The sequence below is a fragment of the Amblyomma mixtum genome, chromosome 3 (genome assembly GCF_055824585.1).
Source record: "Amblyomma mixtum isolate Tamu chromosome 3, ASM5582458v1, whole genome shotgun sequence".
Lineage (NCBI taxonomy): Eukaryota > Metazoa > Arthropoda > Arachnida > Ixodida > Ixodidae > Amblyomma > Amblyomma mixtum.
The window spans coordinates 107217866-107362044 of record NC_143014.1 but is presented as its reverse complement, the minus strand read 5'-3'; the positions used below and the strand labels follow the sequence as shown (position 1 = coordinate 107362044).

The following is a 144179-nucleotide window of genomic DNA, read 5'->3' as shown; positions in this document are numbered from 1 at the left end:
CTTTGAAAGCGGCCTTCGGAACTATACACAGCATCGACAAGTCATTGACGGCATCCTTGGAGATGCTTGACTTTCCTACATCTCCACGCTTTCCACGCTGCGCTAGAAGTTATAGCTGAGTGGTGTAATGCAATCACGTAATTGACTACACAAAACCAGAGTAATGATGCTTTATTTTAGGTACTGATCATTTTTTGTTCTCGAGAACGCATTGGTTGCAATTTATCACGTCACATTCGTTAATGATGTCCTCGCTTCTTTCTTTCCGCGCTTGGATTTGGTTACGTTTTCCAACCAGGGAGATTCTATTGTCTCCCATGGCCGCAAAATACGTCTGGTAGCGGAATACGCTTCTGCTTGAGTGCCAGTGTTGGCCAAAGCAGCAGTGTTTTGGGAGCCAAAGGTTTCGAAAGCACTGGTAGATGATGAAGAAATTAAGACTTAAGCAGCAGCGCTGGCTGTCACCTCAAGCAAGCGGGGTTATTATTTTCTTCATGAAGACATATTTACTTATTTGAAATAAGTAGCGAACTTTAATGTTGTTGGATATGCCGGAAATGTCTCTAATAAAAGTTTCCAGAGCGTGAGCTGAAAGTACGAATAGAGTCATTTTTGTAACGGCAACTTGATATGGAAGCAGTTTCTGCGCTGAGAACGAAATGCTCGAAATTTTAGATGTTTGGATGCGCAGCGCTCGCTGAAAAGACTTGAAGGAATTGTTGGGCGCTAAAAAACCACGGAAAAAGGACGAACACACGGGACGAAGCTGTGTTCGTCCTTTTTCCGTGGTTTTTTAGCGCTCAACAATTCCTTCAAGTATGTATTTCCAACTAGCCCCAGTAGTAGCTCTTTTGACTGAAAAGACTGCGCGCCTGGCGCCACCGCGTCGTTAATTTTTACGCCTTCATCGTGCAGCAGCCTTCGTTCTTAACCCCTGGCACACCTCGCGTGAGGCACCGTGTAAGCACCATGCGCCATGTAAAATGCTGAGAATTGAATAGAAATTGAATTGAAAAGCAATGAGAATTAAAAATGCAGCTCCTACAGCGAAAGCGGGTGGAGACAAACTTTATATAGCAGTGGTGGTTCTGCGGTGCCTACCTGGCTCTATACTTCCTTTCCACACGCCGATGACGTCCTTGATAACGGAGATTTTCATCTGGTTGTACGTCGTCAGCTGCAACCTGCCAACCAGGAGGCAAGACATATGCATGGCCTCGGCTGATTGAACAGCGGCGAGTACGTGCTCTTTCGATCAGGCGAAAGAACGCGTGTGGGTAGATTTTGCGGTTTTCTCTTTTCAGAATCCTCGTAAGGAACCTCATAACTATGCTGCATCAAAAGGAACACACACGGATTCCAGGTATACTAACATAGAAACGCGCGCCTTTGCACGGTGCACTTGCATGGTTTTCGTTATTTTTGCATGAAATGTAGCGAGATTTGGCACAGATATGTAACTTTTTACGCAGAGTTCAGAATTATATTATTTTTAACGTAGCCGTTATAGTTGCTGAGTTAAAACAATTAACACCTTCAGAAATTCATCCCCAGGGCGTTAAATAATTAAGGGCAAACTGCAAAAGTTTCATTTTACGTCAGAATGTTCACAGAGACTTATTCTGAGCAAAAAAAAAAATGTTAGTTTTTTTTTAGACGTCCAATACTTGTCGAAATAAAAGTTAAATTCTCGAGTGCAAATTTACTTGAAAAGGTTTCTTACAAAAATAACTTTAAAGAACGTATACATATAAAAATGAAGGTCTTTTTTGCACTCCATCAAGTCTCAGGATTCATGCGCAAAACAATCATTCTGCAGTTATTCGTTACGAAATGACAAAAGGATTAGTGAAAGCAATCGCTAAAAGAGTGAAAGCTGAGAATATCAACCTTAAAGATTACTCCCTCTTTTGCCTCGTTTACCGCCTCGTTTGCTTTTGCGTTTGGTCAGATAAATGCTGCATTGAAACCAGCACAAGTTCTGATCTCTCCTCTTCACGATCATACATGGGGATAGTAAGATGGCGGTGCTCCGTCGTCGGTAAGCGCCGGGAGCATCAGAAGCACGATTCGTTCACAATTTTCGTAGACCACACATAACTTTTTTTCAAATTTATTCTGCGTATTTCACTGTAATTCTTCTTACGAGACAGATGAAGACGCAAGAAAGACAAAAAAATTGAATTAAAAAGTTATATTATGACCGAATTGACATTTTATTGAATTAGTGATGATTTTATATTATGAATACCCTTATGTACTGACAACAAATGTAGAACATCAAGAGAATAAGTTAAACATTTCTGGCTCTAGCGTGGCTTACATAAACTTGAGTCTTCGATGCTTACAGGCATGACCACTTGAATCAAAGGCCAATGAATCAAACCTCAGGTGACGATTTGCGTCAGACGACTTTCTTGTCTTTTCACGTCTATAGATAGCGTTCAAAGATCTATGAAGCTGAAATTAACCGAAATCGTGGCGTTGCTATTTCTGGGAGCAGACTATGGCGGAAAGCTTAAGGTAGTCGAGCGCTTACTTCACATTTGGCTCCGAAGCAATGCCGCACGGTACGTTCAAGTGTGGGTCCCACTCCGGAGGGCACGCTAATTCAGTGATGTGCCTGCACGAAAGATGGCGCCTCAGTTTTTGGGGACGACAGCGGAATCTTCGGTCTCGAAAGGAGGGCACCATACTGGAATATGGCTTTGGCATCCTCCTCGTTGATCGGTTGTGCCGGGATGAAAGGCAAGCCGGCATCTTGCACGGTCAGCCGATGAAGAGCTCCTGCCAGAAGGTTGCGTGTAGTCGGCTAAGGCTTATGAACTTTCTATCGTGTCAACCGAGATCCATGGTAGGACGACAGCGGAGAAGTCCCTAAACTCAACGACGCGCCGTGAGTGATCGCCCAGTTAGCACAGTGGGTTAGCGCAGGAGTGCGCTCTCCTAAAGACTTGCACTAACCAGCTGAATAAAGAGTTTCCAAAGAGCCTGCATGGGCTGCCCTGTTCTCACCTTCGGATGGATAACCAGGCGTCAGCGGGTCGCCGAGAGCACTGGCCACGGTCCCATGCTGCAAAGCGTTGTCGCCGACCCAAACGTTCTCTGGAAAACTGACGTTCCGGCCCATGGCGACTCTGACGTCTTCCATACTCAAGAAGAAGACTACTCCAAGGGCATGTCGCCCTTGGGCGTTCATTACCTGCGTAACACGATTGGCGCCAGGCGCGGAAATCGAACATGGCTGTTTTATTCACCAGCGTGCCTTTTTTTTTATGCCTGACAGCCACAACTGTTAGCGCGAACTTGTCTTTTGTTACGGTCTGGAGGAGAGCAGAAGTTCAATCAAACAACTTGACCGCGGCACCATAATCAGTCAAAGGAAGGGGTCAATTTCAAAGCTGGATTAAGCGCACGCACGCGCACGCAGACACACATACAAAAAAACTAGGTGTGATATAGAATGGAGGGAAATATAAGGTCTTGCGGCATTCACTATTTGCTCTTGCAAAACTGCAATTGTTTTTGAACGCCATAACGTTAGTACCCCATGTCGGGGAAAAATTGTCCGGCGTCGGTGTTGGCGTTGGCGACCGTTTGCAGCCTAGCAGCCGGAGTGGCCGGAGCAACCGCGCGCTCCGGTAGCCTAGGTCGGCCACCTAAGTCACGTGACCTTGTGGCTTCATCACAACCTGTCCACAAGATTGCGAGCAAACTGACCACCGTGGCAGGTGGCAGTTAACGATTCGTCACAAGAGGTTGCTCGGCAAGAGCAACCTGGGTGTCAGAAGCTCCACGGGTGGCATCACCTGCCATCGCATGGCAGTGGCGCACCGCTCGACTTTACATTCATAAATCGCTACGAGTTCTCATTCCACTCCTGGCGCAGTGGCGCATCGCTTAACCGATGCACCACTCCGCCACGAGTTGTATGGGGACTCCCAGGGATCTATGTATGCAAAGTAGACAATGACCAATTCCGCATATATGGCTATTATTAATCCATTAGCGCTATCGCGTCATACCCTTAAGGCGGAGCTTAAGGGTCCCCTCCAGATTTTTTTTTTTTTTGCAAACAAGTTAAAGAATTGTCCTGGTATTTTTTCCTGAGGCAGCCTAATTGGAAACTATGTTTTCCACAACTGAAATACTTTTGTTGCTCTGAAAAAGGAAGAAAAGAAAACATGGCTTACCTGCTGACTCTTGGTGATCTTCCCAACACGCACTAAGCAGATGCGCCCGGCCACGTCAATGTTGTTTGCCTTCAAAAATTCAAAGTCAGAGTCCTCAGCGTAGTTGACGTACACGAAGGTGCCCTATTCGCAGCAAAAAGAAAAACCGTAAAGATAGCTGGTTGGTAGTTTGGGTTACGCTTTCTGCATTAAGTAACTGTTGCTACGATGGAAGAAAGCAGGTGCTGGTGTATATATTTAGCACACTGACATGCACATAGCTGAAGCCTTTCAGCTGGGGTTCTTTAACGTGCACTGACATCGCACATTACACGGGCCTCGAATTTCTCCTCCAAACACGGGCCTCGAATTTCTTTGGAGGAGAAATTCGAGGCCCGTGTACTGTGCGATGTCAGTGCACGTTAAAGAACCCCAGGTGGTCGGAATTTCCGGAGCCCTCCACTACGGCGTCTCTCATATCCTTAGTCGCTTTGGGACGTTAAACCCCATAAACCAACCAACCAACCTTTTCACATTCGCTTCGTAAGGCGACTTCGGCACGCCTCCGAGCTTCTGTAGTCTCTATCATTGAAATATTAGGCCACTTTCTGGATCAGATGCTACCCACAGGTATGACTGGGCTGTTAACGATAACGCTGAAAACGAAACACACTTTCCAAATTTTGAAATATTACTCTGTTTACGAAACGGAGGGGGGGGGGGGGGGTGATGAACAGTACGCTAGCAGCATTGCCTATAAGAGGTGACGAAAATTTTATCTCCTCTTGAAGCTGTCGCCACTGTCAAAACCACGAAGCACAGACGAGGAGCATATTGTTAAAGTAAGGAGTTTCGACGTGCCAAAGCCGTGAGGCACGTCGTAGCCGAGGACTCCGCAATAAACTTGCGTGCTTGGGGTTCTGCAGCGTACACATGAATTTCATTGCATGGGCGTATTTGCCATCTGCTTTTCCATCGAAAAGCAGATGCTGCAGCTGCAAGTCAAGCCCGTGACCGCGTGCTCAGCTGCTGACAATCACGCGTCTACTCTCACCGACAGACCACTCTGCGGAACAGTTGCAGCAGATCTGCGCGCAGTCGGAGAGTACTTCGTAGTTTTCATGCGGCACGTGCTGGCGGCCGCATATTACGCGCAACGCTAAAGGTTACTAGATCAAAACGTGCACATTCGCTGCAAGTTCGTGTCTGGAGTTGTTTGCTGAAAATTTTGTTACCTATTTCGTTCCCTCTAGATCAATATTTTTAATGTGTCTTATGGCCGTTGGGTGAAAAAAGTTTTTACATTATTTTAGACAGTGTATTTCGTTGTGTTTTTTCTCACAAAACATATGCATAACTGAGGAACGTGGATAAATGGTGCTTTATACGATATGTGAAGTTGAAGCCTGCTTGGAAAGTCTAACACCCGTCGATAAAGAGACTAATCACGTTTGGTATGAATTTTACAAACACAGTTACCACAAGATTTGTCGAAGAGATTCAGAGTAGCTTGCTGCCGCCGCGCTGGCTCAGTGGTTATGTCACCCGGCTGCTAACCTGAAAAATGCGGGTTTGATCTCGGCCGCGGCGGTCGCATTTAGATGGAGGCGAAATTCTAGAGGCCCGTTTACTGTGCGATGTCAGTGCACGTTAAGGAGCCGCAGGTGGTCGAAATTTCCAGAGCCCTTCACTACGGCGTCCCTCGTAGCCTGAGTCGCTTTGGGACGTTAAAGGTGCGCTAAAGAGGAACCTGAACTCGTTTTTTTACCGCAGGAACTCATCTACACTTTCCGAGCATTCTTAGATACTTCGAATTATTGTCCTGTGCGGCCGATTTCCCTACATTAAATCGTATTAAACGTCCCGGCTCCCGCCTTTTTTTTTTTTTTTGTAACTCACCGCTGACAGTAGAAGGAGTCAACCAACATGTGGAGTGCCGTTCAAGCAATCGCGTGACGGCTTCGTTTTCGCTTTTGTTTTTTTTTTTTAGGGTTCCGTTAATAAATAGGTCCAGTCAGAGATACATAGCTGCAAATTAGGCCCACGGAAATAAAAATACGCGTGGACTCTTTGCTTTCGCCGATCGCTACGTATCACTCCGTCGAGGGCAGAGCGGCAAGCCGCCACGGGACTGGCTGAAAGGTTGATCCATCTGAAAACGGCACACAGAAGAACACGGAAAACACAGGGAGAACGGAAAGGACAGGAGCGCACTAGCAACTGATGCGTGGTCGAAGAAACACCTCTCACGGGTTTCCCGTTGAACCTAATCAGTGCTGTGTATGAGTCATTACTGAAGGGCTACCGAAATACGAAGAAACCAGAGAGTGAACTGTGCACTCAAGAACTGAATCCTTCCAAACAGGCCTTCGAGGTGGTACCTTACATGCACAGGGTGTCACACAACCTTAAGAAGGTAGCCCAGAAAGCTGGTGTTCGTCTCGTGTTTACCGCTTCGCATAAGCTTTCCAAGCTGTGCAGGCTTGTTGACGAAGGGCACAAAGAAAACTTCCTGTGGGGTCAACCACCAGACTAAGTTTGTTCGTTGTGCAATAGGTGTCGTTTATCGCATTCCCCTTAGCTGCGGCCGGATTTACGTGGGCCAGACGGGGAAATGTGTGAAAAAGGTTGCGCGACCACGCTGAGTCGCTAAGAACGGGTCATGGTTCGAACCTTCCCCTGCACTGCATAAAAAATGCAAGGACGGCGAGGGCGGCTGTCTGCCCAACTTGGGTGCGACAAGCATCATCGGGCGCGGAAGAAAAAGAGTTGATAGAGAGATATTGGAAGCCTCGAACATAATCGCCGCAGGTAACGACATGTGTGTCAGTTCTACTTCGGTGTTTTTGCTGGAAAAAGAACGTTAGTTCCTCGGTATCTGATAGCAGAAGTGCTAGCGCTTTCATATAGTTTTCGCCTTTAGCATGTGATGATTATATGCTTCGGTCACCCGAGGGGGTTAGGTTTTTTTGTCCTAAATCTTATCTTATATTTTTTCTCTTGGTTTAGTCCGTATGTCCATCGTACAGCTACATCATGTATTTATTTGGGTTTCTCTATCTTGTTGACACGTGCAGAATTTCCTGGCGCATGCTCACCGAGTGAGAGGTGTTTCTTCGAACACGCATCAGCTGCTAGTGCGCTCCTGTCCTGTCCGTTCTCCCTGTGTTTTCCGTGTTCTTCAATGCGCCGTTTTTAGATGGATCGTTACCAACTAGCCCAACTTTCTGCTTTGCTGAAAGGTTAGTCGACTCCTCCTACCGTCAGCGGTGAGTTCAAAAAAAGATGCGAGCCAGGACGTTTAATCTGATTTAAATGAGAGAAATAGTCTTTAAGGTTTGCACTCTTCATCCATTTCAACCTTTTTTTTTACCTTTGACACTGCTTTGGTCTTAACGCTTCATTCTTCACCTTTTTTCCACGTTTCTTGTTGGTCATCTGGTATCACTCATGAGTGTGTATCGTTTTTGGTGTTGAAGAGTTGCTTGGTCATGACCGTTTTAGTGTTGTTTGCTATACTTTTGTTGGGTTTTTAGTCATGATAGTATGTTACGTGGTTGCTATTGCGCTTCATGTGCTAGATATCTTATAGTTATCTTTTCTACTGCCTGTGCGTGATTACACGGATGTTAGGGCGTGTTGGCCTACATAAAGGCGGGTTTGGTGCGAAATAAAATTCAGTTGTAAGTTGGCGCTGGTCCTGTCGTGTTTGTCTCTTTTGTCCACGTCTCTTGCGCCATTTTCCTGTTGAATCATGAACCAACTAGCCCAAACTAGAGTTCTTCTAGGGAAATAGGCCGCACAGAACAAACTTTTAAGCTTCTAAGAATGCTCGGAACGTGTAGGTCGAGTTCCCACGCTGAAAAGATGTGTTCAGAATCCTTTTTAGTGCAGCTTTAAGTTCCCATAAACGAACCATCAGACTAGCTTGCAGCTGTGGTCATTAGGAAAGCAGTGAACAGCTGCAGAGCTCTACCGTTCGTGTTTAGAGCGTGCACAGCGATGCACTTGAACCCCGCGATAAAAATTTCAGAGAAACGAAATTCTAGAGAGAACGAATGTTTTCGTATCCAGTTGACAGTCCCTGAGCTTCAGTGCGTTTAATCTCCTTCAATAGCGAAATGTATTAATCTTGAAATTCCGCAATAAGGAAGGTTTCTGACATTGTGATCAATATATTATCTTGACGCTTGAGCCTAAAACAAAATCAATGCCCTGAAACGCTATTAGTCTATTTTCTTCTTGACGCACACGTAACTTTTTCGCGAGTTGCCGCAGCCACTATCTTCAGTTTTTATTGACATCAGGTAAGGTGGCGACAGTAACTGTGACGACTGCGCGCTATCTTGTGCATAAAAAAAAAAACAAACAAAAAGCATGCACGCCTGACAAGGCGCACGAATAAATTCAGGGGGGCACTTTGTTGACCTAAAGTGCCCTTAGCCCGGTGTTGCTGCTTGTGTCCCTGATGTGTGGTTAGGATGTTAATTAAGTACATAATTGTTTGTGAATCTTAAATGCTGGAGACACTGGGGGGAATCTGCGAGGCATCCGTCTGATTCGACGCCTTTCTGCACTCTCCAGCGTCCTAGACAAGGAGAACTACATATGGGTTGACAGGAAGTAGCGTAATTAGCACGCTCGGCTGGGGAACGGAAGAATGGTGGTTCGAATCTTATCGTGCACAAAGACTTTTTTTTTTTTTCTGGTCTGACTAGAAAAAGTGAGACACCTCTGCTGACAACCTTCTGTCGACAACGGTGAGGCATTAAAGGCTTTCGCCTTAAAATGTCGAATTGTCTGCACTGAAGTTTCCTTTCTGCAAGGCTACATTCGAGGACACATTGTTTTATTTTTGCGATATTTTCATGAAATTCTCGCGATAATTAAAAAATTGTCCTTCGCGAATTCTTTTCTTGTGGACATCAACTAGGGCAGGCCTGAGCAACCGCGCGGTGGACCCATATTTTTTAACCAACGATTTGCTCACGTTTACGTCCCGAGGCGGAGAGTACGCTAGGAAGGCGGGCCGGTAATTTTCTTCTGAGGCGTTCGATGGCGAGTCGGTGCTTTCTGCCTCCAACAGCAAAGAGTCGGACTTGTACATCTTCACCTGCGTAAGGGTCAATTTTTTTTGCGCGCGCGTTAGATGCACATCAGCGCGGGCGGTGTTGGTTTTCCGTTACCAAACAGATAAAATGACCCATGGAGCCATTTTGCGTTGCACACCTGAAACCCAGCAAGCAAGCACATGAAGTCAAGATCATCTTTCGTGCTCATTGAGCTCTTATGAGATTCTCATATTTCGTAATATCGAAATGATTCCCGCTGTGGGTTCTGGGAAGCACTGGTTGTGTACCAAGCGGATACAATACGCACAGGTTTCGGTAAATTGCAGGAGTGATGAAATGATGCGCTAAGGTGTAACGGAAAGGCACATACATCAGACCCACAGCGTGTCTTGCCGCACCTTACGAAAGATACGTACACACACGGCATGCTTGTAAGGCACTTCATACCAGTTCTCGCAAAAGCTATGGCGGCCAGGATTTTTGAGGCGTTTCTTTCACTATCATGTGATCCCATTATCCATTGTTCCATGAACCATTACCAATTCGCCCAAATCGCAGCCTCAATTCCATTATCCCCCGCGTACGTGCACGATGGGCGCACTTCGGAGGCTCCGCAGTGCTGTCGAGAATGGCAATACCATAAGTAAAAGATATGTGTTTTGTTCAAACAACAAATAACGTAAGTGAACTCTGCGCGTGCTTCATTCTGTTTGAATTAAGAATTACTAAACAACTTGAAAATAACTGCGCTGCCTTTGCAGGTGTTTGTCAAAGCAGTGGCGCACGTCATATAAGCCGTGGTGGCGCGCTGCTGGTGCACGTGCCGCCGCGGTCGCGAAATGGCGCGCATCGCAACAAGACTATGAGCCTCTTCGCAAAGCACGCGATCTTTTCTATTGAAAAATTATGTATGCACATGTAAGTACTCCAAACAAAACTGACGTCCTCGTTATACATGTCAGCGAAAAGGCCTCAAACAATATGGGCTAGATAATGTGGACAAGTGCGTGCCTGTGCTGCGGGGGCGTATTAATAGGACGCGCGAGTGGAAAGTGACGGAAGCAACGAAGGTGATAAAAATACGATAGTACTGACACAAGTGTGCAATATAATTGCGCGCCTCTTGAATAAGTGTGCGTGCAGCGGTATCCCGTGAATATAGTTCGTGCATACTCCACTCTTGGAGCCGAGATGGGGCCGCAAATTTTTCGCTTGGGAGCTGAGTTCGTCGGAGTGGAGCAATGTAAACAAGATACGTCTTTTACTCGTCTTTCAGACGCTGCCCTTGAAAGAGCGGAACAAGAAGTATTCTTCCTTCACATATGCGTTGTTAACAGGGTGTTGTGTATGCGAGACTTAGCAGGGTGTCTTGTTGTGCACGCAAAAAATCAGGCTATTTAGTCGAGACATTGTTCAGGCTATCCTCTGGCGAAGGAAAAAGACACCAATTATGCTTATTATACTTATTTTTACGGGAAATTGTCGACTCCTAATCGAACAGAAATAGTATGCGCATGCGCTGGCAAATCTGTAACAATCGTCCGCTGCATTCGGTTAACTAATAAGTGATTTGTTGGTATCTATCGCTATTAGGGTAGCTTGACTAGCACTTGAGAAACCTGATGCCATTTCAGCGAAGAAGCGACACATGCCACGTGATCTGCTCTTCGAACAAGTCCCCACACTGACTCGTAGGACCCCCTGTGACAATGTTTCGTTTCAACCACCGCCAAGCGACACGACTATATGGGACGTTTGCTTTTGCTCTCTTTTTCTTGCCTTTCTTATGCAGTGCAGCAGAGAAGCTTTTTCTAGAGGCGTGTATACAAGGCGCATTTTTCTTTTTTTTCTTCTCATGCCCGTGTCCTCTAGGAGAACATTGTTGGAATTGACTGAACGAAAATCACCATCTCGTTGGTGCACCTGCGTACTCGCCGTGGCTTTTCTTGTACGCAGTGCACAACTTGCTCTGTGTCAGGTATTTGCGCGGCTGCAACGAACAGGATTATAGCGTGAGCACGGCCAACCGCGTTAGCTTTTACCCTTACTCACCCTATCAGAAAAAAAAAGAGCCAAGGACGATATTGGAACTTTCACACCTCAGGCACCTCATCAACCGAACGTGTTGCATGCTGCCAGCGGCAGTGAGTCTGACGTGGGTGTATTATCATTTGATTTTGATCCCATACAGGACATTAGCCAACCCACAATGGCGAATTCTTATCGGCGCGAAGTTCTGTTATCTTGTTAGCATCTCGGGCAGTGCACTATTTTTTCCGATTTATTCATAGCCTCTTCGTGGCTACGCAACTGTGGCATCATTGCTGGAAGATAAGAAACTATGTCGGTCACCGAATTCAGTATCGAGAACGGGGCACATCAATCCGGAAGAATCAATGAATTCAGAAAAAAAAACTAATAAAACAACAGCCCTTGGCTTGCTTACCCGTTTCTGGCGCATGTTCAGATATCGCATATGTATGGCAACGTGATGCCTGATACTTGCCTACATCATACGGACGAGACTTGATACTGCCTGCTATCGCAGAGGAGCGCTTCGCTCAACAAACGCATCCAGCATTCTTTCACATGGGCGTAGATACGTAACGAAGACGTGTGCTTCTACACAACGCAGTGGACGTTTGGGGCTTCTTTATTAATCAAAAAATTACGAGGAACTTTAGCGGCTAAAGTGGTGAAAGGCGAAAGCCTGAGTGCTGCATTCTGCTACGCGATTGTTCACTGCACATTATGTTGGTGTATTAATTAACTGCCAATTAATGACGCTCAAGCTTCGCCTTTAGGAGTGGAACGCGACAGTGCGTTGTAGCTCTGCCACGGAGTTCAAGGAACGCCACCACCCGTTCGGCGCGATGCGTTGCCCTTTGAACGCAACGCTTTTTGAGGAAAGGAAATGGGGCTTTAATTCTCTGTCATCTCGGTGGACACCTGAGCCGCACCGTACAGGAAGGGAGGAAGTGTGAGTGAAAGAAGAAAGAGGGGCCGTAATGAAGAAAATGAAAATTGTATTTGAGGAAAGGAAATTACGCATTAACTGTCTCACATATCTCAGTAGACACTAGTCGAAAATTGTATTTGAGGAAAGGAAGTTGCGCAGTAACGGTCTCACATATTTCGGTGGACACCCGTCAAAATTCGCGCGCGGTGACGTCACGAAGATTTGGACCAATCTGAAACGCGGACAAATACGCCTTGCTCGTCGGTAAATTGGTTTTTGAGGAAAGGAAATGTATCTGTCTCTCATATCTCGGTGGACACCTAAACCTCGCCGTAGCGGGAAGAGAGGAAGATGGGAGTGAACGAAGAAACCGTATTCACTAGGCACCTTTGTTCATTCCAAACCATCGAGCTGGCATGGCGGAGTGGTAGCGTGCTCGACTCGCACTCCGGAGACCGGGGTTCGATTCCCAAGCTCAGCCAATTTCTTACTCGGTTTTATTTATCTGGTCTGACTAGAAAGGTTAATTAGACTAATTGGTTAAGCAAGCAATTAACTAAACTCAGTCAAACTTACTTGGAGCATCACTATACGATCCCTTTAATTGGTTGCATGCTTAGTAGCCGAAGTACAATTGGCCCCGTTTGAAATTCGCGCACTGTGACGTCACGACCGTTTCGACCAATTGAAAAGCGTGACATTTCTGTCGACAGCTCCTGCTTACAACGATGAGGCATTAAAGGCTTCCGCCTTAATAAAGCGACAACACTATTCGCATGGGCACAGATATGCGTACTTGCACAGTTCAACTCTTTCCGAACCGTGCCCGTTCAGCATGGGTCACTGGTAACTCATGCGCGCTATTCCAATGCTACCAATAACCTTTCCGACTTGTTACATTATCAGTTGTGTAGTCCATAAAGTCCACTTTCAGCTTCGAAGTAATTCATAACTCTGCTGCGACGCGGGGAATTTTGGTGCGGGACTCAAGAGCGCGGTGCGCAACTTTTCTTGGTGAGCATGAAAACCTTCCTGATACCTGGACCGTCCTGAAAACCACCTCAGTTTTGTTGTATTTTTGGCCATCGCGATAATTTCTTTTTAATGCTAGCAGTAGCAGTGAGCCTCAAGATGATGTCAGATACTCTGGCTTTAGTTTTGACGATGAATACCTCAAGAAACCGGCACAAAACGTCAACTGCTCTCCACCGGAAAGCATTGTTTTCTACCTGCTAACGCTTTAACAATTTTTTGCGCCACCTAAAATGTAATAGGGGTGTTCGCAGTACTATGGCTGCTATTTGCTGTCTGTCTAAATTTCGTTGCCAAGATCTGGTATCGTCTTCTGTGCAGATACAGCCGTTCTTCCCGAAAAAAGAACATGCCCAACATGGCGCTGTGCAGTGAAGCGAATAGCATCCATATGGTGAAGCAAACAGGTGACGAGGTGTTACTATGTTACTGGGCTTTTTTCCCAACAGCAGCAATAAGTTTTCTGTTCACACGCACAACGATGTCTGGAAGCTAATCCTGAGCAAACAACGTCGAAATAAATTGGATGGCCAAAATAGTAGTCCGCTTAATTACAATTACTCGATGACTGCGATAGCACTGGGTTTTTGAACCGAATTTCGCTGCTTCTAACCTCCCTACTTTCGGTGTGGCTTGCTGCATGCTCGTCTGATCGTGTATCCAAGCGCATGGATGGAAGGGGGTGGTGACGACGACTTCCAGACCACAACGCGAGGGACTGGCAGTTTAACACGTGTGAACGCTGGTAGTTGATCAACAAGACGACATTCCCAGCACAGCGCGTGTGAGCGGCAATTTAACTCGTGGAGTGTTAAGTTGGGGTGATGGCGTAGTGGTCTGAAACACTGGCCAACGGAATTGACCTTACGAATCACACTTCGTTGCTCGTACGCCGTGGACGTGTGAAGTACAACCGCGATCTTCAACAACTGACAGCAGCGCCGTGCCGCGGAGCTACCGGCAGGTAAGGCTGTGCAGGGGTATGTTGACTTCGCATTTACAGCCGTAATTTGGCTAAAAAAAAAAAACAGGGGCAAAAGTTTCTGATTCTCCCTCGCATTTCTTTAGTTTGTTCCCCACGTGTGGTGTGGCACCGGTCACCGGACGCCGCCGGCTTTCCGCCGCAATGAGGCTCTTATGCCATGGTATAAAAAAGGCCGCAAGTGCGAAAGCGTGTCGTCCGATGGATTGCTCATTTCCAAGAATGTCGTCGTGCTCCTATGATTCTATGACCGCATCTCTACTCGAGTAATGCAAGCTTGTTTTGTTACATTTTACTGCTTTTCCGTGCTTACACCATTAAGGATATGTTTCGGACAATAACACGTAAGCCTTGGTTAGTGAAGGTTTTCTTTTGTAGTTGTAAATATTATGAGTGTGAAACTAACTGTTTTTAGGCATAACTTCTACTGTTTTTAGGCATAACTTCTAGTCAGTTTAATTCTAAACACGATTGTGCACAAGATATATATTAGACAATTTTTCATGGTATTTCTAAGTTTCTCTGTCATCTTCACTAAATTTTACAATTTTACAATTTTTCTTTTGGATTACAATTCCGAATTTACTGTCTGTTGTTCAGACGAGAACTGTTAGTACATTTGTTCGCACTTTCCAGCATTTTTCAGTCAAAATATTTGGCGACAAAATAGCTTTTGTAACAACTCCAAAAAAAAAAATAGCTGTTTTCTATGCGACAGAAAACATCTTTTGTAGCTCGAGGTATTTGTCGGGCAAAGCCTTGAAGCTTTCATATGCTAGATACAATGAAACAAGCAACGTTTTTTATATATTTCAAAATTCCTGGGACTTTTTTCTTTTTGCGTTATAGGCCTGACGTCATAAACATTTAGCATAATTTTCACCAAAGTTTGTATTAGACATAAAATTTCACATTACTGCCTAATATTTTCACTTAATATGCATAGTGTTAAATAGTATCTTTACATAGCTGCATTTTGAGTGCTGTATGCTAGCGTGCCCAACATATTTTTTTCAGTGAAAAATAACAAACCGAACCTACAAAGACAACCAGTTTCTTTTATGGTACGGAAAGAGTTATGAGAGCGGTTGTTCTGTCGTACGACAGGCCATCGAAATAAGTAACATCGTCAATGGCTTTACGTCTATTGAATTATACATTTAAGTTGCCATTCTTGAACGGCTGTGAAAGACTCCATCGGTGCCCGCAGAACAATCCTTGGTTTCAATATAAAGTGGAACTGGGCTAGTTGCATCTTATTGACTGAAAGTCTATTTTGCAGCACGAAATTCCTAGTCAAGCCTGTTTTATCGTGATGCCCCTCAAAGACAAAAGCCCAGAGTTCTCTACAAGTCAAATGTTGCCGGACCCGCACATATACTGGTGCTTTACTGGAAATAAAGGCTTCACTCAATGGCAAACATACATAATGGGAGAAAAAGTGTTTTTGTCTTTCAAAAATAGTATTTTTTTCAACAAAAACCTCATTTTCCACGCTTGCTCTAATCACTGATAAAATATGTGGTAAATGTTCAGTGGCTGTTTCTATTCTTCTTAAAAGATAGAGGTATGTCTTCGCAGCCTTTGCTAACATCTTGAATGAATCTCTGCATTCAAAAATTATTTTTTACTACCTATAACGTATTTATGTTCAGGGCGCCATTTCAAAGCCTAGGTAATTAGCTTTGTATGCGTGTATTAGATGAGATTTTCAACTTAATTTTCGAAAATAATCCTTGATAATTTCAGGCTACCCAAGGGCAAAAAAATGGCGATAGTTGTGTCTACTTCCGACTTTTACCCTGTGAAGAAAGAGTAAAATTTCAGCGAAATGAAACCTTCCCCTTTTGGCGTGGCATACATACCGTGTTATTTTTCACCTGATGCGACCAGCTACGCAGAACTCGGTATTTTTTGACCTTTAGAATATCCATGCCAATGTTGCTCCAGTAGTTGTGGACAGTTTGAAGAGCGTCCACCGGGTTCTTTGCGACCTCAAAAGCCCTGCAAGTTAACGGGAAATAGAATGAGATCCACGAAAAAACAAAAAAAAGATGGAAACCTTAAGCACGTGACCGCAGATGGCAGCGCATTTTCGAGAGTACATATCAAGGAAACCGACAAGCATCGAAACTAAGGAATGCGCAGCGGATTTATTTGTTAGTGCGGCAGCATTACTCCACTTGGATACAACTAAAGAACGAAGCGGCTTTTCCCCCTCAACGCTCCGCGTGTGCTGCCTATGGACGGAAATAAGCCGGGCGCCCCACCATAGGTGTTATAAGGGAGTAATTACTCATTGGCATCCACCCAAGCGCAGCCATACGGCTACAAAGGAAAGCTATACAGCTTTCTCAGAAACTTCGTAGTTAAAGAAAAATTCGTCCTGGTCCGGGGTTCGAACCCGGAACCACCGCCACACCGGAGCAGTCGCTCTACCAATTGAGCTAACCGGGACGGCAAGCTTATGGTAGGGCGAGAGCGAATTGATCAGTAACTCGAAGTGGGAAGAGTGTTGGTCAAATGTTTAGGGGAATCCCCCAAGGTGGAGTAGATTTGTAATAAGGGAGTAATTACTCATTGGCATCCACCCAAGCGCAGCCATACGGCTACAAAGGAAAGCTATACAGCTTTCTCAGAAACTTCGTAGTTTTCTTTAACTACGAAGTTTCTGAGAAAGCTGTATAGCTTTCCTTTGTAGCCGTATGGCTGCGCTTGGGTGGATGCCAATGAGTAATTACTCCCTTATTACAAATCTACTCCACCTTGGGGGATTCCCCTAAACATTTGACCAACACTCTTCCCACTTCGAGTTACTGATCAATTCGCTCTCGCCCTACCATAAGCTTGCCGTCCCGGTTAGCTCAATTGGTAGAGCGACTGCTCCGGTGTGGCGGTGGTTCCGGGTTCGAACCCCGGACCAGGACGAATTTTTCTTTAACTACGAAGTTTCTGAGAAAGCTGTATAGCTTTCCTTTGTAGCCGTATGGCTGCGCTTGGGTGGATGCCAATGAGTAATTACTCCCTTATTACAAATCTACTCCACCTTGGGGGATTCCCCTAAACATTTGACCACCATAGGTGTTAGTGTAGAGCGTGTCGCCCTCCTGATACACAACGAGAGGACAAGACACGTGCGCGACTTTTGTGTACATATCCGCTTGCGTGCGGTGTGAATCTGTGCCCTGGTCGCGGGCGCGCGAGCTGTGTTACTTTTATGCGAAGCATATTAACGTAGGTTTCGGGCCTTCGCGCGACGCCCGGCGGTGGCCACCATTGACCTTGAAGTGAGATCACATGATGTGACGTCACGTGATGACGTCACACCGGCTGCAGATGGGGCCTCATATCGCGCCGTCGGACGTCGCCCGGCGGAGGCCTCCACGCTTCGGTTCGCGCCGTCGCGCGCGACGCGGCGGCGGCGCCACCACGCTGCATCACGTGATATGTGACGTCACGCCAGGGATGAAGCGGCGCGCGCCCGCCGTCGCGCCAGCGTCTTTGCGCCGAGCGTGTATGCGGTCAAGATGCCTCCAAACGCTAAGGACGTTAATAATAAGGATGCAAAACGAAGGCTGCTTCGCATCCACTGGGCTTAACCTTGATAAGCCTCCAACTTTTCTTTTTCGTAGCAATAGCGTGCACTGGTGTGTTTGAATGCGACACGAATACACAATTGTATATATTCCCCATAGCCTATCCTTTCTCGTTATGCCGGCTGTGCTTCGCCTGCCTATGTGCCTTTTATTTCCGCTGGGCGCAGCTGAGATATCAGTTGCCGCGGCCGGCACCCATCTTGTCTTTCAGTTTTTCTTTATTATTATTATTATTATTATTATTATTATTATTATTATTATTATTATTATTATTATTATTATTATTATTACCATTCCTACAATAATAATGAAAACACTACTACCGCCATCTAACGGCGCGTACCCGTTGTCGAGCTCCGAGACAGGGCGCATGTACGCGAGCACACTGTACACATGCACGTGTCAGTACACGTGCTTCTACAACCAGCATCAGGCAGTCGTAAAGTCTGTTCGGGCGGTGCTGCTTCGTTTGGTTTAGGTTTGGTTTATGGGGGTTTACCGTCCCAAAGCGACTCAGGCTATGAGGGATACCGTGGTGAAAGGCTTGGGATAATTTCGACCACCTGGGGTTCTTTAACGTGCACTGACATCGCACAATACACGGGCCTCTAGAATTTCGCCTCCATCGAAATGCGACCGCCGCGGCCGGGATCGAACTCGCGTCTTTCGGGTCAGCAGCCGAGCGCCATAACCACTGAGCCAGCGCGGCGGCGTGGTGCTGCTCGTGACGGTAAATACACGTAGTACGAATATCAATCCTTAAAAGGCGGGGAAGGCTCACTACGACTCTCTATTCTAACTATTCAAATTCAGTCGTAAAGAGGGCGCTATATTACGCTCGCGGTCGCATCTCCCCTCCCCGGTGCGCATTTCCCGAACAGAGTCTCCCGGATACCCAGTTGCCCCGATTGCGTATGGTGTAGATCGTTAGACACGACACGAGACCACCATAACACACGTTTAGAGCATGAGAAAATCTTCAACCTGCGAATCAGCAGTTCTCGCTTTCGTTTGAACATGGACTACCTTCGCTGTGAGGCGCGCGGGTTACTGACAGCTCGACGCGCGCATCGAACTGTTGAAATGGGGACACACAGCGGTGAGAACGTACTGGCCCGCACCCGCGATGCCTTCTTCGGCGGCCGCTCACCGGAGCATGTGGACGACGTCAGAGTCGGTGATCTTGGCCAGGAGGGCGTCGTTCATGCCGTCCTCAGCGCTGTACGTATCCGCCGTGATTTTGCCGTAGAGCTCTGCCAGCTCGCGGTTCCTGGGTCCTAGCAGCGGGCTCTGGTAGACGTTCATGAGCACGAACAGCATGCTCACGGTGGCGACCCCGGCGAACGCGATCAGGCACAGCACCCAGTTGAGCAGCATGCGCTCGGCCGGCGTCCGCGAGTAGCGCGGGTGGAAGGGCGTGATCCGAGGCTTCGACTGGTACTCGAGCGAGCTAGAGGTGTTGCTGGCACTCTTTGTGGTCTCTGCAACCGTTGCGTATTTTCGCTCGGAAGCCGTACCTTGTCGGGCGTTGAGCGGCTAGTTTCTCCGCTAACAAAGCGCGATGTTCACGATATAGGCGCAGCAAGCGTCTTGGGAAACCGGAATCGCTCGCCTATCAACTTATCCCTTTTGTAACTAACTTTATAATACAACGTGTCGTGCCTTAACTCTTGTGTCCTCGCCCTTTGAGCCGCTTTCATCACGAATACAAACCACACAGCCCAGCTTTCTGCCTTACTGCCATACGACAATGACCGAGAGAAATCTTATTAGGTTATGTTCAAGCAGAATGCGTCGTTGAGAATCTGGAGGACAAGCATTTTATGATGTATCGCTTCAATCGTGCAGAAAGATCATACAAGGTTGTTTCAGCCTAAACAATTCCCTTTTAGCAGCGGTACAGAAAAAGAGCGCACACAGTGAGCTTTTCTGATTGCTTCTCAAGTGATAAAGCTGGTGGCACTATTGAAAAATTTGACGATGTAGCAGTATCTTTTCGTTTCGGAGCTGGTTACTCGCAAACCGTTTTAATTATAATGCGAAGGCACTTCTAGCCGCGCTCCCCAGAATTCAGCTGGATGTGTCCTGTGAAGCCTCTTAGTAGCAAGTGTAACTGGCTGACTGTGTGAGTGGACACCTCAATAGCACTGTGATCAGGCGGTGGCGTCCACCTACAAATTGAGGCAATTATGCGTCTTTCCTTTTCTCAAAGCCAGCTGAAGGTTTAGACTTGGATGATTTGAAGGAAAGGAAGTGTGAATAACTGGCTCCCTGGGTCAGTGGACACCTCAATCGCGCTTTCAGGTACGTATAGGTGGTGTCCACCTGCAAAAAACGAACGCTGTTTGCTTTACATAGACGTGGCGTAACCCATACCCTGCTGCGCGGTCCTCTCCCACGTTTGCTGCTCCTGTCGAGAACGCGTTGCAACGTGCTTCTCTCATTGTTTCGAGGAGGAGCGTTCAAGCCACAAAGGCCCGCACATTCAGAGTAGCGCGTGCCGAGCAAAAAACCGTGCTTTGGCACAATATTCCGGGCTTAGCAGTGTTAAACTGCCAGCCATTTTTTTTTGCGCTTTCTTTAGAGTTGTTTGCACTACACAGGCAGTTTCACCTGCGTGAAAAGATGGTGAATAGCTTTTTTTTTTTGACGTGGTCATGATAGCTAGCTTGAAAATTCCGACATTTTCATGATTATTGTGCGTCTCTTGCGGTTTAGTCGATAGTGGACAAGAGTGGTTTTCTGCCAAAGTATAAAGCGCTTGTAACTACATGGAACTATGCAATTTAACTGTATGTTCTTTACAATGCGGTTAAATGCGCTCTTAATTGGCTGTTTACTATGACGTTTATTTAAACGAGCAGAAAGACGATGCTCTTCTGAAAAAACGTTTGTAAAGCTAAGTTTACGGGCTCAGCACATTAATAAACGAAAGCTGTTATAGCTTCGGTTTAACCATTTAGCTCTGCTTTTGGCTGTGGAACCTACGTCGTAAGCCGTAAGAGAAAGTTTGGTTTGGTTTATGGAGTTTAACGTCCCAAAGCGACTAAGGCTATGAGAGACGCCGTTGTGGGGGGCTCCGGAAATTTCGACCACCTGGGGTTCTTTAACGTGCACTGACATCGCACAGTGCACGGGCCTCTAGAATTTCTCCTCCAAAGAAATTCAACCGCTGCGGTCGGGATCGAACCCGCGTCTTTCGGGTCAGCAGCCGAGCACCATAACCGCTGAGCCACCGCGGCGGCTGTAAGAGAAAGTATCGTCGTGCTCATGCGAATCAACGATATCTGACCAATTCACCCGCCGCCTAGCACTCGTCTCCCCTCCCTCTATTCCCTCTCCCACTTGCCCTCTCCCCTAAACGTGTAGAAGGTATTTCTCATTCTCCACTTCATTAGGTGACAATTCAACTTGATTAAATTTAATAGAATTTGATCAAGTGAAATAAATTTCACTAACCTAGATTAAGTTAATTCACAAGTAGTCAAGGTCTTACGGCTGACGCTCTAGATTCTTCGGTAGAAAGCAGGGTTGTATGGCTAAACCAAAGCTATAACAGCTGTCGCTGTGAAAAAATTCAGGTATCTTATCGCTTTTCGCCAATGAACTGTGGCGCACATTTCAAGCAAGGAAGCAATTTTTAGTCAGCTGGTGACACAACCAGTGACTTGGTGTGACGCTGTGGGAATTGAGTGAGGACGTTGTTTAACGCTGTCGGCCCTGGTATACTATAAAAAGAACGGAAGAAAAAAAAGTGACATGAATCTAGAAATCAACCAAAACGACCTAAACAAGAAGTAAAACAATAATAAGGGCATCTCTCTTCGCATGAACATCAGTTCCATTGCTGCTGTTTTGTTTGTAACGCCGGGAAGACATGACGAACGTGGCGGATGGCAACTACACTGATCGTCAGAGTAAGTAAGTAGTTGCGATCTGTTTTACTCAATACCTACTTCAATGCTTGCGCTGATGAATTTTTGTAATCTTTGGAAGACATTCGAGAAGTTAAATTTGTTCAAAAGTTTTCATCTTCATTTTTGCGTTCTTAATACCAGACCGCTAATGGCGTGTCCCATATATGTATAGGCCATACCGGTTTAAGGGTTGGCGCTGAGTGGCAGGTCTTTCAGCTGGGAATCCGGTGTTTTATTTTTTTTTTTGCGCCATATTTTTAGTTCCACGTATAGGGGATGCGAAAATTTCGCATGGATTTCTGTGCCCAACTAGACGAATGCCCCGCCCGCTCAGAGCGGGTACGCCTTCAAGTTCCCGATACAGTGTTTGCTGTACTCGGAAACGGGGTCACATCAAACGTGGACGGAGACGATGAAGACGTGGTGGACGAAGCTCATGCTCTAGTGGAGGTTGGATACAGCGGGTGGAGCGACTCGTGAGAAGACGAACCGGATGAAGACAGGGCCCCAGAGCATGTGTCCTGGTGCAGAAGCATCGCTCCAGAAGCCAGCCGCTCAATTCCAGCCGGTTGCTGACGAGAACGAGACTATCTTTGCAGCTCTCCTCACGTCGTATGAATATTTTCCGGGGTATGTGGCCCAGAAAATGTTTGTGTTAGCCGAAAAGGCAAACATATTTTTCGGTTTTTCAACGCGAGAAATCACTGCAGACGAATTCAGGAAGAATAAGGAAGCTTACTCCACTCCACTTGGTGACGGGAGTTTGTTATCCGCTGCTGCGCATGTACACAGTCCATGTCACCCTTGTGTAGTGCGCACTTACGCGCACAAAAACCAACCCCTTGTGGCAGTTTATACTATTTAGAGGCAACGCTTACGCGCAAGTAGAGCCCCACATATAGACTTGAAAGCACGGTGATCACGGGCACTGTTCTCGGAAACCATGGGCTGCATTCTAATTTTAGTTTCTATCGCGTGGAACACACTGCTGGAGCGCTCTACACAAGGGTGACGCAGACGGTACAGGAAGCCTTCTCCGAAAGAAGGCAAATTTGTTCGAAGGTGAACATGCCCTCAATGATGCATGAATAGCAGCAGCAATCAAAGTTCGAAGGGTACAAATGTAAGTGTAAGCTAAAATTCCAAAAGTTAAATGTGCGCCTTTGCTTATCCTCAGTGAAAAAATTGCTTCTGAACCTTTCCCACGCAATATCCTCAAAACATACTGTGCGATTGAGCTCAAGACGACCATTGGGAACTGGAAAACAAACTTCATGCTGCAACTTTTTTTTTTTTTTTTGCTTGCTGGTAGAGAGAGCGTTGCTAAGCCCAACAAAGCTGACTTGCCCGGCACATGGAAGTCGCGAAAGCTGTTATCGATAAAATTCGAAACTCACGAGCACGTGCAAAAAATAAAAGCGCCCCTTGAGGAAATCTAATCTCGCAAAAGTGCACGCACGAAAGAAGTGTTCGGCATTACACTATAACGTGATTTTAGGCGCCGTCCGTATGGAGGAACTTCGCACTCGCGTTTACCACTTTCCATGCTCATGGTCTCTGAAACCGGACATTTCACATTCTCCGTCTATATCCTTTTGCTTTTTCGCCCATTCTTGTTGCCTTGATAATAACGGAGCGAGAAAGCTGGAACTAAAATCAGAATAAAAATGAGACTCCATCAGAGTGTGCTGTGTCAGTGCTTTTTTCTTTCTTTTTTTCCCTCCTGCACGCTGTGGAGTGTTTTTTGCTGCTGAAAGCCTTTATCTACTTTTTGTTCTGTTTCTTTCTGCATTCATCGTTCCGTCAATTTTCTTCGCTGACTGCGGAGTTCCTTGCTTTCGGTGGGCGCCGTAGAGGTGCCCTTTCTCGCTCAGGAATACACAACAGCCCTTATTCCTCAACCGCAGTGCATAGCACTTAAGTACAGTATGCAAATTAAAGTATGATGTTTTTGCGAAAGAGGCAACGTGAATAAGTCACAGCCTAAGTAAATAAACTTCAACCAGAAGACGATTGAAAGCGCGCTTCCGGATGATTTCGCTAATGCGGTCCTCTTAATAACAGTTATCTTTCACCTTGTGTGCACAGCGGCGGTGCTGCAGGTGTCTTATCTAATAGTGAGACCGAGTGGAGAAACTGTCTGCGGTCTTAAAATGACCGATGCGTTCTTCGATTGCAATCTGCTCCTCCGTCTAGCAATATCGCTCATTTGCGGTGCCTGCGGTACAATTTGCGAAGCAGGATGCATGCGGGACTGCATTCTAAGCAAGGACAGCTTTTTGCACGCACTTACTTGAAAATTTGACCGTCTGTTGTTCATTTGAGCCATTGTAGTGACCTGCGCTTCTACGGTCCCTTGCCGCATGGACCGCCATTTCTTCTTCATTCTCGTCCTTTCTTCGGAGAGCGGCGTAGGTGCCCTGCAAACAGAAAGCAAAGCAGCTCCTCTCGCCGGTGCGAGCTATGCTCATCGATGGTAATTTACTGCAGTGCACGGCGCCTTGAAACACTGCATTATGAGAACGCGAAACACGGCCTCATTGCCCGATATTTTCCCTTCAATGCCGACATGCGTGGCTCTAATGGCTGCGTCGGCGCATTTTTTGTCCGCACTATTCGGGAAATTAATTTTTTTCCGCGCGATTATGCGCGCCGATTTTGTCCGTAGGGAGTGCATTCAAGGGGGGGGGGGGGGGGGGGGGGGTTACTTCGAAGCAGTTGCAGGCGCTTTGGAGGCTGTGCCTTCTTTGTTCGCGTATATTTAAAACGTATATTTAAAACATAGCCCGCGCAGACTGGAGCAGATGCCGCCTAGAAATGCGGTAACGTGGCATGATTTTGGCTGAAAAGTGGCTCGGAATGCAGCCTAAAAGGTGTTACACACCCAGAGGAAACGGTAAATAATTTGCGTGCTGGTAATCTTTGATTTAAAAACAATAAAAGGGCAAAATAATTTATTTTAAGCGCAGGCTGGAAACGGTGATTTTGGCTCCAAAGCATCTCAGAATACGATGCGAAAGGTAGCATATATCCCGAAGACAAATAGTAAAAGACTTCTTTCTTGTTAATTCTTGGTTTTTGCAAGCGAAAAAGAGAAAGCTCACTTTTTAAGAACGGGTTTCGACCTGCTGTTTTATGCGTCCTACGTCACTACGTCGCGATGAGCAAGCGGGATGTCAGGCCCGCCCGCTGCTGACAGACAGTTCGGCTCAACATCCGTAGGGGAGAAGACAGTGATGCCGAAGAAATTAGCGCTGAAAATAGCAAAGGTGCGGATGGAAAAGAATGCATATTGAACATTTATGCTACTTTTTCTTCCGTTATTTTGTTTTACTGTGCCATCTAACCAATATCTCTTGGCCATTTAGTGGATGAATGCCTCAGAGTGGGCTCAACCAACATGGTAGCCCAGCCGCCTTGTCAGCCAGCAGGGTTTTATTATGGTAGGACTCACGATCACGGCGATCAAAAGTGCCGACGCCTGTATGCCGCACTGCACCTAGTGATATTAAAATATCTGCTGCTTTCTGACTACGTTGCGTATTTCGACTAAATACAATAGCATTATTCCCATGCTTTACAAAATCCATGTCTTCCTTGCGAAGGTTTCAAAGCCAACGGCTGAACAGGTGACCTCCTGTTAGAAGAATGTATAAAAATAAAGTACATACAGCGCAAAACACCGTAAGCGTCACATAAAAGTATTTAAAAAATACGCAAAAATACAAGTCGACGCAAACTATAAACCAAACACAATTTGTACGAGTGTGTCAGGAGGGTGGCATCAACTAGAGAGAGAGAGAGAGAGAGAGAGAAAACAGTTTATTTGCAGCTTTTATGACAGCCGCTAATTTGGTAACGGGCTTGCCGCTGTTGCGCCAGCGCTCCTGGAAAGTCTTCATTTTGCGGTCGTCCTTCGAATAACTACGGTCAGAGCATAGAAGACACTAGAGCTGACAACACAGCTGTTATACTCGTGAGGGCGCGATGCTGATTTCAGACAGAGGCGGCGGCAGCGGCAGGAGGGAGTCCTTTTGTTGCGGGAGGGAGGGTGTCTCCCCCACCTTGTCTGCAAGCAACATCGACGGGACTTTCACGGTAACACGGAGTTGTGGCAGTCGAACAGCGCCGGGAGAAAACAAAGGCGCGGCGATAGGGGGAAAAAGCGATCCTTTCCCGCGGCAACCCTGCACACAGAAGACGACAACCCCCTCAGAGGCAGGTTACCTTCCAAGAAATGACGCTGCAAGTTAATCCTGGTAATCGCCCGGTTCCAGCGGGGCTGCTCCAAATAGTGGAGTATACGTCGCTGCCAGAAGTGCTCTGCTGCGAGAGTTCACCGTTTACTGCCTCCAGCTGTGGGCGGCCCCCAGTTAACACGTGCGTCCAGCCAATCGGACTCTTGTGAAGGAACTGTAGTCGCTTTCTGGGGACCTAGTGATGAAGGAAGTTTTAAAAACAGATGTGTGTGCTGAGTGGTTCCTCTCGAGTCTTTCTTGCCTCCCTCATGTCTCTTCTCTCGCTCTGACTTCTAACTGTCCATCATATAAATATTTCGTATAAAGTTTTCCCGTTTCGTCATCGTATCTGCATCTCCGACCTCATAACTCCTTCTCCGGCCCGACCAGGCTACCTGAGATCCCAACAACACCGCACGAGGGTCAGCTAGTCTTGCAGCTTGTCCGAGGTCAGACAAGCACTCCTTGAGGTGGAGGGTGGGTAGGGGTAATGCGGAGATTGGTTGGTTGATGATGCACATTCAAAGAGACAGTAGGAGAGGTTGGCGTAGTGTTCTGGGCAGTTGGGACATGAAGGTGTGGTCCTATTGCGGTAAAGATATGCCCTAGCCGGTGTATAAATGAAGTTATGTTGAATTCTGCGTAGCAGACGAATGGATGAGGTGGAGAGTGCAAGGTGGGGTGATGAAATGGTCTGTTTACTCTCCAGAAGGTTGTCATAGTGTATGTTGATTTCCTTCCAATATTTACGGGCCTCCAGTACGGACGACGGGCATGGCCGGCCAGCAGATCACAGGTGCCCGGTGTAAAGTTTCGCGGACGAGCTGATTTGTGAGCTCGTTACCTGTAATCCCGGCATGGCCAGGAGCCCTTCTAATCCAAAATGGGGTGAAGGAGAGCTCAGTAAATGCGTCCATCAGCTCTTCGCGAAGGTGAGATGGAAGGTTGCCTGTTCGAATGCTCTGATAGCTGCTTAGTTTGAAGAGGGTGCGTGGTGATGAGGCAGAGGCCTCCAGCCGGGTCGCTGAATCTGCCCCTCTTATGTTGACCATGCAACCCACTCAACTTGAACTGGCTGCGAGATACGAGTTTTGAGGCGATGATTGCTCTGTCATAGCACAAAACTGCGCGTGGCACGTCGATGTAGGCTTATGGTAGTTGGAGTAGTAGGGTAGTAGGAGAGTGGCTGCTGGAGAAGAAAGCGTCTCCTGTATAGCGACCAGTTCAGCCCAGAGTTTGGGATAAAGTTCTGTAATCTTAGAGGTAGACGTTTCATCTAGGGCAGGATGTCTTGGACAGTAAATGACTGTTGTTACTTCCGTGTCCAGGATGCTGACATCAACATAGAAAATGGTGGAGCCGGGACAAGAATGGGTATCTTGTTCGACAATGTGCTGACGCGGAGGGGAGGCAGCTTGAGTTTACCGTGGACGGAAAAACTCGGTGGGTTTGTTGTCGCCCTGTTGCACACTGCAGGAAGAGCCACCTGCGGTAAAGATAGTAAGTCGTGTGGCGAAGCATAAGCCACGAGCATACCTGCTTTCAGTCTGCGAGCTTCGCGCCGTTGGTGAAGAAATTTGTACAACGTGTTCAGCTGCATATGCTCGTGGATATTCGAAGCACTACCGGAGTAATGTGTGGTAAACCAGAGATAGCCCACAAAACCTCCCGACTGACGGTTTCAAGGATATCCCATTGTGTGTCTGGCCAAGCGCTGATACTGGGCTTGATATAAGCGCTTGCACCGCCCTCACCAATTAAAGGCCTTGCGGCATGTGAGCGGGCTCCACCTTTTGAAACAATACGGATGATATAACCCAATGTTTAAGAGGCCTGTTGTCTACCCTGGGTGATCCATGTAGCCCGGAATAGCAATAAAGCCTGCACAACTCATTGAATAGCCTAAATGAAAATATATCCGTGTTCATGCATTGAACGCATCACACGTCCGCATTTTAGCTCACATGTGCCCGCTTTCTGCGCGTCCCCACATTTTTGTTAGCCCGTCCTCGGGTGGACATGTCACCTGGATAGCAACAAAGCTCACCTGACAATACGAATCGAACCCAGGTCGAAGCTCACCTCTATTAAAAGAAAAGAGCGCCCACGTGGTTGTAATGAAGTGTAAACTGTGTACATGGCCTCGTATGGCGCACACTGCATACATGGTCACGTAGGTATAGGAGGATAGGTTAGCCATGGTGTCCAGGTGTGCTTGAAAGAAAATTAAGAAGAGCAAGAGGTAGAAAATAGCTTTACTAGAATACAAGCATTTCTATGGGAGGTCTCGGCAGCACAAGCGCAACAGAAAGGCACGGTGACAGTCGCGCAAAGCCCCCTGAGTCTCCTCACTCTTTTACAGTGTAACTCTGTGCCTTTGTTGGCAACTCTTGGTGTGCAGGCATGGCAATGCAGCATGGCGCAGCACATGGACAGATTCAGATTTATGGGGCTCTGGTGGCTGTCGCCCACATTCCACCCCCAAGCGAGCAGTTTTACATGAGAAAACCATGCTGAACACAATGTTTTTGTCAAAAAAAAAAAAGCCGAATAAATAGACGCTTCAAATATGACCACACCTCTCGTATAGATGCCGTGGGTGAGAACGTATAGATGCCGTGGGTGAGAGGTGGCTAGTGGCGCATTCTGTAAATATGTGTTATTAATAATAGTCTTTACTGCTAGTTTCCACATTAATTTTTCATTGACAGGCCTGTAAAAGTAAAAAAAATGGCTTGAGAGACTAGGCCCGGCAAAACAGGCGAAACGACATATATGTAATGAAAACGTCTTACAGTAATCAGGCCGGCCAAAGCCCTATTGGGCTTGTATGGCCGAGCCCGGCAGGCAGTGGGAAGTCACAGTGCATGTTGCATTGTCCAGGTATGGCTAAAAAAATAATAATAATGTAAAATAACAAGCATAATAATAATAATACACTAAAAAAATAGGGTTAACTCAATTATAGAGGGCTAAGATCCAGGAAGTACATCACATAGGAACAACAATACGCAAGAAGTACACAGTGAGCCACGGGACTGTTCAGAGGAATGAAATTGACGTCACGGTAAGCGTAATAAACTTACACACTTGCAAAACAAGGAACAACTCGGAACAATGCCTTTGAGAAGGGTGCATCAGCAATTTCAGTGAGCAATCCGTGCGCACTACTAATACTTAATTGTAGGGGTGTGCGAATATTCGAAATTTTCGAATATAATTCGAATATTATATTTTTAGTATTCGTATTCGATTCGAAATCCAAGTATTCGTGTTGTTTCGAATATCCGACACGACGCGAATATTCGTATCTAGCCGAATATTCTATTGCGAGCACCGGCATTCATTTCGGTCCGCAAGTCCTATCGACAGAGACATAACATTGCGGCGCCCAGAGCAATGCGTAACGTAGGGCCATGCAGTAGCTGACTGCGCTGGTGAGCTTTTTTGTGGCTATACCTGCGAAGCTGGTATAGTCAGAGCTGTGCACGAAATACCTCGCTATACGTTCCAGTTCAGTGCCAATTGAAAGGGCATTTTCTGTGGCTGGACAAGTCGTTTCAGCTAAAAGGAAACTACTTCTTCCTGACCATGTGGAGCAGCCGGTTTTCCATCACGACAACCTTTTATGTTCATCCTAGCAACGCGCTTTTGTGCTTATGGCAAGCTAGCCTTGATCAATGCTGTGTACTAGTCATCTTCTCTGATATTTCTACTCTTATAAGAAGAATGTTCGAGACTTTGATACTTTTTGTGCAGCCACACACACCTTTTGTGCTCATTTCATCACTGATAGTTGAACTGTGATGTTCTTGGGTGCTCAAATAAATGTTTTGTAGTGGTTAAATGCGTCTGTGCTTGATTATTCGATATTCGATTCGATATTCGGAACCAAGTATTCGTATTCGATTCGTATTCGAAAAATTTGATATTCGCACACCCCTACTTAATTGTAATTAAGAGAACGGTATACAAGATGGCCGTAGTAACTTCTTAAATTTATACTTCGGTTTTGCTTGAAAAGCATTTGAGGATAGCCTATTTAGGCACGATAGTACAATGTAGGTACGATTTCGACTACCATAGCAAGTGTGACAGCGCGGGATAATATATCGGTCTTTCGATCTGAGGCATCGCTAGGAACATGCTCAACCTTGTTAATACCAGAAAAAAAAAAGATTTGAAACAAATGTTTCATACAACAGAGAACTGAATTTCGGTAACTTTAGAACTTCTAATACACTACAGTCTGTGTGCATGTTCTATATCATAAGCTATGTTTTTTAAGGTCAAGCTTAAGATGGCGTTAAGTCTATTCTGCCAACGCAGTGCACAGTGTTCGTAAACATTTACGCTATACCTTAATACACCATAGTCCATGGAGTGTAAAATTCTTTTCCTGGCAGAAAGAGGCATTCAGTATCTGATATGAAACAGCAGACCAGAAGTAGCTTGAAATTTCTTAGATATAATTTAGGTGAGAATTCCAAACCAGACCTCTATCAATGAGCAATCCAAGGTATTTTAGTCAGAGAGCATTGCTTGATGGTGCGCTAGAACAGGGATCACAGTCCTACGTATGCAGTATAAAAGAACACTCGATTGCAAGTTACATTAACTCTGAGAAGGTTTTGGTAAAAAAAATCCATATAGGTTTTCTGAAGAAGCATTCTGAAGGTCATTGATGGCATCAGGAAGTGTTTTGCACTAGACAGGATAGCCGTATCATCTGCATATTGAAACAGGCGAGCCAATACAGAGTAAGCTAGATCATTAACAAAATTTTTAAAAAGTAAGGGGCTCAGAATATGACCCTGGGGCACGCCAGCTTTGATATTAGCAAAATCACTTCAAAATTTCGAGAGAGAGACTAAATGCCGTCTATTCTATTAAAGAAGTTGTTAATTACAACAATAAGACGCCTCTAAATCCGGTCAGTGAAAGTTTAGTTATAAGACGACGATGGCATACGCTGTAAAACGCTTTACTTACGTCCAGAAACACTGCACACGCGAACTTATTAGCTTCAAAAGCAGAATTCAAAATATCGGCAAAATCCTGGAAAAGAAGCTAAGCACCACTGCCCCGAAAAAATTTATATTGTGAGGCAGAAATGATTGCATGTCATATGCGGCTCTGCTCACGATCGCTCTAAGTGCTGACGCCGCAGTGAGGTTCAATTCTGTGACTTAACAGCGAAGAGCCGACTATCTTCCTGGGATGCATGCGTCGGCACGTGAACTGGACGCATCAGCCACGAAACTGAACTTTGCAGAGCGTCGGAGAATGGCAGGAGCTCTTGTAACTAAGCTGCAAAAAGTGTGAAAAGACCGTACAAATTAGGAAATGAATGAGACAAGTGAGAGTTGGCAGCTTAGCAGTTGTGAAGTTGCGAAAGGTGCGCTTATGTAATCTTGTTGCATAGAGCATTCCTGTGTAGAGCTAGATTATCATCCAAATGGTCACCAATTGGTCTTTGACCAAAGAGCAGCAGCAGTAACAGCCACAGAGCAGGACGCACGTTGCACCGTTCTTGCGCCACCTGCATTCAATCGAAAAAGAATAAAAATCTGGCATGGTGATGAATGGACGTTCGAGCCTCTTGGGAGCTCCCTGTTTACAAAGCGAATGATAACGCTCTCGTATGTTATCATGTCCCGCCCACACAGTACAAAGCTGCCTTCTTTTGTCCTCATCTAGAAGCCGTTTCTACGCACCGAATAGATACAAGGTTTGTCGCATAAATTGAGCTTTGGTTTTTGAAGCTGTGCTACGCTTTTTAAAAATAAAAATAAAAATACTGTGCTACTTGTGGTGGATGCCTACAACGTTTAAGGTTTTATGATTTGAAAATTCATTAATAATTTAAGTATGCCAACTTTGAACCCCTTCAGGCAGCTGAAAAATCTCAAGACGTTCTAGAGCGTCACACGCACACAAACGCAAGCACGCAAAAAATAGAGGCGGATGGTGCCATATTTGTAAGCGCACTTTTATTCTCAAAAATTTTCTTACGATTTCATTAAATTTAGCGACGATCTGATTGTCTGCGACACGAACACTTGCTTCAAAAGCCTCCGATTGTATCTTTTTGCACACTGGCCGTAGCCATGGCGCGTCTAGGATGGCGTAGCCGCTGCAGCCGTCACCGCGTGAGAGATGCCACACTCACGTGCACCTCGGATTTCGTGTGCGTCATTCGGAGCGTGTGGAAAAACAAACGCGCCAAATGATGCTATACCATTGGAAATTGCGGTTTTGATGCATCTTTCGGCCTTCTCAAGGTTAATAACGGAAACTTCACTCTCGCCTCCACCAGTCCAGTAATTAGTAAATAAGTGATTAAGACTTTACAGCGTACACTGGAAGCTGCCACTAATACTGCTTTATTTTATTCTCCTATTATGCACCAGTATTTTCAGAGCATTGAATCGTATTAGAAGGAACATCGTGCGCATTCATTCAATAGTGTACTATACCTTGTAACTATACCGTCGCTGTGTGGCACTTATTGAAGCCACTCACATTTTGTGCGTCAGTGCTTCCAGGTCAGTGCTTCGCGTGCTGCCTGTGGGCTGTGAGGAGAAGTCCTTTACAGTTCACACGAACCACAAACTCTAGTTTGGGAAAGAGAACAAAAAAAAAAAAGAGCAAAGATAAGCATCGTCAACAAATGCAGGCTATTGATCCGGTCAGCAATAGCACTAAACACGAGTGGGCGCAGCAACGTCGGTCCAGTCATGGCTTCCTTTCTTTCAGCAGTGGGCCCTCTTATCAGCGGCCAAATTGCAGGACGAGCTGCTAATTAATTTCTCCTTTGTCGGTTTCAGATACGCGATTACAAAACACCTGTTGTGGCCTTGCGCGATTATGGCTAGGTGCTCCAGATAAGACGCGCAGTAATGACTCCAGTCATTTCCTGCGCACGGCGTGGTTCAACCGTAAATTGATGAGCGCTCCCAGGAGCAGCACATTCTGATCGCCGCGCACCTCTATCACATCCGCGGCTTTTGTGCTTTGTGCGACGTGGAGCTGCCTGGGATGGGGCGGCGTTGTCTACTCTGGCGGACCTTCGGGCTGCTCTGTTGGCTGCAAGCCTTTGCTGGTAAAGTACACACTTTGCATCGCCGTTCGTATTAGCCCACGCGGCAGTCTAGTACTTAGCATGACCCGTTATATGGTCTGGTGTGCTGTCTTTCGCAGGCTTGAAAAGTGTTCGCGGTTCTTCCCGCCGGCGACACTAAACACAGCTACTAGATTTGTATATTCGATAAAATCCAAAACGAACGAGCTACGTATAGCAGAGCGAAAAAAGCCGCAGAAGTAGACGCACGCAAGATATTGCTTTTGTCCGTGCTCTCACTTGTACACAAACTTACCTCTGCTCATTTTGGGCACTCTGCACACAGCGTGCATAGTGCTCAAATGAACTCTGGAAAGTTTGTGGGTGAGAAGAAAAGAAATGCTCTTTCCATGGAGTAAAGATGCCGCGGAATTATGATGTTGCATGTAATATCCTAACTTTTCTATTACCAAGTTATAATGCAAGAGGCGAGGCTCACTGTTCCTGAATGTAGTCTTAAAGTAACCAAGTTATCAAAGGAACCCCAAAATTCTAAGTGCTCTTTTTTTTTCGTCCCTAGAAGTATAAAAACGCACTCATATTCCTCACTGCATTTTTATTGCGAATCAATATTACAAGTTTATTGTGACCACCCACTTCAGTTCTACCATGGGATATTTAAAGTTAAGTAAATATTAGTGCCGTATTTACTCGCGAATAGGTCATTTTTTTTTTCTCAAGAGCACGCTCTCCAAATTCGGAGATCGACCAATACGCGAATCACAGCCTGGGTGCGGAGAGAGTTTTGCTATGAACGCAGAAACTAAAGGAAGGGCATGACACCAAGAACTTTACTGCGCAAAGTCCTTCATTCTGGCCGCTTCCGAGTCTTCACAAATTAGTGCAATTGCTACCACCGTAACTCGGTTTCACGCTCCATTCGTCTTCAAGGGAACCGCGCAAAAGATCCTTAGATTAGGCTTGTACGAAACTGAACATGTATCACCCCGTGCCATTACCGCACCGATCGCGCGCTTTAGAGGCCTGGCCTTAAAGAAAGGAACGAAAACACGTATCAGATACGATCTCTTCTGTAACGCGCTAAAGTGAGCGAAAGCGGACCAGCGGATGACGCTATTGAGCGGCAGCAGACGCTTAGGGATTGGCGGATTTGAGTAACCGCTGGGCGGCGCCTTGCCGTTGAGCACAGAGTTGTTGCCTTCGTTGCTTTTCTTTTTTGCAAAGACAGACGTACAAGCAGGGCAAAAGCAGGGCAAACAAATTTCGCTTAATTTAACGCTCTACGTAGCGATTCCGGAGCCCTCCACTTCGGCGTCTCTTTCTGTCTTTCTTCTTTCACTCCCCACCTTCCTCCCTTCCCTCACGGCGTGCTTGAAATGCCCACAGAGAAAGACTGTTACTGCGCCTTTTTTTTTCCCTCTAAATCCTTCGCATCCTGCCGTCGCTTTTGGCGTTCATTAAGCCAGCCGTCATCTAAACGAGCGGAGGCGTCAGAAAATACTACGGCGGCACGCGAGTTCGATGTCTCCGAAAAGTTAGCCAGGCAAAAGTTGTGGGAGCGTCTTTTCGCTTGGAATAACAGCGCCAAGCTTTCCGTGCGTCCGTGGAGGATTACTCCCGTTAACGTACATCAGTGGCGTTGCGACCTTTGTCAATGTTTGTTGAACTTTAATAGAACGAAATGGAGTTGTTTGCATCTGGCGTATTCTCTCACTCGTCCCTCAGAACAACGCGTTTTCGCGCTTGGCGTGGTGCCCGTCTCCGATCCTTTCTCACGGCGCAATTAACTGCAGCTCCGATATGTGAGGCGCTGCGCCGGTCGCTTTAATTAATTGCGTGCTGGAAGCTTGGAGCTTGCGTTGGTCGATCTGTAGTACACTGCAACTTTCAGCCGCCGCGGTGGCTCAGTGGCTATGGTGCTCGGCTACTGACCCGAAAGACGTGGGTTCGATCCCGGCCGCGGCGGCTGGAATTTCTTTGGAGGAGAAATTCTAGAGGCCCGTGTACTGTGCGATGTCAGTGCACGTTAAAGAACCCCAGGTGGTCGAAATTTCCGGAGCCCTCCACTACGGCGTCTCTCATAGCCTTAGTCGCTTTGGGACGTTAAACCCCATAAACGAAACGAACGATGCAACTTTCTTTTTGCTTCTTCCGATTGCAGGAGGTAGGGGGTCGGCCCACATGACGTATCTGCGTATGTGCGAATAAATACCGTATTTTTATGTCACATTGTAAGGCTAGGAGGTAATGCAATACCCTTCCTTGGTGCCTTGTTTGTCCCAAATGTTTCTCAAACCAGCAGTCCTTTGCACGGCCGCCATTAAGGAAAAGAAAAGAACATTCCGTGGCGTGCTCTCAAAGATACGTACTTTAAAAGGAAAAGAAAAGAAAATTCACTGGTTTTTGGCTCTCCCCTGGGGAGGGAGAAGGCGACAAAGTTAATCGCACCCACCGTGACCGCACCTCCCCCCCCCCCCCCCCTCCCCGCAGTGCTGCTACTTGTTGGCTCACTTGCAGCGCAGGATCATAAATAGTAGCACATAATTGTTAGGCTTCAGCTTGACGTGGAAGTGATCAGTTACGTAGTACTACGACGCCCACAAGTGAAGCGAAAATGAAAAGAAATTGCCAGGAAGAAAATAAACTACGAATGATTGCTGAATCCTAAGTGCATGTAAATTTCCTTTGTGTGCCATCGTGCTTGCGAGCTTGAAATATGTATTGACTGCCGCCTGAAAAGGAATAAATGCTTGCTACCAATTACTCTTCCATTTCGCCTTTTACATGGAATGGTGATCGTGTGCGCGGAGCATTTGTTTCGTTGAGCGTTTATTACCGCCCGTGCGTGAATCGCAATCTTGAATCACTCCTCCAGATTTTGGGGGAGCTCTTGCCTCTACGAACGCTTCGCGTATTTGGTCCGAAATATAGATTGACGACAATAATAACTTTGTAGTGGACATAGAAGTGTACAAAGTAGTGCTGACATTGTGCATACAGTGAATAAGATAATGAAACATAAACTGATGTCTAATGATACAAATAAATTAGGATGTATTTGCCATGATAACTATCAGTTTGTGCAGGTTTCGCTAGCGGCATTTGCCCCTGAACCATCGAAATAAAAAAAAAAAGAGGAGCAAGCAGCGCTTACATTGTTTGACGTAATGGCAGTAGTTTTTTTTTTCTATCTGGTTTGAATATGCAAGGAAATCTTCCTATCAGATATAAAAATAAAGTAGCATGAGTCCAAAAACGGTTGCAGTAATCATGATAACACATACCCGCTCCTTGCTAAAGAGAAGCCGTTTATCTTTCTCCGCTCTCGTTCCCAACGCGATGCCTCGCACATCGATGCGACGCACGTTGCCGAGTGAACAATGTAGCTGATAGCGAGGAGGTCTTGCCTAACTTCCTGGGTACCGCGATCTGAATCAGCCACAAGGGCACACTGTGGTCATTGATGCGAAAGCAATACAGGAAGACCGATAGAGAGAATAACAAAACGCTACGCCGAGGCGCTACATTTCCGTTCGTTGGCTTAGTGGCTATGGTGTTCGACTGCTGACTCGATGGACGCAGGTTCAATCTAGGCCGCGGCGGTCGCATTTCGATGGAGTCGAAATGCTAGAGGCTTATGTGCTGTGCGATGACAGTGCGCTTTAAAGAAACCCGGGCGGTCGAAATTACACGGAGTCCTCCACTACGGCGTTCCTCATATGCCGAGTCGCTTTATAGACGTTAATGCTCATAAATCATAAACCCTAACATACGTCAGTGCGTCTAAACCGGGACCTGCAGGTTACCGAACTTTTCTGCTTGTTATGGGCTGAGGTTATGTTCGTGCATTTTTTTCCTACCTTGCTTACTGTTCGTTCTTTCTTCCTATCTGCTGCTTGCAAGTGATCGTTATCCAGTGTTCTTTTCACAGTGCTCGATCCGAGTAAATGTGGGTAACGGACCAAACGCTGCACAGTATGCGCGAACTCATATGGCATGCCGTACACCCTGGTCGGCCGGGTCCACGGGTGATGAGTAGGACTGCAGCTTTTTCAGCGTTGAGTCGCCGTTCTTTCCTGACAGGCAGCTTAATCTTTGTGGTCTCCCCCCCCCCCCCCCCCTTTTTTTTTTTTTAAAGCGTATGTGGTTGGTAGCGTGAATCTGCACGTGGCGCGGTCATGAATGAGAACCGCCGCGTCATCGTCTAGCATTAATGAAGGTATTAGAGCTTAAGATTAAATTCGAGCTCTTATATACCGCTACCAGCTGGTCGTGTCATCTTAACAGTCTGACAGGCGAGGCGGGTGCCCTGAGCTTATAAAAATGTGCTTAATCCGAGGTAATGTAAGAGACAGTTACGACGTGCGACTTTTGTAGAAAGTACTTTTTGCCAAAGACTTTGCCAGAGCTCAAGGATAATTTAGGTCCTGGGTTTTTTAATCCGCACCGAGAACGCTATTCTAAAATACTGCCTTAGCGCGAAAATACCACATATATAAGTGTATCTCTCTAAATTGCGTCTCGCTAGTTACTGGTCATGGGCAGCAAGAGCAGAGGCAATCAGATGAGATTACTCTTAATATGCATCGTCGTGCATATTCACTCTCCATATGACCGGCAGTGATGCGCCGTAATACACAGCACCAAGTAAAAAAAAAAAAAGCACGGGGAAATGGGGAGCGGGAGGCTCTACTGCGTGCACGCAGCTCTACCCTTTCTACATAACTTTTCCAGAAGCACGGGCTCGCCCTGCGCTTCGCGGGGGGAGTACATTCGCACGGTCGCCGGATATCAGCTCGACAGATTACGATACAAAGGCGCGTTTTTTTTACGATCTTTTGTAAGAACTCTTCAGGAGGGCCGGTATCTGCCATCAGTCCCGAAACTATTTCGTTCCATCATGAAAAATGGTAACTGCCCTTACTGACTTAAATCACAAGGTAAGGTCAGAAAATGGCCGCCATTTCAGCCTGCTGATTCTGTTGCTCCGGAGACAGCGTAAGACCTCAAACTTGTCGGCGTTTGACGCGCGTAGTCGCTAAGTGTTGAGTGCGATTGCACCGAGATGAGCACCGCTGATAGCATACAGGAAACAGTGTTCAAGATATTGATAATAAATGGTCTACCAGGTTCCCTGGCGCAGTTCAATGAAAACCTTGTCACCTTACTTACATTATTATCCTCTTATCCATTTCTCCAGTGAGAGGTACCAGACCAGGTTTTATGTTCCGCTTAGCGCCCATGCATTTTTATTTATTATTTACTTTTATTTCTTTTAGTCACTTGGATAGAATGCCGGCTAAATGATTGGGAATACAACTGGTTGTCGCGAGTCGCTCATCAATGCGTCATTGTTCAGACCATCTAGCTGAGTTTATGAAAATTTCTTCTGAACTGATCTACACAATGTACCATTGTTCAGACCATTTAGCTGTATTCTGGCATATTGCTTCTGCATTGATTTCATAGGATGCCATGTTTATCGGAGCTTTCATCAGCAGTGTGGCGGCGTTGTGCTGCGCTCAGGAAGTTTCTAGTCACATTATTGTATTTTTATAAATAACGATCCATTGTTTCCAATATACGGCCATCGCCCAAGCTGATAAGGAAGGGGGCTTTGCCATCGTGCTTGAAGGATTGTTGCGAAAAATTTTTTGAGTTCTCCGTGAGGAAGGCAGGAATCAGACGCGACAAAGACCGGGATCTGACCTTACAATATACTTAAAAGGACTCAGCAGAGCTACAAAAAAAACAATCAAGGGGGGGGGGGGGGGGGGGGGGGGTGCAGTATTTTAGTACTCTTCAGTCCCACAAACCTGAGTGCCCTTTAATGGCCACGTTTCATGAAAAAGGAACGTCTCAAAGCACTCTGAGCACACAATTTACAGTGCATCTAGAAGCAATAACCCTCGAATACCTTTTCTCCGTATGAAGCTCCGACAAAGGAGCAAAGAAACCACAGGCCATTTCAGAAAAGGAATCATCTGCTTTATCAACTGGAGCTGAAAATCTTGAGCTCTATCTCGTGTAAATATTTTATAGCGTAGTCCGAGACTGAACCGCTTACTGCATAGACGCAGGCATCCAGAACGCATCAGCCGTCATCGCTGACATCTTCCTAGCGGCCCCTCTTCCTCTTAAGGGACACTAAAAAGGAACACTAAGTCAGGCATATAGACTGATAGGTTAGGGTCACCTGATGGCAAATAAGTCATTTTTAGCGAAAAGAACGCTGTTGCAAGCCCGAAAATTGCGCTAAAACGAGGTACACGTGCTCTGAGCTTGCGTGAGCTTTCTGGAGGAATGCTTTCGCTGTCTCGATGGGCAATTAGCGTCGAAATACGAGGAGAGCAGCTCAGCTAGCACAGCCGACAACGCGAAGAGGCTCGTAATTAAAATTGCGCAAAACAGAGGATCGATGTTAGTCACGGACACTGTTATCTTTCGCCTCGTATTCTGTGCACTCAGGCTGCGTGTATCAGTTGCACGCAACAAGTTCACAACCGCAAGCTCTCAACGGCCTTCATGCTGGGTGTGATAGCTATGTAACCAATGAAGCGGCTTCGTTCTCACTTCAGCCGTCGAATCGGATACTTTGTGCAGGCTGCGGGCGTTATGAAATTGAATGTGTTTGTTTCTTTACTTTTAATACGCGCTCGTGGAGACACGCGCATGCATGCACGTCGTCAGCGTGTGAAGCGCTATGTGAGCGCGTGGCCATTCATGATTTCTGCACAGTGGAAAGGCGAATATGCTTTTACATGTGCTTATCTGAGAAGTACCACATGCAAGTACCATCACCTCTCATTTGGCTCACAGGTTTCCCGCAGTACGTGAGGCGCCGGCACGCAAGGCAGGGTTTTCAGCGAGAAAAACGTTTGACCACCTGATGCGTGTTCATCAAGATCAGTATGCGTGCATCCCCTGCGGGCAGCTATAGCCGGCAGGCGGCAGGCTACAGTTGGGCGGAACGTACCCTGATTCGTTTACCTTTGCAACCAACGGGAAACAATTCATGAGCGTAAAAATCGCAGCGATCGCTGCAAACACAAGGGTTGTCTGCGATCATATTTACTGTGTGGTTAGTCAACAAACCCGCGATAATCGACAGCACACTGTGCCATTTGATGAGAAATGCGCTTGCAGTTTTTCTTGCAGATGTGGCGTTGAATGAAATGCGTTAAAGCGCGACTGCTGCTCGCATGCTTTTGAGGAGGTACACTTCACGGCAGAATACAATGCACCGAAGGCCACATGCTCACGTTATTGTCGCCGATGTATACATGCTTGAGTTCCATAAGCAGTTTGTTCTGCAGTCTGCGGCTGCCCTCGATAACTTCGCGTTGTTTTGTTCCGCACCCACGGATCCTATTTCTATCGTACACGTGTGTTGCAACCAGACGAAGATGCAAGTGATGCAGCGGAGAGCCCCCATCGAAATAGTGGGGGGGGGGGGGGGGGGGGGGGGGGGGGGCGGAGGCGGCCTGCACCTTGTCGCCATGATCACTGACCTATTTACTTTTGGTTTTCGATTTCCGGCCGAGTTCCGGGTATTTGGAAGTGGCACCTGTGATGGGCAAGATTCCAAAGACGTCATAGAAATGACGCCGCGACAGTTCATTTTTTTTTTCTTTGAATGGAAAACGGTTTCGATACTTTCATTTGCGGATTTCTGAGCAACGCAGCCACCTTTCCGCACTGAAAAAAATACCTGTAGCGTTCTTGAGGAATAATCTCTCCAACTTGCTTAGTTTGGTATTTCCCTTTAGCGTCACTTTAACACTTTCCAGCTGTGTATGGAAAGCCAAGCGTTTACACTGCTTCCTCTCATTCGTAGCCGATAGTCTGCGTCTCCAAAGCACAAAAGCTTGGTAACACTTTCTAGTCACCCAGAAATGTCAGCGATGTTCGTGATACAAAGACGGTGATATTGTTTATTTCAGCGCATTGCAGCTCTTCCATTCGACGGATTCGTAAAGAACGACCTTTTATGCTCATATACGAGAAAAAACTGCTTTTCTAGAGCAAATAAGGTACAATGTGCCATAAACTAAGAGATAAATAGCTATTATAGCGCAATTAGTCCACAACTGCACTTCAATATGAGGTGCGCTTAGTGCGCATTTTACTGCTATAGGTAGTTAGGTGTTTTAACAACGTGATAAGTTGTGCTTGCATGATCTTGTGGCGGGAGTAGAGCAGCACGAGACAAAGAGAGGCGTGGTAAATGACGTGCTGAAGTCGGCAATAAAGAAAAAATAAAGCGATGGCCTAGTGGTCTCGCTGAGCGGCCTTTAAAGGAGATCTGTACACGCAGCCGCGGGTTCGACTCCCAGTCATAGATATTGATTCAGCTTCTTTTTTCTCTTTTACATGGTTTGACCTCCAACTCAGCTGAAGGTCAAATTTACACTGTCCCCGATTGAAGCCCGAGGTCCCGTAGAGAAGCTTTCGCTTCAATACCTGACACAGCATTGGAAAAAGAAAAAAAAGTGTGGGTGTGATAAATAAACAGAGCTTTTCTCGTGCGTAATATGCACGCTGCAAGGGCCGTCCGCGGGTCGTAGAAAGAGCGCCCGATGGAGTGCTGAGAGCAACAGTCTCTCTTCCGAAATTCAAAGGCTCTAAAACAGATTTTTTTTTTTTTTTTGCGTTTCTAGCGTTCATGCTCGCACGATGATGCGGAACCTCGAGTATGCGAATTATAACCGTTCAAATTCTCCTTTCACTATTTTATTCCGTTATTTATTTTAATGCTGCACGTATGTTGCTCAAGAAATGGTGTTAAGACGCAGAGAAATGAATGTTAGCGAGGCTACTTCCAGTTGTGTTCCGCAATTCCGACACACGTCTCAAACGTTGAAATCGTGCGTTGAAGAGTTTAGCGGGAAGAGCTCAGTGCGATCCCACATCGTTTTTAGTCCAGCTAGTAATAACCAGTACGCAAGGAGTTCCATTTTAAGCTCGATGCTATCCCGCCGTTCTTTATCTAATGCAGGTGCTGCCGATGTAGAGTGCGACTTTGAAACCGGTGTGTGCGAATTCTCGTCAAGTTGCAAGGGCGGCGACTGCTTCGTGCCAGTCCGAGCAAAGCAGGTCGACGAGGGACCCACCATCGATCACACTATCGGCACAGGTCAGTCTCCAACTGAGTTAGCCGCAGTCTTTCTGCTGTGCTTTTTGTTTCTGACTGACGGGGCTTACTTGCACAAAACAAGGTTTAAGCATTCTAGGAATAGCAATATCTGATATTTTAACTTATTTTCACCTCAGTTATTCTTGTTCATACTATTTGTAATATTTAGCAGGCGTCCCTCAAACTGAACGAAATATATGTATATACCAAGTGTCCCAGCTAAATGTAACCAAGCGTTCAAAAAACATGGGGTGCCCTAGCCGTCTGAAACCAAATGAGGGTTGTTTAGAGTCGCGTGACCTAGTCTGCAGTATTTTTTTCGTTCCTCAAGGTTGACTAATTAGTTAAACTTAATTAGCGAACGTTTTAATTATTGACTTGAGGAACAAAGTGCCAATGGAAAAGTTCTAGATCGCTTTGAGAAACAGCTTACTGAGACCTTTGCAGCAAAGTAATATTTAAGTAAAGTAGGTTTTTACCGGCATTTAACCATAACCCGCACAATAAGAAAAAGCTTCCGCATGACAACTGTGCCACTTCAACGTGCCAAGACGCGCCTTAAAGGATAAAATCCGTTTTTTCTGAAGTCCTCTATTTGATGAGACCTTGGGTGCACATTGGGGCAGAGAAGTGAGCGAGCAGCTGGTCACGTGACAACTTTTTTTTAAGGCCAATAAATGAAGCTACGTAAATCGTAACTTGACGGAAACAGCACTACTAGCGGTTTTTCGAGGCGATCTAAAACTTTTTCATTGACACTTTCTTCCTGAAGTCAATAATTAAAAAGTTAGCTAATTAAACTTAGCTAATTAATTAACTTTGAAGAGCGTGAAAAATACTCAAGACTAGGCCACGCGATTATGAACAACCCCCAGTTGGTTTCACTGGACTAGGACACTTCGCCTTTTTTAAAAAGTTTGGTTACATTTGGTTACATTTATCTGGGACACCCGGTATATATATATATATATATATATATATATATATATATATATATATATATATATATATATATATATATATATATATATATATATATATATATATATATATATATATATATATATATATATATACAGGGCCTGTTCTGAAAGTAGTAAAGTAGTAGGACTGGTTTTTTCCTGGGCGAATGGGTGAACAAGAGGCGGTCTGCGCGTGCAGGATCGTTGAAGGGGGATTTTGGGAATGCTGAGGAAAATCGCCAGTCGGCTCTCGGCCGTTGAAAAGAGGAGGTCGCTTGTACTGTGAACCCCTATCGAAGCGCCTCGTCACGCAGAATCATGGAGCGTTTACTAGATCAGCGATACGAGATAAAATTTTGTGCAAAACTTGGTAAAACGGGCAAAGAGACTCACGACATGATTAAAAAGGCCTACGGTGATGCTGCCATGGGTAGATCAGACGTTTTTGAGTGGCGCAAACTGTTCCGAGAAGGTAGAGAAAGAGTGGAAGATGACGACCTCTTCAGATGACCTTCGACCAGCAAGACCAACAAAAATGTTTCGCGAGTGAAAAATTTACTAAGCAGTGATCGTATGATGAGTACCAGAATGATTGCGGATGACTTGAGCATTCCACAAACCCAAGTTTTTGAGATCGTGACAGAAAACTTAGCCATGAGGAAAGTGTGCGCGAAGTTGGTGCCGCGAGTGTTGTCAGAGGAGCAGAAGGCCAACCGGAAAGCGATCTGCCAGGATCTTCTTCATCATGTGAATGAGGAGCCCGATTTGTTGGACAATGTAGTGACTTGTGAAGAGACGTGGGTGTCTGAATACTACCCTGAGAGCAGTGGCAGAGCTCAGAATGGCACACCGCTTCTTTCCGACGCCCCAAGAAAGCGTGAATGAGCAAATCCAAGCAAAAGCCCACGCTCATTTTCTTTTTTGATCAACATGGAGTCATCCACAAAGAGTTCGTACCACTCGGACAAATAATTAATGCAGTTTTTTTGCATGAAAGTCCTCAAAAGACCGCAAAAACGCATTGTTCGTGTCCGCCCAGCCATCGCAAACAAATGGCGGCTGCACCATGACAACGCGCCGAGCCACACAGCGTTCAGCGTAGTTGAGTATCTTGCCCAGCACAAGGTGGCAACACTGCTTTAGCTCCCCTACAGCCCCGACTTGGCCCTGTCAGACTTTTTTCCATCCCCAAGAATAAAATCGACGCTCAAGGGTAAGCATCACAGATCGCTAGAGGGGGTTCAACAGGCCGTGACGTAGGAGCTAAACAGCATTCCGGTCCAGGCGTTCCTGGAGGCGTTCGAAAATTGGAAAACTCACTGGCAGCAGCGTGTAGATGTGGAAGGGTGTTACTTTGAAAAATTGCAATCATTTGTACTATTAACATGAATAAATGTTTTTAAATATATATATATATATATATATATATATATATATATATATATATATATATATATATATATATATATATATATATATATATATATATATATATATATATATATATATATATATTGACGGGATGATGCCGAGCAACAAAAGTGGAATCAAAGCTCAGCTCCTCTGTTGTTGCTACTATGCTTGTGCCAGTGCAATTTCTTACGTTTATGGGCGTTCTCTGGAGCTCAAACATTGTTTTGAACTCATTACTTGCTTTATTTTTCGCTTCCTTTACGCAACAGAGCACCGCTTGAGCACTCCAGAGGAGCCGGCTCATGGCTGTACGTGTACGGGTATCTTACATCTTTTTCTGGTCAGCAGTTTCGCCCGGGAAGCTGTATTTCTCGCTCTGTTCAACATTACAGCAGCGTTCATAACTGCCGTATTATGTGTCTTTCGGCAGTATTCACCTCCTGGCACATTCACGAGCACGCACAGTCCGCTTACTAAAGTGCGAGACAAAATGAGGCTCGCTGCAATGTGAGCCGAAGCTTCTTACCATGCTACAACCGGCCTATATTAGTCTAGTCATCGCGAGTGTGTCCTCGTGGCGGCGCAGGTGATGGCTGGTACAGCCGAGTGCAGTTCTCGAAGAATGCCTGGCACGAGTCGGTGGCCAGGCTCGAGCTGTCAACCACGGGGCCCTTCTGCTTTCTGGCGTGGGTGCACGCGTCGGGCCTCAAGCTGCCCCGTGTCGAGATGGCATCGCGCCACGAGAATGCCGAGTGGCACGTGGACGAGGCCGACAAGGAGCGAGTCTTCTTCAGGGCACAGTCGCCGCACTCAGAGCTCTGGCAAAAGGTGCAGTACAACGAGGAGCGCCAGGGTGCCATGAAGGTAAGGATCAGCGCTTCCCTTCATGGGCAGCTGTCAAGCCATCGCATTAAAAGAGTCCAGAACAAGACCCCGAGTTTTCGTCCGTTAAGAGAGCGTTATAGTTACTTTTTTTGCCCTAGATGCGAGACTTGTTGATGTCGACACAGAAGCAGGGATGCTTCGCAGCAGGCATGACTGGTTCTGCACGCCACACACTGCTCCACGAGATCGATGGCTTCATATATACATATAGAATAAGCAGAGTGATGCCCAAGCCCCGCTAAACCAATCTAATAGTGCTGTGCCTATTTCGTTGCGATGAGGTGTGACTGTGGTACGCCTTGCACGGACCCTGACGAGTCCCCTGGTTACGGACACGCCCCCCCCCCCCCCCCCCCCCCCCACGAATAAAGTTGTAATATGCAATAACATGCACGCCCTTTTTATTGCAGAAAGTTCACTGAGCATTAAAAAGCCATTTCCTGAGCAGAAAATCTCTAGTTACCGCTGGGGTAAAAATACCATGCCACCTTTGGTGACCCCTGTCCATTCTGTTCCGCTCTTGACTGCGAAGCGGACACTAGACACCTGCTGTGCACCTGCCCCTCTTTGCACGTCATCCAGCAGAAACACGTGCTCCGATGCGGACCGGCCCCAGGTCGACCGCCGGATGTAGAAGACTGAATCTCTGGTCCGCATCTGTTGCTGGACTTCCTTGGGGAATCCGCAGTGTGACTTTATGCAAAGGCACGCTTTCGCAATGAAAAAGAAAACTCCTAGTTCCTGGCGGCCATTAGAGTTTATAAAACGCATCATGCGATCCACATTCACGCCAACTAATAGCTAAATTAACTTTTCTGAAGGCTAGTTTTACCTTTGTGTACGCTGTCACTGCGTGGTTGTGCAGTGTGTTTAATACTAAAACAGAAAGCGCCCTCCTCTGAATCATTTCCACTGTTTTCTTGCTGCTACTGGTATTTTGCAGCGATATAGCCTATCAATTTGTTTTTTGCACTTTCTTTCCACTTTGTTCTTGAGATTTGTTCTTTGTTTTTGTCACGTATACGAAGGCCAATCGACGCAGGGCGTGTGAACTTATCCAATGATATTCGCTGACATTTTGTAACATTATTTTCCTCTGCTAAATTTCTATCAGACCTCTCAATAAAGGGGGGACGGGGCTTTAATATCTACAAAAATGGCCCAAAAAATTTGATTTTTTGGAAATCATTCTATCTACTTATACGCACTTTTTTTACACTGTCCCAAATTTCATTGCTAAAAACCAAACGGAAAGTACTCTTAAAAAATGGTTTTGCAATGCCATTTATTGCAGAGAAACGCTCGAACAATGGGCGTTTTTCTCCGTTGCGGTTTTCTTCCTAGGTACCCACCTTGCAGAGCAGATTTATTCACGACAATTTTAACTATTTTGGCTCCATTTGTTCTGTTGCACTCCTAGAACCATACTGGAGGTCATGACATGCTTTTGTTTTCAAATTTGTGAGCTTTAATTTTCTTATATCAAGTTTCCTTCTCACTTCAGATGAGCCAGCCAACAGACTCTGCATCGCAAAAATTCAGAACCAAAATTTGTGCTTAGAAAAAAAATTCTAGGAATGTCATTATCTATGGAACGCCAATAGAAAAGCAATGAATGTTGAACAGGCCTTCTATCGTATTTTCTTAACTCCGCAGCCTTTTCACAATATCCATAGAAAAAATATGTAAGAAAGTTTTTTGGAGACATAAAAATGAAATTTTTTAGAGTAGTCGCAAAATTATTTTTGATGTGCTCAAAAAATTTTATGTAAATACAACAATAAATAAAACATTTTTACTGAAAGCCGCGTCCACCCGAAACAGTGCAGGATGATCCAGTTTTAGGGTGAACACGCGAGCGTGTGGCCACGTTCTTCGGAGCGCCAGCTGGTGTGCCCATCTCCAGTTTTCAGCTCCAATTTTCTTTTTTATCCTCGTCCACGACGCTTTCTCATCAACACTTCTTTTAATGCAAGAGCGTTAAAAGCCTTATCGAGAGAGAAATGGGTCATCGATCATAAAATTCGCCCATTCGCTGAAGGGACATGACGTCACGAGATCGGATAATTCCTACTGGCTGGAAAGAAAGTATTCACCAGACCGGAAGTGGCATCACTTCCGGTAAAAGCAACAGAAGCTTTTAATGCTATCGCATTTTCAACGAATAACGCAATAAGGTGTCCCTGTGAATTTTTTTTCCTTGCCCATGCGACCGCGTCTGCTTAATGACAAACTGCAGCATTTTTCATTTTTCTCCCCCCCCCCCCCCCCCCCCCATGTCTAGCTCGAGATTCGCGCTTGGCACTTTTCCAACGGTTCTGTTGGTGTTGACGATCTGAGCCTGACTTCTGGTACATGCCCTGAAGGTAAGCGCAAATTTTGTGCCGAAAGAATCCGCTTTACAATTCTCTTTTAAGCCCAGTTTGTTGCAGTGTGCTGCATGAAAAACTCGGCAGATGGTGAACTGTGGGGCCTTCATTTTGTTTCGCATGAACTATGAATCTGGCTGCAAAATTCTGACCAGTACAGAAGAATACTAAGATATATTTGCTTCTGGGAGCTTGCTTTTTCAAGGTAATTTGTTTGCACGTAATTTCCGCTTCTAAATTGAAGAAACGTTATCTGGAAAGGATAAATTCTAAGTAAAGCAGAATCCTGACTTCCTGACTGGTTTTTAGCAGTGGTATAACAAACAGCACTTTATTAATTAGCAAAACGTAAAGAATTTTATTTTTATTGTGGCTGAAATAAGCAAAATTTAATTAGAATATTGAAGCCTCTCAGGAGAAGGCACGAATGGCGTAATTTTTATTGCGGTAGCTTTGTTACGCAAATAGTTTTCGTACTCTGAAGAAAACGCCTGAAATTCATGATGGTCGCAGCAAGAAAGCCCATTTTGAATGTCGATCACGATCTTCATAAGGCGCTATGTTTGGAGAAGTACAACACGGACAGAGAGAAATGATGAGTTCATGGGATGAAGCGAACCTATCAGCTGCATTGTACGGTTGTGTATGTTTTGAGTAGGACGCAGGAAGCAAGACTCTTTAGTAACTTGTTTTGGATATCACCGCGTATAGGCAGTTCCGTTTTCTGGCACTGGCTGTTCATTTGGTTCCCTGAAGTGTCTGCCGCCACAGCCAAGCTTTCATCCAGAGCGCGGCAGGCGTTTTCCCATGAAAGCTAGCGCAACAAAAATTACGCCTCAACTTAATGGGACCCTCCAGCATTTTAAATGTTCATCAGTTCGTTTTATGGAGCTTTTTCGCATGAAGTATGAATACATACCCCTAATTGTTCTCTAGTACCTTCGCCGGTTGGGGTGGAGTTTCAGAAAATCAAAATGTGCCAGTAATTTCAGACCATTGATTCAGGTTACGTGGGGCCACCTGTTGTGCACTTATATGTTCGCTACTTTCGAGTTTTCAACGGTGGGCACTGCCAAAACGAAGCACATGGCAAGTTAAAGAAAAGAAAATGCATACACTTGCCTACTGAGCGGACAAGGGAAAGGAAATGAGGGGATGGTTATAACATATATATGAGGGAAGTCAACAACCACCGAAACCAAGAAGCACAGGGGCATGTTTCTATTGCCGCCGCGGTGGCTCAGTGGCTATGGTGCTCGGCTACTGACCCGAAAGACGTGGGTTCGATCCCGGCCGCGGCGGCTGGAATTTCTTTGGAGGAGAAATTCTAGAGGCCCGTGTACTGTGCGATGTCAGTGCACGTTAAAGAACCCCAGGTGGTCGAAATTTCCGGAGCCCTCCACTACGGCGTCTCTCATAGCCTTAGTCGCTTTGGGACGTTAAACCCCATAAACCAAACCAATGTTTCTATTTTTTATTTTTCTATTATTATATTTTTTATTAACAAATGGAAAGCTGCTTGCTTGGTTTTCGTGGCTGTTGGCTTCATCCATATTCTTGCCCATTGTTCGTTTTCGGTTTCAGAAAGGTAGATGCTTGGGCTTGTTTGTTCATGATTCAGTGAAAAATTTAACGCCGTCTCCTCCGTCTTTCTCAGTCCTCGTCTTTTTTTTTTGCGCTACGTTCTTTCCCTGTTTTCGACTTGTTTATTTGTTCGCAGACCCTGCAGATGGCTCATGTTCTTTCGAACGATCCGTGTGCGGGTACGAGAACGCAGTCAGCGGCAGTGGCAAAAAATGGAGGCTGGTGCCTCCGGGTCGCTCCGCGAGCCGGAACAAGGCTGTGGCGCTGGACCACACAACGGACACCATGCGGGGTATGCTTGGCAGAGCGAACTCTCTCCGTCTCGCAGCGGCAGTGACGCACATCTCGAAAACTTCCACTCGTATACGCGAATGCTTCGAAGACGAAACGCATATTTTCTGCACACTTTCATGAGACACTATAAAGGAGATTTCAGAAGTGTGCAGACAACCTCGAGCTAACCTTTTACACCCTGTCTTTCCTTTCTATGGCACAGGGTAGAGAATCGAAACACCCTACTGGTTAACTTCTCTGCCTTTCCTTTTCCTCTTTCTCTCTTGGTAATTGATGGAACTATCCTGCGTTATGCCATGGTTCAGGAGGAGGTCGAATAGGTTACGAGGAAAAAAAAGGCCCTGTAAATGTTTTTAATCTGTGTGGACATCTCATTTCTGTGGCGACGGAAAGGGTGAAAGGATTAAGAGGGGACAGGAAGAAAGCAATGCAGCTAAATACCGCGCACGCTAGAAAGTGTAGGCACGGGGATCCTGCCTACATGTACGCAATACTCCTGCGAACAGAAGACGCGCGCATGCAGTTGCTCTATTTAAAAAAAAAAAAAAAACTCAGGGCCCGTGTGCCTTAAATGAGGCACATTGAGCATAATTTTTTTATATCAAGTTCTCATTCAACGGGCCAATTTTTACATAACGTTCCCGAAATAATTATATGGGGAGTTTTTTTTTTCGAAATGAGCCAAATCCAGAAACCGAAACTAGGTCAAGTTATGCTGTTGTGGAAATGTAATCTATACATCTTTGTTTTTAAAAACTAGAAGAACGAAATGTGCCTTGTAACGCTTAAAAAACCTGCTCGCAAATCATATTTCATATAACAAATGAGCCAAATCCTGCTCATGTGCGGATTAAACTTAGCCAAATCTACCCGTGAGAACCTTCTTTGTCAACTTGAGCATCGTAGCTCGGATATTTTCGAGCCTGGTTTTATTTATTTCTTCCCCAGCTCCGCTTTCTCGTCGGGTGGGAATAATATGAAGAGATCGACGGAAGATCTGAACTCAGAATACGACGATTGCGATGGGATAGTTAGCTCTGTCGCCGAGGGAGCAAAGATGCGCCTCTGCTAAATTAAACGGTTAAGCGTTTATTTCAGATAGTTGGTGCTTGCTTCCTGAACTCATGATTACTAGTGAACTAGCAGGCGGAGACAGAAAACGACAGGACAGGACTAGAGGCTGTCCTGTCGCTTTGTGTCCCGGCTGCGTCTGCCATTTCACTACTAATAATGCATTTAAGATTCTGAAGTACGGTAGGATATATTCTAGATTCCATACATTCTAGCTAGTGTACTTTTCCTCTGCAGAAGTGTGAACACAATAGAAGAAGGCTGCCACATCAGTGCCTGCGACATAAGCGTGCTATTCACATTTACTTACATGTGTTGGTGAAGCCCAGGAGTGCCCCTGGTAGCACACAATCAATGTTCTAATTATTTTTATTCTGAATTCACAGCATATGCATTGTAAGCATCCGTTTCATGAGCTTAAATTACATCTGTACAAATAAAGTTTTCGGAACTGGGTCAAATCTAGTTATATATTGAAAAGAGCCAAATCCAGTTTTTGTGCTGATATTAACAACATAATTTGCATAAGGTTTCATTACATGGTGCGGTAGAGTCGCTCTAAGAATAGCACATAATTGCTTGGATAGTGCTGTGGTTTGCGTCGATAAGAAACTCACGCGTTTTTATCATTTTTTTATAGGTGTATTTTGCTCATTTCGAAAAAAAACTTATCTTACAGTATATTTTTCATACGACCAATCACTATTTTAATTGTTGTGCGCATGCGTACGTCATTCGCGACCTTTTCGGTTGATTGTTGAACAATGATGCTTTTCCTAGGTGGTTACGTGCACCTGTTTGTTCCGGCCAATACAAATGCCTCCAGAAGTCTCACTTCCCCAATGCTGGGCGAACCGAAAGGACAACACAGTCGCTGCGTCAGATTCTTCTACTATGCTCCTCCCCCGAAAACATCCTCTGGACTTGAACTTTACCTTGACAGGAATCCAGGAACTTCTCTGCCAAGCGATGGGTTTGGTGAGTTATAGTACCTTTAACACGGCATGTGCGCTTCCTGCTGCTTGCGCTTTCTTCGTGATCATTCGCGAGCCTTGACCTGTCTTCGCGTCAAGAAAGCAGCGTTGCAAGAGCGAGGTCTCCAGATCCGTCTTTACAGTTGTCATGGCTGGGCAAGACAAGACAAACGAATCTTTAGGGCACAAGACTAAATCGTATGGCGATCGTTCAGTAAACTGTAATTTGTCTAGCAACACTTGGTACATGAGAGGACAAAATTGTGACGTGTTTTATCTTCATTTCTGTCCAACACATAATTAATTGACGTTTCCGCAACAAAGTGACCTCAACCGAGAAGATGGCTAATTGCATGGGGTTAAAAGGCCTTACTGCTGGAAAACCAAAAAATTAAAGGTTATCGTAGCATCGTTTTTTTTTAAGCTTTATCTATTGCTCATGACACTAACGAGGCACACTGTTTCTGTCTTTTTAGGGAAGCATTGCAATGAAGCGCAGCGCATTTCTCATTCAGTGTCCGCTTAAGTTTTTTTTTTTTTTCAGCTGCACTACCAAATGCACGCTGAGCAAAACGTTAGCTTCTATTCCTAAGTTTTCGCGTAAAATCTTAATCGTCAAACTTACTTGAGCTGCCTGGCGAAAGACGCATAAACTACGGGCGCATCTAGAATTGCTGCGAATGCAAGGTGGCAGTACGTTGTTGCAGATTATCGACAATGCAGCTTTCTTCGGAGCTAAAAGTAATTTATTAGTGCGAAAGCACCCATATGCTCAAGAACACCGACCAAGAATCTGGTCCCTGAACATACATATGTTCTTTCGGTCTTGTGCCGTTGCCAAACAACCCGAGTTACTACCCGAGTTTACCCGAGTTACTCGAGTAAGCTCGGGTAAGTTCGGAGGAGCGTCGCGCCAGCTGCGCGAGAGGTTGCTCGGGAAGAGCAACATGGGTGCACAGAGTGGCTGTGTTAGAAACAGCCACCTGTCAGTGCAGTGGCGCATCGCTTAACGGCTGCGCCACTGTGCTGGTAGGGGTATGAGTACTCGCCGCCATCTATGAATGTTAAGTAGAGAATGACCAATTCTGCATATATGGACATTAATCCACTAAAGATATCGCGCCATATCCTTAAGGAGTAGCTTAAGTGTCTCCTCCAGTTGAAGAATGAACACCTGCTTTCGCACGTCTACTTGATCTGATTACGTTCAACCCCTAGCAATTTTAAGGAATATTCTTCGTTTTAGGTGCGAGAATGTAGTTCCGAGAAAAATACCAGTCGTTGTGTTTTATTCACACGAAAGTGAAATGTTTGATTTCGAAACTACTGCAATTGAGTAATTTTGCTTTGTTGACCAGTGAAATACATTCTATATTCGACAGCGCAACTTATTCGATGCTTAAGTGTTACTCTGCTGAACAGGAAACCGTGTAATGGCGCTGAAATCACTTCGCAAATTAATATAATGCAGCGAAATTCCGAGCTCTTGAGTATAGCTCTAATTGAATTTGGTGTGCACCAGAAATTGTTTTCATCGCTCTAATTGTTTTCGTGTGTCATTGTTCTTTTGGAAAGCAGCTGGTATGGAACGGCTCTGGGGCGTCGACTCCAGCTCTCTGACAAGCGGCTTATGGATGCCAGTTGAAGTCGGCTTCACCGTTCATACAAAACATGAGGTTAGCATTGAACGTTGTCTCGTTTCGCGCTACGATATCTTAAACTTATCCATTTTATTAACTTACAACCACACTAACAAGCTTGCAAGACGTTAACTTAAAACTGTGATTCTTTTTTTAGAGAGCTTCATACATTTCCTTTCTGATGTATAAAGGATATCATATAAGAAATGTATCGAACATTAATAGTTACAGCAACGCGCCCTTTTGTGCTGTCACAATTGTAGAAATTCATCTAGATGTACTGCACATCTATATGCACTGGAGCTGCCTGTGAGACGCCATTGACTTCAGAACTTTATTTTTCTTTGTGCCGAGCACAAGTAATATGACTGCACTAGAGCAGCGTTCTGACAGTACTGAATGCGGCCAATGGACTTAACAATGCATGTAATTCTCTGTTAGTGACTTACTATGTTTCTCGTAGCCCGAAAATGCATTCAAAAGCTTTAAGTGCGAAAGCACTCATACACTCACCGACAGCGACCATGAATCTTCTCACCCACACTCGGGTAGCAACCCGAGTTGCTACCCGAGCTTACCCGAGTAACTCGGGTAAGCTCGGGTAGGTTCGGAGGAGCGCCGTGCCAGGCGCGCGAGAAGTTGCTCGGGAAGAGCAACATGATTAGTCGCAGAATCCCTACCGGTTGGTGTGATAGGAACAGCCGCCTGCCAGTTCAGTGTCGCGTCAATTAACCGCTGCGTCACTGTGCTGGTAGTGATACGAGGACTTGCCGCCACCTATGAATGTTAAGTAGGGATTGACCAATTCTGCATATATAGGCGTTAACACACTAAAGTTATCGCGTAATATCCCTGAGGCTGAGCTTAAGTGTCCCCTCCAAATGAAAAATGAACGCCTGCTTTCGCACGTCTACTCGGTTTAATTATGTTAAACCCTTACCAATTTTTTTTACGAATTTTCTTTATGAGAACAAGCTAACAAATATTGTGCGTGCACTATTCCAGGTGACGTTTCGCGCCCACGTTGACGTTCCCCAGAACAGCCCATGGTACTGTGCCTTGGACGACATCGAAGTCTACGCATGCGCCGACCAGAAAGGTTAGGGCAGCAGGGATTGCTTGGGCAGCGTTTAAATACGTTTTTATGATTTCTTAATTAGTGCTGGTTAATTCTAGCGTGTTCGTGTTAAATGTGAAGTTGCACAAAATTCTGTGCCATCAATTTCTATGAGTGCATACGCGATTTCACAAGCGTCGGAAAAATACTACAAAGGTGTTCTCAAAAGATGCACCTTATCTGAGGCGCTTCCCTAAAAGTGTCGCAGTCCTACTTCGATTGGCTTTACAGATTGTCTAGTTCGATAACAAAGTGCTTCGTGAGCAGAAAGGATTCCTGAAAGCTGCGAAGTCCTCCAAACGCTATGCTTCCACCGCTTCTTGTAATGGTAACGCAGTCCCCGACAGAGACTTGCCCTTACTGCTCATATGCCTTCACTACTTGTTTCCTCAGAAAAAGAACGGTGGTCACTACGCAATAGTTGTGTGAAAAGAACTGAGCTTGGGATAAAAAAAGAAGAGCATGTCCTAAATGAACTCCTTGCTGAAAAAAAAGCAGGTTTTGTGCTCCCAGCTTATGGGTGAAAACATTTTGTCGCAGGGGAAAGAATCACGTGCAACTTCGACAATGGCCACATGTGCAACTGGACAGCGCTGCAGCAGCCGTCAGGTCCGGATGGCGTCTGGAAGCTAAGCGACCTACGGTGGGGGGACCCACATTTTCCCGACAGAGACCACACCCAAGGAACAACTGATGGTGCGAGACCTTCATAAACTCGCATGCAGTGAACACAGCAGTCAGCAATTTTCGGTGATTGCATCGAGTTTCGGTTATTGGAACCATCTTCTTCCTCCTCTCTTTTTTTCTCTCTCTTTTTGTAACGGCACTCACGATTAACTATCGCTCAAATGGCTGACCGCTTAGCACTATAGATGCTAGTTGCGGAACTTAGACACACAAAATGGCAGCAGCTGCGAGAAAGAGTGCGTGGTTGGTTCGGATCCCAGTACAGCTGAAGCTTAAATTTGCCACTGCTGTGCTCGCAGCACACACGTCTCCTTGACAGGCCGCGCTACCTGAAAGGGTCCCCGAAACACCTTTCGGGCAACGGCAGGACACACTACCAATGACCGCAGCCATGAACCTCACAGTTGGGAATGGCTTTTACGAGCTGCGATTACAGCCAGCAAAGCGCCCAGAGTGTTAACGACATTTCCATTGCCAGTGATGTCGCTTTGGAGCAATACGAGGCAATTTCTTGCGATGGAATACTGCCGCTCTAATCGGCTGGGGATTATGTCATCACGTGCGAACGAGCCTAGCTGACAAGAGCGAAATACGATAGCTCGCCATGACGTGACCCCGGAATAGAGATGTAGAAAACGCAGTTAACATTGGCGCAGAAACAGGCGAAAGCTGAAACGGACACAAGGATAAGGGCGGGAATAGAAGGCTCATCGCTCCGAGTTTGGCTCAGAGGGTGATGGGAGAGGCCGAGTAGAGCGAGGAGGACAACGGCGCAGAGATTGGTATAATTTGTACGTCAAATAATTTTTCAGGGAAGTAGTTTTCTTTCAGCCTGCCTATGTCTGAAAGACAAACTGAGCTCACAGAGAGCCCTTAATGCCCATTACCAGTGACTTTGCCGCTGTTGTCAGTTAAGGTTAGATCAGCGAGGCACGATTTCTATTGCGTGTACGGTGCACGTGCAACCGTGCGTGTGCTCCACTCTTTAACCGTGCTTTTGTACAGTCGCTGATGCAATCAGCACTCTTAAAACCCAGCTTTCTGCCGTTGCAGTTTATCTCTACCCATTATGAGTGCGATCCAGGTGAGACAACTGTCGCCAATCAATAATTTTTTTTTACTTGCCGAAAAACTTGCCTGAGAGTAACACAGGCAGCAGAAATGAAGAGGTAGGGTTTTGATTGGTCCGTGCTGCAGAGAAGATTGGTTTATGGCTCCAACGCCACGAGTAGCGGTACGATTTCTTAATGTTTAGCGAGCAGGACTTGCTCATATACCTCTGCGAGGTCAAAATAGTCATCATGCCTGCCTCCTTTAATTGCGCCCTCTGTTGTTCAGTTGTGAAGACGACTTGAACGTCAGCCAATCTTTTTTTAGACTTCCCTTCCTCTCTAGATCAATTGATGCTGCGTCTTGTTGCTGCTTGGTAGTCTTAACTGAATTAGAAAGATGATTTTTATAACAAGGTCAATATTTGCAGGAGTTCTAGACTTGCTACAAAAAATATTTTGGCAACATTGGCGGGAAGTGTCGCGATATGTGTCCTTACCAGGGACATGTAGTCACCTTGATGGTTTGACAAACTAAAGTTGAGGTCCTGTAGAAGGTGCTTACGGCTGACAAACCTTTCTACTGGGGTAATACGATGTTCTCATTTCACTTGCATTGACATCATCTGCGCACGCTTATAAAGGTCAAGGTCAGACCAGCTGTAACTGTCCGCTGCCTTCATGCAGGTGGCTTCGTATACGCCGAGAACAAGGATGGCGGGTCCGTGCTGAAGGCTGTGCTGACTAGCCCCACTCTGGACGCCGGCTGGGTGGGAGCCGCCTGCCTTACCTTTTGGCATTTTGCGGTCTTCGACGAGCCAGAAAGGTGCGTTTTTGTGCGATTTTGTGCGTGCGCGCGTGCGTGCCAGCTTGCTTGCTTGCATGGGCATGTTTCCGTTGCGTGTACAAGGTCAAGCACAATACATCCTCTCTTTGATACTTTGTGGTATTGTTGTATTTCTTCTTTTTTATGTAAGACCCGCCGCGGTGGCTCAGTGGTTACGGCGCTCGGCTGCTGGCCCGGAAGACGCGGGTTCGATCCCGGCCCGGCGGCTGAATTTCGATCCAGGCGAAATTCTAGAGGCCCGTGTACTGTGCGGTGTCAGTGCACGTTAAAGAACCCCAGGTGGTCGAAATGTCCGCAGCCCTTCACTACGGCCTCCCTCATAGCCTGAGTCGCTTTGGGGCGTTAAACCCCAATAAACCCCAATAAATCGAATAAATCATTTTTTATATAAAATACGCAAAAAAAGGCACTGGAGCCTCACATGAGTTTCCGCCGCTGTGGTGTTAACCTAAAAGTCCGCTAAGCGTGCTGCTTGCTCAAGTGCGAAAATAAAGGGAACAGTATCGTTTGTCCTTGATCATTACGTCTTAAATATGTCTCATGTGAACATGTTTTTATATGCAGTGAGCACAAAATTTTTTCTCTGAGAAATTGTTCCTTTAGCTCACAGGATCGTTTACACGGCAGAAAGCTTTTGCATTTTCTCACTACCGCTACCACTGATATTATTCAGTAGTCAATACAATGTCTTCAATACACAGTATATGTGACTTTCAAAAAATCTTACAGTCCGCTTGCAATTGTGAGACCGCTAGAGCTGTAGTCTTATCAGTTCGAATGCTGAAAACACTGGCTTTTGGGGCTTTTGCCACATGCTTCTGCCAGTGCCATTAGTTAGTTTAATGAATGAAAAAAAAAACTACCGGACGTTTACTCTTAACGTCGTGCGCATTTCCGCGACAGCTGAGCCGGTTCGAAATGCTAATGCCACTCGGAGTGTGTAGTAACTGTTGCGTTTATACCGCTACACTTACATTAGCGCCACGGGAAAGCCCTAGTGAACGCTTCCTGCTGAGAGTGTTATAGTAGCCGGCTGCAGTAACCCGTCATGGGTGTGCGAGTGGAATTAGGTGAAGGGTGGCGGGTGGCGGGATATGAGGCAGGCTAGGCGCGTGCGTCGTCACACGCGGTTGCCCATCCATCCATACAAAGTGGGTGGAGCCACAAAGACGTCTCCAAGTTCAAACAATTTACGTACAGTGTGTTTTGGCGAGCTGCTAACGCGACATGTAACGATTTTTCGGATCTAAAAGTTCGGAAGCATCGTTAATGTGCCGCCCAACGTGTATAATCTACTTTCTGCGAAAGAAAGCGATTATTGTTGCGAAAGCAACACTACGCGAGTCGCCGAGCCATGTCGCGGAGCTGACGAAAGGCCATATTGTGCATGCGCAAGGAGCAGTGATGTCACACGGCGCACAGCTGGCGCGCCGCCACCGTTGCTGCGCGGGTGCCACCGCCGCGCTCGCCAGTTGCGCATGCGCAGTAGCGGCGCATAGCTAGCGTGCCGGGGCCGCCGCCGCTCACGCATGCTCTCCATCGCGTCGCTCTCTCTCCTCGTTGCTTTCGCAATCCTCCAGGTTTAACCACAGCTAAACCGCTGCCAATTTTTTTGCGTGTAATGCCATTTATTGTCGTAAATAAGCTTTTCCTACAGGAGACGCCCATTTACATTGATTGAGCCCGTTATGTGCCGCATGCGGAAATTGCCTCGTACGTGGACTTGGCCGAACTTTTAGTGCCTTTGTTTAGCGTAAGTGAGCTACAATGAGCAAAAAATCATATAAAACGGCAAGGTTAACTGGTGAATACAGCGCTCCGCCCTTCAAACCCTTCCACCCCCTCCCTCCCTCCTTGCAGCTGCAACTTAACCGTGTCACCCCTATCGGGGGATCCGTGGTGGTCGAGTACGCACAAGCTGGAACGCGCCTGGAAACAAGAAGTCGTCCGAGCATGGCTACGGGCTGACCAGGTGATCTTTTTTCCTTTAGTGTACTGCAAGGTTCGAGTGGCGTACATTTACGGAAAGATGTTAAAAACTAAGATTTAATTGGCGTGCAATGATCCTACAGCAGGATCAGTTGTGAAAGGAGCTAAAGAAATGCTCTTCTTGATAAACCGTCGGGCCATGGCACGGCAGAAAGGGCATTCGAGCTGACGAAGTAGGCGGCGAAACAGTGTAATGACTGCCTACCGTATCAATGGGATCACGAAACATTAGATACTGTGCCTTACTGCGTACTGCATGGAATCAGGAAAAAAGGGGTCATGTGTAAGTGACTCGTCTGTTACGCTTTCGAGACAAGACAAGGAATTCTTGGAAAAGTACAAAGAAAGAAAATTGGCCAGTCCGGACAATAACCCATGAAACGGATCGTGCTTGTTGCTATGATAACACGTATGACAGCTGAGCTGTATTTTGGAATTTTTGTTCTCACTTGAAATGCATAAATATGTATGCACTCCGGAATAAAAATTTCAGTTGACACTTTGCGCATCCGTGTTATATGTTGTTTCCCTCTAGTGTTTAAATGTTCGTAAAAGCGCAATAATGAAAGACGATGAATAATTGAACTGCCACGTATCACGATGAGCAGTTTGCTCACAATTTGGGGGAAAGGTTATGATGGCGTCACAGTGTCCCGTGACCTGTCCACCTGCCACCTAGGTTTCTTTCTGGGGATTTCTAGCTCACGCCGATGTCTACGACGACGACGCTGGATTTTCCGCTGAACGGAGCCCTTAACGCTGTCGCGTTTATACATGTCAAAAAAGGTGTTAAGTTATAAAAAATTACCGATCAGAACAAAAGCGATAGAAGCAAACCCGAGCATATAAAAAGCACATGTTGGACGCCATCACGCACAGAGAATTATGTAACATGAAGTGGCATTTGGAGAAAAGCAGTCGCAGCCGTACCGCGGCCCGTGCTCCGCTGCTCTGGCAGTAGAATAATTAGTGCGAGTGAATGTCGAAACATTCGGGCGGCTGGTGTTCGTAAAATGGTACAACTAGCTCGAGTGTCGCGAGTGAAACTGCCTCATTTTGAATGTCTAGAACTGAATTTACTTCTTCTTTGCCCTCGATTCACAACAAGTACACCAAGTAGGACGGAGCACGCGTACCTCACTAAACCTGAGCGCTTGCTCATGTGAATTAGATTGCAGATATGACAGTGTGCTCAGATCTGCCCTCTGGAAACTTTTCTCATTCTAAGTTTGGGAAACGTAAGGAACAACAGCACTGTAAAACAATGACGCCAAGAGAGACAGCAGAGTCCGTGAGCAACGGCGAAGTAGCGAATACTGGCTCCTGCAACCCATGAATGCCGTGCACGAACAGCGCGTACGTGCAATGTTGGCACCAAGGTGACAAAGTATACGAAACCACGCAAAAATGGTGACCTTCTCTCAGCAGTGTGGCACGATTTTCTTGCGCTTCTAGTTGCGTCATACAACGTTCACAACACCTCTTTTGGTCTATAATCATCATACATTACACTAACTCATTCGTTTCGTCATATTTCAAGGATGCGATCACTGCGACCAGAAGCTTAAAGATTGAGCTGCAACTGTATTAAAAAAAATGGGTAAAGGCGAAGTGCAGAGCGATGACGGGAGAAACGCGAATAAATGGACTTGGCCGTCTACGTTCATTTATTTGCTTTAAAATGAGTCTTTTTCTTTTTTTTTTGCTGTAGTTGCAGTTTTCTCATACATTTGCTCTAACGAGCTTTCGTACTCACAGTTCTAGATTTAGGCGCTGTTTTGAACATTTAGAAAAAAGATAGCGGAAGGCCGAACCTCCTGAGCATGCAGCATGCATAGGACGTTTTATTTTGGTTAATAAAAATAAATTAGTTTAGATTAATTTTAAAGTTATTGACTGTTATAGGTTATAATCAGCTAATATTCACTAATCTCTTTGAACGAGGTTTCGCCTGCCCAGCTAACCCAGCCTCAGAAGCGGCCCTCTGCGGCTACTACTGCATTGTTACAAACAATTTGTATTGAATAGGAAACACCTTGTATCTAAGTACTATATGGTAAAAAAAATGGATATCAAAGATGCACTTGCAAGTCGATGATGCGAGATCTCCGTGCTTTGCAGTTGAATACTACAACTACTCTTTGTTTGCTTCTTCCTCAGCGCCAGTTCAAACTGGAGACTTCCTTGACAGATGCCTTGATTGCCGTCGACGACATAGAGCTGACTTTTGGCGCATGTTCCTCGGAACGTGAGTGCAGCAAGAATCTTACCATGACACACTAGACTGGGCTTTAGGGAACATTGCAGAACTTTATTTTGCTCTCATTCCTAAATATATGTCACCCTATGCAGCTAAAGCAGTTGTCTGCCCTCCCACACAAAAACGCTCTACAACCTCTTGTTTTGCAGTGGTCGGTTATTCTTGGGTTCGTTGCTTTCTTACATTTTCATGTCCAAACCTTGTTTTCGAGATATTCGCAATTTTAGTGAAAATTTTCTTCTTTCAATATAAAGCTGTTAGATAACTGGCTGGTGCGTACGCTCATGCTCGCTCATGTGCAATGAAAAAATTAACTGTCCCTTTTTCCTCTTGCACTGCTATTATCCCCCATATTATTTCTCCTGACAAATCATATTACTCTGTTGACCTGGTGTCTCATTCTATAAACGAACTGAAACTTACCCTCTTTCTTCTCCCGGAGAGCAACTCGCCCGCGCTTCTCGTAGCTGTTCGCCTCTGGTTAAATGTATCATTCTGCATGCAGAACAAGCAGCGTTTTGAAGAAATTCATAATTTTTTCACTCAAAGCTGCAATGTAGCAGACGTCAAGGCCAACCAAATCACTTCAGTTAACTTTTAATCGCTAACGTGGGCAGTAGTTTTAATGCGGCGAATGGTCCCGAAAATGTGGAAGTTTGTTTCTTCGTTTCTGTCATGAGGGCTCCCATTCAGTGTCGTCGCAAATTCGACTTCCGTGCAGTCAGCGAATACGATAACCTTCTCTTGCACTCACGCGTGTTCTTCATTGCACATTACTGACAGCTTAGTTCTCAGTCATAAGAAACGGTGCGAATTATATCCAGCGCTCGGTGACGTCGCGCTTCCCACTTACGTTCAAAATTTGAAATTCGCGCTCTCATTAGCCGGGCCTTCCGTGTCATGGTTATCTACTCCTGTCCTTGCCAGCGCACAGCAGAGGTATTGAAGTTTCGTGTTTGCGCATTCTCTGCCTGGCTAAATTTAATGTACTAAAGGCTTTGTCAATTGGCTGCTTGTTCGTCTGCAGCGCGCTAGCCCTGCTTGTCCCGCATTTCTTATCCACTTCCCAGCTTTTTCATTTTCGTTTCATTTATGCAAAAATTTTGCTTGTCAGACTTGTTCAGTAGTAAAGCAACGTCATTTCTTCCAAACTATAGTTCTTTTTGTCGTGTTAGAATCATACTTCTCTTGTTCATGGCCACTGTTTTACCTTGATACACGTATACAACTACATACTCTTTCGGGTGCTTGTGTGCTTGGCTAGGTAACAGAACTATGCCACAAACTCTTGTCGTTAATTATTATTTAACGCGTCATTACAGTGGAACAACTGCTGGCAGGATTAAAGGAACCTTGAGGGCAACTTTATCGAGTTATTGTTCTCAGAAAAAATCAATTATCTGCCTCTTTCAGGCTATGTTGCCCGCTCTGCTGCAAAAGATCTTCCCAAGAGAAAATTCGATTTAAAAATTTTCCCATTATTCGATTCAAACTTGTGATGTTCTTACCCAAAACGACAGGTTGCCATGGATTTGAAGGGAATGCCAGTGTAGCTATTTGTACCTCTCTGGAATCCGCACCAAAGAATTGATGTCGACGCACGCATTTATTTACAGAATCTGCCGGTGATGGCGACACTTTTATTTTATTTTTGTCCTTTTTTAGCTTATAAAGGCTTCTTTTTCTGTGAGAATGGTCTCTTTGTTATTATAACGCCGTACCCTTTTCACTCTGGGAAATAGAAAATACAAGTAGAAGCTGCTACCGCCTGGTAGAAACGTCCTCAGCCACATGCAGCAACGATAACACAACGAAAATATAGGAAGGTTAGATGCCCGTAGCTAAAACACATGAAACTTAATTGCACACCACTACCTAGCTAAAAGCGCTGATAGCGTTTTGAAGTAAGATACAGATCATAACTAAACGATTCAGTTAAATCATAGAACTTATAATGAGGAAATATAAAACTCAAATGAACACTGCAATACAATGGGTTAGTGAGACACTGCTTGGTCAGCTTTGTTATTGGAAGAGAGAATTAAACTTACATCGCCTAAACGTTTGTCGTACAAAACCAAGAGCCATGTAAGCTTATTGCAGAGCCTCCGAGAGCCGTACCTGACGTGAGGGAAGTACGTGAAGTGAAGAATCCCTTGTTTTTCTTTATTATTTTTGTGTGTGTGTTACAGAAGCGAGTCGCAGGAAAGCTTTGTAGTGCTTTTGTACTGCCATAATGGAAGGGAACTGATACCACCACTTGCACCCGGTTACGCAGAGAGGGGACTGAGCTGCGACTTCGAGCGAGGTCCCTGCACATGGATAAATCCAATGGCGAAAAGAAAAACTTGGGAGTGGCTGCTGCGTGGTGGACATCTCAAGACTGACCTTCCACAGCCGCCCAACGACCACACTCTCTCGTCTGCAGACGGTATTTCTACTTTCTTTTTAACCTCTCGTGCATGTGCGCGCACGCTGACAGCTTTTTATTTTTCACTTTTTTTTTTAAGTTGATGACTTATACCCAGTGGCTGTGGCGTTCGGGTGCTGAACTCATGGTTGTGGAATAGGTCCCGGTCATGGCGACCGAATTTTGATGGAGGTGAAAAGCGAAGTTGCCCATGCATCCAGATTTTGGTGCTTGTTAAAGAACCCCACATAGTTTAAATTAAATGGAGCCCTCACATACGGCGAGCCTCATAGACCACGGTGTTGCTTTATCACGTAAAAATCCATGAATCGATGGCCCGTCGACAACCCATCTGAAAGCATACTGTTTCCTGTGATAAAGATGCTCTAGCTCTGCCAGTATAAGCCCCGAGGTAGACATTCTGGCCTGTAAAGTTCTGGGTACCAGGAATTTAGGGATTTGGGGGTGTGAAAGGTGCTGGTTAGTATCCTTCTTAGTGTTATTTCTTCGACATTGCTTAATTTTTTCGAAGCTTTCGGAAATTCCAATCGTTCTAGATGGTAGTTCTGTAGGATTTCAGCAGAAGTGTAGATTGACATATCATAGTTATGGCCATTCTGCGACGCTGCCGGCTTTTGTAATTCACGTGAAAGGCAGTGGGAAGGTTCGTTGCTCCGTACCCCTTGGTGTCCAGGGGGGCATATTATGAGTGCTGTTTCAAAATTTGCAAACTTGAGTATCCGAGCGGCCTGCTCAACGACGACCCGGGTCTTTATGTAGTTTATATATGCAGTTTGAGAGTCTGATAACACGACTGCTTGAGGATGCGCTTGGAAACTCTATGGTCACCCCTTCATGCATCTGTACATCCTCATCGTTTTCGAAATGCCTATTCGAGCGCTTTCTTCCCACCCCTTCCACACCCCTTCACCCTTTTATCACCCTTCCACATACCACTTGTTTGGCCCCGTCTTCGTCTTCTTCTACATGTGGCCGCAAACAAACTTCAGCTCTCGTTGTATGGGAGGTGGCTGGCATGAACAGATTAGCTATACCTCTACGAAGCGTTTTTAACTTTTCGTCAAGAACATGGTCATTACCATCATGGTCCTGACGTACATCGTGCCTTCTGCTCACGCTGTGGATTCATTCGAGCGCCTAGCGAAAATAAAATAGATCTGATTGAAGTTTTACAGTCTTGTTTAGATTCTGATGTTGCTGTTTTGTTGAGCTCAAGTGCGGGAGACTGTCTGTTTTGGAAGATTCTGAGAAACGCAGCGCTGGCAGACAACCGACGAGAGCAAGTAGGACACACAACTGCGCTCGTCCGTTGTCTGCCAGCGCTGTGTTTCTCAGAATGTTCCTTAACCAACTTGCCCAGAAAAAACACCTTGTTTTGGAAGATAAAATTGAAGTCAGGTTTCGAGGACATTTCTCGCAAAACTTGGTTGCCGACGTTCTTAAGCTTTAAAGTGATCACATAATGTCTTTTAATACCCGCCGCGGTGGCTCAGTGGTTACGGCGCTCGGCTGCTGACCCGAAAGACACGGGTTCGATCCCGGCCGCGGCGGTGGAATTTCGATGAAGGCGAAATTCTAGAGGCCCGTGTGCTGTGCGATGTCAGTGCACGTTAAAGAACCCCAGGTGGTCGAAATTTCCGGAGCCCTTCACTACGGCGTCCGTCATAGCCTCAGTTGCTACGGGACGTTAAACCCCAATAAACCAATAAACCAATAATGTCTTTTAATGCGCTACACGTGAAAGCTCAGTTACTGCATTCACTAAACTTGAAAGGGCAATGCGTTAGCTCTTATGTGGAAGGCGGCAATGTATTTGGCACATGACTGTTGACTTTGTTCTGTGTGGCACGCATACGCTAGGCTCCTTCATGCTCGTCAGCGGCCGTGAGATGCTGCCCCGAGGCAGCGCTGAACTGCACAGCGAAGTGGTGGACCTGAAAGCAACGGGAGTGCAGTGCATGGACTTCTGGTACACAGTGCATGGCTCCCGGGACGCCGAGCTCATGGTAGGAGGGAAGCGCTAATACCGAAGAAACTCCTAAGCTAAATTCATCGGGCGCGCAGCTTACACAAGGAACTAGACTGTATAAACACAGGGAGACGTCCGGCATATTTTTATTCTCTCCGAGCGGTTCTGCTCGATGAAGAGCCAACAGCGGTGTTCTTCAAGCCGCGCACACCATGACAAGTTCTGATCGATTTTCGCACCCGCCGCGATGGCTCAGTGATTACGGCAATCGGGTACTGAGCCTGACGACGTGACATTGAATCCCGGCTGCGGCGGCCCTATTCCAATGGGGGGAAATGCAAAAGACGCCCGTCTGTTGTGCGATTTAAAGGACCCAAGGGTTCGATACTATTCCGGAGCCCTCCACTACGGAGGCTCTTTCTCTCTTCCTTCTTTCACTTCCTCCTTAATCCCTTATCTCACGGTTTTATAAGAACAAAAAGTAACTGCGCAAAAGGACGGGACAAGAGAAAGAGAACCACACGGGACAAACGCAGACAAACACTCTCCTTAATCCCTTATCTCACGGCTCGGTTTAGGTGTGCACTGAGAGTGAGTAACTGTTTCTTACCTTTCCTCATAACCAATTATTACTACTACTAATATTATCAATATTTTTTCAGCTTCAAGAAGTGAATGCCGTCAAAATCAGGCAATTTTATTCGCTGAAGGAAAACGCCAAAAGCAATCTCTCATGCACTTCTTCTGGTTCAAATTTCTATTTCCGTTATGAGCGCTCCCTTAGTTGCAAATAAAGGACTGTCAGCTGTTAAATTAATCACAGCTTTGTCATCTGCGCTTAGTCATTGTTACCATACAAAAATTCTACCTACCGGATTTCTCTGCGGCACTCCTAGCGTGGTTAAACACATGGCTAGATCAGCTTATTTGCATTAACGCGATGGCGCCTCAGACCGATCGCGCATAGCTTGATTTATAGGTGCTGTACGCGTGCTAGTTCCCCGGTGTACGCGCGTCATACGCTTGACATTCAAGTCACGCGTTTGAAATTCAATTCTTTCAAGACTGCCGCAGTCTAAACACTTTAGAAGAAATCGCAAAAAAAAACGAGCGCGTTATGAAAAAAAATCTGTGCGAATTAACTGGGAAATTTTTTTTACGGAATGAAAAACTGTTTAAGGATCAATCGTCAAAGTGGCTAAGATTGGGAAGGGACATGCTATTTCCGAAACGTAGTCCGTGTGAACGGTGAAAGGTCAAGTGAGAAATCACAGAGAGCTTTCATCTGGGAAATATGGAATTGGATTTCATCGACGATTTCCCAGCAATTTTAGCTTGATCTTTTTTTTTTGCTTCTATAAAAAAAATACCTAAAAGCGTTTTACTCTTACAAGTACGTATTATTTGTGTGTTTATTCTACAGATTTAAACACAAAGAAACAAAATTAATTGTGGTGGTTCTAAGTAAACGTGAATGTCCTTCTAATTTTGCAATAATAATGGTATTTTAGTGTATTCATCGTTTGTAAAAAATCTTTTCATGCACACAACAAAACTTTCTACCGATACCGTCGTAGCGGTAAAGTTGAGCAACAAAGCTCACAAATATTTGTTCGTTAACATTTTACTTGAAATTGTCGAAAGCCTTAGAAACCAAATTAAACAAGTCCCCTTAATTAGAATCAATCACCATGTATTTTCCAATGCAACCTCTATTTCACGCCTAAATATTCTCTACGTGCACTTTTTTTTCTGCAGTTCAGGGTCATAACAGTAGAACAAACCACGCCGGGCGCAGCTAGGAAAAGCGAAGAAATATGGTTCCATCAAGGGGGAAATGTCACTGCCTGGCAACTTGGCCGAGTGAAGATCCCACGACGACACAGGGTTTGTGCATTTCAGTCCTTCCATTACGAATGAACTTATCGCAGTTTTCGGTGTCCTAGACAAGAATCCAAATAAATGAGAGATTTCGAAGTGGTTTGTAAAACGCGAAGGAGCTGGCAGCGCTTTACTGCAAAGCTCGAAGACTCTGGAGAGCAGGGCATTCGAGAAGGTCTTCTCAAGCTAGTTGACTTGGCTTTTGTGTGCGCTACATATATTCATTATAATGACTGCTCAACAAATTTCGTTCTCTTCAGTGGATTCCATGATTTCAGCGTTGGAATTCAGAGACTTTATTGCAGCGCTGCAAGGTACAAACAATAATTTAAAAGAACGGCGCTGCAATGTTAATCATTGCGCAAGCTACTTACACTGAAGAAACAGTTTACACGAAGCATAAATAAAAAAAACACACACACCAGCTACAAGTACGCAACAGACACCTGTTCTTCTTTCCCTCTTGTACGGCACCTCGGTTTTTTTCTTATATGCGCCGTTATATATCGAGGACAACAACAATAACTATGCATGCCTATGCGGAAGCTAGAAGAGCAGCGTGAGAAACTGCGACAAACGCGCGCGCATGCGACGTGGCACTGACCTGCACTTCGTTGTGAATGCAATAAGCACTAACCATTTCACTCTCCGGCGCCTCTAGGTGGTGTTCGAAGCCGCTGTGCTGCAAAGTCGTGACGGCTACATAGCCTTGGATGACATAAGTATCTACATCAACGACGACTGCTGGACTATCCCAGCAGACGCCGCAAGCGGAAAAGCAGGTGAGGTCGGCGTTGGTATAAATTTTTCTCACCCGTATGCTTTGCGTTCTGCGGGAACAAAGCAATGTTAGGAGAGTTTTACTAGAAATGTACGTGTTACAGAACGGACAGCCTAGCTGTCAAAGACTGGTCACTGAGCGCAACGAGTTTACATAGCCCATATTCTAGCGAACAGCGCTGCGATAAACTGTCACCCCGTAAGTTTTAAGTTGTGCTCGCAGACAAAAATCCATCACTACAAATTAAAACATAACTCACTGAGCGCTCTCGGGACCCATTATGATGCAGGCATTTTAATTTCTTGTTTCTATAGACTCATATCTCGGCCATTTTGCTTTGGTTTTTCGTTTTGCTCCCTTCTCTTTTTCTTGGCGTGGTGGTGCACTACTGAATAGCCGCTTTCATACAACCCCTCCCTGTCATTCCATTCCGATTGACCGTCCACAGAACAACTACACTGCGTTAATCTCATTCAGTTGATCGCATGACAGAACTTACACGCACGCGATGTCAGCCTGAAGTGGAGCGAGAATGTTCACAGAGCGTTAATGCGTTGCCATACCTTTGGAGTTCCCTCTTAGTGTGAAATCTGTTTGTGTCATCCATTTTCACGCGTGACGTTGCTACGGCACGCCAGTATTTAGTTGCATTGCTAAGGCGGAGACTTGGACAAGTTGGTACATCATATATAAGTAAAACAGCGCTAGACACGGGACGAAGAAAGAACGAAGAAAGGACGAAGAAGCGCCTTGTGCTGTGTTGTTCTTTCTTCGTCCCGTGTCTAGCGCTGTTTTACTTATTTATAGTTGCTTTGCAAACGACGCATTCATGGAGCGCATTTAACGTGCTACAAAACGGCCTCCGCGCGCGGCCTTATTTCTTGTACGTGCAGCCTACGTTTTGCTCGAGTGTTCGTGGAATACGCCCAAGAGATGCTTTTGGAGTCGTCCCGAAGAAATCGCCGGAACCTGGAAACTTGGAAGCCGTTTTTCACCCAGATCTGCACTAGCGCCAGCGACCTCGCCAGACGGGAAGCCGAGTAAGTGTTGGCGTCCACCGTGAAATGAACTTAATTGGTGCTGAAACTTGAAACTGGATAAAAGTGGCGCTGGGAATCACTCAGTACACTGATGTCGCTGTCATTTCCCAGCACCGGAGCTGATTAATCACTTGCAATATGCAGGATGAGCTAACCTAACCTAACCTTAAAGGTTGCAGTTAGAAAGTGGCAGAATGGCTTACTGAGAAACAATCAAAGGTGCAATTTTGCTATGTGAGCCTTAATGCCATAACGTTTTCGGCGCTCGGCAGAAAGCGCACTCAGTCCGAAGTTTTCGTGGATCGGATCGCGTGCTTGAACATCCTCAGTACTGGCTGGTCATATAACGCACCAAAGTTTGCAGCCGCAGTGGCTATCACCGCGCAAGCTCCTCCTCTACGGTTTCGCTGTGCTTCTTTCAGCGCAGGAAAAAAAAATAAAACGTTCAGAACAATGCGCACTTCTCAGAATGCGTCATTCGTGATTTGTTGCAACGCTGGACTACATTTTAATTGCAACTTTTCGCTTATTTATGATTTTTGAAAGTTCAGGCTCTTGACTAAGCAGTCAGATTGCTATGAAGTAGAGCGTATCTTTTTTTTTTTTTAAGCGGTGTTTATTGCCTCTAGGCATAAAAGGGATGGTTATAAAAATAGGAAGAAATTAATGCTCCTTAAAGTCTAGAAGGTGCCGAAGATGGGGTCCCTGTTTGAGAGCAGCGCAGGACGCTGCACTGTACAATGAGAAACCGATTGCTTCCAGGTATCGAATTCTCTGTGGCCTCAGTGCTGGGAAAGTAGGATAGGTCTTGTTCCACATCACTGTCAAGAGTACTGTACAAGTGTGGAAGCTATGACAACGTGTCCCAGCTTCTTGTAAACCCTCTATACACGTGACGTAGGGGACCCTATATATGTTCGCATCACTGGCTCAGAAAGCGCTGGTATCCATACTAGCCCACGTTTTCCGAGCAAGTGGATGAGCGCGAGAGATAAGGACAGGGCATGCATTTTCTTGCCGGTTCCTCGACGAGCATTTCTTTCTCTTGTTTTCTCTTGTCCATGAAGCTAACTACGCCGTTCCGCCGAGTGACACGTTTTATTTTAAAGACAAAACAGCTTTCCAAAAAGCAAACAACCAACAAGAGGGAACAAATTACTGAACGCACAACGAAGCCACATCCGTCCGAAGTAAAGTTTCTTGCCCGCAGAAATAATGGGAGAGTATGGCCTCCTCTCGCTCTTCACACCATGCTTCCCTTTTCCGACGCAGACAACTTCATCTACCTGAGCTGTGAGAAGCTGCACCAGGGAAGCAGCGTGGTGGCGGCTTCTCTCAACTCGCCCATCGTCGAACAGCAGCAGACGGCCGTTTGCGTGCGCTTTGCCTTCCACATGTTTGGTCCCGCTAGGCGACAGCTAGTCTTTGCACTGGGCACTCGTCAGAACTTCGCGTCGAAGAACAGCAAGACGACCGCGCTCTTCCAAGCGCACGGAGGCACCGTGGCCGACCGGTGGCACCACTTGGCCCGTACCGTCCGCTTCACGTCGGCGGCGACCACGGTGAGCCATCCGTTTCGTCGGCTCCAATAGTTTGCCCACTTCTTCCTTCGTTTGTTCATTTAGTCGCAAAGCTAAAATATAGCCAGAAAATCTCACGACACTTCGCAGAAGCTTTCTCTGACACGGGATAATACATCCTGGCAGGCATATCGACAAATACAGTTACCCGAGTTACTCGGCTAATCTCGGGTTAGTTCGCAGGAGCGTCGCGCAAGCTACGACCAATGGGAGGAAGCTCGAGTTAGTTCTGAGGAGCGTCGCGCCAGCTGTAGCCTATAAGAGGCAGGTGACAGGTGGAAGTTAAATTAATGACTTGTCGCGACAGGTTGCTCGGGAAGAGCAGCATGAGTCGCACAGTACCTACCGCTGGCTGTGATAGAAACAGCCACATGCCAGTGCAGTGGCATATCGCTTAACCGCAGCGCCATTGCGCTGGTAGTGGCATCAGGACTCGCCGCCGTCTATGAATGTCAAGTAGGGAATGACCAGTTCTGCGTATATGGGCATTAACCCACTAAATCTATGGCGTCATACCCTTAAGCACGAGCTTAAGTGTCCCCTCCAATTGAAGAATGACCTCAAGCTTTCGCACGTCTACTCGGTTTAACTACGTTAAAACGCTACCACATTTTTTTTCTCGGTCGTTAAAAAAAGCATTCATTAATTTTCCTGACGCTCTCAAGCCAGCTGTCCCAGTCGAAAAATGTAGTGATCGCGCGAAACCTCGCCTTTTTTACAAATGGTCGTTGTTGGGATTATGCGCTTCATGATGCCACAGTGAAACGGAGCCTTTTCTATTAGTAGGCGCGTTACCTCTTAGAGTTTAACAAGTGTAACTTCAATAGTGGCCGGTAGCGAGTAGCACAACTTGCGCAACATTGGGTGCTGTGGCACTGGCTCCCCGCCGTTCATACTTCGCGGAACTCCTTCCTATTCATACACAAACAGAATGAGAGAGTGCACTAACTCTGCACCGATAGCTGACGGTAATTTTTAATGCGCGATCCATTTTACGGCTCGTAACCCACCAATTTGTGTTCGCAAGAAACCGCCATGCTGTGAAACAATTGCCGCATCAATCACGCCATGACAAATTAGCGTATATCAACATGTAGCAAAAAGTATCATCAATGCTTTCTAATCGCATCAGTTTTGTGAGTACACGCTAAACATTTCGGGACTTGAGGCCCGCCCTGTTTTCCGTACGCTTGATCGGGTGTGTGGCTCCCTGTCTGGTCTGAGCTGTACACAACAGCAACAATACATATACTCCTAAGGGCGCTGAAGATGACGCCACCATCGCTGTTTGACCCGGTGGCAGAGGAAAAACGCTGCTACACGGAGAGCCCGAGTAGCCTCACGGCATAGATGACACCAAGTGATGCAGCATCACCGACTGTTCAAACCGTACTTGCATTGTATTTGACCATCGATATGTCGCTAATGACTGCAACTTTTTTTCGCTGAGAGCTGTAATAAAATAAAACCGAAGTGTTTCGAGTGTACAAAGAAGACATTTATTCCAACGAAACTCGGCTGCATCTTTGTGCTCTTTGTAGTACAGCGGAGAGGTTTTCTGCGCGCAAGCTATCCAAATAATATCCCTCTGCAAGTAATGTATTATTATGCTTTCCTGAGAGCGGAGAGTTAGTGACCATTAAGCAGTTAATTATCTCGGGCTGTAACCTGCACTGGAGGTCACATAAAAAGCGCGAGAGTTAGATTTATGCAATCTTTCCACGAAACCTGTCTCATTAGCAGCGGCCTCGGTCGCTGTTAATTTGGCATGGTTTGAAAACAAAAAAACCTACAACTCCTCTAACATTTTTCGAGCAGCAAGGAACTGGTATCTTGGATAGTTGAGCACACAATGCTGTTTCACGGCACACTCGAAGCACACTGCAACAATTTCGTCCATGAACCTGTGTTTTAGCAGTGCATCGAAACATTTTCTTGCAAATGTTCCAAAGGTGATTACAGAGGCGATGTTTACAGGCCCTCACATAAATTGCTGTAGAAATGTCATTGCTCTTTTTTGCCGAGTGATTGCAGCTATAAAACTCTTTCTCTACAAGACACGACACAGAATGCGTGCAGTTCCGAACTGAAGCCCAAATCCAAAACTTCAAGTACTATCGATTGCGGAAATGGAATGTTATGCACGTGGACGACCGCACATTTTCAGATGCGAAATACGTGATTACATTTAGTAGCACAAAAATAGAGCCAGTCTCTTTAGTTTCGTTTTATGTTGAAATATTAAAATATATCGAAAGGTAGGCATCTGAAAACGAGCATATTCATGTGGCTACAGAAGAAATTACGAAAATATGTGAAAGGCACTTCCACTTACTCTTCTGTGGTATAGCTGTAGCTTAAAAAGGTTTGTCAGCCAATTTTCTTTCACTATAGGCTCATTAATTTCAACGATTTATGAATGTCTAGCCTTATACATACTTAATCAGGGTAGTGAACGCTCGACTTCTCACTGGCCGTTGCTATAAAAGCATCTCGCAAAGCTTTTTTTTTTTGCAAGCACGTTACAATCTAGCCTCGCAGGGCATAGCTCAGCCAGCGCTTTCTTTGCGGGGCATTCGCAGTCTCTCACCTTAAAGGCTGGTTTCGTCTGTCTCACACTTGCAGCTTGAGTTTTCCGCGTCCAGCGACAAGTGCGAACGAGGTGACATCGCTCTGAGCGACATACACGTGACACCCGGCCCGTGCACTGCAGACACCACCGTTCAAGGTTCGTGGAAGCATCCTGCACCATATAGCGCACTTACTTTGGAGGGGCCAGTGGAGTGAGCCTGCCGCACATGTTCGGTTTACCACTCTTGCGCCGCGAGCAGGTCTGAGCGACTTTGAGCATGATATGGGCTTCTGGTACAACAATGGCTGGGACCACGTTTTGACCGGAATGAGCGGCGACATGGCAAGCGCTACCCTTCGTTCCGGACCGGCAGACTCGGGTAAGCGAGTTATTTGCGTTGTTTTGCGCTTTGGGGTAGGATGGGTTAGGTAGGGTTTTATGGCACATAAGCAGCGCCAAGCAATACTCACGACTTGTTCGCAAATGTTCCTCTCTGAAGCTGCCGTTCTTAAAGACAGAAAGTAGCGATGTGTGCGCTCTGCATTTACCCATTTTAACGTGGCAGCGTTAGAGCAGACGTTCGGAGGAAATGCCTTACTCGTTGTCACACTAATTCAGGATTGGTCGAGAGTATCGTGACTTCACAGGCTGAGCTGTGGAATGAAATTGGTTAAAACTAGAGTTAAATTATGACTGTGAGGCCGTGTCATGACTAAAATGTCGTTATGAGATGTAAAGTTGAAAAGTAAACTAATTACCCTGGAAATAAAATTGGGGTAATTAGTTGCGAATCGAACCCAAGTTCCTTGGGTTGCGAATCATGCACGCTACTCCCATGCCACTGAGGCACGTTCTTTCGACTTGGTTAAAGGGGACCTTGTGTGTATTGTGGAGTCTAGTGTGCTTACTGATGCATGCTAATGAGTGTGAGTAATTATAGATACTAATTAAGGAAGAAAGTGGCAAATAATCATTAACTCTGTCGCGGCATACCTTTGAAGGGCAGGTTAAGTGTCTCCCTAATTTTTGTTGCTATATAATTGCGTGTGGCCGCTTCGCTTCTAAAGCTCATAATCCGCCTCTTCGTGCGAGCGCATACATGTGTGTTTCGTGGTTGGATGCAGCTTCCCATCCGGGCTGATAAGCAGGAGAGCGTTTGCTTAGCATTTAACTTTTTCTCTTCCATAATTTTCTTTTTTAAGAATACATCTTCTCACGCAGTCTTGATTTAGTTTTGCGCACTATTATGAATCTACATTGTTGCGTTTACACTGTTTTTCCTTTTGCTTAACTCGGGCGGGAAGTCGTGATGAAAGCATGAATATAGATGGTTTGTCGACTCCCTCCCACCGCCCTTTATCGATTATCACGCTGTACCGAACAAGGAAAACACCTATATACAATTTTGGTAACACGGTAAAAATATTACAGCCCACACATGTATCAGTAACTATCCGAAAATTGATTGTTTTTCGTTTTTTTACCTTATACTGGTCTCTGCATTTCCATTTTGTGCCCTCCATTGTCTACTCGGAAATACCCAGTCTTTTATAAAACGTGTTTGCCAGTGTAATGCATGGTTATTGATTTTATTTCTAGTAATTGCTGCACTATTCGCCACAGCGTGACCCTCAATCGGCCGCTTTTCATGCAGCGTGAAAGGCATGCAGCACAATGTGTAGTATAATTTACTCGTTTGATTGTTTGATTGATTGATTGATTGATTGATTGATTGATTGATTGATTGATTGATTGATTGATTGATTGATTGATTGATTTATTGATTGATTGATTGATTGATTGATTGTAACATCTTTAGTGTACAATTGTACACTGCAGAGTGTAGGAGCAAAACAAAGGCAAAAAGCCCAAAATTAAGTAAAAATGCAAATTATAGAACACAAGATGTACAAAATCGTTTGAAAGCTAGTTTAAAAGAAGAGAGAAATGCACAGAAGGTAGGGTGCACAAAACTAATAGAGCACAGAATAATATCCAAGTCAATCTTGCATATCATACTGCTTATACATCGTTATATGCTATGCTATGCCTTACAATACAGTACTATACTATACTATGCTTTCTTTGATTCTGGTGACTGTTGGTTTTCCTTCATTAGTATAGACTATACTATGCTATGTATGCTATTTCACATTATTTCACAAGAAAATGCAAAATATGAGTCTTATTATATGCTCGGCCGTAAGTATGCACCTTGTAGAGAATTTAGTGGTCCGTACATTAATTTAATGCTTATCTTTTTAATTTTTTGTGTGTGATCTGCCTGATTTATGGCTTAATGCATGTATTGAGTGGCGCTTCTTCAGCATAGAATTCTGGCCACGTTGCTCAGGTTTTAAGTTTTTAGCCTTACCTATTTCCATGTTTCGTTTTATATTTCCATGTTTCCTCGAGTTCTTGCGAACTTTAAAAGCAGTTATCGACGTCCAACCTAAACTTAAAGGATGGGTTCTGCACCTCATCTTCATAGACGAAAGAAATGCACCGTATTTTTCAGGTTATAGTCCACGGGTTATGCATGTTTAAAAGTTGAAATTTCGCGTGATGCGAACTATCTATTGATGCGGACAATACATGATATCATTTTTCAAGATCTTTTGTCATTGCCGAAGAAGCCTAGCATCGCTGTCAAAGTAAAAAAAAAAAAACTGGTCCGACGGCGCCTGCGACATTTTGTCGCGCTAAATCACAAAGCGAAATCAGTTCCGATATGCAATCAGCTTCAATATGCAAGCAAGTGCTGCTGACGGGGATTACAGTGGCAGTTTTTCAGTGCTTGGATTAACTTTGTGAGCACATGCTCAAAGCCGCAATGGATATTACAGGGGTATCATAGTCCTTGAACGGTTGCGATGGCTCCGAAAAGATGAAGGGCCTTCCCGGCAACACTCAAGTTCAGTTTAGTAGCCCAGCGTTCGCAAGCTGTGAAGTCGAATAGAACAGCGGCGAAAGAGTATTTGACGTTGATAAAAAAGTGCACGGATGTGGGCTGCTTCCCTGAAACACCTGAAGGAAATCTGGGCTCCTTTCCTGAAATATCGGCGAACAATAACAAAAAATCATTTTCAGCCGATATTCGTCCCCGCGGACTTACACATCGAATGCTGAATATAAGCTAAAACTTTTCAATTTAAGCCAAAATTTACCCCTGCGGACTATACACCGGGTGCGAACTATTGTCCGGAAAATGCGGTACTTCCGAAGCAGCTTTTTAATCTGTTTTTTTTTTTTTCATTTATTCCTTTCGTGTTGTCAGATCCCTTGTTTATCTGACATTCATAGACAGTTGTGACATTGTTACTTGTGAAAATGACCTTTGACCATCACATGATATCAATAAAGAACAAAATCACCCTGAGTTACCCACTCGCGCTGTCGTAACTACTATGCGAGTTTGTCAGCAGCCTTGAAATCAATTCTTCTGATAACTATTTCAAAGATGGCATTATTGTTGGTAGCTCTGCTCACGAGTCGTGGTCGGCCCCGCATGCAGCCGGTTTCCTGCAGTTGACGTCCAGGGGCTCACCGAAGACGGCCTCCCTGAGAAGCTTTGAGTGGCACGTTCCTCACCAACCTCGTACCATCGAGCTATGGTACTACGGAAATGCCACGGGAAGTTGGAGCCTTGGCGTACATCTTGCCGACAAGAAAGGTTCGCCTCTCGTTCGTGTCTGGACCCTGCCGAGCGCCCCAGAGGTGAAGACGTGGTCGCTGGCTCGAGTTGAGATTCCCGTTCAAAGCGAGGACTTCACGGTAAGGGCGCTTTGGTAGGCCGAAATGCAGAGTGGCACGCAGTAACCGAGGAAGAGATGCCTTCTATTTCCGGAAAATTTCGCGTCCAGAAAGGAGGGAGCAGGGATCACTCTTCACACTGAACCCATAGCCTCCTTTATGCATGCCCTCATAACGGCTTCAGGCACAGAGAATTGTATCCTCTGCAGCGATGTCATCACTTGCACAAGCTTCCCCAAACCAGCATACCAAGGAACTTAATTTTGCTAGTTTGTTGCTGATTTCAGGCATCTTAACTAGCCCAAAAATACAAGAACAAGAGAGTAAGGGCACGAAACACGTCTGCGCTGTCCATACTAGTTTGCCCTTGTCTTTTTGCGATAGTTAAGATGCTTGTATACCAGCCACACCTGTGCAGCTCAAAAGCTAGCGGTAGGGAGAATAGGCACTCGTTTCTTGCCCCCAATGGGTTCAACTTAATGCGCCTTCACGCCCTCGTGCTTTCTACACTGCCATCTGTTCACGGTCTATCTGCGTCTGCGCAAGCTGGCCTCCGCCCAGTTCTCTCTTGGCGTGCTCTTACTGGCGGCGACCTTGAAAGGTGGAGTGGAACTCTGAGTTCACAAAATCATAAAAAGCACAGCCCAGCTAACAGCTACCCAGCTGCCAGTGAAAGAGGGTTCGTCGCGTACGCGCCATGCGTTGCACATCCTCTAAAAGCCGCTTCCTGCATCGACGCCGCGGCACAGTGGCACAGTGTGCTGCTTCACATACGGGCCTCTTCTTTCAAATTTTGTGCAGATAATTACTCTTTTTTTCTCTGCTTCCTCGCAGGCCTTTTGTTTTGTACATATATTTACTTGGTTCAGATTTACGTGAGATGATAGAAAAAGAGGCAAAGGCCTTCGCCGCGCAATCATATTGAGTGACAAGGGATGGCAACATGGGGAAAATTACGTACGCGAAAGGGAAAAAAAATACTGAATTAATAAAAAGAATTCGGGCACGCGTGATTGCTGCGATTCACATTTCCATTCATCTACACGCTTTGCAAGAATTAATAAGACAAGACTAGGGCACTGACATGGCAAACTGGCGTAAAACTGCACAATCGCAGGAGTGATGCCTTTTGAACCTCTTCTGCACAATTGTAATGTAAGCTACACAGACGCATCGTGCTTGAATCTATTGACACACGAGAAAATACTGAGAAAACTTGTTTGTATCTTTGCTTGAAACGGCTTCATAATGTCATCCCTTTACAGGTGGTGATAGAGGGAACGGTTAGGCCGCGTCCTGGCACAAACGCATTGGTGGCTGTTGACAACGTGATGCTTGACCTCACCCCTCCCGTCCACGTGGCAAACTGCGACTTCCAGCGAGATCTCTGCGGATACGTGGGTAGCTTCGACTCTGATTTCCGGTGGCTCGTTGGCAGCGGTCGTGTATTCAGAAGCCAGCCAGGTGCACCCAGCTACGAGGCGATCTCTTCCGGTGAGGAAGACGCCGACTGGTGTAATGTTGCCATCGGCTTCTTTTTTCTTTACTTGAGGACATGTTCGGTGCTTTCGTCAGTGTATCAAAGTACCACTGCCCGCAAATGACACTTATTCAAATTCACAAAAGGATTATTGGTCAAAACAAAGAAGCTTTTAACGGCAAATCGGTTTGAGGAACTTCCTACCTGCGTTCTTTTACACAAGACTCACACGCCGTAAGATTTGAAAAAGGGACAAACGAAAACAAATGAATCTAGAAAAATTAAACAATATGAATGTTGTTAGGTGTCACGTTAAGTAGCTAAAAAAAGTTTATGAATACTGCCTACTGAATTAATTAGGCGACACACTGATTATGCTGCTTTTCCATATTTGGCCTACCTGCTCACATGTTCATTAGAAAGTTGAGTGTTGTGCGAAACGTGTAGTTCAAGTTTTTACATAGACGCACATAGCATAGCTTCTTTTTTTCTTTTGCGAAAAAGAGAAGGCAATTTTGCAAAGATATCCGATATGTAAACAATTCCCCTAGACAGTATATCGCGGTTACGGAGCTCTTGACAACAACCTGCCGAAACAAGGGCTCTCTGCGTCCTTCCTGGTGCTTGCGACAGGGGTTCATGCAGGTTTCTGTTCAAACGCAAGCTCCAGCAACGGGTCGCACCCCACACGCAGACGTAAACCATTCTCCAAAATAGAGAACACGATTTCTTTGTCATGGACATCGTGTACCATTAAAAATTTTCAACACCAACTGCAATCTTGCCGCGCTTCTGCTGGTGTTATGTTCACCTCCTGTCTCACATTTGAAAGTTCTCATCGGTTTAAATTCGCTGCGATTTCGCTCTTTCAGGCGCAGGTCATTCCGGGCGTTTCGCCTACGTCGACCCGACGGTACCCACGACCCCTTCATCTAAACTGACCGCCACGATCCGCAGCGCCTTCTTCAACAGCAGCGGCAACGAGAATGTGACCGTGCAATACTTCAGAAATGGTACAGGTGAGCACGATGCATGCAAATGTGTCTTCAGTTTGTATTTCAGCTGCCGGCACTCGAATTTAGTTCTGTTAGTTTTCTTCTGTTTTCTTCTGCCACACCTGAGAAATTTTTATTACTGCATTTGTTTTCCGATTTCACCTTCACAGTATTTGCACGAAAACCACGCGCTCCGAGGGCATACGATCATTGTCCATTGCACCTAAGGCGGTTCTATATAACCTCCTTTGTTGCACCAAGTAGATGCGAGGAAATCCAGGTGTCAACAGCACTGCCGTGTACTAACCCTTGCCTTGTACTATCATGAATGAAGGTTTACGAGGTGCGAATTAGGGGTAAGAATTATTTCTGCGTCGCTCGCGCGGCAGTCAGCAGCTATTCATTCCAGCGGATCGAACACGCATGCTCTGTCATGCTTCCTTGCGTTTCATTGATCTACTTTGCTTGACCGCGAAGAAATAAATATTTTTATTAGAGCCCGCACCTTGCAAATTTTGTTTCTGTCATTTACCTGCATTTATGTGTTGTGTTATATGTATCAATCCATCCAACTGTAATGCCAAATTGGTGGTGTGGGTAAATGATAAAAGAAAAAAAGAAATACATTGCATCTCTTTCTGGCTGGACTGTTCTCATCGCAAGACGAACAACCTCCATTTCGCGTGAATACTTAGCAAAGCAGATAAAGAAAACAGCTATTTCGCTACGCGCGCTCAATTTCTGGAAGCTATGTTGAGATCAGGATGAAACAACACGGCTGGCTTAGATTTCGACGAACCTTCCCTATTGTTTCCTGAATGCGGTACGCTGATCCACCAGTGCTGAAGGCCATGGGGCCGTTCTACTTTCAAATGCGCCCATGGTCTCTCTCGCAGCCTTCACGTCATTCCAAGTATACCAGCTAGTCGGGTTCGGTGGCGGCAAAAAGACCTCTCGGATGCTGCTGGCCGATCTGGCTTCGGGCGACCAGTGGCAGGACGTCGTGCTGCCGCTTCACCCGGCCGGCGAATGCCAGCTAGAGTTCACGCTCACAGGAAGCCCCAAAGAGAAGAAAGGGCTGGCAGCCATCGCTAGCATCAGCGTGATATCCGCTGGGAAAGGTCAGTTACACCACCGCTATGAACGTACTTGCTTGTGAATATGATTGCATGCAGGGCGCCCCATTGATTTGTACGGTGCACCAGCTTCAGCTTCGAATAAATGATAAATTTTGGAAAAAAGGAACAACACTGTATTTTTAATATGATAGGTTTGATCGGATTTCAAAGGACAAATGTCCGAGGTATTTTTTCATGGCGGTGGGTGGGGGGGGGGGGGGGGGGGGGGGGTTGATGCGTGCTTCAGCGTTTCATCTCAAAGCCAGATGAAGCCGGGACCGCATTTCTGCATGCGCCAATCGGGTCCCCTGAGTACACGGCACGGTAAATAGATGTAATGAATAATTTAATTGAATGCACAGTCCGTATTTGTTGCACCGCCGCGAGGCGATGTCTCTCAAATGAATGAATAAAAAATATTTTCTGTGCAGGATTTTTGTTAGAACTGACGTGTTGTCTAGCTGAAATAAAACACGTTTACGAAAACATTACATTATGGCCTCGCTCCACCTTTCAGATGACCAGGGAGCAACAGAAGAACCAGCTTTGGGTAAGTTAAGTCCATTGCAACAAATTAATTGCTTTGAAGCGTCTTGAACAATCAAACACGTCCTCAGAGTTTGTTAAGATCGACGCCGTCTTAGTTGAATATTCTCAAGCGCGCGCTTAGAAAATGCCTGCCCTTCTCTAGTCATGAAATATGGCTCTCACCACTGAAAAGAGAAGACATATCATGAGAACATAACATGTCGTGGCGTATTCATGCTTGTTGGTTTGCACAGTATCTAGAAAAAAAGAGTGGCGGTTTTTCTTGTCCAAGAGAATTTCATTGCGAATATCAGTTGTACCTGCGAAGTGTAGCGGAACCTCCCAAGTGATAGCCTCTTCTCGACAGGCTGTGCACTATAAAAAGAAAAATTCAATGTAAGCATGCGTGCGCGGCCAGTGTGCAATTTTAGCCGTTTCATGTACGTTTTACTAGCCTGTACGAGACAAAAATGCTACAAAGAATCCTGCTTAGCTCAGTTATTAGACCGTGGTCTGGTACAGGTCTCGGATTCGACTCCTAAATCAAGACGAATTTTTAGCTGTGACGATTTGAGAAAGCTCTTTAGCTAACTTTTGCTAGCACGTGAAGCTGCACGCACGTGTTTGACACTGTAATTACTTTCTAGTTTTTAATCTATTTCACCTCTCGAAACCCCTTAAACATGCTGATTAAATATGTTTTTAGTAGCCTCAAGAGCAGGCTTTCTATCTCTCCCTTCGTCATGGCTTTGCATTCTTTTTCTGTTGTTTTTATTTTTGTGACCACTGCAAGCCACTCACTTTTCTTTGCCCACCTCTGTTTTTCCAGACCTCAGTTGTGACTTTGACCAAGGCAGCTACTGCCTCTGGAAGTCGGAAACAGCCGCGGACGGACAGCCGCTGTGGGCGCTGAACGATCCAGCTATAGGACGGCCCCCCTACCCGTTGTACGACCGCTCGACGAGGAACCAGAGCGGTAATAATCTCACGCTGGATAAAGCGCTCTGCTAAGCGCGACTAAACGCATACAGAGAATACTCGCCATAATAAAGAAACACTTCAGTTTGAGCTCACGTACGTGAGTGGGAAAAAACTAAAGGCGCAAAGTGCTCGTGCTGGTTACTGTCGGGCTACCGTGCTAAACGGTGGGGATCACTGGTCGTAAGAGAAGTGGGAAGAACTGGTACTGCCTAGCGCAGGCTGCCAGAGGGTACATGCCACCGGGAAGCAGTTCTCATAAGAAAATGGAAGAAAGGTCGTACTAAAAGAGAATAAAAAAGCAACCGCTAAATAACGAGCTCTTTAGATGAGTCAAAATCATCATGCATGCTATTTCAGAAAACATCTCCGAGTATAATCGACAGCATTCTACGCTGGGGCTTTTTGTCTGAGCAAAAAGAGTCGGTAATCTTGATCATTTCTGTGTCATTTCACTATCTTCAAGGAGACCAACCTGTGCTCTCGAAACGATGGCCTTAGCAATTGGATTACAGCGGCCGTTAAAAGGAACAGCGGTTCAGTTTGTAATGTTTTGGAAGGTCTGGTTTGCTTTACAAAATCTGTTACATGCACTCACTCAAAGCCTCGAGGCCAAAATGGTGTTTTTTTTTTTATCTACACCTACATGGCAGTGCAAAGCATGCTTTCATTGACGTAATTTAGTTTAAACGCGAATTTTTCACATATGACGCCTAAAACCGTTTCTTAGTTAAACAGCCAGATAAAGCAGTCCTCCTTCTCGACTACAAGAAAGTTGGCTGTAAAACTGTTAGATGAGTGTACACCGTAGCCATCCGATTAGCAGATGAACTTAATGTAAAAGATGGAAATCTTTTCGTCGTTCAGGTCATTTCATCTTTTCCCGGAACAATGGTTCCGTGGCCTCTGTGGCCCGCATCAAAAGCATCCCGCTGTCGCGTGGATGGACTCCGAGCAGCCACTGCTTCTCTTTCTGGTATTTCATGTTCACCGATGGCAACAGCAGGTGAGTTTTTCTTCTTCATGCAAACAGCTCTATCTATTCTACGGGAACCCTTGAGAACTTGACATAAAAAAATGTGAGCGGTACTTGTTTTTGATGAAGTATTACTGCTAGTATGAGAACTCTGCTGCTACTGTTGTGCTGATATTGAATTTTCACACTGTTGACGTTCCGGTATTGCTGAAGCTGGCGACATTATGATACTAGGCTATATGCTACTAAGTTCTGCACTAAAATTATATGGCCTTGAAATCGCTGCGTCGTGGTGCATTCTATTGTACCGCTGCTGCGATGGCACTTCATTGTCCGGTTGCGAATATAATCCGGCTCTCCCAACTGAACGCATAGAGATGTTCACGCGGAGGAGAAACTCGTCTTTCGGCTCTGAGGATGGCGCGTGGCGTCACCAAATGTCACGTTTTTCTTGTGTGTGGCGACGATGTGAAGGCTGAGTCGGGAGAAGCATTACGCGCAAACAACACGAGCTGCTGCAGAAACAGCGAATCATGCCGGCTGCTGAGGCATGACTGCCATTTTAGGGTCCGCGGAGAGGTATAAAGTGCTTCGCCTGTCTATGCGGTTCCTACTACGCCACGAAAATACTCTCCGAGGGATCCACCGTACGAACGCCGATTTAGAAGTACGAACCCACGGCTGTGATCTCAGTTCCCCTCTTAATTGGATGCAGAACTGCACAAGGCGTTTGGGGCGAATTTATTAACACTTATTTCTCGGTTAATGAATTGTCGTGTATTTAATGAACGGGGCATGTGACCTGGGCAGGCACATCAGCCTGCGCGTCATTTCTTTGTGCTGTCATTTCTTTCAAATTAATACATTTTCTTCCGTTAACACAAAGTGAAAAGTTTAAAATTGGGTTGAAGGAACAAGGTGCACTCACGTATGACCAGAACTGAAGGGACCTTGTTACGGGAAACACTGTTGTTTCTAACCCTACCACGGTGACAATCTCACTGCTTAGCTTTCTTCTTGTATATATTATCGACGGTTAGCATACGAGACACAAACATGCAAAAGATTTTGGTTCGCTCTAAAAGCTTGCGTTTTTAGAGGCATGGTGACCCGGCTGAAATGAAAAAAAAAATGTCTGTTTGCTTTAAAACCTGAGCCATTAAATCCTTTTTCTTTCCATTTTTTTACGCTCTTCGTCAATCGGCTAATCAGTCTGTGTCTCTTTGATAACGCCGGTACGTTCTGTATGAAAATCTTCTTTCAGCCTAAGCGTGATTCTGACGCCCTCGAAATCCCACTCTTGGTCCGAGCCCGGAGCTCGAATGGCCGCATGGGCGCCGGCTGTGGTGCGCTTCAACGAAACGACAGTTGCGAAGAAAGCTCAGGTCAGTGAGCAAACGAGGAAAAAAGAAAGAGTACCGTCGCATGCGCACGGGCGACTGTATGTCTAATGCTTTGGAATCAACCAGGCACGTCAAAATAGGTGGCGATGGTGTATAGCAGCGTGTACTGGGTTCTATATGCTTTATGGCGAGTTGCAGTACACATCGATGTGTCATATTTTACACGAACGTTCATTACGTGCACATACGGAAACAAATTTGACGTTCAACCTCAGTGAGAAAAGTAATGTATTCAGCGTTACCATCTTTGTGGTGATTGGGCCGCCCAAAATAAATAACGCAGAGGGACATTGTGCTTTTCAACAGAATGATCTCGAAGTCTGCCGTTAGACTTGCTTGTAAGCTGAATCGGTTGAAATTATGTCATATTTATATTTGGCAATCTTCAGCGCACGTTTACATTTGTTGCTGCGTCAGCTTAGAATAAACGCCTGTTTGTTTGTTTTTTTCTCTGTCTGTCAGAGTTTCTATTACTATACTGTATTTGCATCACGCTCAGAATTCTATCTCGCTTTTTCGCGCTCTCAGTGCGTCAGCTACTGCGTGGCGAGAAGTCAAGGCGGAACCAAAAATCGCCATATTCTCCGCTAAATTTAGTGCGTTAATTTATTCAGTATTTCATTTCTTGAGGGTTAACGTACGACGATAGTCAAGAAAGTGACGTAAATCTTTTCTTTGCATTTCCGCTGTCTGCTCTGGCCAACAGATTGTGCTCGAAGCAAGCATTGACAGTGGGCTAGTCGCGGTGGACGACTTTTCAGTGACACTGGGCGACTGCCCAAGACCACGTGAGTCTTTTACCTTTGCCGAATTCTGACTGCATAGAGGTGCGATAAAGATCTCTAAATTAAAAACGCATTTAGCACTGGCTTTAATTACATCGCGTGCTGTCTATTGCAACGGCTCTAGATGAGTGTGCGCCTATTCAAATCTATCTGTGGTACGCCCGCATGCATGCACAGGGCACGAAAGTGTTGGAGCAGACCTAGTAGTTTCCTCAGCAAGAGTCATTAAGAGCTGCCAGTTATCGCTTATCTCTACGGCAGTAATGACGCAGCGCATGTGTTCGGGCAAAATACATTTCTCCATGGAAGCAGAAATTATAGCGCACACTGGAGCGCAAGGTTCAATTACCATATATCTTCAAAGTGCGGATCTACAATACGTGTCCGCACCTTGAGAATGTGCAGCTCCTGTCCACTGCATGGCGTTACGTTGAAATCTTTCCTGTGCCATGACCGTTTCGCATTCGGCCTGTGGCCGTCTTTCACAGCACTCTGCACTTTCGAAGGCGGCATCGAATGCGACTACACTGCAGATATTAACAACGTACGGGACTGGACTGTGCAACAGGGGTCTCAACTGGGCGTGCCAGATCATACCTTGCGCAACATGCTTGGTAAGGAGAGATGTGAACGGGGGAGGATGTATCGAGGTTACTGTTCTGTTTGGTTAATTATAGTTTCTCTTTCGTGCATAGGTTAGCACTTGAAAAAGGCTGGTTTTTATTTTGTTTTTCTAATGAACTGTGGAATATGACATAGATCGAATTTGACCTACTTGAACAATGTCACACAAGTTTATACACGGGAAGAGCAATGTGGGCGCAGCGCCCACTTTGATCAGTGTGGATCTTTGAATCGCACGAATCCTTACGGTGGCATTTCCCCCTTCAGCTCGGCAAAGCGCAGTCAGTGTCTCTATGCTTCTTCCCATTCAAAAATACAAACATTTTTAGAGCGCAGCTCTTTGGCGTCCGTTCCTGGGTTTCGCGTCGTCGTCGGCGTTGTCGTCGGCCTCGTAACCAGCTCCGCCCCCTTTCATCCCCCCAGCGCTAGCAGCGACCGACTGATACCGCTGGATGCCGCTGACGCCGCTAGAGAGTCAAGATAACGTGACTGCATAGAACACCGTCGCCGCCATGCAGAAAGAGGAGGAAAGGGTCCCCCCCCCCCCCCCCCCTGTTCTTGTGTGGCGGATAGGGTGCTCTTCAGTTGCCGACGCGCCGGTTATTTCACGTAGGCCCCGGCACGTCGACGAATACGTGACCACCTTCCCACAGCTAAACCTGGTTCTTAGCGCTGCGGAAGCGAGGGTATCATATTGTTTGTGTCGGCATCGGCGGCGTTGTCCCTGAAACCAACTCCGCAGCTGGGGTTGACTCACTATCGAAAAGGTGAAACAGCTTATTTGCTGCGCTCAAATTTCGCATTAGGAAGTAACGTAATCGTCGGTAATTTTTTGACACCGTAAGTTTTAGTCTCTTAGTAATGTCGCCAAAACACAAAGCGGTCAGTGAGGCTGTTGCATCTCTATTGTGCTCAGGTGTGTGTATACGTAGATCGTGCTGCAGAAGAACCCAGCGCTTAATTGTTCAGTGATTTTCGAACCTGTATTTTTTTCTTTAAAAAAACAAATAAAAGGGGCCCGCAGAAAGTGCTCTGGTATCACCAGTTGCATTCTGAGAGTATAATCTTTGTTGCCAGATATATAATAAATTACTTTACAATCGAGAATGCAGAAAGAGAATAATTTGTTTTTTTCCATACTGTAGCCTAATATCCTCTTAGCTCAACGTTAAAGTTCGAATCGTTACCAGTTGGAGAAGAACAAAACGAAATGGCTTGAACTCATTGCATTTTTTCGCTTTTTTTCCCCCTTAGGCCATTACCTCTACATAAACACATCATCTGTGAGGCAGAGTCGCAACTCTATATCGAGGATCTACCTTCCTAGTCGCGACGCCACGGAGGGTGCCTGTCTTACCTTCTGGTGGCGGTCTCACGGGGAACAGAGCGAGCTAAGTGTTTACAGGTGAGCAGCAGTCTACATTTATTTCGATTAGGACGGTTTATTTGTGAAAAATGCTTGTAATGCTTACTCACCTAATGTTACAAAGGAATAACGGCGACGCTGATTCGCACCGGCATATAGCGGCACAGCTGAAATAATTTTCGGCACATGCGGGTGATATTCAATAAAATTGGATATCTGGGGCCATTTTCTGTGAGGATCCATTAGCCAATTTCAATTTCAGATCTCTTTGGTCCTCTGGAACTGGTCACTGTTGTTGGAAGACGTAGCCACGACTTTCAAGTGCTCGTGGGAAGCGACCGGCCCGTTGGCTGCATATCGCAGCCAATGGTGAGCCAGAGCTTGCGGCGAGTGGCGAAGGCTGTCGTCGATTTGGAGACCCGCTATGTTGTGATCTCTGTGATTGGCCGCTTGCTGCTTTCTTCTGATGGTGCCGTAACGCTCACGTCACGCCAAATGAAATGAAACATGGATAATTGATCCTTATGGATTACGGCGCTTGGCTGTCACATTATAAGTGCAACCAGTGTCGGCAAACAGCTCCCCGATGTGCGTGGAATCAAAGCTTTCTCTCACATCCAGCTAACTTTATTCATTCCGACCACTCTACACGAATGCCTGATACAGCCTGGGTGCGCAGACGAAATGTTAAGGAGTCGGAATAGCATTTCACGAATATATTTTTTTCTTCCTTAGCAAGCGCTACCAAATGATTCTCTTTTATAGACCAATGCAGCAGCATACTATATTTTCCTTCTTCCTTAGTTTTAGGTCTCTGTTAAGCATTGTTTGTTTCCTCACCGTTCGCACTGCCGTGTCAGAAATGCATCAGGCGCCGCGGCTCTTTCTCTCAGAGCCATCACTTGGACGTTCGGTGCTTTGTGTTGCTGCTGTCTCTTTCTGAGGAGTAGCATAGAAACCGGACGACCTGTGTGGCGTACGTGCGTCGATGCGCGCTCATAACATGGAACATAATTGATAGACGGTGTCTCCACTGTGCTTCCGGCCGCACGCAGGTTCGCTCAAGCGGAGGGCCTCGGCAATGCCTTGGTGTCGTTGAACACCGAAGAGAACCTCATGTGGAACGGCCTCTCTGTGAACATCACCTCCGACCGGCCCTGGCAGGCACGTGTCTCCTACTGCCGCAGATGCATGCCTGAGTTCACTGTTTGCTGTGAGGTGCACCCATTCGTAGTACCTTTGCAGCGATGATTGCAGCACAAAGAAAACGTGCACGGAAGGAAAATGAGTAATATGCATTCACAAGAACATAGCAGAGTAGTAACTAAGAATAAGACACAAAACTTGCTGGATAGTTGCCTCCGACACCTCTGGGAAATTGGCCTCAGTCTAAGTGGCAAGACAATGCGGAGCTTTCGCACGGATGGTGTTGAGAGAACTTTACTCGAAATAATAAAAGAAAAGACGCCAGATAACTCGAGACATATCACTATGAATACTAAGATCACCGCAGGGGTAGCAAGCTTACAAAGGATTCTGGTGAAAAATCGCAAAAATGCAAGACTCAAAGGGATTTGATTTCTATTTTATTAAAACAATTTTTCCGAACGCTCTACCACCTTCATTTCCCATTTATGCAAGACGTAGCTCACATGGACGCAGATTATTGTTTCACATGGCCTCATTGAGGCAGCTCTTTTTCAGTTGCAGATGGTGATTACAGATCATTGTTGTCCCCCTTCCCTAGCCAAAGAGTTGAAGAACGCTTACTCACATTAAATTAAGAATTCTAAAAAATATATTGTTTGCCAGTTCATTGCGCAAAGCAGTTTCATAAATTTTACAGTGTGTGAGGTTACGTTCAAATTTAATATTTCTCAAATGCTTGTTATATGCCACCGAATGCGTACTGGGGCACTCTGTTCTCCGTGATACATTGACAACACTATCGGGTTCTTTATCAGCGGAAGGCAATCTTTGCATGAAAAAACGTTTTTACACTGGCTGCTGTGCACGTAACAATGCGAGATTTATAAAAACGTTAAGAAAACAGCCTGAGACAGAATGCACGAACGGACTGTCTCTTGTCAGTCTCCTCCTACGTCTTGTATCTAAGCTGTTTTCTCAAGCCGATGTCGCACCAACCAGCCATACTGCAAACTATTGCCCGTAAATCTGTACCGAATTTCCCTTCCTCGCAGGCTGTGTTCGAAGCGTTGTTTCCCAACTATGCCACGACAGAGTCTGGTGTCCTGCTCGACGACATCGAGCTGGCGGACGGAGCATGTCCAGATCAAAGTACGACGTATTTTCATAACCGTAATCTCGCAGAGAAAAGGACGTTGCTAGAGATGCAAAATCGCGTAAATGCACGCCTACTTGATTGCGTAGCTGTTCGATAAAGAATTTTCTTGTTGCAGATTCTTGCACTTTCGAAGACCCGACATGTGTCGCCTGGCAGCATGCGAACGACCGTAAGTGTTTCAAACGATTGTGAGCGCTTAGAACGTCTTGTACCTATTATCACCGGCTGCTTTTCTATGATCAGTAGCCCGGGTCTCATCCTTATCTATATTTTGTTCTGTCTACAAGCGCACGAGAAGATTTCTCTTCGTTGCAACAGCCAAGCTTTAATTCTAGGCCGTGCAATTGTCAGCATTTTCACTGGCTTATTAAGTAAGCTCAGTAGCCCGCTGCGAAGCACTTTAAGCAAACCTCAGCGATCAAAATTCGTTAGCGAAAGGTCTCAATGCTAACAGTATCTTTTTAAAAAATTTTAAATGTATAAAATATACAGTGCCTCCTAAAATTTCGTGTTATTTAAACACTCTCTCTTGCTTTGCACCTGAGAGTCCGCTGTATTTAAAAAGGTCTCGCACCATGAAAAAAAAATTGAGGTGACGTATCTTCTGACCGTGCGCAGCTTATGCTACCGGCCAATGGGAGCTTCAGCGGGCGGATCTGTCCGTGTTTCCTTCAGACCACACAACGAAAACATCACAAGGTGAGTGGAAGCGCGCATTCCTTGGCATTTTCAAGTGCAGCTCCCTATTTGCAAGAGTTCGGAGATTCTCCTTTGAAGGAACTCCCAAAGAGTCGCCCTTAAGACGGTGCTAGTGGAGAAGTAAAGATGATTTGACGTATACCGATCGCGAAACATAGGTCTGTTAATGAGGCGGAAAGGAAAACGTTCAGACCTAAAAATATATGCAAACTCATTTTCGTAGCACACGAATGAACCCTTGAATGCTGCAGCTGTGCAGCTCATGCAGGCATTAGCCTGTACTACAATGGTCACGAGCACCGATAAAATGGTGTCTTTAATAAGAGTGCGCAAACCTTTGCAGTGAGTATGTGAAAAGTGCAGCCTCAGCGGGTGAGTAAACAATCGACTTTGCGACACGTATTCAGTTTTTAACTTGGGCCTGTTTATTTACTCTTCTCAGCTAATTTCGTCATCCAAATAATTCGCTGTATTTTTCCCTCCATCGTCTATTTAAAGGACCACTTGTCCAGTTAACAGTGCTTGAAACAATACCAGTCGCGCCTTGCTCAAGTAAATTTATCGAGATGAACCCAACGGAGAGCAAAAAAAAAGCAGAATAACTAATACAATGTGTTAAGCTTTTTTTTGTTTGTTTTTTTTTCACCGGGCTTATCGATTAGCGATTTTGAGACTGAAATTTTTCTGTGACCTTAGCTTATGGTGATGAGCGCAAAAGTAAAGCAGCGCACAACTTGGATAGCGCTGTTGACGCCGCCATTCTCAGAAGTTAACACTGCAGTCAACCAATTACAGAAAGAATTAATAAAATTTCAGCTGCTTATCCTCGGGTTACGACGGGCGGTCAGCGTAAGGTGGTTCAGGAAATGATTAAAACAATGATGACGCCACGCGTGACTGCCCCTGTCGCTGGATACCTTCCCCACTGCCTCTGAACTACCACTGAACAAGCACAAATAGGTGTGTCTGTGTATGACTGGGTGGATTCGTGGCTGAGGGGATGTGTACCGTGCACCACGGTCTCGGTTAGTCTCCAGTTCGAATTTCGGTATGTGTATATTGTTGGTGTTGAGGGTTCAGGACAGGAGTGCCGCTGAGCGAAGAGGTTCGTGGCGAAAGGGGAATAGGTTTATTTACATTTTACATTGGTGGTTAGAAGTGAGGTTCCAAATGAGGCTCTATGGGAGGCTCTAGTCAGGCTAAGAGAGGCTCTATGGGAGGCTATAGTGGGGCTCTATGGGAGGCTGTCCTGCCGCACTCGTTGTCGACTTTTATACTGTTCTCCTTCCCTAAATTCCCTAGGTTGAGGACGCCCACGCCGGGGTGGGAGGGGCCCAGATCACAAACAACACAAACTTGTGCGCACAAACACATCACTGCACTTAGGGCCACGCCCCCGTCACATGTGGAGTCTGAGGGAAAGAAGGTTGTCCTCGAGGTAGCGTTGACTGCGGTAGGTGATGGCCTCCGGCCAGCCGAAGGTTTCTGCGGGTCACCGACATCTGCTGATAATCAAAGACACCCGCCGCTCGAGGCCGGAAAGCGAGGTCACGAAAAGGCCGAAAGTGGTTCCCCGTGCCTGGAGACGTTCGCGAGGGTCGGAGATGATGCCCGCCAGCTTGTCGCGGTGCTTGGCGAGACCCTTTGTTCCCTGGCACGGTCACGGCAAATGGGGAAGATAACGTTCGTCTCCCCGAGGCGGCGGCGGCGTTCTACACGTGCAGACCTTTCGGAAAGGGGGTCTGGTTTTGGTCCTGTACTCCAACCGGGCAAACTCCGTAATTGAAGTCAGCTGGCACCTGGGTCCTCTCCATGCGTGCGGTCCATGGCGGCAGGCCCGAAAGCAATCACACTCAAGCTGCTCGCAGCCATACAGAAGCAGGCGTGCTGACGGCCACCCGGCGAGACTTGTTGACGTAGAATCTTAATAATATGGGGTTTAATGTCCCAAAGCGACTCGGGCTGTGAGGGACGCCGTAGTGGGGGGTTCCGGAATCATTTCGACCGCCTGTGGTTCTTTAACGTGCACTGACACCGCCAGTACACGGGTGCCGGAAAGAGTGATCGTGCCGCCGAGCCGGCATGCAGCTTTGTATGTAGTCTACCTTGTCTATCCTCTTCGTGCTGCGGCATCAATGGGCAAACGAACGGAACGACTATGATGAGGGCACCGATAAGACTCGAAACAGGGAGAACTACGCTAATGCAGCTAGCACTGCAAAAGTAAAGTCATGTCTTGCCAAAGTTATGAAGTGTGGGGGATTTTCTAGGTCTCTATGATTATCACGAAATCAACGCCACGCCGCGGTGGCACTGTGAACTAATGCAAGAAGGACTGCCATGGGCAGAACCGCGTCGTTTTCTACGCTATCTGAGTGCTTCACCGGAGTTCTGGCGCTGCTGACAGAGTTTTTGGTGTAAAAAAATTATTAGGAGCGCAGCTACATGAACGTTTTCACGCTGACGAGCTAGAGGAGCCACTAAATGTATCTGCGTGAGTCTTCTGGCGCCAGCTAGACATAGATAACATGGGAATAGAGATCTGCCACGCTGCATTGGAACACTTCATGACCATGACAGTGGAGATCTTAACAGGTACCCTGCCTACATTTTTAAAAAGATGGTTTATCTGGACTAAAAGGTACTACGTCAATACAAGGCGCTGTTTGCTAAGTAACATCGATGAACACACATACTAACAGCGCATTTCAAGCGCGAAAGTTTTGTGTATGACATTCTATCGCAAGCATATTATTAGGGCTGGCGTGTAGGTTGGTACGGTGCTTTGTTATCCACGTAAAAGGGAGGGGGGGGGGGGGGTGATATAATGTCATTCGAATTCAATTTCATTCTTATTCTTTTACACGTTTATTGCCTCGTGCCCTCGTTGTCGCCGGAATTAGACAGATGAACGGATGGCAGGACTCGAATAGAATCAGCAGAAGAGATTTGTATTATAGTAGCCTTGCATTCATTACATTCCTTCTATTCAGTGCTCACTTACAAACTCAGAGGACAATGCACGGCTAATTGCTTCGCGAAAACAATACACTGTAAAAGACGACCTTATTGTTCCAGCTTTTTGATCTGCACACGCGATTAGAAATCTGTATTCATATATATTGTATCACGTGGCTGATAAAATTTAGGAGCACTTAAAGGCGCACAAGGGCGCATCCTTATTACTTGAAACGGAGCGACATTCATTGGCAAACTTTCCTACCCTGTTTTCTGCGAAGCAGCATCACAAATTGCTAATCAATTGACCTTTGCTTACTGGTAGTGTTTTCATCGTCGATGTCGTTGATTCTAAATTGTTTCCAAGGCACGCGTCGACAGTTTATCGTTCCGCTTTCACGCCAGCCGTTTTCTGACCCAGACAGCAATTTCTTTCTTGTCTCTCGTTTATTCCTTTACACTCTCGAGAAAAAAGACTGCTTGGCTCACGCGAGGTTGACATTACAGACAAACTAGCGTGAGGTTATCGTGTAACTTTAAAACAAGCGCTCCGTAATGCCGCTGTATTGGATAAATTGAAGCGCTTCCTCCTGGTTGTAAAAATCTCCAATAGAAATGTAACCATGAGGAAATAGGGAGATAGCTTTAAAATCTATCCCCGCTTTCGATTTCGGGTTGACCTCACAAAAACGATACGTTTACTTTCTCGTCTTACGGGTAAAATAATTTTTTTGCTTTTCCACTGGAAGAAAGGAATGGAGTCGTTTATAGGTCGGTTTGTAAAGCCAACCATATACAGGCGAAGCCCTTTTTCTTTCTCTGCTCTGCCTTCAGTTTGTTTATTCATCTTGAGCCGAACTTAATTCCTTGCGGAAAAGGCATATTAAAGAAGTTACCGATGCCCAAGCGCAGGAGTAATAAGAGGTTTATACCAGACCGCAATTTGAGCTGATAATCCACACAAGGGCTGGATTCCTGCCTCGATTGGGCCAACGCACAATATTGCTACACGGCTTGCGCATGCGCATTCCCGCCTCTCTCTTTCTGGACTCATTACTGGGCCGGGGTTCCCGCTCTGCTAAAACTCAGTATCTGTGGGCAGTGGCTATATCTGCTATAGGTCGACCGAGGGAAACCGATCCCCGGCCGCTGGTCTACACGTCGCTACGGTGGTAGAATGCATGGAATGGCGGCGGCATACTGCTATCTCTTTTCGCCGTAAATGAGGCCATTCTCTTCGCACTATGTCTGGAGCCCCCTGCATATCTGCCTGTGGTCGCTACGGTAGGCCAATTATTTGACGGCTCTCAGAGCGGAGTAAGATCTTTCAGAAATTGCGCGGCGTAAAGCAGCTGCGTCGGGAAGCTCTAATGCTCTCTCCAAAAACCTCGGCTCCACCTACGCTTTTCGTGTGTCATGTCCGGAGAGTCTGCCTCACGGAGGTGGTCACCCCATGTTGCGCGTACGCAGGGCACTACCTGCGCTTCTCGGCTGAGGTACCGGGCAAGTTGGCGGCGCTAACGGCAGGCGGCGGCAGCGGCGATGGTCCCCGGTGCGCCACCTTCTGGTACCTGCTGTCGGACGAACTGCAAGGCTTGACTTTGTTGGCGGGGCCTGCCTACTTCAACGAATCGACGCGCAGCCAATGGCAAATGGCACAGTTCAGCCTCACCCTCTACCACGTGAGTGCCCTGTACAGGCTCCGCCACGCTGCACCACACTTTATAGTACATACTCGACAGGTTAACAGGTGGGGTTGGCGGTGGTAAAAACGTTGATTCAAAGTAAAAGACTTTACTATGTCGTACCGGATGGTGCCCCGTAGGCGGCTGCCGCTGCCTCCGCACACTGAACTAGGATCGCTGGCCCGTGGCGGTGGCGTCGATCAGTCGCTCTTCCTAGGTAGATTTGATCAGGTTAGGGATGGACTGGAGGTTAGGACTGGAATGGCGTTGATATACGTTGGCAGTGTGAATAGGTATGCGCAGTGCGGGCACTGCGGGGGTGTAGGGGTGTAAGTAACGGGTAAGAGAAGAGTGGAGTGTGATATGAATTGATTTGCAGATAGCCACCATCCTGAGGAAGTCCTTGTCGCCTGTTTATTATTATGCTGTAAAACACCCATGCCCATACGTCTCGTAGTGTATACACATAGCCACTAGTTCATGTGCGCTCTATTGGATGCTCGTATGGTCGACTGCCAGATATGAGCATTTTGTAGATTACGCATCTACCTGGGACATCTGAGTTTCAAGTGAGATCTACAGACGTGAGCACGCTTGTCTAGAGCTGTCGACTGGTGTGCTTCGAAGTAAATGAATTGAAATCTTGACGCAGCTGTTTTGCTAGGGGCAAATACTTGTGCGTGTACGGTTTGTATGTCTACTCGGCCGTGCTTAAGTGTAAATATTATCGGTGAAACTCAGTATTTGTATTAAAATTTCGGTTCCTTTCCTGTGCATACCTCCGCTTGAGCGCTGTAGACAAGTTTTCTCACAGCAGTACGGCGGTACGGGCATACGCTGCGAGCCGTAGGTGCCGGTGTTGTGCTGCATAGCGCAGCACGTATAGATCCCGCAGCGCACATGCGCGTAATTTCGTCGCACACGCAGGTGGGTTATCTGCAGGCGACTGGAAAGGTATCGCTTGCTGTGCATATACACGTTGCTGTTAACTCGCCGGACTACTGTACGCCTGGTGTGTGCAGAGGTGTGCGAAATGGACATTGCCCATTATACTATAATAATAATAAATTCTTTATTTCACTCATGAAGTGAGGGAGTGCGGGAAAAAAAGCTGAAAATTCAGCTTGACTAGTTCCCAGCTCCCCAGAGTACAAAAAATTCAAGAAACAAAAGAAGAGAGGCGAAGAAAAAAAATAAAATAAAATAATGGCAGAGCGGCATAAGAACAGCACAAATCAAAATACAGAAATGTTTTTTTACAAAGTCAGATCGGCTTGTACAAGGAAAATAAACAAAACAATTCTAATTGAACTGTATGAGACACCGGTGATAAGCGAAAGTACATGCCGGAAAAAGCCCGAAAAAGCAAGAACGTTACATAAGTAAAGGAAAGAGACGAAGAAAAACAATGCGCATGAACAGAAAAGCGTCGCTCAAGGAAGGGTACAGCGTACATATGCAGAATGCGAGAAATACACCATCACATGAACGGATTGTTGTCTGTGAACAGTAATTTCAGTTCTCTTTTTGAAGTTAACTCGGGAGTGATACCGTTTCTCTAACAGGTATTTAACAAGTGTGGTAGCATTCTGTTTATCATTTGTCGTCCATAATCTGTCCTGCACGTTTATACTAACCAAGGCTGTGTGCTTCTATATTCATAAGCTAGTGTCCTTTTACAAAGAGATGCCAACCGTAATAGACAGTGAGTGTTGTTTTTTATTTCAATCCTATAACGTGAACACAAGCCGTGCGAGTATAGGCTGTCTATTTTCATTATACAATATTTCGAGAACAAAAGGTGGGAAGGGTGACTTCTGGGGACGTTTTCAATGTTTCTTAACATTTTTTTCTGCAATGTCAGGATTTTTTGCAAATTTCCTTTGGTTGTATTCCCCCAGACTAGTTGGCAATAGTTTATGTGTGAGTGGAATAGTGCATTGTACAATAAAAGTTTAACCTTTGGAGGTAGAGTATATCTGTTTGCGTACGTTACTCCCACGATGCAAGACAGTTTTGAGACTGTTCTAAACATTCCGTTCTCCAATAGTGTTTGTATTCAATCCCTTAGCTCAAAAATAGTGAACAGCTCGAAAATATGGACCCCTTCTTTTTTTTCTGAATCCTTGGCATGGTCGGGTATGTAATATGACGGAGCGGAAAGTTTATGTTTAATACAAGGTCATTAATACAAGGCCGCCGAATGGTAAGGCTCCGAGATATCATCAGCAACAAATAAAACACAAACGAGACAATTGAAACACGAACAGTTAAATGAGAAGAGCTTAGCCGGGGGAAGCCCAGTACTAGCGCAAGTTAATTTTATTTAAAGGCCGAATATTGTGCTTTAGAAGTGTTATTCAACCTCGCTTGCATTTCCTCTTCAGGAGCTAATTCGTTTGTGTTTTTGTGTTGGCATTTCAGTTCTCTTCGTGTTTCACTTGTTGCTGATAGTATGTCTTACAAAGTGTCGAAGCGGGCTGCTTTTTTTATGCTTGTTCTACTTTGATGCTTGGGTGTTTGAAAAACGAAACGTTAGGAAGGATCATATTGAAAAAATCATCGAGGAGACGAAACGAAAGGAGATACTGATAGAGCATGAAAGCTCGTCTACTCAGTCAGTGCCAGTCTCTTCCTGTGTCGTGTATCCGTGTTGTTTTCTCAGCATGGTCCTGCACCAACTATCTCGACTCCAAACTGTCGTTAGGAAAAGCATGGCATTCTCCGAATAATCCATGGCTCGGCTAACGGTGCACAACTTCTGTCAAACTTCCAGAGGTCGATAATAGCTGTATCGGGCACCAACCCCAAGGCATTCGCCCTGATTGATGACCTGCGGGTTCACGACGAAGACTGCGCTTGGCAAGGTGAGTGCGCTTGGAGCTGTCGCGCTCATACATGGCATTTCACGTTCTCTTTGACATTGTTCACAACAGAATAAAATCATCATTAGTTAAGCCTAGGTTGCTGAAACAAGACGGCGCATGTTTAGTTGTTAGTCAGCTATTAATTTGGCGAAAATATCAAGAAGGAAAGCAGCGTACATTGTGAGATACATGAACAGTCGCACAACGTATTACTTGCAGTGCACGAGCCACGATGGGATCATTTTTCGCGAGGGAGTGCCTACAAACCTAAAATAAATAAAGCTTGAGACTGGAGATAGATGGCTGTGTTGGGAATCCTTGCTCCATGGTTTGTTAGTGACTGCCACGGGGAACCTCAAAGCGCGACCCGCCCACGGTGGATCAGTGGCTACGTCGTACTGCTAGCTTACACGCATGTGAACTGAGGCTGCGGCGCACACTGAGGAACGCCACCGCGTGTGGCCGAAATCAATCCGGGGCCGTCCATTTTGGCTATCTAACAGACCACACCTTTATCATGAAAAATTCTAATAAAAACAAAAAAGCAGAAACTCGAAGCACGCACCAGCTACCATCGCTTTGGAGGTCATATTGGGCACGTCTGTATACAGTCAGAAGCCATTTGAACGGGAACAAGGCAGCCGACGTCACTCCGCTCTGTCTGCGAAGTCTGCCAATGTTCACTGGCAAAAATCGATTAGGCTGCTAGGACGGCCGGTCGGTTGTCTGCTGGTGACCATCGGTACATCGTGATGGCAGCACGGAGCAACAGCGGCTCGCGTGTCACCTGGCCGTATTTTATGCACTTATGACCAGCGATCACTATTCCCAATGCAGGAGATTATTCCACGGCTGCGACAACAGGTACGGACGTCACGACTCCTGAAGTAACAACAGACTCTGGAACAGCTACAGTTGCTTCCACATCACGAGCGACAGCAGCACCAGGCATACAATCGACTACAGCTGGCCTCACGTCAGCAGTGACAGCAACTACAGAGCACGAAGCAACTACAACAGTTTCCATCTCGCCAGAGGCAGTTACAACAGACAGCGTAGCAACTACAGTTCCTTCAACGTTACCTGGGAAGGCAACAACGCAGTCCGAAACAACGGCAGCTGTTTCAAAATCGTCAGTAACAGATACAGCCTCCGAAGCAACTACTGTTGATTCCACGACAGCCGTGACAGTGACGACGGCCATAGCAAGTGTTACTGATGAGAAAGCGTCCCCAACGGAACCAACGACACCTTCAGCGACTCCCGAGACTCCTGTTTCTTCTACGACAGCAAGCGGCGGCCGCGGGTGCGAGACAGGCATGTTCAGCTGCCGGGATGGCGTCCACTGCGTTCCTGCTCTGCTCCTGTGCGACGGCGTACGAGACTGCCCCAACGGAGCGGACGAAATCTGCGGTAAGGGATCGTAGTCGCTTGCTCAACACACGTGCGCCTTTAAAATATCTGAATTTCAATGGTTAATGCTTTACCAAGGGCTGCTGAGCACGACAGAGCAACCGCCTAGTGTTTGTGCGATGTTACTATACGATCGCGTGCGCATCGCCATTCAACGTGCAGGAGACCATCAGTTCTGTCCCGATGGCCATTACTACTGCCAAAAGCCCCCATCATGTCTCGGAAGGTCCAAGCTCTGCGATGGCTACCGTGACTGCGAGGACGGATCTGACGAAGTTCTTTGTTTTGGTCAGTATAGTGCTGTATTTGTTTCGCAAGCTATACCGTACATTTCTTGCGTCACTGCTACCTATTCAAGGCTGGGATGTGATCTTCTCTGCAGTACACTTATAGCAAAACAGTACAATACATGATATTTATACACATGAGTTAGCAGATGCAATGAAAAACTATACTTACAAAGAGTGAGCACCACGCATTGTATTCACCAAAGTATATAAAGGATGAGTACAAAGCATTACATCGGCAAAAAAAGACAGAATTGTGAAAACAATATTTTACGCAGTCAAGGTGTGTTGAAAGTTTTTTCTTGAAAATCAGATAAGTCAGTTTTTCAATTGTCACTCGGCAACGAGTTAGTCTTTCCCAGATAATATTAAGGGCGAGGTGTGATGTTTGGTTTGGTTGATGGGTTTTAACGTCCCAAAGCGACTAAGGCTATGAGAGACGCCGTAGTGGAGGGATCCGGAAATTTCGACCACCTGGGGTTCTTTAACGTGCACTGACATCGCACAGTACACGGGCCTCGAATTTCTCCTCCAAAGAAATTCAACCGCCACGGCCGGGATCGAACCCGCGTCTTTCGGGACAGCAGCCGAGCACCATAGCCACTGAGCCACCGCAGCGGCCGAGGTGTGATGTCTTAGCGTTCGTGTGAAGATGGGTTGCACTTTGTGGGAATGATGAGTCCAGGTTTAGATATGATGGGCAGGAGCGATGCATGCGATAGCTGAAATGGGGAATGATCATAGTATAACGAGAAGACTTACGTCGAGTGAAAGGGTTGGGAAAATTGAGTGTTTGGTTTACTAACGACACACTTTGAAACGATGAGCGTGATGAAGGCCTGACTGAACCTGACAGCTTTCTTTTGGACAGACAGCGTCCATCGTGGAGTCTCCGTCGTGATAAGTTACAAACCATCTTGAGTTTGCTGATCATAACCTAACGCCCTGGTTGCAATCTGAACACGCTTTTTCTTTTTCATTTTGCTTGTAATGTTCTTCGGCTACCATGTTGCTCTATTGTTTGCATCAACATGCCGAAAAAGTTGGCCGATTTCGTAACTATTGCCTCTCGGCGGGTTTTAAATAAAATGGACAAGATGAAGGAGATGGATTGCTGCTACGCACACACATTCTTATGTCCTCCGCGCGTGTGGGCGTTCACTTTGCGCAGATACTTCGGATGGTTGTGGTGGCTTGTAGGGCTGCAACACGTACGGTGGTTAGTATAGCATACTCTCTACCCCGCTGACGTACTGTAAATATGCGTCACGCTTAGCTGGTTAGCTGGTATCTATGAGTTGCCATGGCCGGCTTGCAGCTGGGTTGTCTTGTTTCTGCGATTTACGGTCACGAATGGACCACATTTTATGGCATGAAACGAAACAAAAAATTGGAGGACGCTTAACCTTTAGGAGTGGAACGCGACAGCATGTTGCAGCGCTGCCAGGGAGTCCACGGAACGCCATCGCCCGTTCGGTGCGACGCCTTGCCCGTTGGAAATACCTTTGAACGCAACGCATTTTTGAGGAAAGGAAATGACGCAGTAACTGTCTCACATATCTCGCTGGACACCTGCAGCCCCCGATTATAGGTTTCCGGTTCGAATTCCTGCCGCAAGATAGGCTCTGATTAGTTTATGCTGCACGAAACGCTGAATCGTATGACACCATCCGGAACATTCTGCGGGAAACGGTTGGCATGATACGATTTTTTCCGACGCGCGCTGCCGACAACTACAACTACGACGCCGACGGCTTTTCGACCGAACGAGCTGTATACTCTGTAGCGTAAAATAATTGTTGAACTGTCTCGCATCTAGTTCTATTACGAAAAAAGCTGTTACATCTTTTTTTTTTCATGACGTGGTTGTACTGATTAGAGCTCCCGGCAAGACTTATTATTTAGTATTTTTACAATTTGTGTCTCGTGGTCTTGACCCAGTCTGCCCAGGCTACTTCTGCCGCAACGAAGGAAACTGCGGCATTCACCCAGCATCAGGCGCACCAAACTGCTCCTGCAAGCCCGGCTTCGAGGGTAATAGGTGCCAGAGGCAACCTATATTGCAGCCTCCAAGCCCAAGAGGTACCTTGCACTTATGACTCATCCTTCTTTCCGCACTGCAGTCTGTATTTGTGAAAATAGAGGCGCAATAACCGTTATGGCGTAACAATACATTGAAGGAAGTCTGACACTACTGTACATTCTTGATAAAGAATCCAGTTGTCTAACAGCTGTGATTAAAATAGCGTGAATACGACGGTAAGCGGTATTTATCGGCTGATTGCTGTGAGGCATGCCATCACCTGCGTTTATGTGACGACACTGCAAAAAATTCTGGAGCTTGCGAGTCGGACCTACAATCACTAGTGTTCTTCATTGAGCGGTGGCGCATCGGGCCAGCATCATCTGCTTTAGTAGTCCGTGCTTTTATGTCCCGCTGAAAGCGGACAAACACAGGCTTGCATTGCGAATTAATCTTTCTCGGGGATGTATCTGTTCTGTCCGATGCAATACTTGCTTCGATGTCTTGATCGAACGTTAATGCTCCTACATGTCAAAATTTGTGCACCACCCCGTCCGCAGACGCAGCCTTTTATCCTCCCAATTCTTAGCATTTCTGGAAACCGATGGCATTCCAGAAAAACCTCCATGACTGAGTGGTTCGCTGTTAAACATCGCGACCTCCCCCCTACCTTCGCGAAGTTTCACAGACATTTGTTAGCCCCATTCCCCTAAACTGGATAAGCTGGGGTGATTTGTCTGGGATGCTGACGCATGGAAATTCCACTTGCTCCCGTTGACTGCTCCCACTCACTGCCGCCCGCACGGGTGGCGCGCGCACGTGTTCAGTTGCAGGCGCAACCGGTACCTGGGCTTACGTTGCTCCCGTGCTGGTGCTCGTCATCCTCGGCTCCACCGTCGGCATAGTTGTCTACCTCAGAAAGAAGAGGAGGGACGAGATGTGAGTCATGTGGTCCCCCCTCATCACCCCTCACTTTTCCCAGCACTGCAGGCCGACTTACAAACGACGGCGGTTCCTTTAACTTGCTGCAGATATCTTTGTAACGCAGGAATGCATTGCACTACATTTTTAACTTTTACATGTCTGCTGATTTTTGTCTGTCTGTCCGTCTGCGAGTGGGCAACATATCTGGGTAGCGCTAAAGCTCACTTGGATAGCGATAAAGATAGCACGTGGATTTATTAGCGCAAACTGTGTTCATGGCCACGCATACCGTGCACGTAGCCGAAATATGAAAGGGAACACGGGAGCGCGCGCGGCGTCCGGGCGTCGCGATGCCCTGCCGCCGAGAGCAGGCGAGAATAGACGTTACACTAGGCGCATGCGCCTTTGTTGCGGATTCTCTGCGGGTCTCGGCGGCGCAGCGCTTCGCAAAGCGTGGAGACCACGCGCTCCTAAGCCCCCTTGCACATTGTCATTATCTGTGCACTGCATGCGTCGCCGTGTCGGTAGGAGAATGGGTTATGCACGTTAGTCATGCTAGCTTGGAAGAAGACGAGGGTGGTGATTATGAAGAGGAACGACTAGTAGATGAAGGAGGCAATTTCAAATAACGCATGGGCTTACCGGGAACTCCCGTAAGAAGAAAAAAAAAAGTGCAGGAAAGAATCGCTAACTGCAACGCGAAGCCTACCGCATCTCCTTGCTAAATGCGTGTGCATGGAAACACGGCGCAACACTCGTGAATTCCTGCGCTAGTATAGTCCGGAATGAGTGCGGACATGTCTGCATTTTTTTTATTGCAGCACGACCAAATAACTTTTTCTCTTACAACCACACTTCATTTATTTTTTTAGAATTACGCTAGGCTGATGTTGTACAGATCACTGAACGCTGCTAGCAGTGTGTTGTTCTCTTCGAGCGATTGTTTTCCGCACATTTCTGCAAGGCTCGTCATTTGCCATACGTACAGCCGGCCGCACACTTAACGCTAATGCTCTCAGTATGTTTGCGGCAGCTGACGACAGCTGGTGTGCAGTTCGATTTGATTGCTTTTTCCCCTGTGCCCGATGGCAGCCCTGGGACCAAGCTTAGAAAAGGGCGCAATGTCGGGTTACCGCGATAAGAAAACTGCAACACGTTGCCTGGACGTTGCTGTCTACGCGGCGATCGGGTACAGGCGTAAAAGCAGCCAAACCGAACTGCGCACCAGCTATAGGGGTATCCACGTGACGTCATTTTGTTGCCCAGCGCGTAGCTTCAGCAGTGCAGGCTGAAGCAGGAGATGATAATCCCATTAGACACGCACGCAGCCTTTCGCACTGCTCCACAGACAACAAGGTGGCGGCCGCTGTGACGTCAGTGAATACTTCGTGCAGTCAGCCGCCGCATATATACTGAGAGCGTAATCTCGCACACTGCGGCTAACGCTTCATGGTACTGACCTCAGTCTAAGCCACGCTGTGCGTCATTCATTTTAACAGCGCGGGCGACTGTATATGAGACCTTGCACAATGTTGAGGACGGAGGGGCCCAGGAGTTGCGGCGGGTCGTTCAGGCAATCAGGTCCCGGCTCCGAAGGAAGATGGCGAACTCCATTGAGGAGGAAACTGTAGAGAAGGTTTATTCACATATTTACAAGCGTAAGAGATCAGAAGTGAGAGACTGAAGTGAGAGACCTGAAGTGAGAGACGATTCTGCCGCATTCGTTGTCGACTTTTATGTCCTCCTTGTTCCCTAAATTCCCTAGGTTGAGGACGCCCACGCCGGAGTGGGAGGGGCCTAGAACTTTCACTTGTGCGCACAAACATAACAACACACTTATGGTCACGCCCCTGTCACGTGTTGAGTCCAAGGGAAAGAAGGTTGCCGTCGAGGCGTCGACTGCGGTAGGTGGTGGTTTTAGGCCAGCCAAAGGTTCCCGCGGGTCACCGACATCTGTGGTTCATCAACTGACACCCGCCGCTCGAGGCCGGAACGCGAGGTCACGAGAAAGGCCGGAAAGTGGTCTTTTGTCCTTGGAGATGTTCGAACGATGCCCGCCAGCTCGTCGCGGTGCTTGGCACGCCAAAGAGCCACAGGAAACGAAGCTCTTTGTTCCCCCGGCACGCTCACAGCAATTGGGGAAGATAACGTCCGTCTCCCCGCGGCGGCGGCGGCGGTGTTCGACACGTGCAGGCACTTCAGAAAGGGGGTCTTGTTTTGCTTAAACTTCAGCCCTTTCGTTTTGGCCCTGCACTCCGACCGGACAAAGTACATAATTGGAATCAGCTGTCACTGGGTCCCCTGTGTGGTCCATGACGGCAGGCTTGGGGCAACGGTCGCCGAGTAGAAAGCAGGTACTCTCAGCCACCCAGGAGACATATGTGTGCTGGCTGCTTCCGCCGCTGCTTAGCCTTCGCCGTACCTTGCTTAACGACGACCCACGTTTGGTGGTAATTTCTCCCAGACCCGCGTTCTTCGACCCTGACACCGCATCTTGCTTCCCGATGACACACGTCGGGAAGTAGTCTTTCCAGGCCCGTGTACTAGGACCTTAACAACAACTATCCATCTCGCGAAAACTGCCAGTCGACGGAAAGAGCGGCTGCAAGACAAAATAATGTTCCTTAAATGAGCCTGCTGTTTGCGCTTGCTCAAATGTGTCTCGAATACGCTTGAGACAGTTTCGTTGCGGCATTATTACTATTTCTTTATAAAGTTCGTGCCGTATTATTATATATTGATCTGTCACATGAAAGCTGCTGTGAAGTGCACGTAAAGCTTTCACATCGTAGCTCTCTTCCCTACCAGCATGTGGCAGACACCTTTGGGCCTACCTAGTGCGAGTTTCGTTAAGTTTTCGTTTGATGTTTTCGAACGCTGTCGCACTAAGCGCTGGTAAGCACAGCTTCGTCTTCCAATGTTATTTTATGCGACTGATTTTTTGTACTTCTTTTCTTTTTTTTTCAGGGAGGAAACACATCAGGTTGTCGTGGAAAACCCAATTTATGGGCTTGATCTGAGCCAGGTAAGGGTGGAATTGTTTTACACTTGCGCGCTTTGTCTGCATCCTTGGCTGAAAGAGATAACTGCGAGCCGTGCGATCCGAATGCGATATAGTCTCATGAATATATACTTGGACGGATAATAGTCGCCAGCGGAGCTTGTCAACTTTTTAGCTGTTTTTTTTTTTATTCGAGATGTTTGCCATTAGGCATATTTTAACCTGGCTTAAGCCGTTTTCTTCGGTTGCTGCGGTGGCCACAAATAAATGATAGTCCAAACTCCTTATGCCTCGACTGGCGAGCATTAGTAAATAGGTGGGGGTAAATAATCTACACTTCTAGTCCAACGCTCCCCCTCTCCCCCGCCCCATTCCCTCCTTTACCCCGAGATAAATAATAGCCTCTGAAAGTGTATGTTCCAGCTTATCATCAATAACTCGGCTCGCATTTATACACTATCGAACGATACTGCGCGACTTTCACTCATTATGCTTTTTCCCGTTAGCAGCATTCCAAAGAAATGTTTTATTACGCCCATAGCAAATCAAAGTAAAACGGTCTCCATTCATGGGAGCGTCAAACTATACGCGAATAAGACGCGAATGAAGCGGGAAAGAATGCGGGACATATACAAGGAACAATCACTCACACGAAGCGCAATTGCTAACCTGGGACCCCAGGAGAACACGTCGGCTACTTCAAAGTATCACGATTTTCACGGGGGGCTTGAACGCTGCATTCCGGCTTCCTCTGAAAGCGTACTAACCAGGCCATACGGAGGGTGGTTTGTCTTTTAAAGTGTAAAAGCCTATGTAACGAGGTTTGAGTGCATGATGGGGGTACTACAGTTGTCACTGCTGAACCAAAACAGTTCACTACGCATGTCTGTTTCGGCAAGCTACATGCTGGACGTAACGCTTTACGTAGTTTTTTACGCCGCCTCCTTTGCCTGTGCTTGTAACATACCGCAAGGACTTAGCCAACAAGATATACTTACGTCACCGCCGACTGTGACCACCTCGTTGAGGAAAACTGTGGTGTGTCCTCCTACTAGTGGTTATAGCGCTCGGCTGCTGACACAAAAGACGCAGGTTAGATCCCGGCTGCTGTGGTCGAATTTCGATGGAGGCCAAATTCTAGAGTCCCGTGTACTGTGCGATGTCAGTGCACGGTAAAGATCCCCAGGTGGTTGAAATTTCCGGAGCCCTCCACTACGGCGTCCCTCATAGCCTGAGTCGCTTTGGGACGTTAAACCCCCATAAACCCATCCTCTTATTTAGAAGAGATTGTTTCTAGCGCATTTTCTCATTTCATTTTCATGCTTTGCTTTTTGCAGATAAACACCCCAAGGCAATCGAGACGGTCAGCGCAGTCATGGTTTTCAAGAACATTTAGGTTTTCAAACGCTACAGGGGTTTCTGCAACAGAATGTTGATTTTATTAAGCATCCTTCTTGACATTTCACCCTCGCTACGTGTTGATTTTCTACGATAATCTGTAATTATGTTTTGTATTCCATCTCTTTATTTACTTCACGTCTGGAAGGACTCAGTCTTCACCAATCCATAAAATGCAATCACGACCGCGTGTTGCCAACCATACACGCACGTAGTCATATAGCAGCAGGTCAAAATTCAAAGCTTGCTATAGATATAAGGTTTGCGCCATGAGCGAAAGAACACCTTCACCACATTTGTCCCCGTTTCAAATTTATTTTCGTTTTTTTTTATTTAGCATCAGACAAACATGGTGTGCTTCAAATACAAAATTTTCTGCTATTTAACTGTTCTTTTTTGCTCGCAACTCATCACAAATATACGAATCTCTCCTCATAATGTCTCACTTGTGTATTGGAAAAATAAAAACATATTTCGTTTTCGTCTGCCTGCCTGCAATCAAATCTGACGCGAAGCTGCTGTTTGTCTTTGAGACGCGCTCCTTGGTGAGCTAGGCTTTCCCCACACAGCTTCGCTATAGCGTGCTGACAGGGCAGTTAACTTTGTTTCTTTTCTTTTCAACCTTCTTTTTGCTTACACACCGCAATCGCAGTTAGGACCAAAGGTGACATAAAATTTGGAAGAAGCTTAACGCGGACCAATAAAGCGTCGTATTCTGATCGCTTAGAACTGATTATGACGGCACGAAAAAATGAAAAGTAAAATGCTGACTACGTCTGCATCTACCTAATTACGAAGCTGACTAAAGTGGAGCGCGAAAAAAAAGTCTGCAGTTTTCAAACATTAGTTCGGATATTGCAATAGAAAAACCACGTGAAAATTGATCGCTATTCGACTGTAAAAATGGGACTAAAAACAACAGGACAAAGACGCCGGACATCGGGTCTATCATGACGCTTTTGCATAATGTTTTCTTACTCTTCATCTCGAGTGCATCATCCTGGCTCAAGATGTACTGAAGAACAGGACCAGCTTGAACGTTTAATGGCGAAAATAAATAGAAAATATTTTGTATAATCAAAATGAATCACTGTGGCTAGTTAAACGGCACAAGCACTTCCCGTATTTTTTTAGTGTACCGCTGAGCTCTGCCTGATAAAGACGCAGTTAGTCAGCCTGACTTATTACAAAAAACATTTATGGTCTGCAGGACGATGCGCATAGCACAGTCTTATGGCTTTCATAATTTGATTTACTTTAAACAAAATTCTCCAAGACAAGCAACACACATGGACTCTTTATTAACTACCACATTACTTTGTAATCCAGCTAACTTCGCAATGTTATCCCTACAGCAATAAAGACCTTCACTGAAACTTACGGTTCCGCGAAGAAACACTAACTGCTCGTCTTTATTTTTATTCTGCTTGACATTCTTATGTAAACTCACCCGTTTCGCAAAACTCTTTCGTGTTCATGAAGTCACTAGTTTGCTTCCATGAGTGCAAGCAACAAAGAGCTCATTGGTCAGCTGTCCTTGCAGTTTCAGTGGGATGTGGTGCCCAGTTCATACGACACTGTTGGCTCTCCGAGTAGGGCAGTTTTCCCACTTACTTGAGATTCGGGGCGCCTGCAGTGGCATAGAAGTGCCAAAGCTCTGCCCGCAAACTGCTGGGGCCAGTCGTGTAGTTACCGGTTTATTTTTTAACGCACTAAGCTTGCGAGCACCACAATGACATTATCTGGACAAACAGCTCGGTTCCTGTGCGATCAGTGTTGCCAAAAATGGCTGCCACACAAGCCATTTTTGCACGCAACAAACTCGCTACAAAATCTCTCTTCACGGGCACGTAAACGTCACCTCCGTACATAACTGTAAAAGATAGAAGTGGAAGAGGCATGTTCTCTAATAGCAAAGACAGCGAAGCGTTTTTGTTGTTTTTTTTTTGTCGTTCTCATCGCTTGTGGGCACCGCCTCGCCCTCCCTCAGCCTAAACCAGCGAGCACCGAGAAGCTCTACCAGATCCACTTCTTCTATAGATTAGCATGAATGTGAATAACGGCCTATGCGAGATTGTTTCCGGCTAATTTCACGAGGAGGAACCACGGTGCTGCACAATTATGCTCTGCAAGACGATGCGCATAGCACAGTTTTATGGTTTCCGTAATTTGATTTACTTTAAACAAAACTCTCCAAAACAAGCAACACACGATCATTAAGCTTAAAAAATACATCACGGACTATTTATTAACTACCACAATTCTTCAGCAATCTGTACACACGCCGTTTTCTGCACACGTCGTTTTGCTTGTGCCACAAGCCACCAGCATCAGGAACGACCACAAAAGCTAATTCCTATGCCTAATTCGCGTTACAGGTTTCTTAGCCGGACTCTTCGGCCAGGCTGAGCGGTTTGCTCCGCTGCAGCTGATGCGACACCAACGATGATCCTATATATATTACTAATGCGTAGCTCGATCGAAGCCTGTATAGAACCCGCTTTCTAGTGGTGGTTCTGCATAACGTTCATGCATGGCCACGCAAAACTGCTGGAGCGTTAACTTGAGGCAAGCTTTGAAACAAGGAGCGCGTTGCGCGAGTATCAAAACATTGCATGCGGCAGCCGCCTGGCGCAAGTAGCTAACCCATTCCTAACCTATTCCTACTAAAGCCGGAAACTAATTTCATAAGCGCTCACGGCACTCGTGCGTTAGATATAGCCGCCACATATGCACTTTTACTTAAAAGCCCGTTGCCTACCGCAAGACTCTTAAGGCCTGATTTGAACAGCGAGAGCGTTGTTACGAATTTGTTTTTCTAGCGCTTTGAACAAAACGTGCAAAATTCAAAATGCCCATCAGCTGAGCACCGGACCATACTTAAGAACCCAAGTTTAGCCCCGCCGCGGTGGCTCAGTGGTTACGGCGCTCGGCTGCTGACCCGAAAGACGCGGGTTCGATCCCGACCGCGGCGGTCGATGAAGGCGAAATTCTAGAGGCACGTGTGCTGTGCGATGTCAGTGCACGTTAAAGAACCCCAGGTGGTCGAAACTTCCGGAGCCCTTCACTACGTCGTCCCTCATAGCCTGAGTTGCTTCGGGACGTTAAACCCCAATAAACCAAACCAAACCAAACCGAACCCAAGTTTAGAGTAGATCGCTTGCTGAGACCGTTCCCAAGACGTCCTCATCCTCAGCAAACGTTCTGATGACAATATTTTGGCCATTTGCAATGGTTCAAAATTATTTTCTTAGAGCGAGCAAGGATTTTAGATAATCCAACGCCCGTCTGTAATATTTTTTTTTTTTTGAAACTTGGGAAAAACACACCTAGGCGCAAATGATTTCACAAGGACACAAAAAAAAGACGAGGAGACAACGGACAGGCGCCAACTTCCAACTATTTATTGCTCGAAAAAACACATACATTTATAGTCTCAGGCAACGCCCACATTTACACACCACGTGCCTTATCGCAGCCCTGAGTTATCACCAAGCACGAACATTATTGCTCAGAAAATCGTACTCCGCCGCATACAACTTAACTGAAGTGTCACTCACACACAAGGCTGCCTTTTTCTTTATGTGAAAGACTTCCAATAAAAGCCTCGCCTGCTTGAATTTGCTTTTGCCCAGAATCCTCGCCTTTTCCAGTCGAGGTGCACACTTGCACGTGTTAACGTGGCTCACCAAAGTGGCGTATTTATCTTTATTATTCACTACCTTTTTGTCATGTTCCCCAAGGCGTTTGTTAATGCACCTCCCCGTTTGCCCTATATAGGACATACCACAGGTCAGGGGTATCTCGTACACCACTCCTTCCATGCAGCGTATGAAGGTTCGCTGATGTTTTATGCTGCAAAATACAAAACGCTGCACCAGTCCAAAGAATCTTGAAGAAAGGGGCCCTGCGGTAAAACCTGAAGGCATGCCTTATGTGCACAAAGTGTCACACAATTTGAAGAAGGTGGCTAACAGGCACAAGGTACCGCTCGTTTTTTCAGCCCCAAACAAGTTCAGTAAACTTATACCCCGGATTTGTGGCACTGAGCGCCCTGGGCGCAGCATCAAACATCAGCGCACCTTCGTACGCTGCATGGAAGGAGTGGTGTACGAGATACCCCTGACCTGTGGTATGTCCTATATAGGGCAAACGGGGAGGTGCATCAACAAACGCCTTGGGGAACATGACAAAAAGGTAGTGAATAATAAAGATAAATACGCCACTTTGGTGAGCCACGTTAACACGTGCAAGTGTGCACCTCGACTGGAAAAGGCAAGGATTGTGGGCAAAAGCAAATTCAAGCAGGCGAGGCTTTTATTGGAAGCCTTTCACATAAAGAAAAAGGCAGCCTTGTGTGTGAGTGACACGGAGTACGATTGCGGAGTACACGAGTACACGGAGTGCGGCGGAGTACGATTTTCTGAGCAATAATGTTCGTGCTTGGCGATAACTCAGGGCTGCGATAAGGCACGTGGTGTGTAAATGTGGGCGTTGCCTGAGACTATAAATGTATGTGTTTTTTTTTTCGAGCAAAAAATAGTTGGCGCCTGTCGGTTGTCTCCTCGTCTTTTTTTTTTTTGTGTCCTTGTGAAATCATTTGCGCCTAGGTGGGTTTTTCCCAAGTTTCAAGATGCAAAACCAACTAGCCCGTCAACATGCCTTACCGTCTGTAATATTGTTTTCAGTAAGTCTTTGAAGAGACGTGCTAGTTTTTCTTTTTTTATGCCTTGGCTCACGTTACGTGGGTGAGCGTGAACGACACTTTTCTCTGTATTCAGATGTGACTGAAAGTGGCGGTAATGCCTCATTTGTTGCCGTTATTTTAATATAAAAGCTCGCAGCTATGCAGTGATCATCGTAGATTGTTTTCACGATTAATAGCGGTTCGGCTCCTCAGGGGTGTAGAGAACGTGCGAGAGATGTAAGTTGCACCATCGGGTGTTGGAGGGAGACTGTGAAAGGGTGAGCAGATGTGTGCGGGGTTGTTGGTCACCGACGGATTAAGGTGCACCTACAGCCCCTGGTGTCGTTCTCAAAGCTTCTCGCGTGTTAGAATAACTCGTGTCTGGCAGGAACTAATGACGTCGTATACGCCGGGTTCTGAAGACTGTCGAGGGACGGACGCGAGCTACTAAGCGACCATTGCTGCATGCGAGAGGTTTTGATTATTTGGTTCCTGATGGGCTGGCACCAACTTCCATTTTATTTCAAGTCAGTCATGATAGAATACCGCTTTCCAGCACCTGAGGGGAGAAAGAGTGAACCTGGGAACGATAGAATGACACTTCGCAGTTGTAGAGAAGGAGTTGGACCAGCAGTTGTTTCTTGGATTTTTTTCGTAATAAAGGGCATTTGGCGCTTTAATGCACCAGCCTGCGAATAGTGCCACGCGTCAGAATAAAACAGCTTTATTTCAATAAAAAGTATACAAGCTGTATTGGCTTGCGTAGGTAGTACAAAAATATCAGTGCTTAGGGTAAGCATATAAAAGTACATTTATTTTCGTTTCATTCGCGATCATGGAATGTATAGATACAGTCGAGTCCGAATATATCGAACCTGGATATTTGGAATTGGCTATATCGAACAAATTGATTATACTCTTGAAAATTCTGTGTAAAGGTATAGGAAAGTCGCGCAATATAACGAGCTCCAATTTCCCCAGTCGTTCGATATATCGAATTGCGTTCCGCGCACTTGCGAGTGGCGCTTCTTCTAACGACGTTGTTCGATGACTTTTCGCGAGTGGGGAGGTCTGCTGCGCGGCCTTAGCCACCTGCTGGCAGTGCTAGCACCGTGACACGATGGCACAAGGTGAACGTGGCCTGTGCTTAAGGGTGGTCTTCTATTTCTTGTACTCAATTTCCACGCTACATCGACCTTATGCAGTGAAGCCAACCTAACGAACTAAAGGCTAAAGGCGGCTCTCGCCTGGCGTCATTCGCGCCCGCTTCGCCGAGGCGTTGCGGAAATCAACTGTGTCTTAATTTTAATGAGCGATTATGCAATTTACAGTGCACTCGGAACAGAATTACACATCTTAGGATAGGCAGTGGCTAGTTCCATGCAGAGTACACTGCAGCTTCGATGCGAAGCAGGTTAGGCTTCCCAACGCCTGGCAGCGCTACAGCACGCCGGCGGGGGTAATGTCACGGGAAGAAGCACGTCACTAGTGTGGGTGCAATGTATTCTTGCTTATAGGTTACAGATAACCATATCAACTGCCATGTTTTGATCGATATATCTAACTATTTCGCGATCCCCTTCGAGTTCGATTACCCAGGTTCGTGTATATTTAATAAATATGAAGAGCAAGATAAAGCCATCTCTGCACGTTAAAATGCCAATTAACAGGCTGCACACTCCTGCAGGGTGCATGTGCAAATTACGCGGCAGTTTAGCACACTGAGTTAGCGCGCAGAAGGCAAGCGCAGCACCCGAGCTGCGCTTCCAGGTGCGATTGTACGCCTGCGTACAAATGTGAATGGCACAAAGTAGCCCTGGCAGAAGTGACCTCGTGCCGCTTCTGCCGCCAATGTATATTGTCCTAGTGACTCGACTAATAGACGACACATGTGGCAAGTTGCGCTTATTACGAATTGCAATACGAAAGATGTCTTCGGAGCTCACTTCATTGAGCAGCCCGCTGGTGCTGAAGCCTTACGCGTTTAGCTGCCACTCGAAAAAATAGCGTCCCCTGCAGTGTCCCCGCATACTTGGTGTTCTGTATCAAGACGCATTCAGTTCCGATGAGTCGCACATTGTAATGTGACTGCAGTCGACACGTTGCTGGGCGTGCTGAGTGCGGTCGCACGCACTCTGCTTCTGTTTAGGCACCGTGCCTCTCTGTGCCTCCAGGCAGCCCACAGAGCAATGTAGCCAGATGCTCTCTTCTCCCATTTACTTTTTCTCACTGGTGTATACATTTCTAGTCTATCTCGGTGCGCCGCCGAGTACGGAGACCGCATGTAATGCTGCAACGGTCCAGCAAGCAGTTCTTAAAACCGCACCTGTTCAGGATTTAAACGGGGACGATGGTAAAGGTAGGTTATCAGTCACAGTACTGTCTACACACACGCACGCACAATAAGACAGGATCAGTTTCTGAAAGAAGCTAGACACATAAAGACTTAAAATACCATCATACGGTTTTCGTCGCGGTAGAACAAAGGCTTTACGTGCCTCACAAAAATCTGGATGCGGGTTATACAAAAGCACCGAGAAGCAACTAACTTGATTCTTCACAGAGCACTCTCAAAGAAAAAGGCCAGAGCAAGCGACCCTCCGCCCTGGCAGTGCGCACCCCGCATCAACAGTCTTGCTCTCGAGTGTTCATTTCCGCGGTGGGAGGTGTCTCCCCTGCATTGCGGTCGCTGTTCACGTCTGGCCCCACCACTGAAGAGACGGCAGGGAGGTGGCTCTGCAGATCGTTCGGCTGCTGCTCCTCGTCGCTGTTGAGCAGCTGGCCGTGCATCTGGCTAGCAGCTTCCTCCTGGGGGCTCGGAATGCCGAACCGAACCTCGTCCGGGGGTTCAGGCATTGCAGGCTCGCCCTCTGCCGCCTGCTGGCTCAGCACCGAATCCACGTCCATGGCGAGCTCCTGCACTATCAGGTGCCGCCAGAGGCCCAGCACCATGGGGTCGGTACCTGCGTCGCGAGATAGAAGTGTACCAAGAAGTGTATCTGAAACCTCGCTCAAGCCACGATTCTGAAATGCTCAAGCCTTTCTTGGTAGTGCGCGTGCCTCTTGCGCAACCTTTTGAGCGAAAGCGGACGTGATCAGCACGAGCGTAAGTCACACTGACATTGGACAAAGCAATAAGTAACTCTACTTGTCTGAGGCGTCAGTTATTAGTGTCCATGGCTTTCGAGAAGAGCAGTTTAATGCGGTGATCCTGCCGGCCACAATGTGCCCACGCTTCAGCCAACCATTTTTTGATATCATCGTCATCATAATAATCGTAATAGTTTTTCTCTATTAGTTTAAGCCGAATTATGGCATACTTCCTGAACGCTATTTTTCACTGATTAGTGTTTACTAAAAATTTATTTCGCAAATTAGATTTCCTTTATGCGCGAACAACTATGGATGTGGCAGAGATTTTGAGTGTGAGCCTCAGCTCTTTGTCATTGTTGTATTGTACTACATTCATTACCAGGAATAATTACCCTCTTCAACTCGATTACGATTTTTGCTGCTTTTATGGTTCGTTAGTAGCAAAAGAATGTTGTAGAGCACTACCTACCTATGGTAAAGCTTTATCAGCATCCCGCAATGTCGGTGCCGGATATTGTGATTTTTGGTCGAAATTGTCGAGAACGTATGGGCCACTAGAGAACCCTCTGTGCACCGTGTGAACTTGTTACGATCCAAATGCACTTTTAAACTGTGTCGGGAAGCTCATTGGGAAAGCGGTCATTGACATTTATGCTAGGACCTTTACCCTCCACCGATGTCAGGCTTCCGAAAAGGTCGCAGCAGCATCCACCTTGTCACTGCCCTTGGAAACAGCATCAAGCGCAGCAGAGCACCAGAGCAGTGCAGTTCTTAACCATTACTGTGCTTCTCTGCGTCACCAAACATTTGACAACGTCGATTATACGAAGCCATTCGTTGAGCCCTAAGTCCATCGGCATTACTGGCTGCATGTGCCGCCATGTGCAACTGGCTACGCGACTACTTCCATGACAGGTAGGCCTGCGGCTGTCAGCAAAGGACGGCGGCACAACTCCGCACCTCATATCTCGCGAGATGCCTTAGAGTAGAACAAGCCTTTCATTACTGCCTCAACAGTTTGGATATGATCGTTGCGTCCGGAATCCTGCAAACCCCTTTTCCGGAACGTTCATCCCCAGTACCACAACCCTCGCCGCATGGCTCGCGCTAAGGCCCTACACAAGTATTACGGACAAGCCCAGGACGCCATTTGTGTAGACGCCGCGAGCACAACTCATGAAGCTGTTGCAGTTGGTTACAATCCAGCCCTAGCACAGCCCCTCACACACCGCCTTCCTTCAGGCTGTACGCCTGAGGAGGCAGAGGAAACCGCCATCGCCCTAGCCCTTGAACATTCCAATGCAAACTACGTCTTCAGCGACTCCAAAACGGCTCTGTTCAACTTCGCGAGAGGCAGGATTCACGCCACTGCTTGGGAGTTGTTGAACACCCCCTCCAAAAACTTACCACGCAGGGTAGAGCTCCAGTGGGTGCCGGCTCACTCTGGGAATCCAGGAAACGAGGCTGCCGATAATTTGGCCCGAGGTTTGATTTGCCGGGCTCAGGACGGCCTCGGTCCAGGTTTCTCGAGAGAACGGGAGCACACCTTTGCAGAGCTCACTCAAATGCCCCGCTTGGACTGTCGGACTTACCCTCCTCCACACCCCTCCCTTACCCATTCCAAACAGATCCTCTGGAGACGCCTCCAGACCCGCTCTCTCTCATCCCCTCAGCTGCTATCTCTCTACTGTGGCACCTCCCCTGCATGCACCCTGTGCGGCGACCCTCACGCCACACTCTCCCACATCCTTTTCGGCTGCCCTGCTGATCCTCCCCCGCAGGGACAGCCCGCGTTATCAAGTTGGGAGGACTGGGAAGTCGTGCTCTCGTCTCTGGACCCGCCATCGCAGCTTGCTGCGGTGCTTCGGGGTGCCGACGTCATGAACAAACACCACATGAACGTTCCGACGTAGAGTGGGACCGTGCGGTGGTCCAGGGACCCAAGGGGGGTCTAATACACTTGCCATAATAAAGTTTCTCTCTCTCTCTCAACAGTTTGGACGAACTCATGCCGTCCTTATAGGGGAAATTTCTGAACTCTTGGCTACGTGCCTGATGCGTGCTCCTCTGGACGTAACAAGTGCATTGTCCATGCACAAATGCAAAGTAAATTGACATTCACCAACGGCTACATGCATCGCTGCGTGTGGGCCTTCAGCGGTACCATCTTCCTGCTATGCAGGGTTCCTTGCAAATATCAAGCTCCTGGATGTAATGCAAGCTTTTGCATTTTTATTTTTGATAAAGCCTTGCGAACTAGTTTCGGCTTCCGCAAGAATACTATTATCATGCCTGTTCTTGTAGAAAGCAGACGCCTCTCGCTGCTCACAGTGTTACAGACACTGGAGCTGCTTGGAGCTCGAGCGTGACATGTGGGCCGGGAGCCTGCACATCCGCTTGCAGCCAGCCGTGAATCTGGAGTGTGAAGTCGGCCCCCAGCGCACTACCACCGTACTATCGCTCCTTCATTGCCACCCTTGAAGTTTTCTTGCCTACCTTTCTAAACGTCGCGAATCGTCCCTGTCCTGTCAGCCTTTGAAGACAGAAGAGGGCTGACATGTCAGTGATAAGCGAATTGACGTTGCGGACGTCACTGTACTCTTACCATGAGCCGACTATCTGTAGTAAAGCGCACATGCGAAAATCAACTGTCGGGAGCAAAAGAGGTGCATACCACGAGCCGTTGCGTGGCTCTGCATTCGCGTAGCCATTCGGCCTTCTTTCCAAGCAGGAGCGAAGTGGATCGGAACAAGCTGACATGCCTCGAGGTAATAACGACCACCTCCTCACTTGCCTCGACAACATGTGCTGCTGGAAAGTGGCGCAGCAAGAATTCTAACAGAAGATCAAGTAGTGTACACCACTTTTTTTAGTACCTAATGTCGGATGTAGCCCTGAGGCTTATTTTCAGCGAAGAGGCTGTCAGCCTGTGCTAATGAGGGGGCGTTTGTGTACGGTATTGAGAGGTATAGTGACTCCGGTGACTTCATCAAATTCGCTGCAGCATGGTTACGCGCTCCTATGCTCATAGTAAGCGCCAAAATAACAAAATGTACAAAGCTGCCCAAGACAGCTCTCCAAATTCTGTGGCAGGCTGTATTTATAGTCTAGGCCAGGATATGCAGCCTGTGTCAAAAGTTTAGAGCCCATGGGGATTGCTTCTAAGGAATGTGTAGGGGTTCTTCGCGCAACTACCATGTCTGAAGTACTGAACCAACTAGCCCGACAACACGTTCTACTTAGTCATGGTTCTTGTAACATCCGCGGAAGGCCTAAATTTCGGCTGGGTGGGGACGACAGTTCCCCTCACCTTCAAGCGATTTGGAACGCTGGGGATGCAGTATGAGCGACACAGCATGGCCCAGAAGGCTGCACATATCCTGAGAAAATCGTGCGTGTTTCCCCACTATACATATAGCAGTGACGCGGCCTACAACATGAATTACTGCCGAGACGATTCACTCACTACGAAGCAGAGTGATATTAGTTAAGTGCGCCACAGTATATGCGTCCTCCCGGCAGAGGACAAACGCGTCGGCAGCCGTGCAAATCGCGCAGCGCTTGCGCACCTGGCAGGCGCTCCTGCTCGATGAGGAAGCGCAGGGTCTCCAGGGCGCAGGCCCGGAAGCCCGCGATGATCCAGTCCAGCTCGCTGCCACCAATCTCGTCGCCGCTGTAGCCAGGCGTCGGCATGTCCCGCTATGTGGCGCCGCCCTGCATATAGTGCGTGCATGATCGCGTCTTGTGTAAAAGGTCTCCATTTAGCAGACGCGCCAAATTCGCCTGAACAGGAGCCGAGATCTACATCTTACGCTGTTTTCATTCGTCTTCTTTTTGCCACGGCTCTCTCCTACGACTCGCTTCTTTCCTCTTTTTCCTTTTTTTGAAAATGTAGAAGGAGGCATGTGCATGAAATGAATGCACCACGTGTGTAGACAGATTTCATGGATATGTACAGCCCCGCGCAGAGGTAAGGTATAGGAGAGGAAATTTCGTACTACTAGGGCATACTGAGATGTGAGAAAGCCATCTTGCAAATAAAAATTGCTTCCTTCCCCGTGCCACACTGTCGGGACCTGGGTCGATTGGCTTGGAGTTGAGGACGCACAAGCTTGCTCGTGCAGCAGGCCATCGACGTCTTAGGCGCCGAAGTGCTGCAACCGTAAAATGTACCACATTGCTTCACTTCGTTTGCTTGTGTTTTTCTTTTCAGACAGCAGACTTTACTGATAGTTAACGGGTCTGAGATTAAACCGCAGTGCAGGTTAACACTCGGGATTTTTTTTTATCTCGAAACGTATCCGATCTCTCCTGTTAGAACAAATATTTCATTGCACGCATAGCTACCACGTTGTGCGACTGATCTCTTGATGTCGACCGCAGCTGTGCAACTGAATGAAGACGGAAACACACAAAGAACGGTTTATATTTTTGTTTTAGACTATTCTTTTATGCTTCTATTATATTACTCTGCCGGACACATTATGGAAAGGAAGGTGGACAACTGATACGCCATATATACCTTTTTTAAAATGACCCAGTGATCTATCTTGCCTTAAAAATAGGCACAACCGCCGTGGTGGCTCAGTGGTTATGGTGATCGACTGCTGACCCGGAAGACGCGGGTTCGATACCGGCCGCGATGGTCGCATTTCGATGGAGGCGAAATGCTAGAGACCCGTGTACTGTGCGATGTCGGTGCACGTTGAAGAACCCGAGGTGATCGAAATTATCCGGAGCCCTCCACTACAGCGTCCCTCATAGCTTGAGTAACTTTCGGACGTTAAACCGCATAAAAAAACCAAGCCAAACCAAAATGAGACACTGAAGAAAACTTCATCCAATTCGTGTTTTTAGTGAAACTTGATTGTTTGGCTCTTCATGGCTAGTTGTCGTATGTTCGACAACAAAAGACGCGTTTATTTTTGACAAAAATCCGATTTAAAAATGGAACATTTTTTTTTTTCCCCGCCCCTCGATTCAGACTCGTAGCGTCAATACCGACGGTAACTCCATGACGGTGGTACCTGCATTTCAATGTTTGGCCTTTTCTATCTTGTAAAAGTACCGTTTTCGCAGAAAGTAGCCTCTTTGTCCTCCGAACGCATTAATCTATCGATAAAGGCCAACTTCAATTTGTCCTACACATTAAAATGGGGCGGTGTTGCACGAGCACAAGAACACAAGTACACATACATACGAAGCAATCGGAATCGAACAAAGACTGCACTCAAAGGCCGTCTTTCGCGTCTCGTGCTTGTAGAGTTTATGCGAAGCTAAGCTTAACTTATAACTGCTTCGCAAAGCAGGAATTTCTGCGCCATGGAATAGCACCTTAGGAACAGCTGATTTATCAAGCGAACAGCTCCAGCAGGGGTTACCTGCAACAACGCCCCACCGGTTGCTTCACGGCGGCGCCGTGTGCAGCACTTCGTCGCAGCAGCATCGCATATTGGCATTAGTATCCCAATCTCATCTATACGTCAGTGCAGTGCCTGTCGATGTTCCTCGCATGCCAGAGAAGCAGATGAAGTGGGAAAAAAACTGACAGAAATAGGCAGCGATAATCGGGCGCATTTGTGAGCACCACTTCGAGGGGCTATTGGTAGGGGGGTAGTTTCCTTTATCCTCTCCCCTGAAACCTGCCCAGGTGATAATCATCCCACCTATTCTTTCAACCTTGTCATTTAATTGCGGCCTCACGTTTAAAGTTAGGTATACGCAAGGCTACTGTGAGCTGCAGCGGAGCTTTCAGGTGCCCGTTCGTAACCTTCTGAAAAAACTGCAATTACGCAAACACGCGAATAAACTGCTTGAAAGCCAAGCCCACAGCCGGTAAGCGTACTTAATCAAGGCCGCGATTGGTCGATTGATCGACCGATTGATTTTTACATGCCAAAGCAACATTGTGCGCTTCAAGGCACGCCTTACTGAAGGACTCCGGAATTATCTCGACCACCTGGGGCTCCCCAACGCCCACTGGACATGACACAACACATGGGCGTGTTTGCATTTCCCCTCCACAGAAATGCAGGAGTCGCGGCCGGAACCGAACCCGCGACTTTGGGCTCAGTAGTCGAACAGCGTAGCTACCGAGACACAGTTCCTTAGGCGACACTGTCGACTGTCGCATGGGGTGCGCTTCACTAAGTGCCGCAGCAAATGCTGATCAGCGGTTCCTGTCGAACTACACCTGTCTGGGAATTTGCTGCAGAAACAACTGCGTATGCACCTTGATTCGTAGTTGGGTTCTGTAGAATACAATTCGCGGTTCGCTGAGTAATTCAACACTGAAATATGAGTAAGGGCCACTGCTGGGCTTTACTCTTTTTTTACTTGGTCGCTTGTTGTAGACACTCTAAAAGGAAAAAGACAATACTAAGCGAAACCTTCAACGTAAATGCCAGCTCCTATGGGCCGCACAAAGCAAAAAAAATGTAGAATGACTTAGTTGCTGGTACGGGGCACTTGTATCAAGAGCTTATCCGCGGTGGCTCAGTGGTTACGGCGCTCGGCTGCTGACCCGAAAGACGCGGGTTCGATCCCGGCCGCGGAGGCTGAATTTCGATGGAGGCGAAATTCTAGTGGCCCGTGTACTGTGCGATGTCAGTGCACGTTAAAGAATCCCAGGTAGTCGAAATTTCCAGAGCCCTTCACTACGGCGTCCCTCATAGCCTGAGTTGCTTTGGGACGTTAAACCCCAATATACAAACAAACAAACAAACGAATTGGATCCCCTGAAAGCGGAGTCTTCGGATTTTTAAAACGAAGCCTAAGTGCGAAATTATGGCAGCGCTCGTTACTGTAACATCTCCGCACGCTCCTGCCTTGCGACGGTGATGAACATAAGCACTACACCCACAGGCTCAGTTTCTAAACCATACTATTATGCTGTTCTGCACGAACTTCCACGGCGGGCATAAGATAAATCAGCGGTTTTCGCAAAGCATCCTGCAAGCATAAATCCGCTACGTGCACGGCATGGTGCAACTCTTTCGCCCAGCCTGTTGTCTGTGGGCTGTGCCTCTCTGCAACACACCTGCGGCGCAGAGTTGAGCCGGCGTTCCTCGACTATAGGCCGCACGTCACGCACGCAAACATTTTTTTTTTTTTAAGCTCTTTTAGAAGAGCGCCTACTTTGACTTTGTCCCACGCACACGCCATGCGCGCACTCTTCGTATGCCAGATGATCGCGGTGTTTTGCAAACACTGCTCTGCTCGGGACCTTCGCTCTCGAGAGAGTTTGCGGCAAGAAGCTTGCGGTGGTCATATTTGTCAAGTCATATTTGTCATATTTGTCAAGAAACCCTGGAACAGCAGGGTCAGCAAGGATGGCGAGTAAGCGCTTTCCCTCACGTGGTGGCGAGCAAGCAGCAGCAACGAAAACAATTCAGAGGCAACATACCGCGGAACATAAAACCGTATCAATAAAGCATGTCATCATCTGTACACCATCCCAGTCAAACTACAGCGTGCATCAAAAGTTGCCTGGAGAATGGTTCGCTCTGCGTTTCGTCATTTCGCGAACGCGCGCAAACATGAAAAAGGAGTGAAGCAAACACAACGAGCGTTGTGTGTGCCTGTGCGTCTTTGTGTGCGCACTTTTCTGCCCTCAGCTTGCAAAATTTAGCAACACGCAATTACACTCACTTCATAAGTATAAAGCACACAGGTCATCACCGTGCATGACGGGCATTCACATTTCGTGGTGCTGTCAGTATACTCATGATGAATTAATGAGCTTCATACATAGTTCATTAATCCATGACATGTAGGAAAACGCAGCAAATGCGACACTGCGCAGTAACGCTGCAAAGGCGCAAAGCGGCGATAAAGGTCGCTGCCCGTGTACGTACCCGAGTTGCGAGCGCGGGCGATCCATCAAACAGCAGAACAATTCCGTTGCATCCTGCACGCATTCCGGTGCGCGGTCGCCGCGGCCAATCGTAGACGCTCGAGGCGCAGGGTGCTGCGGGCGCACGTGGACCCGACGCCTTCGCGGCGGCGCACGACGGGCATCACGCGCCGAGGCTCGCGGCCGGCCACGCTCGCGAGCCGCGGCTCCATCATGGCCGCCTACCGGCGAGGGGAGGCGGTAAGAAGGGGGGAGGTGCGCTCTACCGACAGTGGCGCCCAACAACCATCTGCCGGCGCGTGCATTGAGCGAGCGCCGCACGCGCCGGCTGCACGTGCCGGCTGCTTCCTTTCATGGGCCACGAGCGGCGGGGAGCGGCCTCCAGATGTTCCATCCGGCCGGTGGAGGAGCCCCCCTCTCCGCAGCGACACGCTCCACCTTGCCCCCCTCCTTCCAACCCCCCCCCCCCCCCCCCCCGCTCTCCCTTCCCCACCCGCCGGTCGCGTGCGGCAGATCGCCAGGTGGTTGCTTCCGCAACGGGGCTGATGCTCCGTCACAGTGTCATCGGGCTGGGGAACGCTTTAGTTTTCGACCTCGGTAGACGGTCCATTTTTCGTGCGCCGGAAAGAAGTCCGCGCTTAAATGGGAAAGAGGAGGACAGCAGCATCATCGACGCGTGCGCATGACGAGCTTGCAGTTTTTGAGAACTGGGTCCAAGGATTTTCTCGCGGGCCTGGCCTAATTTCCACTGAATGTAGAGAAATGGAATGTATGGCACAAGTTACACGTGGTGCATCGCATGCATATAAGAATAGTCAAGTTTTCACTACGGAATTCCCGAACCCTACGGGAATTTCCATGCAATAATCCAAGGCGTGGTCGAAGATAAGCAGTCATCACACAAGAGCTCCCAATTGCTTCTTCTGCGACCACCCATTCACTTACACTACTGGAGCACCCAATGGTTAGGCCCGCCTGTGTGACAAAGCACACAGGAAGCAGTCTCGAGCACCCACTTCTAGCATTACATGAATAAAATTCTCCTTAACAGGCCATACTCATTCACAAATATTATCGGCTGGAATATGAACACAAATTTTCTGTTGCGCATAATACGCCAATGGCGACAGCGACGCCGTTAACCCGCGTGAAGTCCCCGTTCTAGTACAGTAAAAAAGCTAAACCGCAGCAAAAGACCTGAAAAAGAACTATCTAAGGAAACTGTCCAAGAAAGGAAGAAAGAAAAGCGTTGGCACCGCTGACCTGACGGTTCCTTCCGCTGCCAGACCCAACAGCGGGACCCGCCTGTTGGGTTTCGAATTCACCAGGATCATCGCCCAACCGAGATAGCAAGGGCGTCCGGGGGAAATATGGCTTTTGTTGCGAGACACTCATGATGAGGCTGGTGGTAAGGGAATTATGAAGAGTTTAATCGGTTGACTCCAGCGTGAGTGACCCCCACCGCTATCGTCATCATCAGCTTAGTCCATTGCAGGACAAAGAACTTTCTCGGTGACCTCTGATCCCTCCTGCTTCGAAGTACCATTACGAATAACACACACCTGTGACAGGCGCAGTCGGCGCAGGTATGGGACAATGCTTCTCATTGTTAAAATATGCTGCGTGCTGCGTTTTGAAAGCGCGACCTCAAAGGGGTGTTCATGTTATAACACTTTATTAAAAATTGCTGCCGGTTTAGCATTGCTAAGCACGGAATATTGAGCGAAAGCAGGTTTTTGCAGGTGAACACCAACGCCACGTACATGAAAGCGAGATAGAGGTGTATACTAACCCAGGAAGCCAGTGGTACTCCTTTTCTTTCGTCAAAATCAACGGACTCTACAACGTTGTCAACGCCAACGACAATGAACGCCGGTGGCCCACTTGTTTTATTTGGTTTGGTTTTTGAGGAAAGGAAACGGCGCAGTAACTGTCACATCTTGGTGGACACCCGAACCGCGCCGTATACGGGAAGGGATAAAGGAGGTAATGAGAGACGATATGCCACGTGGCTGCCACTCCTCCACCGTTCCTCCACTCTAAGGTGAAATTGCGGCGCCGATGATCTTGGCTTGACTAGGCCAGTAAAGTTTTCGCTTTAAAATACATAGCGTCTTCATCGCACTACAATACGTTACAAGGAAAAGGTGAGAGCCTACCTTTCGAAATTTATGCGCCCCTGCCTTAACATTACTTTTTGATGCTTTTAATAGCCTGCGCAGTTATCATTTGACTGCCTTTGGCTCGCATTCGAGAACATTCAGATTTTCTGTTATGCCTGAGATTCCCATTTGAACCTTCTATTTAATCTATTTATTCCCCGATCCGAGTTATTTGACGGGACTCCGTATCGCTGTGCCCTTCTCGAACGGCCAACCTCTCTGAGCCGCATTTTTTATCACGCCAGCTGCGACTGGCCTTAAGTGGGTGGGTGCTCGGCGCTACGCGCGGACACACGCACGCAAGGGCGGGAGAATAACTTTTGAGGCCTAGCGTGCACAGGCTATCGTGTGTTAGAAAAATATAGGAATAAGATATCCTTTCATGGCCTATCGGTACTCAACTTGTAGAACATCGACCAGCTCAACGGGCGCTGAAGTACAATATATAAGCGCTTTGATCCTGCCAGTTCCATCCCATTCTGTGTATTATTCTGGAGATAGCAGGCTGATATGATGCTCTGCTTCATCTAGCGGTAGATCCTAAGTTGTGGGTCCTGACGCGCCAGGATTCATTCACCCCCGCTGACGAGCGGGGGTGAATGAATCCTGGCGTGTTAGGGGCCGTACGGTGGTCCAGGGACCCAAGGGGGCTCTAAACACACTTGCTATAATAAAGTTTTTCTCTCTCTTTCTCTCTCACCCCCGCTGAGGGTGTTCTTCGTTTTCTTCGGTTAAGAACAATCCAGCATATTAGAATATCTGACGGATCCGCGGTACGTGCCGTTCACATTCTTGGGCAATCGTCTCCAAAAATATAATTCCTTATTGGAATTTTATTGCTGACTTCAGGAACAGCTACCATAGTCCTCTATAAAGTAAGCAATAAAAATTCCAATAAGGAAGGGTATCAGCCTGGGAGACACGATCTAGGCAATGCTTTTCCACGCCTGTTTACAGGAGGTATTCCCAAGGCCTGGAAGGGGTACAGCTGGGGATAAGAGTTAGTGGAGAATACCTTCGTAATAACCAATTCGCTGATAAAATCGCCTTGATAAGTCACTCAAGATGGATTGAAAAGCATGATATATGCGTTAGACAGCCAGAGCAGAACAGTTGGTTTAAAAATTAATATCAAAACCAAAGTAATGTTCAACAGCCTAGCAAGGGAAGAGCAGTTTGCAATTGGTATTGGTGGGCTGGAAGTAGTAAGGGAATATGTTTGCTTAGGGCAGCTAGTGACCGCTGATCCGGATCCTGAGAGGGAAATAACTAGAAGGATAAGAATGGGGTGGAGCGCATATGGCAAGTTCTCTCGGATCATGAATGGCAGTTTACCAATATCCCTCGAGAGAAAAGTATACAACAGCTGTGTCTTACCGGTACTCACCTATGGGGCAGAAACGTTGAGGCTAACGAAGAGGGTTCAGCTTAATTTAAGGACAACGCAGCGAGGTATGGAAAGAAAAATTATTGGTGTAATGTTAAGAGACAAGAAGAGGGCAGAGTGGGTGAGGGAACAAACGCGACTTAATGACATCTAGTCCAAATCAAGGAGGAGAAATGGGCTTGGGCAGGGCATGTAATGCGAGGACAAGACAACCGATGGTCCTTAAGGGTAACGGAGTGATTCAAAAAAAAAAAAAGGAAATCGTATCAGGGGGCGGCGGAAAGTTAGGTGGGCTGATGGGATTAAGAAGTTTGCAGGGATACGGTGGCTGCAGCTGGCACAGGAGCGGGTTATTTGGAGAGACTTGGGAGATGATTTTGCCCTGCAGTGGGTTTGGTCAGGATGATGATGACGATGATGTCTCCAAAAATACAAATAGGAGACGGCTCATTCGCTTTAGACCTTACCTAACTCTAGGGCCACCTATATTCTTTTCCGGGGAGCGAAAAATTAAGCACGGGTGTTTCACTAGGTACTTCCGTGCAGTGATGACGGATGTGCGGAAAAATACAGAATCACTGATTGCTGAATGCTACAGCTTTCAAATGGGGGTAAAATGTATGAATATAGATGGGGCGTAACAAGCCACATTGCGCTTCTTTCCTGTCGTCTCCTTTTTCCTGTGAACGTCTTTTTAGCGCACAGCCTTTTAAATATGAATATGTACCAACTAGCCCATCAAAAAGCCTTACTAGGGCATATCTAGGTTGCCAGACCCTGCGTTCGAACATAGAGGAAGGTTTACGGAGGACCCTCGGTAGGAGCTAGCGGTTCTCCCCTGGCCAAACATTTCTGCGTAAAAACAGAAAGGAAATGACGTATGTCTAGATTTTCCACACACGATTACTCGCGATTCATGGAACAGAAGCGTCTATACGGCATTAGAAGCAGTATGCTCTTAACACAAATAGGATTATATGGGAGAAAAAAAGGGAGTATCTGTCCTCCAGTGCACTCTCTTTTTTTTAAAATGGAGGAGTGCACTGGAGGACAGATTACTCCCTTTTTACTCCTTTCAGTTTAGAGTTCATAGTCCTCTTTCGGCAAAATGCCTTGGCGTGTGTGCGTGCGTGCGTGCGTGCGTGCGTGCGTGCGTGCGTGCGTGCGTGCGTGCGTGCGTGCGTGCGTGCGTGCGTGCGTGCGTGCGTGCGTGCGTGCGTGCGTGCGTGCGTGCGTGCGTGCGTGCGTGCGTGCACGCACGCACGCACGCACGCACGCACGCGCTCCTGCAGTGTGTGGGGACAGCTGCACGGGGCATTCGGCCCGCGCGAAGCTTGATCCCGTGATGATCGGTGGCCTGTGCGCGCCACAGAAACCACAGGTCACTAGAAAATGCTACTCACGGCTTTTTTCAATGTGCATTAGACTCCATTAAATGATGCCGAGATATGTGTATTTCGCGGTCTGCCAGTACATGTTTGCACTGCAGTCATCGTCACCTCCTGCCCCCATCCTCCCCCGAAACAAATGATGGGCGATCAAATGAACTGATGCGGAGGAAATGCGAGAATATTCGTCTCCACCTTCTCTTCCTTGGGTGCTACCGTTCTGTAGCTCTGCAGCACGAACTGTACCACTGCGACCACCATACCGCTAATGGTAACTTCACTAAGCCACTATCATCATTAGAACCCAATCACTATCCCCTGCACTGAAGTGTCCTTACCAAGTTGCTACCGCCGGTCATTTATTATAGCTGGTATGGAGCTGCAGCGCACCCTTGCACCTGTGAACCTGTAAAGGCTGCACCAGTGTGTCAACGGTGTTGGTGTAATCCGTGCACACTTAAAAAAAAAATTAAGGGGCTTTGTAGGATGCGACAGTAGCGCTACGCCCTTAAAGAATTTTTTTTTTTTTTCACTATGTAGTGACGCTGTCAGCAAGCGCACTACCTGAAAACATCCGTAAGTCTGTGTCCACGCATTTTATGGACAAAAATTAACAGCGTTTTCGCCATGGTGCGTAGCTCGAGGTACGATCGTCGAGGTACGAGGTACGCTCTGCCGAAACCACAGGGTGTGCGCGTAGGCATAGGTCTTATAAGCAGTTTTAAGGCAAGGTGCGGTAGTAGCAGTGCATTGAGTGAACCCCTATAGACCATACTGTGAAAGAAGGGATTAATTAAGGGATGAAAGGGACAGAGACCGTAAAAAAAAAGTGCCGGTTACGACAGCTCTCGCACAATTTCGTGGTTTACTGAAAAGCGTAAACGCTGCTATATTTTCCATTGTCGACACGCCCATGTGCGCATGTTCGACGAAGATAGCGCTCAGTGACTTGAAAATGTGCCCGCGTGACGCGTATGCGCCATTGGCGCAAGCGTATAAGAGCACGCGCATAAGTATCAGATCAGACATAAAAGTACATGAGCGCGTTTCTTGGACGTAATTTGTTGTTTCGCTGGCATAAATCTGTCCCAAACAAGCCTTTCGTCAGCCGACAGGTCGCATAATCAGGGCCAGCGGAAACAATTCTACCGCCGCCACATAGTGCGGGAAAGGGATGCGAATTTTGACTAATGGCGTATTCCAATCGGCGATCCGGAGCAGCTCTCCACTTTGTCGAAGGAGAACGATATCTGGTCCAATCAGAACTAAGGATCTGAATCCAAATCGCCTGTTGAAACACGCTCTTCGGTTTCGTGGAGCAAGAAAACTTACACCGGATTGCCCATTGGAATACGCGATTAATTTAGTTTTAGTCTCGACTCGATCCGCCGCTGTAGCTCGGTGGCTATGGCGCTCGGCTACTGATCACGAGGTCGCGGATTCGTAAGATCGAATTCCAGCCGCGGAGACTGCATTTCAATACAGACAAAATTAAAAACTCTTCTGTGCCTGGCGATGGCAGTGCACATTAAAGAACAAGAGGCGGTCCAAATTAATCCTAAGCCCTCCCCTATACGGCGAATCTTTCTCTGTCCCTCCTTCGCGTGAACTCTCCTAAACATTCCTTCGCCCACGCCCCGGTTCGGATGTCTAACGTGAGAGAGATAGTCAGTGAACCTTATTACCGTTCCATATAATTTATAAAATATTTACATTTACACTCCTCAATTTTCTACATATAGGAATCAAGCTATCGCACTCTGTCTTCTAAGTAAATCGGGCTAACGCGGCCCAGAATAGGCCACCCACGGTTCACTGAGATACGCGCAGAGCGCTCTCATCTCGCGACGTCCAAACGAAACAAATACGGTTCTCCGACTTACCGAGTGTATGAAGATACTGAGTGCCCCGGTCGACGAAAGCGTCTGATGTCCGCTTTGGGCGCTGTAAGTGCACTGGTGCGGGATCTACGGGGACGAGCTCCAGGCAAGTGCGGTAGACAACCAGCGACTGCACGATAGGATTGCCAGAAGGGTCTCGCGTTGCGCAGAAGGTCGTGACGAGGGCTCCGCGTCAACTGGCAGACAGTGCGGGTGGGCACCCGTCGCGCGAAACGTCCGCGCACCTACGGCGCCGAAAGAGGGGGGGCTGAGGGGAGGGCGAGCATTCTCCGACACTGTTCGTATGCCCGTAACACGAAGCCGAGAGAAGACAATGCGAATCGCTCGCGAGCTGAAGGCTCTGCGTCGCGACAGCGCCGGCGGTCGTCTGGATGTTGAACGCGACGCCCGAATACAGCCAGAATGGCAGCACTCCAGCGCTGGCGCCCTGGCTAATGCAGGGAATGTGGCCTTGAACTTGCACCAATAAGGACGGAGAGGTTCACTAGGGTCACCCCTTCTCTTTCCTAAATACTGAAAGAAGTCGATCAGAGTCCACGGTCAAGTTTCATGCGATGCATTTTTTGTTTGTTGATAGGCCAGAATCATATGACAAATTTTCGGAAGCCGATTCCTCGGCTGCATATGGAGTTCGAAACAAATTCCGCTGCGTTTTACTCTTGACGCCGATTTCAGTTAATGCGTTAGGCGAAAGTAAGTAAACACGTCGGGCTAATATGATGGCTCCAGTAAACACAGCCAGTGTGCGCACCTCACACTTCGACAAGCATCTTGCACTCCCGCTCTCTCAACCCTCGTTGGCGTCCTCTGTTCGCGCTGGGATGATGGCTTAAAACGTGCCTCTGCTTTACCTCGTCCCAGTCTTGTACACATAACAGAAAATAAGTAACCGATTACAATTACAATTACTCCACCTGAAATGTAACTTATTTCAGTGGTCAATTATAGCCCCCGAAAAGTAACTGAAAGATTACAGGTAAGTAATCGATAACTATTGCGTTATTTTACGTCCAAAGTTTACTGCCATAACACAAATTTACTCAAACTACAATAAACTACAGCAGCTTGCTTGATATTTTGGTAAATGTTAATTTTCAAGGACTTTATTTTTTTTTTCGAAGTTTTCGCTAATTTCCCCACATTTCCTCGTGAAGAGACCAGCAGCTGCACTGAGCACTCTCTAAGTGTATGCGCTCGAGGAAAGGGCGGTGTTACAACGTATGAACATCTTGAGCACCAGCTCGTAGTTGCGCAGCGCTTCGATGCTAGCGTCCAAGCCTCGTATGAAGCGCCGCCCTTCGTTGTCCCTCCATGCTTTGTGTGGAAGCCTCCGAGTTGGGTGTAGTGGAGAGTAAGTTGTGCGCAATCTGACAGGACGAGGGGGGGGGGGGGGGGTCCTCTAAAGAGCGGTGACGTGATTTCTCTCGGGGTGAAAACTGCTATAGAAGACGGCGATGACCTTATGGTTCGTACATGATAGCGCGTGATGCTCCTCCGCAGCTGATCCGTTCTCGCTCTGTCACGAAGGAAACATCCTCGCTATCGCCAATGTTTGCCGTCAGTTCAGGTGCTCAAATCTGTACCGTTGGTTGCAACTTGTTTCTGGAAAAAAAAAAGTAATTGATTACCAGTAATCAATTACAGAAACAAAATTGACAGGACGGTTACCACTGGTTAACGCGAGCGTTAATCGAGCGTTAACGCGAGCGTTCAGCGACAGTTGTTGAGGTATTTATACTCTACGATACACTGTGGTAGAGAATATGAGAGAGACCGCACATCTGTATAGTTCTAGGGCACGCTTTTTAAGAAAGTTTTCCACGCAGTCGCTTTTCGTCTAGGTCTCCTCTCCAGCCCGTTGCTCTAGAAGCGCAGTGCTGCCGATGATCCTCTCCTCGGACGGCGCGTTTCGCAACATTTGTCGCAAATTGACCGCGCTACATTCCTCTGCGATATCGCCATACCCTGCCTCCTCCTTCCACGGTAACCACGTTACGGATGGTTACCGTGGTACGCATTCCTACACTCTCGCCGTGCCCTCCTCTTTACACGGTAATCGCCCTCTGGCTATAGGATTTCTCCGCTCTCACCAAACCCTCCTCCTTCGATGGTAACCACCTTCCAGACGGTTACCGTTGTAACCACCCTCTGGTTACGGCTTCCACGCTCTCCCCATACCCTCCTCATTCTGTGGTAACCTCCTAGTCCTTCCAGGGTAACTACCCTCCGGGTGGTTTCCGTGGCAACCGCCGACTGGTTGCGCCTTCTTACGCTCTTGCCATACTCTCCTCCTTCCAGAGTAACCACCCTCCAGTTGGGGATTCCTCCGCACTCCCGATACTTTCCTCCTTGCAGGTTAACCCTTTGGATGGTTCTTGTGGTAACCGCCTACCGGTCGCGCATATCTCCGCCACGTCATACCTTCCTCCTTCCACGGTAACCATTTCCCCTCCGAGTGGTTCCCATGGCAACGCACCCATCGGTTACGCCGACGACTACGACATACTACTACACTACTACTCGAAACCTAGAAAGGGGCGCTTAACATCTATCGTTATAAAAAGTAATTGAATTACCCGGAACATTATCGTTTGAAAATGTAATTGATTACAAGTAGGGGTTGGACTTTTCGGTTTAAACCAAAAAGAAAACGATAAAAGTACACCTAATTAAAGTTTCGAAATCAGGTTTTAACTAAAAAATATCAGTATTCTTGGCTTGCAAGCAATAGCTGGCTGTTGAATGCGAGTTACAAGCACTCAAAGTTAGGGATTTACTAAGATTGGAATTCAGGGGCATTACGCGACGATGGTATCGTTGGACAAGCAGCGCAGTTGTGCGATTTGATGTTTTGCTCCCTTACGCGCCTCAGCAGACCGTAAAGCACCATCTCCTTGCCAGCTTCTAAGCACAGTTTGTTCACTATCATCACCTGCTCTTCACTGTTACCACCTCCTGCTGCTATCATCTCCTGAGCACCGAACGCGAAATTTGGAAGCCATTGGTTGGAAGCCCTCCTTCAAGGGGCTGTTAAGATCGGCGAACACGGGCCTAGGAAGAATTAGTACAGGACGTGACACATCGCAAAGAAGAGATGCGGCGCGGGCTGGCGACAGCAGCGGCGGAAGCAAAGACGATGGCGGCGGCGGTAGTGTGGCCGACTCTGTCCTCGGGTCGCCGTACGGTGTGGTGCTACGCAAGGTCAAGCTGAGGCTGCCAATTGAAAGACGGCTGTGTCCTCGACCTGCGGGGAGACTGCAGGAGACTCCTTTCCCGCGGAGGCAACGCGCAGAAGACTTGCCGCAGGGATCAAGGTGACGCATCAGTGTTTGATGACACTGTCTTCCTCTTCCCATCGACCTTGCTGCGAGAGAGCCCAGCACCGCCTCCTGCCGTGGGTGGTGCCACCAGTGTCCACATGTGCCCACATGATTGGTCATCGTTCTCCGAACTTTATTCCCCAGTCAGGGATCTGGGGAATCCAAAGCGAGATTTAACGAGATGTTGTTTTGTGACCGGAACACTCCCTTCTCGACTGTAAATATGTAAAATAAACCTTCTGTGCAGTTTCCTCCATATCGGAGTTCGACGCCGTCCTTCGGAGCCGGGACCTGCGACGCTGAACGAGCCAGTCATCGTCAGGGCCCCTCCGTCTTCAACACCGGTCGCAGCAGTGGGATTGAAGCCCACTGCCTTGTCTCTGCCTTGTTGAGTTGTATAAAAAGATTCGCCATTGATTCTGCGGAAGCTGTACAGCTTACCCCCCCCCCCCCCCCCCCTCCCCTGGTCACTGTGGTCACTGCGCGCAAGCTGTACAGCTAACCCCCCCCCCCCCCCCTTTCCTGGTCACTGTGATCACTGCGCCCAGGCGCCGGAGGAAAATAGGACGGCAAGCTGCAAACACGGTTGCCTTTGGTGGCTACTTTGCGCCAAATCGGCTACTTTACGACTCTGGCAGCGAAAATTTCAGATTAGCTCCCTGGCTACCTCTAACTTTTATTTCAGCGTATTTACTACCCATTTTTTTTTTCGCAATTGCTTATACAATAACAAGCAAGCATAAAGACGACCTATTATATCCGAGCTTTGCTGTCATGGTGGACGATGCGCGCACGCGTCCTCCCCGCCGGCAGAGATGGTGCGCATAAATGCACCCGAAGCCATGCGCAAAGGTGCAGCCAAGGCTGCAGCTACGTGGATGGCGTAACGCTACGTAACGCTAGAACTCAACTCACGAAGCACAGTTACGGCAAAAGAACACTTGTGCAGCTCAAAGAGACAGAGCGTCTGTTTTATGCCTTCAGCGTGCCGAGACCGCCGTCTGCAAAGGGAAAGCACGCAGTGCAAAGCGTACTATCGCGATGGGAAGAAACGCGAACAACGCGGTGCCTACGTGCTCCTCTGTTAGCATTTGTTTGATCGGGCTTTTATCTCGGTGGTAAAAAAAAAAAAAAAAAGATGTTAACGTTGTCCTAGAGTGAATCACGGATGACTCTAGCGTCTTTTTGCTATCACCGAAGTAAAAACGTGATGAAAAGAGATGCGAACGGCGGAGCGCTAGGCTCCTCTCTGTTCGCATTTCTTTCCACCGCCCCTGTACTATCGCGCTCAATATGAGTTGCAACGCTCGGTCATCGACCGGAGCTCGTTCCGTGGTGTGCCTCCTCCAAACAGTCGCTCGGAATTCTGGGAGAAACTGCTGTTCCAGGAAACAACAGCACCCCCTCTCAGGAAAAAGTTTCTCCCAGAATTCCGAGCGACTGTTTGGAGGAGGCACACCACGGAACGAACCCCGGTCGATGACCGCGCGTTGCAACTCATATTGAGCGCGACAGTACGTTCCAAGAAGAATGGCGAAAAGGGAAAAAAAAACTTGAGTGGATGCCAATGACAAACATTGTTCCCCCTTCGAGTTGCAAATTAGTTAGCTCTCGTCCTACCATCTTTCTGTCAGTCGTCCTGGTTAGCGCTGTTGATACAGCGACTGCTCCGGACAGGCGGAGGTCTCGGGTTCGAACCCTGGACCAGAATGAATTTTTCTTCAACTATACGAAGTTTCTGTGAAAGCTATATGGCTTTCCTATGCAGCCATGTGGCTGAGCTTGGGTGGATGCTAATGAGAAATTACACCCTTATTAGAAATCTGCTCCACCTTGGGGGAATCTCCTTATCATTAGACCAAGAACGCTATCTTGTTTCTTGTTTCTATCTTGTTTCTATGCTGTTTCTTGTGTTAATCTAAAACAATGTTATTTATTGTTTGGTTTTGGTTTATTGGGGTTTAACGTCCCGAAGCAACTAAGGCTATGGGGACGCCGTAGTGAAGGGCTCCGGAAATTTCGACCACCTGGGGTTCTTTACCGTGCACTGACATCGCACAGTACACGGGCCTCTAGAATTTCGCCTTCATCGAAATTCGGCCGCCGCGGCCGGTATCGAACCCGCGTCTTTCAGGTCAGCAGCCGAGCGCCGTAACCACTGAGCCACCGCGGCGGGGCGTTATTTATTGTTCATTATTAAAAATTGTATTCATAATATCACTTCTGTTCTATTAGGCTACAAAATATGGCGCTAAGATTAAATCGCATGGGTACATTTAGCTTGAGCTCTGGCTCCTTTCAAAATTTACTTAAAGGCTACCCTGGTTACAAAAGTACAGCGGCAGATTAAGGCGGGAGGGGGGAGTTCAGCGAGAAATTTGCTATGGAAAAGTAAAAAAAAAAAAAGTTTTTTTCGGCGGAGAAAGACAGAAAGTCCAAGATATACATTGCGCAAGTAAGAACAGAACAGAAATGAAGAGCAAGAAAAAAAAAGCCCGAATGTGAAATAGCCCATAAAAACAGGTATGTAGAATGCGACACCCGCATAATTTTAAAAATTTCAATCTCATACGTCAAGGCGTATGCCCATTAGGAATATGTATTAAGAAATAATGGGAGGGTTTTAATGCAGTTAAACCAAGTAGACGCGCGAAAGCATGCATGTTCAGCCTGATTAGCTCATGGTTTTGCTTTGCTGGGTCGTCGGCACGCCTGGCGACGATATTGGACTCTAGGTTAAGCTCTGATCGAGGTTAAGCTGATCTGATCTGTTCGCGCCGGTTGATGAACACGACGATGTACAGTGCACAGTGCGAGAGTGTGTTGCAGTTTAACGCGATGTTTGCGGGTTTGTGCCAAGTGAAACAAAGAAAAATATCCTCAAATGGGATTCGAACCCGTGGCGGCGTGGACAGATAAGCCTCGCTGGCCTACGCGAGAGCACTAGTCTATCACTGCAGCCGAACACGCCTCGTGTTAAACTGCAACCCACTCTCACGCTGTGCATTGCACATCGTCTTCTGATAACAGAGATTTGAGCTATGCGGCGCTAGTGACAGAGATATGTGCGCTGCTGTGTTGGCGTGGACAACGCTGTGACAGAAACATGGCACTCGAGCAATACGCGTTGGCGAAACACTGGCAGCATAGGCCGCCGGCGTACCACCGGGGGCAAAAGTAACAGACCCTCCCTCTCCTCCGAGGTTTTTGCAGCTTTGGTCGCGAAGTAGAGCTTTCGCTCTAATAAGCGAACATTCCAGGATCTGTGGGCTGAATGCGCACCCAGGGAACCTGGCCATGCATTCTGCTAGGCACAAGTGTCATAATAGGACATGGAAATGAAAGGATACAGAGAGAGATTAGAGAGGTTTAAGCTATCTTCAAAACAGATACTGAGAAATGCGTTAGTGACTTTTCCATTGCCTTAACAGAAACAGCGATAGACATAATAACATACAGAGGTGGGGCGACACGTGTATCATCACGCGTACCTTCCATCGTTTGATTGGCGCTAAGCCTAATCGGCCGGCCAGTCAGAATTGCGATGACGAAAGCTACATATACTATAAACACACGCAAGCCTGCAACATCGGTCGGCTTCCATCTCGACGCGTGTGCTGCTAGCGTTTTGTAAGAGAGAAACGGGCAGCGGCTCGAAAACGCGTGCCAAAACTTCACCGGACCGAGGGAGGCTCGCGCATATATGGCATAAGTACAGCATGGAAGCCCGCGTTGCGACGTCCGTTTTTATTAGTCAATTGAAAACTCGGGGCATAAGGAACGGATGACGAGTACGTGACAGTCATGTTCGTTGTAAGTGGTCTTCAACAGGCCTTGACATTTTAAAAAGGCGGCGAGAACTACGCGGTTACGTCCGCCCATACAGCCGGCGCACGGCACCGACAAATTCGAAAGCAACGAGTTTGGAGCATCCTTGACGTACCCATTTTTTACCAGAACGGCGCATTTAATCTGGTTGGACGCATTTTGGCTGCAGCGAGAATTTGCTCCTGCGAGGACCTTGCAGTCTTTCACGAGCAGCTTGGAGCTCTCGCGAACACCTCTGGGTTGGCACGCGCCTTTCGTTTGGTCTCGGCTCACTGGCCCTTCTGCGAACTCTTTATGTGGATGCGGCGGCCCTTGCTCCGCTTGCGCCTCTTCCCGCTTGCGACCCCTGGCCGCTCTTACGCGCATCGTCCTTCGCCCGAGCTTCTGCACGTAGTTCCTTAGATAAACGCAGCGACGCGTCCGCGCTCCTTAGCTGCCACTATGAAAACCACTGCACCTCAATGCGCGCCGTCTGCATATGCGGCGCGCCCTCCGCTCCTCCTCGCACTTTCTCCCGCGTTGCGGTCGGCGCATATGCGAACACTTGATGTTGATTGCCACTACTATTGGACGTTTACACTAGAGCAACGCGGGCTGCACCGATAGCTGGTTTGCGAAATGATCACACCAAATAATAGAGACATTCGCGACAGCGCAATCGACAAGTAATTGCGCATGCACAGATGGATGCGAAGGTAGGCATGAAGCAGGCTGGAGACCAGGCGGTAGGCGACTATGGGATACGTTCTAGGAATAGCAGGGGAGAGTTATTAGTAGAGTTCGCAGATATAAATAATTTAGGGATCATGAATACCTTCTTCCACAAACGAGCAAACAGGATGTGGACGTGGAAGAGCCCCAATGGTGAGACTAAAAATGAAATAAACTTCATACTGTGCTCTCACCCTGGCATCGTAGAAGAGGTGGAGGTCCTCGGGAAGGTCCGATGTAGCGACCACAGAATGGTTAGGTCTCGTATTAGCTTAGATTTGAAGAGGGAACGGAGGAAACTGGTGAAGCGAAAGGCTATTAACGAGTTAGCATTAAGAGGGAAGGTAGAGGAATTCAGAATGTCGCTGCAGAACAGATTTTCCGCTTTAACTGAAGAAGACGACCGTAGTGTTGAAACAATGAATGATAATCTCACAGCTATCGTTACGGAGTATGCCACAGAAGTAGGTGGTAGGATGGTTCGACAGGATAACCGGCAAGCTATCTCAGGAGACTAAAGATCTGATCAAGAAACGCCAATGCATGAGGACGTCTAACTCCACAGACAGAATAGAACTAGCAGAGTTATCGAAGTTAAAAAATAAGCGCAAGTTAGCCGACATAAGAAAGTTTAACATGGAGAAAATCGAGCGTGCTCTAAAGAACGGAGGTAGCCTAAAAACAGTGCAGAGAAAACTAGGTATAGGTAAAAACCAGATGTGTGCGCTAAAAGACGAAGCGGGCAATGTCATTAGCAATATGGATAAAATAGTTAAAGTAGCCGAAGAGTTTTACACAAATCTATACAGTAGCGAATGTAATCAGAATGTTACTGAGAGAGGCAGTCGAGCACAGCAATGGGACATCTCACCAGTAACGGAGGAGGAACTAAAGAAAGCCTTAGAAGCAATGCAAAGGGGAAAGCAGCTGGTGAAGATCAGATAACAGCAGATTTGTTGAAGGACGCAGGAGAGATTGTGCTAGAAAAACTAGCCGCCCTGTATACACAATGCCTTACCTCGAGCGTACCGGGAGCTTGGAAGAACGCTAATATCTTAGTCCATAAGAAAGGAGACGTAAAGGACTTGAAGAATTACAGACCGGTTAGCTTGCTGTCAGTTGCCTACAAGGTATTTGCTAATGTAATCGCTAATAGAGTCAGGACAATCCTAAACTTAAATCAACCAAATGATCAGGCAGGCTTTCGTAAAGGATACTTGACAATAGACCATATTCACGCTATCATTCAGGTGATTGAGAAATGCGCAGAATATAATTAACCCCTATATATAGCCTTCATTGATTATGAGAAAGCATTTGACTCAGTGGAAACTTCAGCTGTCATGCAGGCATTGCGGAATCAGGGTGTAGAAGAGTGTTATGTGAAAATATTGGAAGATATTTATAACGATTGCACAGCTACCATAGTCCTCCATAAAGTCAGCAATAAAATTCCAATAAGGAAAGGTGTCAGGCAGGAAGGCACGATCTCGCCAATGCTATTCACCGCCTGTTTACAGGAGGTATTCTGGAGCCTGAAATGGGAACAGTTGGGGATAAGAGTTAGTGGAGAATACATAAGTAATTTGCGATTCGCTGATGACATTGCCTTGCTAAGTCACTCAGGACACGAACTGCAAAGATGATCAATGAGTTAGACAGGCAGAACAGAACGGTGGGGTTAAAAATTAGCATGCGGAAAACAAGTAATGTTCAACAGACTAGCAAGGGAACAGCAGTTCGCAATTGGTAGCGAGGTGCTGGAAGCAGTAAGAGAATATGTCTACTTAGGGCATGTAGTGACCGCTGATCCGGATCATGAGAGGAAAATAACTAGAAGAATAAGAATTGGGTGGAGCGCATATGGCAGGTTCTCTCAGATCATGAATGACAGTTTGCCAATATGCCTCAAGAGAAAAGTATGTAACAGCTGTATCTTACCGGTACTCACCTATGGGGCAGAAACCCGGAGGCTAACGAATAGGGCTCAGCTTAAGTTAAGGACAACGCAGCTGACTATGGAAAGAAAGTTATTGGTGTAATGTTAAGAGACAGTAAGAGGGCAAAGTGGGTGAGATAACAAACGCGAGTTTATGACATCTATAGTCAAAATCAAGAGGAAGAAGTGGGCTTGGGCAGGGCATGTAATGCGAAGGCAAGATAACCGCTGGTCCTTAAGGGTAACGGAATGGATTCCAAGAGAAGGCAAACGTAGCAGGGTGTGGCAGAAAGTTAGGTGGGCGGATGAGATTAAGAAGTTTGCGGGGATACGGTGGCCGCAACTGACATAGGAGAGGCCTTTGCCCTGCAGTGGGAGTAGCCAGGCTGATGATGATGATGGTGCGATGGGCCTAGGGCGCCAAGTGCCGGCCAGCTGCGCGCACTCCTGCCTCGCCGGGACCAGTCAGCGATCCGATGCCACGCGCTGGCTGCTCCCGACGCGGCAGGTTTGCGCACAAATGGCCGGCACCTGGCGTCCGCAGGGCGGACTGCGCATGCGCAGTGGCCTCTGACCGCGGATCGCGTTATTATAGCGCCTATAACATAAAGTATATTCTAGGCACTACAGCGTTACACTGATAGAGCCAGAACCAAGTGCTAGCGACATCAAATTAGTGGAACTAAAGCGCCAAAATGAAATGAGTGGACAGACACGACTAGAAGAGGAAAATAATTAGGACATATTTTGTGTTTCAAAAGCATTCAAAAACAATTGCAGTGATTCCTTTTTAAAATGTTTTAGTTGTGTGCATTTCGTTAGAAAGTATAGCGCTTGCTTTGTAAAAATTTTTATGACAGCGTTCGCTCAGACCAGCGGCAATGGCAGCGGGACGATGCCAAGGTTGACGGTGCTCTGATGTCATACCCTTGTCATATCTTTTGACCATTCTGCTTGCTTTTGTTTGAAACTCGATTCTGCTAGCCCTACTTTTTCCTCGTTGCTTGTTGCTCGAGTTCTTGGTGCGCATCGTTCGTGTACAGTTTCCGCTTTTCCCTTTTGCCAGCGCTTCTGTGTAGTTTCGTTCGGTTGGGTGCGGTTCTGTCGCTTTTGCCCCAAAAGGGCATCGTCTGTGGCCATGAGGCCCCCGTACGCAAAAAAGAGGTGTGCGGTTGCACGATGTGCGAGCGATAACCTGTCTGGCGGCGTCACATTTCATAGCTTTCCCAAGGACGTGAGCGCGACACCTGAGGCGAGGACGAAGGAAAAAGGCACAACGAAAACTGACTACCTAAATATAGCGTTGGTGGTCGGCACTCGTCGTGTCTTCTTTCTTCGTTCTCGTGTCGGGTGTCGCACTGATTGATTGTAAAACATTTTATTCGCCGGAAAGAGCTTGGCAAGAGGTCGCGTTAAGTGGTCGAGAGTACATAGCCTCGACGACTTTGTCAGCCCACTCCACCGCCAAAACTTGCGTTCTGGGGTCAGAGCTAGCCAGCACGGTCTCCCACCGCTCGAGAGAAGGAGCTGTAACTAGATCACCCGGAGGTGGCTCTATTTTGCAGTCCCACAGGATGTGATCGTAGGTAGCACGTTGGCCACAGTGTTTGCAGTTTGGGTTGTAAAGATCTGGATAAATGTGCGCGAGGAGTGATTGGGTGCGTATCGATCTCGTCTGTAGACGACGCCACGTAACCTCTTGTTCTTTAGTAAGTCTTTTGTCTGGAGGGGGGAAAATTCTATTCTCTAGTTTAAAATTATTGGTGAGATCATGATATGTGATCATGGAGTCCTTCCTGAAATTCAGGGAGCCAGACTCATCCACTGCCCGGTCGACGAAACCTCGGGCTTTATTGTGGACTGCCTCGTTACCCGGATTCTCCGAATGGGCTGGGACCCATATCAATTCGGAATAATTTGGTGAGAATTTGGTTGCGATAAGGATTCTAAGGGAGGTGTTTGTAATTCGCCCTTTAGCGAAATTATTGATACCCATTTGGGAATCGCTGAGGATGATGCTCCCTTGGCTATGCGCTAGGGCGAGGGCTATAGCCGCCTCTTCTGCCGTTTCAGAGGATTTCGTTTTGATTGTTGCCGAGACGATGTGGTCACCATTCTCGTTCACAACTACAACTGCAAAGGCATTGATATGTTTGTATTCTGCCGCATCTACATAAAGTGTTCCAGCGCACTGTCTGTTTTTTTTATGTAAGGATTTGGCTCGTGCTTGTCTTCTACCCTCATGGTGTAAGGGGTGCATGTTTTTGGGGAGTGGTTTGATTAGTAGGGCCGTCCTATAGTCGCGGGGTAAGTCTACTTTAGCATCGTTATTCGTAGGTTGAAAGTTAATTCCGAGCCTGGTAAGAATACTCCTGCCAGTTCTGGAATTGGCTAATCGCGCTGTTTGAGCCATTAAATGAGCTTCTTTCAGTTCATTGTAGGTGTTATGTATTCCTAACCACATAAGCCTTTCGGTTGAGGCATTTAGTGGGAGTCCTAACGCAGCCTTATAGGCCTGACATACCATGCTATCCAATTTGTCCTTTTCTGCTTTCGAAATTTTGAGATAAGGGGTTGCATAGAGTATCCTGCTTAGCGCAAAGGCCTGCACTAGTCGGCATAAATCTCTTTCCCTCACCCCTTGTCTGCGGTTAGCTATGCGGCGGATTAATCGCGCCGTCGCTTCTACCGTGCGTTTTAGCTTAGTGAGTGTGTCAGTATTCTTTCCATTTGTTTGTAAATACAACCCCAGTATTCTCATGGTTTGTACCTCTTTGACAGATCGTCCATTAACATAGGCGTTTATTTGCGGGGGGGATGTCGTGGTACGCCTACCTCTTTGTTTACGACGGATCACGAAGAGTTCAGATTTTTGCTCAGAACAAGTGAGGCCGGATTCCCATGCGCATGCCTCAATGATGTCCACTGCTGCTTGGAGTGTGTCTTCTATGTAGCCTTCGCATCCTTTGGTTACCCAAAGTGTGATGTCATCTGCATAGAACGTGTGATGTAGGTCTGGTATTTGTGCCAGTTTGGGGGGAATTTTGATGAGGGATAGGTTAAAAAGGAAAGGGGACAAGCCCTGTGGCGTTCCTTTACTTCCTAGTGTGACTGGGGCAGACTCTATTGTTCCGACCGTTATCACTGCTGTTCTGTTAGTGAAGAAGGATCGGATGTAGTTGTACGTCCTTTCTCCGGGGTTGATTTCTGACAAGTTTGTCAAAATGGCTTTGTGGGTGACGTTGTCGAAAGCTTTAACAAGGTCTAAACCCAATATTGCTTTCGTTCCTGTTCCCTCGTCAGCTTCAATTATGTCCTTGTTAAGCTGCAGGAGTATGTCCTGGGTAGATAGTTGGGCCCTGAATCCTAACATTGTTTCAGGTAGGAGGTTCATGTCCTCCGCATAGTTTTGGAGCCTATTGAGGATGACATGCTCCATGAGTTTGCCTAGGCATGATGTTAATGAAATTGGGCGTAGATTCTCAGTGCTGAGTTTCTTACCCGCTTTAGGAATAAAAGTGATTTTCGCGTGTTTCCACTTGTGTGGTATGTTGCCTGCATGCCAGTATTTGTTCATAAGGTCTGTAACCGCCGCGATCGACGTTGCGTCTAAGTTCCTGAGAGTCTTATTTGTTACTTTGTCTGGTCCTGCCGCAGATGTTGTCCGCAGTTTTCAAATTGCGTACCAGACCTCTGCGTCTGTGATGTCTGCGTCTAAATTTGGATTAGGAGTCCCCCGGTAGTCTGGTTGTGTGGTACCATCATCCGTGTTTAGATAACGTTCTGCTAGCTCTTTGATTAGGTCTTCAGTTGTACCCTCATATTTATGTATGAGTCTGTACAGTTGACTTTGTTGCACGGGTCGTGTTTGTTCTGGGTCGAGCAGGTGTCTTAGAAGATGCCATGTCTTCTTATTTCCGAGCTGTCCATTGACGCTTTCACATATTTGGTTCCATTGTTGTGTTTGGAGAGTAAGTGTATGTTCCTCGATTCGTCTCTCGATTCCAGCGATCTTTTTGCGTAGTCGCTTGTTGTGTTTTTGCTTCTTCCAGCGTTTTTGGAGGCCTTTTTGTGCCTGCCACTGGTGTAAGAGTTTTGAGTCTGCAATCTGCTCCTCCTTCTCAACTGGCGCCACAACGCTAGTGGAGCTGACATCCTCATTCAGGGAGATAACCCAGTCGCTAAGGTTAGAGATCTCCTTTGGAGCTGTTTTGTTGCGAAGTTGCCTGAACTTGTCCCAATCCGTGGTTCGTATTTCTTTTGCTTTGTTTTTAAGTTTTGTCGTGAGGAAGGTGATGCTAAGGATGAAGTGATCACTACCAAGGTTTTACCCGGTGTTGACCCGCTTTGCGTCCTTGACGTTTTTAGAGAGGGATAAGTCTGGAGATGTGTTTACACATACACTGTTACCCATGCGTGTGTGGTCGCTCGAACCAAACCGAACCAAACCCACATTTTTTCGCCACCTTGGAACATGACCCGAACCGGCACGATTCAAAGGAACCGTTCCGAACCTGTTCGGGACTCGGTTCGGTTCAGCCGCACTGTTTTTGCAACCCAGCATACTTTTTTTTCCCTACAAAATGAGATGGTCTAGCGCGCAGGTTTGCCCATCCGAAGCTGACTGCGTTGGAAAGTGCAACAAAATTGAATGAAGTCTGGTGTCTGGGAAGAAACCTGATTGACGCTTCTGTAATGGACTAGCGCCAATTCTAAAGCATTGTGCGCCAGGTTTATGCGAAATATTGAGTTATTACTC

At 46.8% G+C, this 144179-nt stretch overlaps 2 protein-coding genes across 4 annotated transcripts; one reads left to right on the top strand and one right to left on the bottom strand.

Annotated features, from left to right (window-relative positions):
• The first annotated feature begins 33009 nt into the window (after window positions 1–33009).
• Window positions 33010–107621, top strand: LOC149351288 (MAM and LDL-receptor class A domain-containing protein 2-like). Its single transcript, XM_089575604.1, has 42 exons — window positions 33010–33073; window positions 42051–42188; window positions 45150–45427; window positions 47733–47814; window positions 49538–49693; window positions 51547–51744; window positions 53316–53416; window positions 54386–54479; window positions 55038–55193; window positions 56921–57059; window positions 58941–59052; window positions 61230–61317; window positions 63608–63760; window positions 65621–65766; window positions 67488–67616; window positions 68272–68392; window positions 69285–69431; window positions 70704–70993; window positions 73637–73739; window positions 73843–73962; window positions 77098–77357; window positions 78602–78830; window positions 79689–79835; window positions 80708–80956; window positions 82251–82433; window positions 83303–83441; window positions 84676–84796; window positions 85521–85602; window positions 86088–86213; window positions 87478–87628; window positions 88645–88753; window positions 89791–89887; window positions 90010–90063; window positions 90513–90593; window positions 95022–95233; window positions 98013–98103; window positions 98941–99516; window positions 99679–99804; window positions 101745–101885; window positions 102654–102765; window positions 105718–105775; window positions 107089–107621. Exons 1-42 carry the CDS (start codon window positions 33010–33012, stop codon window positions 107185–107187), a joined length of 6258 nt encoding a protein of 2085 aa, XP_089431730.1. The 3' UTR covers window positions 107188–107621.
• Window positions 107622–112544: 4923 nt separating this feature from the next.
• LOC149351287 (uncharacterized) lies at window positions 112545–129717 on the bottom strand. 3 transcript variants are annotated; one of them, XM_089580580.1, is made up of 3 exons: window positions 129605–129717; window positions 118499–118643; window positions 112545–114799 (listed from the first exon to the last, which is right to left on the bottom strand). In XM_089580580.1, exons 2-3 carry the CDS (start codon window positions 118620–118622, stop codon window positions 114462–114464), a joined length of 462 nt encoding a protein of 153 aa, XP_089436706.1. In that variant the 5' UTR covers window positions 118623–118643; window positions 129605–129717; the 3' UTR covers window positions 112545–114461. The 3 variants fall into 3 exon arrangements, with proteins under 3 accessions (XP_089436706.1, XP_089436705.1, XP_089436707.1); XM_089580579.1 differs by lacking the exon at window positions 129605–129717 and adding an exon at window positions 122786–123176; XM_089580581.1 differs by lacking the exon at window positions 129605–129717 and adding an exon at window positions 122580–122691.
• Between the last annotated feature and the right edge of the window lie 14462 nt (window positions 129718–144179).

What these genes read in the sequence shown, in the direction of transcription:
- LOC149351287 (XM_089580580.1), bottom strand. Translation starts at nt 118,622, where the DNA reads ATGCCGACGCCTGGCTACAGCGGCGACGAGATTGGTGGCAGCGAGCTG. An exon ending in CGAGCAGGAGCGCCTGCCAG is followed by an intron (nt 114,800 to 118,498) that starts GTGCGCAAGCGC and finishes CTCGCGACGCAG; the next exon opens with GTACCGACCCCATGGTGCTG.
- LOC149351288 (XM_089575604.1), top strand. Translation starts at nt 33,010, where the DNA reads ATGGGGCGGCGTTGTCTACTCTGGCGGACCTTCGGGCTGCTCTGTTGG. An exon ending in TTCACCGATGGCAACAGCAG is followed by an intron (nt 83,442 to 84,675) that starts GTGAGTTTTTCT and finishes ATCTTCTTTCAG; the next exon opens with CCTAAGCGTGATTCTGACGC. An exon ending in CTGGCAGCATGCGAACGACC is followed by an intron (nt 90,064 to 90,512) that starts GTAAGTGTTTCA and finishes GACCGTGCGCAG; the next exon opens with CTTATGCTACCGGCCAATGG.